Source organism: Pipra filicauda, unplaced genomic scaffold (assembly GCF_003945595.2).
Source record: "Pipra filicauda isolate LSUMZ 115617 unplaced genomic scaffold, ASM394559v2 scaffold28_size6257848_pilon, whole genome shotgun sequence".
Classification (NCBI taxonomy): domain Eukaryota; kingdom Metazoa; phylum Chordata; class Aves; order Passeriformes; family Pipridae; genus Pipra; species Pipra filicauda.
The window spans coordinates 2,353,389-2,464,830 of record NW_024104409.1 but is presented as its reverse complement, the minus strand read 5'-3'; the positions used below and the strand labels follow the sequence as shown (position 1 = coordinate 2,464,830).

At 41.8% G+C, this 111,442-nt stretch overlaps 3 protein-coding genes across 3 annotated transcripts; 2 read left to right on the top strand and 1 right to left on the bottom strand.

Annotated features, from left to right (window-relative positions):
- The first annotated feature begins 272 nt into the window (after positions 1 to 272).
- On the top strand, positions 273 to 30,096 carry COG3 (component of oligomeric golgi complex 3). The gene is made up of 23 exons (XM_027720364.2): positions 273 to 496; positions 2,622 to 2,768; positions 3,312 to 3,373; positions 5,084 to 5,249; positions 6,056 to 6,130; positions 6,252 to 6,344; positions 6,618 to 6,743; positions 8,985 to 9,065; positions 9,277 to 9,320; positions 9,559 to 9,685; positions 10,185 to 10,276; positions 12,777 to 12,916; positions 14,149 to 14,309; positions 16,582 to 16,687; positions 18,478 to 18,602; positions 20,223 to 20,312; positions 22,155 to 22,275; positions 24,573 to 24,661; positions 24,761 to 24,895; positions 26,088 to 26,163; positions 27,581 to 27,708; positions 28,300 to 28,398; positions 29,621 to 30,096. The coding sequence occupies exons 1-23, from the start codon at positions 329 to 331 to the stop codon at positions 29,648 to 29,650; spliced, it is 2,481 nt and encodes an 826-aa protein (XP_027576165.2). The 5' UTR covers positions 273 to 328; the 3' UTR covers positions 29,651 to 30,096.
- Positions 30,097 to 33,082: 2,986 nt separating this feature from the next.
- LOC113987497 lies at positions 33,083 to 61,887 on the bottom strand. Its single transcript, XM_039382902.1, is given in 11 exon segments — positions 33,083 to 33,229; positions 34,358 to 34,400; positions 36,581 to 36,658; positions 36,935 to 36,999; positions 37,001 to 37,062; positions 49,038 to 49,159; positions 49,502 to 49,559; positions 51,040 to 51,051; positions 53,218 to 53,571; positions 54,309 to 54,365; positions 61,808 to 61,887. Coding segments are annotated over 10 exon segments (978 nt in total). The 5' UTR covers positions 54,346 to 54,365; positions 61,808 to 61,887.
- Positions 61,888 to 78,066: 16,179 nt separating this feature from the next.
- On the top strand, positions 78,067 to 81,764 carry CBY2 (chibby family member 2). The gene is made up of 2 exons (XM_027720299.2): positions 78,067 to 78,155; positions 80,659 to 81,764. The coding sequence occupies exon 2, from the start codon at positions 80,782 to 80,784 to the stop codon at positions 81,754 to 81,756; it is 975 nt and encodes a 324-aa protein (XP_027576100.1). The 5' UTR covers positions 78,067 to 78,155; positions 80,659 to 80,781; the 3' UTR covers positions 81,757 to 81,764.
- The last annotated feature ends 29,678 nt before the right edge of the window (positions 81,765 to 111,442 follow it).

Sequence of the window (111,442 nt, the reverse complement as noted above, 5' to 3'; positions counted from 1 at the left end):
GGACTCGATGACCTCAGAGGGTTTTTCCAACATTTTTTGTGATCCTATGATCCTGCGGATCGACCCGGGCGCGTGTTGATGCCGCAGCCGCCCCCCGTCATCCCCGCCGCCAGGGGGCGCCATCCCGGCCGGCCGCCCCTCCCTGACGCACTTCTTCCTTCGTTAATGACGCCACTGCCGTGCGACGCCGCGCGTCGGCGCCGAGCCTCCCCCGGAAGCGCCGCCCCGCTCCCGGCGTTCCGCCCCGCTCCTGGCCCATCCCGGCCCCGCCGCCGGCAGCAGCGGCAGCGGTAGCGGCAGCAGCAGCAGCAGCAGCGTCATCATCATCATGTTGGAGCCGCCGCCCGCGGAGCCACCGCCCGCGGGCAGGGACGTGCGGGACCGCCTCAGCCTGTGGGACCGCCGCCCGCAGCCCACCGCGCCGCTCAGCGACCGCCAGACCGACTCGGTGCTGGAGCTGAAGGCGGCGGCCGAGAACCTGCCGGTGCCGCCCGAGGTGAGGCGGCGGCGCCGGCCGGCCCGGGGGGATGGCGGGAGGGCGGGAGCGGCCGCGGTGCCACGTCGCCAGGCGGGCGGCGGTGACGGCCCTGCCCGGCCCGACCGGCTGGGCCTGCAGGGCCGCCGCTCCCCGAGGTTCAGGGGCTCAGCAGCGCTTTGCGTTCTGGATTGTCCCGGCAATTGCAATGGCTTCCTCCCTGCCTCCCTCGGAGGGCTTGCTCTTTCTGCTGCCTTCCCGAGACGCCTCGTGCCTACTGCCCGCCCTGGCTTGCAGAGTTTGTAGGCAGCGGTGGCAGCTTTCCCCTGAGCATCCCTGAGCCTGCCCTCGCTGCTTCCCTCACTTCATCGAAGTTTGTCCTCTTGAAATTGAGAGCTTTAGTTGTGGAGCTACGTTCTTTTGGTCCTCTTAGTTTGATCCTCATGAATACATAGCTGCTGGAGCCAGTGTTATTTCCTGGTACGACTTGCAGATGATCCAACGAGGGTGTAAAGCCAGGAATAGTGGTAAAAAGCGTAATAATTTGTCGACACCATAGAGAACACGGTCTCCCGCTCAGTTATAGAATACTGAACTCTGACAAAGTGATTATTTGTGAATACTCCTTTGTCTCAAAGGGAAGTGGAACAGAATGTTTGCATTCCTTAGCTGCACTTTTCATGAGAGGCTTTGTATTTGATACATTTGATACATCATTACAATGTGAGCAGGATCGTAGCACAAGATGCGGTGCCATAAAATCAAGAAAGTTGGCTCTTGGCAAGTGTCAGAAAGCTCAAAATAGCAAGGAGGAGGGAGTGTAAAGCAATTCCATCCAGAAATGCAGCTGTTTGATTTCATTCTTCCTGGTTTCTTTTCTTGTGGAGATATATGCAAAAAGTAAATATTGGCAGGCATCCAAAATGATTGTAGCAGGATATGCTGCTCTCATAGGATGTTCTTAAGGATCTAAACCAGCTTTGCAACAGGGCAGGTACTGTATTTGCCAGTCAGGACAATGGTGATGCCAAGACATTGGACTGGGACAGTGGCATCTCAGATGTTCTGGAAAATCAGGGTCTGATGGACTTGTGTATTTCTCAGTAGTAGACATGAGAGAAACCCTGGCTCCACTGCTAGGGTCCTACCTGTTTTAGAAAGCAGGGAAGAAAGGAAGTTGAACAACATATAGCAATCTGTCATTTCTCAAATAGTTGAAATCCTGATTGTTCTTTCTTTGTTGGACAAATATTGCCAGGCAGTGAATATTTTGCTAAGCAAGTCGTTTTTTAGAGGGATACCAATTTGTATTTTAAGTAGTGTTTTCTGTTTTTACATTACTGATGTTCTCAGCAATTGAAAACATCCAGCTTATCATGTTATTTAAAGAGGCTATTACATTAAATAAGTGTATATAACAATATTTGTCTTCTTGAATTTCTTTCATATAAACTAATTAACAGTCTCTGGTCATAATTAAATACAATTTATCTCAAGTTACTTTTTTTCCCATATTTTTCTCATTTAAACAAAATAATTGTGGCTAAAAAATAATTCCCATTCAGCAGAGCTATTCCTTGTCTTCTGAATGAATTCTGGCAGTGTTAAGTCTTGAATTTTCCTTGAGCAAAAAACTCTGACAATTCCTGTGCTATGGTGTTGACAGGTACCATGGACAATAGGTTTGGTGGGTTTTTTTTGCTTCTGTGTCAGTTCTGAGTTCTTATGCTCTCAGATACTTTTCTAGTGCATCTCTTTGGGTTAGAATCATTTATACAGGAAAATAAAGTGTAGCTTATCAATGTCAGATACATGTACCTTCAGTTTCTGTTCTTACACAAACATGTACTTACATAAAATGCTGTACAGTGTTTTCTGACTTTAACTTAAAATCGTTAGGTGTTTCTGAATGAATAGGTGGTGTAGTTGTTGGTGTAATGATTGGACTTGATAATCTTAGAGATCTTTTCTAGCCTTACTGATTTTATGATAATCATATTGATAGATAAATGTCCATTGCATTTGTTTCTTCAAAAGTAAATGCCTGTAATTTTCTCATCTTGTTGCTTTGGATTGTGTTGTAGTTGAGCTGCATATACTGATTCTCTGTGAGTTCTAACTAAAGCTTTTGGGGTTTTGTGAGCAGCTTCCAATTGAGGATTTGTGCAGCCTGACTTCCCAGTCTCTACCTGTTATGCTGTCAGCTGCAGTACCAGAATCCACAGAGGATGTCCTTTTGAAAGGATTTGCAGCACTGGGGATGGAGGATGAAAGAATTGAAACAGCACAGCAGGTAAGTGATGCTGAATAACCTCCAAGATGCTATAATCTGCAGAGAATTATGTTAGTTTCTGTGTCTCTCACCTAGCTTTTGGTGGGTTTGCTAAATTTTAGGGCTGTTTTCAAGAACATAAGGGGGAACATGGGGGGGAAAAATTGCTAAAGTCTCAGCTTTTAAGTGACAGATACTTTTCCCATTTGGAGTGGAGTCCTATGTGAGAGTAAGGCACCCCTTCAGTAAGGTGGTGTTGCTCTTAATGTAGAAGAACGTCCTGCCCTCTCCCCACTTTCTAGTGTGACATCCTTGTTCTTGTGCAAATAAAACCAGATGAAACTCAGTCTTTCCCATTTTAATTTAGTGAAAGAATAGAATAGAATGTTTCGGTTAGAAGGGACCTACAGTGAGGAATTTGTTTCCTTTATTAATAGTTGAGTTCTGAAACAATTCTGTTTTTAACAAAAGGTCATCTTCATTTCATAGATCATAGATTGGATTTTTTTTTTAAATTGATTGCATGTGATATCTATATTGTTCACACCGTGAAATCTCTTCTAGTTCTTCTCCTGGTTTGCTCAGGTGCAAACTCAGATGGATCAAGATGATGGTGCCAAGTATAGGTACGTGTTTTCCTCAGTTCCTTTCGCTGTAAGCCGTTCAAACCTTGAAGGACTTCATCTTGTCCATTAATGTTAGCACGTGTTCAGATTCAGCTGGCGGGGAATGGGGGAACGTGTTGGAGCAGCTGAAGCTTTCCAAGGCAGTGTGCCTCACTCTCATCCTGAAGGCCATTGCCCTTGTGGCAGAGTAGTTAAAGGGGATGCAGATTTCCTTCTGAACTGCCCAGTATATTAAGACAGATGGAAATTAGTTTTGGCTTGTAGACAGAGCTGTAGACAAACACAGTCTAAGAGTTTTCCTGTGCTTTTTCAACTGCTGCTGCCATTGGAATGGCATCCTCTGAGGGTGAGACTGTGTAAGCAGATGTGGCTGGTAGTCATTTCTGTTCTCACCATTTGTCTCACCAGTGACTATGGCTGTGATCCTGTATCTGCATTCCCTGCATTCCTTGCCACTTCGCTCAACTCCAGTTTGGAGGCTTGTCATTCTCATCTGTTTTTGCCTAACTGACTTTCCCATCAGGCTCAGAAGAACCCCTTCCCACTGACTTTGACATTTACTCCTTGAGAGTCTGAAGTACAACTGAATGGCTTAGCTACATCTGCTGATGGCTTTTTTGGAAACTGGCTTGTGTTTTGAGACTTTACAAACTTGCCCTTGGCTGAAAAGAGGTGCTCCTTTATTTCCTCTCCTGATCTTCTCTGCTTTTCTTTGGACTGTTTCTTCTTCTTTTGCTCTGACATTTGAGGACACATGACTTTCCTTAAAAGCAGAGGGTTAGGCGTATACTAAGCCCATGATTAGATCATGAAGAACCTAAAAAGAGTAGCAGCCTTGCACTTTGCCAGTTGACACGTTCTTAGTAGGGCATGTGAGTGCGTAGGTTTGCCATGGATGCACAGTGGTTTGTAGGATGGTCAACATGTAACCGCAGGAGGCCAGGGGGGCAGGAGGAAAGCAAGTTCTTTGCCTGTTGTACACTAGAGGGATACATAATAAAAGGATACATGGATACAGAGAATTGTTTTACTTGCTGTTTTGTATGCGGTAATGTAGAGGTCAGAATTTTTAGCTGACATCCAGGAGTAACTCACTTTAAATGATGCTTTAGTTAAGCTGAATGCTTCACCTGATATTTAGTGATCATCTAGAATTGTTGTCTGCATTGAACCTTAGACAAATTTGGTGACATTAGACACCAGATCTGTTTCATCTAAGCATCTTTCAATCCTCACAGTAAGTTTTGAATCCTCTGGATAATTTCAGCTACTTTAAAAGAGAAAAAGTAATTTCTAAATGGAAACTGAAAATTGTGTAGAATAAGAGACCCAAATTAACACCCCTGTTGGAAGTAAGGCAGGTAGAATTTGGCTGCTAACAGTAGCTTGCACTACTGTGCAAACAACTGTGTTTGTGCTGTCCACTTAGACGGTATTCACATTGCTGTGGTGCAAGCTGCTGCTTTCTAGGTAGGCTTGCTGTAAGGAGTGCCGGGGAAATGAAGTTACTGCAGTGGCTATTCCAAACCCTTTAGCTCTGTTATTTCTGCGGTTCATGAAACATCTGCTTATTGTGCACTCTTGTTTGATGCAAGTGATCTTTTATTCCTAGAGAGGGAAAGGTGGTGGCAGTGTCCCTGCAGGCAGCTGGATTTGCAAATACAGAAAGGGAAATTTTACTTCTGTTATCTATTGATTCTCTTTTTCTAGACAGATGAGGGATTACTTGTCTGGCTTTCAGGAGCAGTGTGATGCTATCTTGGATGATGTGAACAGTGCCCTTCAGCACCTGGAGTCACTGCAAAAACAGTATCTTTTTGTGTCCACAAAGACAGGAACGCTGCATGAGGCCTGTGAACAGCTTTTGAAAGAGCAGGTAATCTTTGATGGGAGGATTACTGAGAACTTAAAAGACATCTTAAACAAAACTTTCTTTTTCTCAAGCTGAGAAAACTTGTGAGCTGTGGTTACAATCCTTCCATTTGCTTTGGACCTCATTTTTTGTGTGTGCTTCACCTGTAGCTAGGGTGTCAGGCTCTGCAGTAGAATGTTCAGTATGTGTCAGTATATACTTTAATCAAAAAAGATAGCTAGCTGAGGGCAGCTTTTTTAACTGATGCCTGACAAGTGCAAACTGTATTGATATTAACAATTCATATCACTTACAGAAGTATTTTGAGATGGTTATCACAAGGAGAAAGATCTTTTAAAGTTGCGAGCTTGTATCCCAAATACTTTCTTTCTCCTCGTGAACTGCTCCAACAGTGATATAATGAACTTGTGTTTTTAGTAAGACTGGATAAGTGAGAACTTTCTTTAAGACTCCAATCCTGAAATGCAGGATTTCTACTATTCTCTTTAATACTGATGGCAGCATTGCTCTTTATATGCAATAGTGCCTGTGGAATATTGACAAACCTGTAGAATATATTTTTTTAAATACACTACTGAGAGTAGTGTGTCCTTCTCTGGTAAGAGAGAGCAAGAGAGCACTGCTGTATTCTGCATCTTTTGTTGTACTTAATTAGCTGTAAGTTATCTTGGACTGTTTAACAGTGGTGTGTGCTGAGAGCTGAAAGGGAGGTTGATTAATTTTATATGTATATTTTGACATATATAAAAATATATATTTAAGCTACTTGCTAGGATGCTGATATTCTTTTATTTATTGTTTTTTAATAGTCAGAACTTGTTGACCTGGCTGAAAACATTCAGCAGAAACTTTCTTACTTTAATGAGCTGGAAAACATAAACACTGTAAGTAATATTTTACTGTTAATCATCTTAGAAAATGAAAGTGTACTGATCTTTTGAACTTTGTCTCTAACAATAAGGTACTTGAATTTATTACAGTGACACTTTGTCTTGTTTTCCACAGAAATTGAATTCCCCTACGCTGTCTGTGAACAGTGAAGGATTCATTCCCATGCTGGCTAAGCTTGATGATTGTATTGCATATATTTCATCACATGTAAGCAATTCTCTACTAGTTTCAGCTAAATCTTCAAAACTGTGTGTTCATACTATTTTTGTGGTTTTTTTCCTTTTCCTAAGAAGTCAAATATGATGATTTATAAACTTAGGAAATTTTTACTGAATATGCTTATTATCCCATTTAATTTTTATAAAATATTGCTTTTAGTTGGTACAATCTAGCATTTCTAGCTAGTTATAAGAGTATATGGAGTTTTGATAAATTTTTGACTCTTACTGTTTCTATTTAAAACTGTTTTATTTCTTTCAGCCAAATTTTAAAGACTATCCTGTATATTTGAACAAGTTTAAACAATGCCTTTCTAAAGCTATGCACCTTATCAAGACATACACTGTGAATACACTACAGAACCTCACAAGCCAGTTAATGAAAAGGGTAAGAATGAATCAGGAAGTGGTAACTTGAACTGTACTGAAATGTGTATTGTAACACTATACAGTTTTCTTCTCGTTTTAAAATTTTTTTGGGGGGTGGAAGGTGTCAACAGGTTTTTGTGAAAATAGACCAGTGCTACAGTGTTTGTGTAGGTTGTCCAATTTTCAGCCAAAAATAACCAAGACCTAGTGATCCAAAAGATTTCAAAATAGTAATAATTAAAAAGATCGGGGAATTTGAAGGTGAAGTAGCTGAATTGAGGTAGGTGAGCAGTAACCTTAGTGAAGGCCAGGGATGGATAATGGCTGTGTTAGAGCAGCAGCAGCCAGCTGGCCAGACAGTTTGCTTCCCTGGACCAGCTTGTTCACTGTAGCTCTGAATCAGCTGAAGTGCACGTTGCTGTCTGTGTTGCCAAATGGGGACGGCGCACAAGAGAAATAGGGAACTGTGGGGGGTGTGTTTTGGAGATGAATTGCTTTGGAGACAGAGAGAGGTTGCAGGGAATACTTGGAGAAAGTATACAGGAGCTGGGTGCTGTAGGATGAGAATTGTTAAAGCACAACTCTGAGTTTGTGCCATGACCGTTTCAGTATTATATTCCAGTAATTTTTTTGGGTGCTCTTGGTTATCTAAATATTTCTTTTTTTTTCTGCAGTGGTTTGCGTAGCTGCAGAGAACAACTGAGACAGGTTCCTACTAGTTTTGCCAGTGTCTTTTGTATTGCTTTAAAATGTTGACGGTGATACTAGAATGTTCTAGGGAAAAGTTAGGTATTTTCTCTCACTCACTCCAGTGAGATTTAGGCATAAAGGTGAGTTGGGAGGTTTTTTGGTCTCATTAAAGTGTTGGTAGTTGTGTACTACAATATTTTGGCAGAGGAGAAAGAAGAGAGGAGTGTCTCTTTCTACCCACTTCGATTCTTCAAATAATTGTTGCGTGCCTTGTGCTCAGTCCTATTACAGGCAAACTTGCTGTCCTGAGGGATAACCAGTGAAATTGAAAGATGCTAGAACTGAGAACTGACAGACCTAGAAGAAGGGGATTTTAAGACAGTGTTCTTGCAAACTTGCGAAAGAATACTCCTGGAGTGAAGATCTTTGTTAACTAGCATTGAATGTCTTTCATGTTTGGTACAAAACTAGGTTTTATTATGAAAAAAAGGTATCACATTGGTTTGATGCCAATGGATTGCTGTAACTGAACTGAATTTAAAGAGATTGAACATCTCTAATAAGAAGCATGTTTACAGAAAGAAGTGCGTAACTGGATTTCTGGATTTGAATTGCCGCTTAGGAGTTTTAAGTCAGGAAGGATATCTCTTTTAGGAGTCAGATCACCTCTTTCTTCCCACATAGATAGAGATTTTGTGGATGTTCTGCATATTTCTCTGAAACATCTAGTGTCTGCTTCTGCTAGAAGTGCAGTACTGAAACTGTTTTTTAGTTGAGATTTCGTATTGCAACAAAACAAGACGCCTTGTCAGGACTGGAAAGGGACTGATGAGATCTGGATGTTCTTTGTTGTTACTCACACGTGAGTGTTTGGGGATTTTGGTCTGTGTTTGTAAATGGGTGCTCAGGTTGCTCGCAGGGATGACAGTAGGAGGTGGGAAAGGTGGAAGCATTTTCCTGTCCCCACCATGTTTCAAAAGGCAGCCATTTGCTTTTCTCTATGTCATCAGTAGGGATTAGGGGAAGAACACTTCTTCTTTAGTGGCTAGATTGGGTCTCTGCTCTGTTTCATTAGTGCTAAAATTTGTCTAAGTTCAAGCTCTGCCCAGCTTAGCTGGGGATCTGCAGGGAGCTACCTTAACACTTGATATTCTGGCTGGAGCTTGAATGCAAGCTGAAATTTAGCTTCTCTGCCCTGGGACTGGCAGGTAAAAGGGAAATTCTGTTCCACTGTAGTACTACAGATTAAGGACCAGCAATTAGTGCTACTGTGGCAGGTCCAGAGACAATTGTTGTCTCTAATGGAGAATGTCGTAATTACTGAAAATGTTACTTTTGCTGTAACGGCTGTTGGTTGAAACTTTTGGTTTGGGTTTTGTTTTTCCATCTGACTTTGAGTTCTGAAGCCAGCATGCCATTCTTGGTGGGAGGTGGCAAAGAGCTGTTCCACTGGCAGTATAAGCATAAAGAACCAAGACCCTGTTTTAGAGCCTAATTATCTTGGCCATTATATACTAGAAGCCAAATATAGTAGTTTGCTGTCTAACCAATTACTCATTTCTTCTTTCAGGATCCTTCAGCTGTGCCAAATTCTGACAATGCCTTCACGCTATTTTATGTAAAATTCAGAGCAGCTGCTCCCAAAGTCAGAGTAAGTAGGCTGGTAACTAACTTTTGAAAAGGAACTTATGAAAATGGAGTTAGAATTTATTAGTGTGAATGCTAGGATTGCATATTGTGCGAGTGTGAATATCCAAAGATTGTATAATTTGTCCATGGAAAAATACTGCAAGCAGTTTTCCAATTATTACAGAAAAATAATGTACTAATAATACCTTTTCCCCTTTTTTTTTTTTGAGTAGACTCTAATTGAACAAGTAGAGCAAAGATCTGAAAAAATGCCAGAGTGAGTATGTCTACATAATTTGTCTTCAACAATTTTAGAGTATGTCTTCATAATTTGTCTTCAACAATTTTAAGTTTTGAAAATATTTACTTTTAAGTACTGTTTAACACAATATTCATTTAAAATAAAGTTTTAAAAATCAAAATTATGTAGACTTCAAAGAGGGTATTAGAATGCATTTTATGTGTACCAGAAAATGATCTTCGGGATGCAGCTACTGTTCTAATTTCTTGGACAGGTATCAACAAGTTCTCAATGAAATCCATCAGTGTTACCTTGACCAGAGGGAGCTCTTGCTTGGTCCCAGTATCGCTAACACTGTTACAGAACTAACCAGTCAGAACAACAGAGATCATTGTGCTCTGGTAGGTAAAGTAGTCTTGTGTTATGTGGTTTTTGTTATATTTTAATCGCCTCTACCCCAAGTAAAATGTACTTATTTAATTCAGTCATTTACATGCAAAATTGTTGCTGTTGTCTGTGGTTTTGAATCATTAAAATTTTACTAATATTTTCAAGCAATACATGTTTTGTTTCTGTACAAACTCCATCCTGTTACAAACCTCACAAAGGGGGGAGGATTAAAAAAAAAGGCATAAAATGTGGGTACTTACATTTCAGAAACAAAAAGGGACAGAAGTTGTACAATGAGCTTTTATTTGTCTAGTAACATCTTTTCAGTCCATAGTTTTAGAGTTCATCTCATTAATTTTGAATCTTACAAAGCTTCAATTTAATCATAGCTATAATAATAATAATAATAACAATATATGATATATAGTTACAATATGTGTAATATCTCTTGTAATACTGATGTAAGAAAAATAATTTAATAATTAACTATTGGTATTTCTGTGAATACAGGTGCGAAGTGGTTGTGCCTTTATGGTCCATGTATGCCAGGATGAACATCAGCTTTACAATGAGTTCTTCACAAAACCAACACCAAAACTGGAGTAGGTGGTACATGCTGGTTTTGTTTTACTACATGTTGTATTTATTTAGAATGCTGTGATTGATCCTTGTATGGGCCATTCACTTAAGAGTTGGACTTGATGATCCTTGTGGATCCCTTCCAACTCAGAGTATTCTGTGAAATCTGTGAATATAGCAGAGAATATTATATGGCAGATAGGGCTGTGTTGAAGTGGTTTGGTAAGAACCAGCAAGGAAAAAACCCAACTTAATTCACTTTATGCATCAGAAGTTTGTTTCCTTTTTCTTCAAGCAAAGCTAATAGTTTGCACTCTCCATAAATAATCTGTGCAAGTGCTCTGTAGATGGTCTGAAAGAGACAAAGACGCTCAGCTACTTTGAAAATAGCTATGGAAGTTAACAGTGCTACAGCTCTCAGCTTACATCCTCTGTGCCAAAGGTTTGCACAGCCAGTTGCAGAAGTGCTTTTTATTTGCTTGAATGTAAAATTTAAGCTGATGAACTCCAGCTATTTTTCATCAAGGATTTAGTTAGTGAGCTGCCCTTACTGTCAGAGTATTTGCATGTTGCCTGTGTATGGGCTGAATTGAAGGCCGGGTAGTGAATGCCTGACTAGAGCAGTATCTGTGTCTGCTCTGCCTAGATCTAGAAGAGGGATGGGTTGTTGCTACACATAGTAATTGCATTATAAAAGTATTGTAAGTTTTTTTTACAACACACCTGCAATATTAGAGCAATTGAATAGATTACACCCCTTCTGCAATTTGCTGGTATTTTTTAATAATGATACTTAATTTTGAAATCTGTGTTGGTCATGTTCCCTTACTGTGAATTTAATAAATAATGTATTTCTATTAATATAACTGAGACACTGGTTTTGAGTGTTAGAATGTCTTAAATTGAGCGCAGTTTGCGTTGAATAAGTGTGTAACTTGGAAAAAATATTTCCCATTACCCTACCCATCCTCTAAAGGTAAAGGAAAACCCATCCACATAAAGCCTCACTAGAGATAAGCCACAATGCTAGAGTAATACCAGTCTTTCCTGAGAAATTGGTCTCATGTGGGACATGATCAGAATTTGAGTTGACCCTAACTAAATTGGCTTAGGAGTTTAGCTCTCTCAGTCCAAATCCTGGAGTAAATATCCCTAATTGAAATTAGTGTAAAATGTTCAGACAGAAATTTCATCACTAGTGCTGTACGAGAACAGACTTCTGATTATTTTTGAATCTTGGTGGAAAGTAGTTACCTCATTTCCTAAGAACTTTTTTTCCCTTTTTTGCCTACATCTAAAGTACTTTAAGAAAAACATTTCAAATAGTAACTACTTAATTAGGTTTCTCTTAGCATAACAAATAGCCTCCTTGGTTTTTTCAAAAGTTTTGAAGTGCTCTGAAGACATAACAGCCAGGTGTCTATATACAGATAAGAGTTTACCAAAAATCTAGCCAAGTCTAGAGATCTGAGATTGAGTGTTGTATTTAATAATAAGGCTGGTGAAACTTTCTCCCATGGAGAGTTACTGTTTTACCAAGTTGCTTGTAATGCTATGAGATGCAAAGGAAGAGACATTCAAAATGTTTCTTCTGTGAGTATTCTTTTGTGAGCGTTTTTGTTCCCTCTCTGAGAGGACCAGAAGTGTCCTTGTCCTATTGACAGACATTCTTTGTGAATTAAAAAAAAAAAGTTCAATAAAGTCAACATCTTTATCACACATTTAAATGCTCTTGGTGTTTATATTTGCAAATCTAACTGGGGATTTACTTGAATTTTCAGCTACTGGCAATTGCATTATTGCTTAATCTGTGATTAGTGAAGGGAGCGTTGAGAATAGCAAAAATGTCTAGAGTGGGTGCTACTCGTTTTTTAACTAAGATATGCATCAATTTGGACATGAAAGAAAAAATAAATTAAAGTGGGATTTCTAATGTTTCATATTGCATTGATATCATAACTTCAGTTAGATTGAAAGTGTGTGTACTGCAGTGTTGGTAGTTGTTACATTACCAAGAAAACATTACCAAACTCTCCTCCTGCGTCCATTTTCATGTCCTCCTGGTTCTAATAAACTATTGAGTGCTTGGAATCTGATGAACCTTTTCTCAAGGGGAAATTGGGATTAGGATTCTGAGCTCAGCAGGAGCATTTCTTCACACAGATGCCAAGTAAACCAGTTTGCAGTATCTTCCCTTTGTGACAGGTTGAGTTGTTGATTGGTGTTTATGGGTTTTTGTTTGTCTGTTTGGTTTTTTTTAATTTTATTTTAAAATTAATTAAAATATGTACCACCATTTTTAAGCAGTTGTTATCCTACGTATTTTAAAAGACTTTGTAGAAAATAATGGGTTCATGTTTTAAACAGTCCATTTTAAAATCTTCTATGGCACTGTGTTGCTTTGTTTTCTCACCCTCCTTTCAAAAATTTTTACCACAAAATAGCCCGTGCTTGTGATAAAATTTTGTTTTGGTATTGTGAGATCCTGAAAGTATTTTGTATTGTTTTGTTTTTACTTCATAGTGAACTCTTGGAAAAGTTGTGTCTTTCATTGTATGATGTCCTGAGGCCAATGATCATCCATGTCATTCACTTAGAGACGCTTTCTGAACTCTGCGGGATTCTCAAAAATGAGATGCTTGAAGATCATGTACAGAACAATGGTAACTCACAGATGGAAGCTGATTGTTTTAAGTGTCTTCTTAACTGATAAAATTACTTAAGTGCATTGGCAAAAAAATACCTAGATGTTTTTTTTCTTTCTAGTGTATTTTAACATTACCTCATCTTTGACATGTTTATGTGAAAAGAATTATGTTTTTTCATTTATAATAAAGGTCTGTATTTAGGGAGTCTGTATAGCATAATTTAAATTATTATACTGATGTTAGTCCTGTTTGCTCTAGATTGTACAAATGCAAGGAAGCATCCACCCAGTGCATATGCAGAATTGATTTAAATTAACTTTTCAAATTAATGAATTGCTTCGCTTGGCCCTGCTAATGCATCATCCACGTAGAGCTTTCTGCATAATGATGATAAAACAAAGGAATGCAAACTGATTTGTTTTTAAATTTTCCTTGATGTCATGTTTCCCAGACTAGAAATTGTAACTTCAGAAGAGGAGTTAAGTAGCTGGTGTAGATTTTGGAGCTGTGTACATGTTCAGAGCTTAAAGTCTCATAGGAGTGACCTCTCCTGGTATTAATATGACCAGTGCATAATGGAATCCTTTCACAGTCTTAAATTTGCACCTGGCAATAAACAGAAATCATACTGATATATCACACAGTGTTACTGAAGCTGTGCCAATAATCATGAAGAACTGCTTACTTTCCTGAAAGTATAATTGTAACACTGTTGGGAACTTGCTGAGGAAAAACTTGCTGGCATAATCTTTTGGCTAATCTTAAGAACTGTCTTCATACTGCTTAAATTTGGGCTTCTACAGTAATTCTTAAGTTGTATATGAGCTGCTTTGAATTATCTGTTCTGATAGGTAGAAGAGTTATCAACTCCCAACAGTCACACCACAGGCATTGGCTGTGATAGAACCAAAGCCACCTTGCTTTGTTTTTCTCACTGAAATGCCAGTTAATATACCCACGTCTCAAATAATTAGAAAGATCAATTCTGACAAGGCCTCTGATGTAATCAGCTTGAGGTTGAATTTTCACAGTCTAATGAAAATTTGGGGAGCTAAAGGAACTGCATCATGGAGTTCAGTAGTTCCTTGTTTGTCACAAATTTGTCTGGAGGCTGCTGTTCCAAAAATAGTCTGACTTCATCTGCAGCAAGCAGGTTTTTGACAGTTCTATATGTGATACTTCAAAGTTTTGTTTCTATTAGCTGGTTTTGTAATTAATGAATTTGTGCCTTTCTTTACCTTTGTCAGCTGAACAACTGGGTGCATTTGCAGCTGGTGTCAAGCAGATGTTAGAAGATGTACAAGAACGTCTTGTCTATAGGACACATATTTACATTCAGACTGATATCATAGGCTACAAGCCTGCTCCGGGCGATCTCGCTTATCCTGACAAGTTGGAAATGATGGAGGTAAAGCATCAGCTTTTTTGTTGTCCTTGATTGGTTTTCTTTTTATGTGCAGTGTACACAGTTCTGCAGTACAGTGCTTTGCAGCCAGGGTTTTCCAGTTCCTAGGTGTATTTAGTATTACTGGCATTATCAAATTGGCACCTGCTGATTAAATTATGACCCTAAATTTTTTATTTACATTAATAACTAGTAGGTATTACCAATGTATTTTTTAGTTTAGCTGGAGTTGAAGAGTAGCTTTAGACAGTCACAGCTGAAAGTTTGTTTTCAGAAGTACTGGTCTGCTAGTGTTTGGTAGGCGTGTGTGCACGCTTGTTCAGGCAGTGTAAGGGGAGACTTGCTCGCAACTTCAGATAATTTAAGATGTCAGCAACAATTTCCAGTAGCCTTTTTCAGGTTCTTATCAGTATTAACCATTTTTGTAGTCATTCCAAGAGCTTTGAGTCAATGTTTCTGTTGAAATGGATCAAACTAATTATTCTTACTTAAAAAAGTTAATACTATATTGATGAAAGATTTCAAAATTAACTAACTCACAGAAATAAAAAAGTGGCCAGTGAGAAAGTTGAAATTGGTTTTTGACTAGAGCAAATGCATTTGATATGCAACTGAAGGACAGCATTGTATGGAAGCAGTAAAGCATAGTAAAGATTCCCCCCTCAGGTAACAGTTACCCTTCACTTTATAACGAGAGGCCCAAGCTGTCAAAGGATTGAGTTGACTGAGAACGGCAATTCCAACGTGGACTGGCAAGATCTAGATTTTATTGCTCTATTCTGTTTTCCATCTAGCTACCAGAATAGGTGGTGGTACTTACAAAATTGTAGGATTTATTTCTAGCTGACCAGTTGGTAGAGAAGCTATTGTTTGACTTCAGAATCAGAGCATTACTTATCTAAACACAGAAGCTTTACAGCTATATATATATATATATGTTTTGCTGTGTGCTGAAAGAAATGAATGTTGTACTTACTGTGCTCAGTTCTTGAGAGAACTTCTTGGCAGTGAACTTAACATTGATATGACATTGTCTTTATACCTGTCTAAAGCTGTTATTATGGTACAGTTTATGCTTTGGTGATTACAAGGGACATGCATGGCATTTTAGGAAAGCATTTACAAACCCTAAAGCTAGTGAGTTTGTTGAATACATGCTCTTTTGTACTGAAAGTTTAAGGACTAATAAGCATTTGAAGACAGAGCAAAAATAGTAACTAAGACATTTTGTCCACCACACAAAATGTCACTAAATGGGATCCCTCCATTCAGAACAACTAGTGATCAGAAGATTTACCAGTATAACTGTTAGGAGTACAGGTTTGTTTGGTTGGTTTGGGGTCTTTTATTATTTATTTATTGTGTTGCTAAAATTGTGTGTATAGAATTGGATTAAAAAATTATCGAGACCTTCTTCATGTTAACTATAATTTCTCTAGGCAAGTAATGCAGCTGCTTGGTCCATATGGGGGCCTTATTTTCTAGCACGAGTCCTATGGCCCTTCAGTTAGAAAGTTCATTCCAAACTGAGAAATTATGCTGCTCTTCATATGTCCTCATAAGACTCCAGTTTTTGCCTGGTTTGAGATTCATTTTGCTACTTGATTGCTTTTAAACCTCAAAACCTTGCTATTCGGAGAGACCTTCTGTCTTAGTAAATTAATTATTAAAATGTTAAAAGCACAAGGCAGAAATATTTCTTGTGCTGTTCTACTCAAATATTAATGCAGTTCTTTGCCCATTCTTGCTGCCTCTTGTTGCTTTGAAGCAGACCAAGTAGTGAAAAATATTGAAGTGTGGAAATGTTGAGTAATGTTAGAGGAGAACTTTTGGCTGAACTCCTGCAGGGAATAAGCTAGAGAGTACTTTCAGGCCATCTGCACATATTGTTTATGGGAATAAAGCCATCACAAAAATTATCCGTATAAAATCCAAGTGAGTGTTGAATTGAATTCCCCAATTTGAGCTTCTCTTTCTAGGTAGCTTCATAGGTTATTATTATTTAGAGATCAGTAAAAAAAAGGAAAAATGGAAGGAACAGTACTTTACACAGATCTGTGTAATATTTGTGAATCTTAATTGACATTTCAGTGTTTCTGCCACTGTTTTGGAAACATCTGTCTGTTTCTTCTAAATGTCTTTGAAACACTGGGAGCTGAGTGTAGCTGACTCCTTTTGCAATTTAGTATGCTTTTCTCTGTTGTAACCAAAGTAGTGTAAGGCTGCTTGAATAAAGGAGAAAAGATATAATGTTATTGTGTATCTTTCTTTGCAGCAAATTGCACAGAGTTTAAAAGAGGAACAGAAGAAGCTTCCATCTGAAGCTTCATTTTCAGATGTTCAGCTAGAAGATCCCAAGACGTGCAGTTTAGTTAAATCTGGTATGAAGTACATCTTATATTGTCAGATTAATGCATAAAGCTCGTGGGAGTGAGCATTAACCTGAACCATTTGTGAGAAACCTGCATGTATCTTAAAGGGTTATTTTCCTAGAGAAATTCGTAAGAGATTTTGAGAGGTAAACTTGTCTCAAAGTTGTTAGCTTTGTATTTTTTATGAGAAACAGCTTAATTTGTTCTCTTGGTGGCATTTCTTTGTGCTTTCAGTGCAGTCCATTATGTGAAGCAGCTACTTTTGCAGCCAACAGCATCTATTATACTTTGTAGGAAACTGAGCTTTTCTATTCTCCATTGCAAAGTAGCCCCGCCATCAAGATGTGTACTTCAGGATGCTTCTGACTTTTAGCTTTAGCTGTGCTCTGTGACCCATGTGTCTGTAAATTACAGTTCACTGGAATCAAATTCCATGAAGTATGGTGGTTTTGATGCCAGTCATTTGAGTGTTACAGATTTTTAAATTATTGTCTAAGATCCATTAAGAATTTCTCCTTTTTTTAAAACCATTGTTCAGAATGGTACATCATTTTTTCCAGCAGCATCTTTGTCATCTCTTTATCAGTTGTTTCTCAAATTGTTTTTGGTTCTGTGGTATTTTCTTGCTTTTGGCTTAGAAGGCCTGCAAAGGTCTTTCTGGCTGTTTCTGGCTGAACTCCACAAAACCTATTGAGAAAGGAGTTCATCTTATTTCAAGCCAGGTGTATGGAATTTGCAAGTCCTGTTAATCTCGTGCATTCAGGAAATGGAAGGAACCTATAAGGTGTAACTTGAAGATATGTGTCTAAGATAATTGGGATTATTTGCCCTTCAAAGGTGCCTCCTTCCCATTTCAGTGCCTGCAGGAGTAGTTGAAGTGACTAATAAATAGCCTAGGAAGCTCAAACTGGCAACTAAGATCTTACATGCTTTCCAATTAATGTGACAATAAATTTATAGTTGCAAAAGCTAGAAAGATATTGCTGAATTATTTCAGACAATTTTCACACTGATCACATAAACACTTCACAAGTGCTTTTTCCATCATCAGGTAAAACTTTAAACATTTTACTTTTTTCTAATGGTTGCTAATTGAAATCCGAGTTCTGATGCTATTGACTTAGCTGTTTCCCAGCTTGATTTATGGAGAAAATGAAAATAATACAGACTTCTGTCTGTCAGGTGTTGTGAAAATCCATTTTGAGCATACAGAATTATTACAAAAGTTATTCAGGAGGAACACTTTTTTATGTTTGCAACAACCTCATGATAAAATTGGGGTTTTGCCATTATTTTTGCAGTTATTAACATGATGTTTAGACCCTGTATTTTCTGCAACTGTTTAATCAATGTAGGATTATCCCCAGCAGAACAGAAAACAGGAAGTAAAATTAATGGAATTTTTTTTCCCCTGAACATTTCCTGTAATTCTCTGATCTCTACCCATTTTTTCAGTAATTGTTTGATCATTTCAGCTGTTCAGCTGAGTGGGAAGTGCCTGTCATTGGAGACATGGCCTGTAAAAGTAACTCTTTCAAAAGTGTTGAGCTGGTCCACCCCTGAAAACAAATTCATGTCTTTTACAGCCATGTGCTCTATTCACATCAGAAATCTAGTACTGACCTGCTCAGAAGGAAAAAAAATTACCTGGTTGGGTAAAATAAAATGTCTTATTACTGCTTATTATAGTCAGTATATTACTACTTATAGTCGGTATAAGTGCAGTGGATGTTACAGTCTGCTTTGTTTGAAAGGACAGATGAGCAAGTTTTTCATGTGTGTATTTTGCTTTTAAACAGGTTCAGCTGAATCCCTTAATCCCAGGCACCAGACCACGATTTCACCAGCAGATCTGCATGGAATGTGGTATCCTACTGTCAGAAGGACTCTAGTGTGTCTCTCCAAACTGTATAGATGTATAGACGTATGCAAAACTTTCTTTATCTATTTTTTTTAAGTGAAGTTATGATGTGTGTATAGCACCATGTCTAAATATTTTAATATAAATTAGGAATGGACAATTACAGGCCTCTTATCTCTTAGTCTTTTTACTGCTATCTTTATGTAAAACAGGAGAACTGAAAAATGTAGGTCATAATTTTCAACACAATTTTGTACTTGTAGAATTAGAAGAATGGCACTGATTTGTACATCTATTGCTTTTACTATTATAGAAATAATTCATTGTGTGATGTTCAAGATACTGGTCGCACCAAAGTTGAGGAGTGAGTAGGACAAGAAAGAAAGTTCTGGGTCAATTATAGAGAATGATTTTATTGCTGAAATTACTGGGTGAATGTATTTCTTTGTGCTTTGCAGGACATCAGACAAGGTGATGTTTCTGCTCTTAAAAATGGTGACTCTACTACTTCTATATTTTGGAAATGTTCTGAAATTTTTTTGTGGCACATCTTTCAAGTTCCAAAACGTAGGAGACATTTCCATAGTTTAAGACAGTAGAAATCTTCATCTCTAACAGAAACAAAAGCAGTGTTTACTTAACACATATTTTGAGACTTGCCCATCAGAATCTGTTTTATTGTCTCTCACCTAATAGCATAAAAGGCTGATAAGTCTCTGAGGATAATTTTCCGTATGTCTTGTATCTTTATTAGATACATACAGAGTGCATTTCAAAATACCTTTGATGGGTGTTATTTGAGACTGCTACCAAGATGCTATTGCTTAAAAAGAAGCTGGAAAAATCTGAGTGCTTTATTGCTTAAAATATCAATCTCATTAAAGATAGATGAGTATTTGCCTTTGTTGTCAGCTAGACCTTTGGAGATGAGGTCGGTTTTATGTTGTTTGCAAGGCTCATTTGTAGTGTGTCTGCACAGAGAATCATTTATTTTTCCCATGAGGTACTTTAGCAGAACTGGTACCCCTTGCCTGCACCATGTAGATAGGAGAAGTCATGAATGAGTGGCACTGGCAAGCCTGGGGGCAGTCAGGGCTGTCATGTACTGCACTGCAGTGCTAGTGGAGGTGAGCTGTGTTCCTACAGCTGGTTCAGCCATAGGATGTAGATGCTGCAGCTTAGTGAGTTACTCCGTGTCACCTGGGCCATCGCAGCTGTCATGTTTGTTTACTAACCTGTCGCAAATGTGAGGTAATTTGAGTTTGCTTGAGGTTAAACTCATGCGAATGATCTTGAGTCTATTGCAGGTACAACTTGCACGCACAACACAGGGAGTTACCCTGGCACACAAAGTGTCCGGTCAGGTTACCCAGCAATCATCATTCGTGCTGGTAGCTCTCAGTGCGTGAGGTGTCACTCACCATGTCACTCCCCGGGTGCCAATTCAGAGCTAGAGGGTAAGCAGGGCATGCTCGAGAGTGCACCTGTATCCAGCCCGAGTGCTTGTAGCAGCCTTTTGTGTCACGCCATCCTGTCTTACTGCACACAGACGACATGTTTGTAGCTTGTTGATCTGGAGGTTTATATGCTGGTAAGCACATCGTTCACAAACTACAACTCTTTAAATTCTGCCTAAGCTTTGCTAACACCTTTTTTCTTGGTTTGATTTCCTCTTCCCCGCAGAGGGCAGTGTTTCAGGGATTATCACAAGAGGCCTTATCTGCCTGCATCCAGTCGCTGCTGGGAGCTGCTGATTCCATCAGCAAAAACAAGGTCAGAATCTGTGGTATGTTTTCCAAACCCTTCCCCTCCACTCTGTGTATATCTAAAGTCATAAAGCAGTTTTTCAGAATTCTGTTGAAATCTTAGTCAAAACATGTTGCTCTGCCCCCAGAGACCTGAGGGATTTGCCAGTTCTTAGTTATGGTTAATGTATTGCCAAGCAAAGATAATGATTCACATGCAAGCCTATCTGAAAATGGGAAATACAGGTCATAGCAATCATGTTTACAGGCCGCTCTAACTCATGGGAATACAATGAAGTGATGTCTAAAGAAAAATTTCTGCTAGAGGACTCTGCTCCCTATATTTATTTTCACTGTCTGTTACTCTTGTTCTCTGCCTCCATTGTTTGTTTGGATTTTCAAAAATCTTTCTGTTATATTCACTGGGAAGATTTTCTAAGTATTCTTTGCTCAGAGCTGTATTATCACAAGGTCTGATCTGTTATGTTACTCAGAATTCAATGCAGATTCATCAAGTCATTTTAACTTAAAGTGTTGGTTTAAGTAGTTGGAGTAAACTTTAGTTTTTCCTGTCACAATTCCTTTAATACAAATACTGTAGTAATTTGATAATTCTTAACAGCCAGGAAGTGAATTTAAAAAAAAAAAAAGAAGTCTTAGTAGGCTAAAATTGTTGGATTTTTATAAGCAGTAAATACTTAGTAATGAAAAGTTTTAGTTGTGAAAAGCTGTTTTGAAGTATTTGAGTGTCCTTTGAAAAATACCTGTTAAACATAGTATCTTTAAAAAGAAATTCAAACTGCATTTCCTTTCATTTGAGCAGATAACTATTGCCTATGTAATTGATTCAGAATTCTGCAGTTAAATATCCATTCCAGCACTGTGTTCAGCATTAACTTAAAAGTATTATGGAGAATGAAACTTATCCTGCCGTGAACCTTAAATAGGTTGGCCCAGAACTAGGATCTGTACCACTTTGTTCTTGATGCGTGTTAATTTAACATTACCTGGTGAAATCGTGGATGTAAGAATTAAAAAAAACAAAAGACCAAAATCAAACAATTCAAGAAGCCCTTCCACCACTTACTTTTAGTGAAATTTTTATTTGTTAAAACTGCATATTTAAATCTGATTTCTTCTTTACTGTTTTATTTAACATTATATCAAGGAAATTTCTCTTCCAGCTTGCAAAAGCAAATTTGATTTCTTGAGTCCTCCTCCTTTTACCTCAATGAGCCATGGACTTCAAAGATTAAAACCAGCATGCATTATAAACCACTTAGCTAAAATAACAAGCAGTGCAAAACATCCTCTGGGTGGTGTGAACTTGGCCTTGTTTTATTCTTTCTATCTTTGCTGTACTGCTTAGAAATTAACTAAGTTTTGTGTTTAATGACATGAGAAAAATGCCTTGTAAGACCTTTGCAGAATAGCACAGTTAATCAGGGTTATTACAGGAACATTAACTGTTTGTCTTTTTTTAGTCATCATAATGATTGAAACAAATTTAGAACCTCATGTTTTTCAACTATAAATCACATGAATTACATTAAATAATTCCTGTCTCTTAAGAAGAATAGGTTTGTATCTTTCAAATAGTGGATACCTGTACTTAACGGGGACATTTAGTAATATGGCTATATAATCTAATTCTTCTAAGAGATGTGAATAAAGTCTGTTTCTGTAGTGCAGTGTATTAGGAATAGTACAGAAGTGGGATTTGTTGATCCCAGAGCGTAGTTAATGGCACTACAGACTAATGGAAAAAGCTTGTTAACTAATAAAAGCAGAAATGTTGAAACTTTGCTCTTCATCTAATTGTTTGGGGATTTTTTTACATGTAATGCATGTTCTTTCTCTTCTGCTGTAGACCCAGGTTGATGGACAACTTTTCTTAATAAAACACCTTTTGATTCTTCGTGAACAAATTGCTCCTTTCCACACTGATTTCACCATTAAGGAAATTTCCCTGGACCTTAAGAAAACTAGAGGTACTGAACAGTTGCTGGCTACAGAATGGAGTGGGATTGTCCTCCCTTAATGTGCCAGCAAAAGTTCTGGGTTTATTTTATGTTCACTTGCAATGACCTGTATGCTTTTTCTAATCTCTTGCTTTGTTCTTAGCTTCTCTGAAAAAACCCACAACCATTCTCTTACTCAGGGCAATTCAAGATGTATCTAACAAATTCTTTATTTTTGTATGAAATGTGTTTGTCTTCTTTTTGCTGCTGGCCTAACTTATTTATCCAGTCCTTTTTAAGAACAGCTAAGTAACCTGTGTTTCTATTGCACAGAGATGTCTTTTCCCTTTTCTGACCCTTTAAAGGAATACCTTTTGCTACTGCTGTTTAGCAGGTGAATTTAACAATACGTAGTCAACTTTCCTAGAACAAATCAAGATTTCCTAGACATTTCTGTGAGGTTTTTGTTTTGAAAAGGTTTTCTTCTTTTACAAGTTCAGTAAACAGTATTGTTGAATGGTATTATGTAGCAAGTGTGTTTGTTTTAGGAAGTGAAAATAGAAATAGTGGCCATGATCATGGTTTTGAAATTGTACTATGGTTCTTGTGTAAAATACAGGAAAAAAGCTCTCAATACAAAAGTGAACTGTTGTGCACTTTCCAATTTTATAAAGATAATGGGAAAAATTACTGGAAGCGTGTCAAATTTCTCTCCTTCCATTCCAGAAGAGAGAGCTGAAAAAATAACTTCTCTCTCCTGCTATCTAATAAGCTGCGCTCTTAACTCTGAAGCAAGCAATTCTTACACTAACTATTTCACTTGTTGCACTTGAACATCAATGAAACCTCCTACCTGTTGAGTAGTTTCTAGTTGACTAGAGGTTAAAGGGCAAATATATCCTTTTGGTGTTTTGTCCTGGCTGACACACAAGTTTGTTCTCCATTTTCATTTAATGGAATAAATTTTTGTACCAGCCAGTGCTTTGCAGATGGTAGTGGTAAGTAATGGAAAACACTTTCTTTATATTGGGTGATGGCAGTGGTGTTGAAAAGTTGTACATTGTGCTTAATTCTTAATGTGGTGTAGCATGGAACAATAGGGCTTTTATATTTGGGATGAGTTGTAGAAGAAAAATAACGAATTAGCTAATGGGCTAACAGGTTTACTGTGTTCTAGCCAAACTTTCTGCACATAGATTTAAGATTTAATTTGGGATTTATAGAAAAAAGAATACTGCTTAATGTAAAAGTCATGCTTTCACCCAATTTTTTTTGAAGTAGTATAAATGTAAGGTTCATGTAACTGAAATATGCAGTGGGAGAAGGGACTTTCTCACTGACTGGCTTATAGACTTCTAATCAAGAGCTTGGGCTGTCTTTGGAATTGGTGAAGTTTCTGGGGAATAATTCAGAGAACAAAAATAATTTTTCTCTGTGGTTTCCCTTAACTGCAAGGAGTGCAGATTCTTAGTTCGGTGCTAAACCTACATGCCTGTGTATTTGGTATTCCCTCTTGATATAATGCCCTGTACAGCACTTCTTTAGCTCTTATGTCTTGTTTCCCTCACATTGTTTTATACAGCAAGAAGGGCACAGAATTGCTTTTGAAAAAATAAAAAAGCAGACGGATGTGTAGGATGATAAATGAATGACAGTAGGGCAGTAAGCTATACTGAAACTACTGATAATTTTCTTTTTTCCCAATTTGACGAGATTTCAGGTTGACAACATCCTGTTAGCACTATAGGAGAAATTTCAGTATCTTGCATTAACAGACGTTGTTGCTTTTTCTTCTGGGGACTTCTGTAGAGAACATAAATATGAGAGTCTATCAACCTTGGTGTTTTGTTATTTAATTCTAACTAAAGCAATTAAGCACAGAGGAAGAAAGCACCAGTTCTAAGTTATTTCATGCAACCGTACTTGGTTTTCCCAGGCAACGTGCAAAATTCTGCATATTGTTTGTAAATGCTTAACTACATAACTTATGTAAAAGTCTTTCACTTGTAGATACAGTAACAAGGAGAGCTAGCATACTTTACATGCTCATAGCAGTGCAGTTAATATCAGTAACTTGTTAGTTTCTTGTAATGTATTTATCTGTTTAGACTGTGCAACTATTGGATTCGGGTTTACCATAGGTACAGTTAAAAAATAGAAGATTAAGCTTTGTGTGCTTCTGTGCATGTGCACTTGTGCATCCACTCCTAGCAATACTGGAATCATTAATGTCACCATTGTAATCATTCAGACTGGATGATTAGAGTTTGTAAGTCCTGGAGATGAATCGCATTGACTTATGGTATGAGTGACTTTCTGATTCACAGATGCAGCATTTAAAATCCTGAATCCCAAGGCAGTTTCAAGATTTTTTAGACTAAACAGCAACAACGCCTTGATACAGTTCTTACTGGAGGTAATACGGAGTCTTATTTCATTAGGAAAAATTGTGTCATTTAAGTGTTTGGTGATCTCTGGCAAATAAAAAGAAGAGAATTGTTGTCCTCTGTTCAAGGGTACTCCAGAAATCAGAGAACATTATATCGACTCTAAGAAAGATGTAGATCGTCATCTGAAATCAGCTTGTGAGCAGTTTATTCAGCAGCAAACCAAACAATTTATAGAACAGCTGGAGGAGTTCATGACAAAGGTACAAATGTGTTGTATGTTTGTTAACCTAACTGAAGTACTGGTAGCACAAGGGAATTAGTATTTAAATTGGGTATAGGAGAATTGCTAGTTCTGTCTGATTAGCTGAAGATGATGTGTTTTCCTTTAAATTCCAAAAACAATTTTCCAGGCATTTTTTGAGGTTAAGGCATTAAAGGTACATGTACATAGTTTGTTTTTAAAAGCAACCCTTGTGCTCTTAGATCAAGAAGCTTTAATGTTCCATTGAGTTGAAACAGGTTTGTGAAGGTTGACCGGAGCTTTTCTGTTTCTTGGAAAATTCCTACCTTGACTGCATTTGTAAGCCTTCAAAAACAATATTGGGTCATGTGTGTTCTTGAGGGAGGTCTTAGAGTATGGCTGTGAAGTGTGTTAAAATTTTCTGGTTTCAGTGTATTTTACACTAATGAGGTGTTTGATGAGCAGGACTTTCTTTACAAGTTCTTCTTGGGGCAGAAATTCCTGATAAAAGTTGGTCAGAAAGATGAAGCATCTTAGGGAATAGAAACAAAAAAAGATACCTTTTTACAATACATCTCTTTCTAGAACCTGCTCTAGAGCTCAGGATTTCTAGGTATCTTGAGAACAACCACGCAGGAGAATCTATTCTGAAAAATGAAGAGTGATGTGGATCCTGATGTGCTGAGAATAAGTGACATGACCTCTCAGAAACTGGGGCTACAGCATTGCATGGACAGCAGATATCTCAGCTGCTGATTTTTGAGAATTTAGAAGATTACAGTATTAAATTTACTGATGCCTGTCATGCTGGGGTAGGGGTCAGTGGCATGCCTAAAATATAGATGGGTAACTGGAGAGATTGATAGATTGTCTGAGTGATCCCAGTGATTCATTGAGAATCTGGGGAGTTTGACTAAGCTGCTTAAGTATAAATCTTTTTTGAGGTTTTGTATCCTTTGATGCCTAAGCATCTTTGTAAATTTAATCCCATTTTGAATTTTACTTTCAAGAATTCATCACAGTTGTAATTTTGAATTGCATTTCTGTCACACTGCTTCCCCTGTGTGTTGTTAAGCCAGGTCATAGAAGAGAAAGAGCAGGGGAGATTCCGTACACTACGGTATCTGAGAGACTTGTGCAATTTTCACTTGGTCACTTTGTTGTGAATTCAACTGAAAGAAACATAATTTTGTTGATTTTACTTTTTTTAGGTAGCTGCTTTAAAAACAATGGCCACTCAAGGAGGTCCCAATTACAGCCTATCACAGCAACCTTGGGCACAACCAGGTATTTGCTTTGGTTTATATTTGGGTTACTATTAGGAACCTGAAAAAGTGGCCAGAATAACTTGGACTGTGAGACTGTGATTGATTTTGAAAAATTGAACTGTCTACCTTCTTCTTGAAAATCCTGCCTTCCATTTTAACCCATGTGCTAGTTTAAATGTGTTAAACCACCTCTAAATCAAAACCTGACAAACTTTAGAATATGTATTTAATTGGTGCAGTAGATGAATGCCTTGAGTATTTCTCAAGCTGTGACTGTTCTTGCATGTAAACAGCATTTCTGCAACTGCATACAGAATCTGCTTAAGGAATTATTTGATTATATTATGATAAAGCTTTTGCTTTTGTACAAAAGAATGAATCCACCCTGTAGCTTTTATTGTCTGTACATTTGCTACCTACTTTCTTTACAGTTTCCCTGTCACTATGCAAAAATGGAATCTGGCTTTGTTTTCCTATTCTTAAGAATTGAAATGTGAATGCTTCATAGGAACATTTGGAACAGTTTTAAATGTTCCTGGGTTGTTTTGCTCTTCACATTACAAAGTTGTGCTTCTGGTTCAAAAATCTGATTATTCCAATTCATACATCGGAACCTTCTGTTGCATCGTGTTCTTAAGATGCAAAGCCAGCCATATTCATACGTAATTCAGTGCTGCTCCATGGGTCAGACACTCTCAAGGGCTAACTTGAGCTTCTACTTAACATCTCCTGCTTCTTCAGGAGTATTTTTTATGTTTGTTTGGAGATAATTATGTGTGTAGAAGCAGATCTAAGCAGAACTTCTGCTGTATCTTGGAGTAATTTGTCTGGGAAGCAGGATTAGGCAAAAAATTTAGATACGGCAGAAATTGAGTGTATTAACTTCAGTACTTTAAAACTGCAAAATATATTTTTCCCCTGGCCTTTAAGCAATGATCTTGTAAAATCATTAAAATTCCTAGCAATAAAGAAGGAAGGTCTTGTCTGAGAGGATTCCTGTCTGGTTGTTTCAAAATCCAGGTGTCTGTACAGACATTTCTTCTCGCAGATGTGGCCTGTGCTCAGTAAGGTGAATTTGTGATATTCTGTTCTCTTTACTACTATTGTTTATTTCCCAGCAGCTTCTTTTCCAGGTAGGTTTTCTAGGGTGGAAGCCTATGTAGAACTTTGTTGCTAGTGGAAGGCTGTGACTTCAGGAACCTCAGGAGGATGTTGTAGCTTGCAGAAATGGGTTGGATGCATTTTCTGCAGTGTCTGGCATGCTGTGGTCATGTGATGGGTTTGATACTGCACAGTCGGGCTGCCCCCTCTCTCTCTTTCACCCAAACCTGTGGTAATGATCAGCCCCAGTAAAATGGAGTTGATCTTCTGGAGTCTAGGTTTCAGCTAGCAGAACTCCATTTTAGCCTATTAAGCATATTTTCTTTTACTTCCAGCAAAGATCAACGATCTGGTCTCTTCCACTTATAAGACAATAAAAACAAAGCTGCCGTCAACATTACGAAGCATGTCCTTGTACTTGTCCAATAAAGATACAGAATTAATTTTGTTTAAGCCAGTCAGGGTGAGTATTGCTGGCATGTTTTTCTGTAGGTGTTTCATGATGATATCTTTAGCTTAAAAAAAACCCAAACCCAAACAGCTGTCCTGCTCTCTGTTGTACTCAGCCTATGTAGCACACACACACTACAGGGAAGTAACTGGTCCTGTTTATTCTGCACGTCTGCCACTTGGCACCCTATGAGCTGCTGTAAAGAAAATTACTTCTGTCCCAGCCCAAACCAGTTCAGTTTGGTCATTTATGCCTGGGCAGAAGCACCAGGGGCAGAAAAGATAATACAGATTTAATGAAAAACCTACCATAAACTACCAGAAGAACCAAGCTTGAGTTTTAGGCTTCCAGGTTAAGTCTTTAGGACTCAGTGTTTCAGTTTAGCACACCTTGGCTGAAGTTTTTTATCTCACAACCAACATGGATTCCTTGTAGCTGTTCCCAAAACAATTTGTTTTAGAGGAAAAGTTCTTAAAGCTTGACTGCTTCTCCTTGCCTGGTCATATAAGTAGCTATTCCATGTACATTGTGCTTATTGTGGTTCATGTTTGAGATGAGTGTTGTGTTTTTTAATAATGAGTTTTTTCTTCTTTCATTTAAAAGAATAACATTCAGCAAATGTTCCAGAAACTCCATGCTTTGTTAAAGGAAGAATTTAGTAATGAAGATCTGCAAATCATAGCTTGTCCTTCAATGGAACAGGTATATATTGAAGCTCTATCAGTTGCTCTTTCATGTGACTTGCTTTTCTAAACATTGATTTTTTTCATTTTTAGTATTTCCAGTGTTCAGAATCTTTATTTATTTATTATCCCCCTTAATCCTGGATGATTAAACTCAGGGCATTATCTGAACTTTAGGCTCTCAGCTGGAAAAGGGCTTTGTTTGGATTTTTCTTTAAAGACTATATAACTGATTTTCTTAAACCAAAGTGATGATTGATGTTGCTGGCACTGAGTTGTACAACATTGTAGAAGAGTTTTTCTGTTTCTAGGCATTGTCTTTTCAGAGAGATATCAAAGCCAATGAATGCGCCTTAAAAAAGCCTGTGCATTTGAAGGCAGTCTTGCTTTTGCCAAATATAAAAAGCAGCAACTTCTGCATTCAGGAAGCATGAGAAAGAATTACTAGGGTGCATTTCAAGTAAATTGCATTGGGTAAATGTGCAATTGTTATGGAAGTGTAACCCTACGTGGTAGGTAAAGTCTTTAGTTTCAGAGATGATTTGGTTTAAGAATTCTCTCTGTTAGGATTTTCTGACAGAAACCAAGTAGGTTTTGAAGATGTCACTTTGACCTTAGTGGTCTAGGGAAAGTGGGTAGAATCTTGATTATCACAGGATGTTAATATTTAAACAGGTAAACTAGTTTGTGGGTTAGAGGATGTTTCCTGCAGTGAATGTGGCCACAGGAATGTGTGATAACTGTCTTGGAGCACATAGTGGGACTGATGCACCATAAGGAGGTGGAGTTATCCTAGAGGAGGTGGCTTCCTCTAATCGTTTATCTGTTAAACCTTAGGATCACTTATCCTACAAACTGAATTGGATGGGAAACCATATTGTAATCTGTAGGAAACAAGTATTGCGTAGGATCCCAAATGTATTTCAGATATCTGAGATGAATGTTACCGTTTTTTGCCAGTGTGCCTGTTTTTTGGAGTTTGTTGACAATACATGAAGTCATCTTAGAAAATTTGACACAGTAGCTTGTGACTGGTGAAATAAGTAGTCAGTATGGTCAACAACTGCATTTTAAAAAGCCTACGAGTAGGCACTTGACTGGAAATTTTGGCCAGTTGTTTTGTAGCTGTCTTCTCCTGACTAATGTGCTTCCTAGGAATCCTGTTTAAAGGTTAAAATATAACACATCAGTTCTGAAACTTAGCTGTTCTGTCTAACATAGGCTTTCCCTTTGTCTTTCAGGTGAACTTATTATTATCGATGTCTAAGTAACCCAGCAACGAGACTGCTTGAAATAAGCTTCAGCTGAATGCCAGGCAGTGAAGGAAACACAAAGACATTTACTTGAAGTAGACGAAGGATCCCACTGTGCAGTCCAGTCTGCATCAAAACTTCTAGGGGAAAAAAAAGAAAAAAACCCCAAGGTTTTTCTGTTCATAGGCTTGAGAATTGGGCAGAAGAAAACAAAACAAAAAAGCCTTTGCTGATCACTCTTATGGAAGCTCAGTTACTGCCTTATCCAGATGTTTTCAAAGTTGAAGCCTCTTGTTTTTTGCTTTTTAATGAAAAAAACGTTTTTGCTTTCCCTTAGTAAGCTGATGTATGCAATGGAAAGTCGCACTTTCAAAGACACTCTGGAAGTAAAGTGCAGAGAATCAAATGAGAGCAGTAAGAGATATCTGCAAGACTTGGGAGATAAGCACATTGGTATGACAATTTGAGTTTTTCTTTAACTGCCATGAAAATCCTGGTAATCCACCGTGTGCTTGAACATAATTCAGAGGTTCTTAGTTGGGAAAACTTTATTTCCCACATGTGAAGTGTTTCTTGAAACACTGGATGTGCTGTTTTTCTTATACTGTTGTGACTGGGAGCTGTGAGGTCTGACCTGAAGTTTTACTAACCTTCCTCTGTAAAGGGTCTTACCTTCCTCTGTAAAGGGACTCAGATCCTTGGAATTTGCAATAGAAAGCTGTGCAATATAAGTTCCGTTGTTTCTAGGGAACTGCATGCTTTCAGATGCTTTACAGCAAAGCTTAGCATTGAGGTTTTCAGGTACTTAGTTTTAGGGTAGAGTTGGATTTTTGCTTTTCCCAAGATCAGATGGTGGTTTCATATTGTTTAAAGCAGGATCGAGACTGACCCTTGCACAGCCTTTGTGCCCTGGAGTAAGGGGGAGTGGGGATGCCTGAAATTGAATGTGCAAGGCTGTCAAATCAGCATTGTAAACAGAGGATAGGTGCTCGGTACCTGTTAAACAATGCACGCTGTTCAGTATGCATTCATTGGTCAATAGTGCAGAAAGCTGAATGCTAAACGCCTGGGCATTAATGGAATGAAACACTTCAAGCAGCTTCAGGGTGTGTCAGTGTGTAAATCCTTATTGGTCAGCACTGCAAAACAGAAATGTAGTGAGAAACACGGCAGATATTTTATTTATTTATAAAACCTATTCTGTACTTCTAAATATGAAGAAATTTCCAGGCACATTGGTGGTATTTTGATTTAATAATTTTCCTATTACAAGTTACATGAATGGAGAACAAGATGGTAGGATTTAAAGCTACCACAAGAAGTGTTGCAGCAGTCGTGCTGAGGTACATCAATGGTACTCCTAGGACCTTATATGACCCCTTAAAAATTAACTAACAAGGAAGAAAACTTGCCCTTTCTCTTTACTTATGTAGAAATACAGGCTGTAAAATAATGTCCAGCGCATTGTAATATATGTATATTTGTTTTTTATGAAGTTTTTCAGAAGGACTGCTTGGTCACTGTACAGAGTTATGACTGACTTAATACAGACATTGTACAAAAAAGACATGAAGGCTAAACCATGGCAGTAGTCACTTTTGTGGTTGGGATCTTTTTCTCTCTTAGAGTACCCAGACAGCTGGTGGAAAGATTAGAAGAGCAATCAGTTTATACAGCCTGTTTGCTAAGTGAACATTTGTTTAAACATGTACAGTTTCAGATATTTACGTTTACAAATAGTGTAAATACTTTCAAAAGATTAATTTAAAATGCTTTATATTATCTGACTAGAAACTTGCTGTTTTTAATTTTTTTAAATAAAAATGTTGCCTCCTATTTTGGTCCAAGAGTAAAACTTTATTCTGTATCCTGAGGCCTGTCTGTCAAGATAACTGTAATACAGAGACAATAAACATCCTGTAAGCACAGGCAAGTGCATTGCTGAGAAGCGTTCTTTTTTTAGCAGTAAGAGAACTGGGTTTATTTGGCACACATACATACCTGAGTGCTGAATGTACAGCTAATTGTTAAATTAATGCCTCTTTATGGTTATAATAAAAGTAAATTTATATTTTCTTTACTGACAAGCAGTCTTGTGTGACTGATTGGTCTCTTTCCTTACAATTTTGTTAGGGGGAAGAAACCACAACTGTAATACAAAAACATATTTTAGCTATTGGCTTTTACTAAGAGAAAACTTGGGAACTGGTGGCAGAAAACACAAGTATTACTGTATTTGATAACTGTTCTTACCTGGCTACTCACAGACTCATCTTCCCATAGTTCCTCATTACCACAGTGTTCTTCTGGCCCTTGGTATTGTATCATCCAGAGACTTGTGGTTTGTCTTCTGTAATGTCACCACGAAGCTTCCCTTCACCCTCTGTCTTCGACAAGGTCATTTGAATGAACTAACCTAAGTAGAAACCCTCCTGTGGAAATCAGCTTCTGTCTGACAGGTGTGGGGCAGTGATATGTGACTAGCTTCCTAGAGGCTTGGAGCCTCCTAAAGAGGTTTGGCCCTTTGGATTGCATCTCATAAATGAGGTGAATACCACAGCAGCTGGCCGGGCATCCACCCTTCTTTTTGTACAACAGTGATGCCTGAGGCATAACCTTACACTGTGGCATGTGTTTTTCAAGCAAAACTAATAGTCCTTTCCTCACACTGCGTGTTTGGTATTGACAAAGTGATGTGGGTACGAAAAGGGGAAATGGAAACGTCTGTGCTGCTGAAGCAACTGCATGTTGGTGACTGCAGGTAGATCCAGCTCTTTGTCCACAATTGCTGTTTTCTCCTGCTCTCATGCATTTTCATCCTCACTGGGTCCTAGACCCAAGCCAACACTGTGGAGCAAATCAGATCTTTGATGTAAAGAGCTCTAAATAGAACAAAAAGAAATCAGTTGATCCCTTTCTGAGGTGCCCAACCCTGCCACAAACCATAGGACGTGCCACCTACCATGAACTGGAGCCTGGAAACCCCAGGCCACCTCATCTTTCCTCTCTTGGGTTGCCCCTGGTCCCTGTACCTAAGCTGCTGGTTGCCATCCCCTCTCCACCAGCCCAGGTATCTCTGGCTGAGAGCCAAAGCAGGCTCATCAGTCACATTTGGTATAACCAGTTCCCAAAATTTCCAGTTTGTTGGCTGTAGGATGGAAGCCATCTGCTTCAGAGTACTGCGCATTCACCGTGTAACCCCACTGATCAGACTGTGATCCATCAAACGCTGTCAGCTGAAAGAAGCTTGGTGCTACAAGGACTTGATGTAGAGATAGGCATTGTGAGCTTGAAAAAAGGAACTTTATTTTCATCGCAAAGTGACTGTTACCACCTTGATGAAGGAAGAGTTGATCTGAAATGCTGATGTAACTGCTTGCTGTGAGCACAGATATCTTCATTTCAGTATTTCATGCAGATACAGAAGATGATGAAACACAAGGAGTGATATCAGTGAGAAAGGGATTGCCAAAAGTATTGCAACATTGTCTGATTTTTGGATGGCAGGCTCCTGAGCTGAATCTTTTTATACTGAAGGATGAGCTCGTCTTTGCTTTCTGGCCACTTCAGTAGGTGACTTTTTTCTGGGTCTTTCAGCTGCAAAGAGAAGTCCATGCGAAGTGAAAAGTGTTAATGCTAAACTCTTTGAGGGGAGGCCGAGTGGGAGAGTATCCTGCATCTCTTGTAACTCAGCCTTTCTCACTTATCCGTGTAATGTGTCATGGGTACCTTTTCATTTCATGGCCATGGAGCACACTAACCCTTACAGCTGCCCTTTGGAGCTGATCCTCTTCCAGTACATGTACAAAGGGACTGAGGAGCTAAACTCATGACTTGAGCCTGCTCTGGTGGGAGTGGGCTGCCCAGAAGTAGTGGGGCAAGGAAGATGACCTCCTTACCTAACATAGCAATTGGTCCTGAGAAGTCTGAGTTTTGGGGGCCAAAGAGCAGTAGCCAGTGCTTTATGGTTCTGTGTACTTGAGGCGGTGTGTAGTTGCCACCTTTCTGAACAGCTATGGCAGAGGCCTGTTTCCCTTGGTGATACATCTGTAGCCACATACAGACTACTGCTGTGAGGACAGTCATCATTTGGTTTGTGCCTGCACCAGGGAAGACAACTTAAGTCCTTTACCCTGAGGCCTCAGCCCCCAACCAAGCACTGTGTTTCAGTGGTGACCTGTTGTGTTTGCATCTAGTGAAGGACAGGGTTACACACCAGTAGGCTGGGACTGTCACAGTGGCACCGAGCACAGCTGAGCCCTGACCAGAACGGCATTTCCACCTCTGAGGAAGGGTCAGAGGTAGGAAACCTGAGTGACAACAAATACCAGAAGATTCTGGTGTTCCTCTCCCCAGATGCTTGTTTCACGTTAAGTGAAATGCTGTTTAGATAAAATCAGAGGCTTTGTGCTTGTATTGACATTTAATATTAAGGTTTTGAAAAGAAAAAGTGTTTCGAAATGAATTTGTGAGTCTTGTTGTTCTTACCCTTCAGCGACAGCATTTCAATCTCATCTAAATGCTTTCCTGAGACGGAATTTCATTAAGAGTCACACAGGCAGGAAATTTGGTTTTGAAAGAAATGGTGATTTTTCCGCATGAAAATTTGTGACCAGTCCCAGACAACAGTCCCAAGCTTATCTCCACTGGGGGGTTTCCCTGCTGCTCTCTGAGGAGCTGGCAAACAGGAGCTGGCCAGGCTGGGCTACCACAACAAGTGCTTGCCTTGAGCAGGGAGCCCACATTGAAGCAGACCCGATTGCTGTGGCTGGGGAACACTAAGTCAGTTTCACCTTAAGCCAGGGGTTTAATGGTGACTTGGCAGTTCAGTGTCATGGTGACGGACTGCAAAGGAGGACTGTGAGAGTGGTGTCTGAAGTCATGCCACTTCCAGAGCTTCTGTCTGGTCCTTGCCCAGTCCAAGTAGATCCCTGTGCATGGGTTCGGGGTGGCCTTGGGGAGAAACACACAAATGAATTTAGACTCAACAACTGCCCGGTCCCAAATGCTGTATTTTGTCTGCAATTGGACCAAACTTCCAGTTTTCCATTCAAGAATCACTTCTGGGACCAACCCCTTCTGGGGCTGGTTTTTGGTGAGTTTTTGCATGCTACAGAGATTGGATGGCCCCTGGGAGAGCAATGAGTCCCTGAAGGGCAGAAAATATCCTTGGGCAGACTGTGGGTTGTGTGTGTGTGTTCCCCTCCTTCTAGTGATATCTACATCTTCTGAAAGTCCTTGGACATGGGAATTCCTTTTGCCCTGGCAACCTTTATGCTAAAAATAGGTCTTCTGTGCACGTGTGTATGGTCGTGCATGTGGCTGGGTGAGGGAAATGGCCTTGCCAAACTACAAAGGAGAGAGAAAGACAGTGTGTGAGGGAAAACAGCCCATATTTATGCATACAAATACAAATCAATACTCCCTATCTCATGACAATCTGCGTAGATGATTCTGGGTGCTGGAGCATCCCCCTAGCAGTGGCACATGGGGAGCTTTTATCATTCACAGCATGTGTTACATTGAGTTTTTCTTGCCTAAGCATGAAGAAGTTGATTCTCACCAGGCTGCAAAAGTGGCTTGGCCTCCCCTAGCATTATCTTGTGCTGCAACTTTGAAAAAACAGCAGGAAAAAAAAAATAAATCTAACTTTGCTATGATGTGCTACAGTGTGCTTGCCATGGGCAAGCCTGAACCAGTCCATAAGTAGGACAGGCTGTTGGTTTTCTCTTTTCCTCTCATCAAAACTACAATATTCTCTTTACAAATATTGGAGTGGTCTCTTAGTATTGCCCTTTAGTGCTGGGGGAGGCTGGGTGGGTTGTAGCAGCCTGCCCCAGCTCAGTGGTGAGCCAGCAGCTGGTACATGGCTAACACCGATGGGAAACCTGTGATCCTGTGAGGTCAGGAGAGACCCAAAGCAGATCAGCAATGGCTTAGTGCTGCTGGGGATCGCCTTGGTGTCAGGCTGTAAAACCTGGCTGCCGTGTGATGGATGAAAGACCAACATGTCTGCAGGCAAATGGTAGGACTGCAGGAGTCTGATGGAAGCATTATTGCAAAAGCTATTTAAAATGATTTGCAATAGCCAGTTAGACATTTAGGATGTTCATTAATTAGCCTCAGCACAGGGCGGACTTGTAAAATTGAGATGGGATTTACTGATTCCCCCAGACACTAGCTTTCTGAAGCGAAACTTTGAAGACTGGGATGGGGTGTCAAAAATTAATATTTGATGGCTCAAATACTAGCCATTTTTACTAAAGCCATCAGTCACTTCATATTACAACTTAGACTGCAAGAAGGAGACTCCTCTAGATAAACCTGCCTTGGCAGGGGGGTTGGACTAAATGATCTCCAGGGGTCCCTTCCAACCTAACGATTCTGCGACTCTGTGAAATTGGTCACCTAAGTCATTCTTTAGTGAGAAGCACTCTCTGGAGATGTGAAACAAACCAGAAGCAATGCTAACCTCAAGCTAACTGACTGGCTATTTTGGATTCCCCTCATGCAGATAGCAGGCCCATGTTTTTCCAATATGGCCACTTGGGGCTCCATGGGAAGCCGGTAAAGTAGATGCCAGGATCAATCCTCATGCCAGGGGATATGAGGACATCTGTGGACAAATGTCACTGGCAATTGCGATGGAGCAATACCCAAGTGCCCTTGTGCTGTGCACCCTGCCTGCACCTGGGACCTTGGTGCACAAGAAACGACCGCTCTAGTAGGCTGTACTTTTCATGAGCTTTCACATAGGAAAAAATAAAACTAGAGTAAAAAATTGAAGGTGCTTTCAGCATGCATTAAAGCCCTGGGATGCCACTGGGACTGCTTGGGTGTGAGCTGGTACCTGGTGTCCCCCAGGCTTGCAGTCACCAGAGGTGGCCATCAGGGTGGGAGCAGACCCTGTGACCATGGCTCCCAGAGGCAGTCCTCAGCCCTGGTTACCTGCTGTTCTGCATGCAATAGGTGAACAGGACTTCCTTGGTGAATGTGATGAAAACAGCCATGTTGCCCAATGTGTAGCTGACAAACAGTCAAGGAAAGGTGAGCCCACAGAAAGCCCACATAAAGTAGGCTTTGGAAGAAAACCATCATGGGAGAGTGTCTAGGGGAAGTTACCCCAGCTTCCACCACCCTTAAGACAGCCACCCCCAAGACAGCCAGCTCTGTAGACCTCATTTCCTTACAAGAGCAGCAGGAGTTGTGTAGCCAGTCCAGGAGGCTGAGGGGAGTTATCTAAGGGAGGAGGGTCACAGTGACCCACCTGGAGGCAGGGTATTCCTGCAGGTGTTCCCCCACACAAGTGTTGTTGCTGCTGGATAATAAATCTGACCACTTCCATCCTGGAACAGGAGAAAAAAGCATCTGTCCATCAGGATAACATTGTTTTCTGGGCTCAGAAGAATGACAGTGCTGCAGGAGCAAAACTGAGGTGGTGAGAGGCAGGAAGAGATGTGGGGAAAGTGTGGTAGGGTTGTCTGCCTGAACATAGAGGATGTGGATGCTCTGCCCCAGGTTTTTTTTTCCCCGCACAGGTACCAACCCCGGAACACTGCCAGACCATCACACTCTGTGCTTTCCACGTAGCCTGGGTTTAGGACTTTTTATTTGTTTGCTTACTTTTTAATTAAACCCCTTCAAATAACTCCGAAAAATTCATCCTTCACTTCTGTGTTTTCACATTTCATATACAAAGCTCAGGTCTTCTTATGCTATGTTAGTAGCTGCTCTCTGAGGATATAATTTGCTAAGGGCCCTCTTTCCATCAGACACACAAGTAATTTATCCTGCAAGGTACCAACGAGCAACATAGAAACATTTCTTTGCTATGAGCTTAGCTCCCAGCGTTACAAGGGAGCTGTGTTTAACGCTGTCTAACAGAAATAAACAGTGTTACCACCTGCTTCTCTGGGAAGAATGAAGAGCAACTAGGAGAGGGGAAAGCAAAGAGATCATCATTAATGCATCAGCTAATTTTCATGTGCAGAAAGGGACTGTGCTCAGGCTGTGCCTGTCTCAGGGACCCGAGGGACTTGTCTGCAGCAGCTCCCAGGTAGCCGCATTTTGTACACATGAAGTGTCTGACTCCAGCTGTAACTGTGGCACTATATATAACCTGAAGATGCACATTTTGACTCTGCAGAATAGCTAGGAATCTCCTTCCTGGTTGTAAGGGATAGAGGGGAACAAAAAAGCAACAAACCGGAGATTTGTTCTTGCTTTTATTTTTCAGGCTTTTTATGAGCCTAAAAAGACAAATAGTCCCAGGCAGGAGGATTTGCTACCCCTACCCTATACTTCAGGATGGGAGAGCAGTATAACATGCTTCTATGTTGAAAATAAAAAAGCCAACAAAATCACTGATTGTGTGATAAATCACAGGTAATTTTCTTGCACACCGACAGAAACAGCAATGCTGTCTGGCTGGGGAGGGGAGAGGGGAGGCAGGGAGGGAAGAGAGTGCTGCAGGGGCCTGAGCTGTCAGGGGGATCCCATCCAGCCCCTGGCTGATGAGACAGAAATCTAGTCTTTGCTTACCCTCCCAGGGTCACCGGGGCTGGGACAACAAGCACTGGGGAGCTGCTTCTCTTGGCAGCTGGGTTGAGGGGACACTCCAGGACACACCATCCCTTGCTGGACACAGTGGTGATGTCCTTACTGATGAGTTCAAGGCTGCTTGTATCCTATAAAGCTTTTGCCTGTGCTGTTAAACTCTTGGACTGGGGCTTGGCCTGGGACCAGGAGTACATCCCCTCCTGATTTCTAGCTGAGCAGCCTGGATCTGACCCCGCTAGGCAGTTTGGATGGAGCAGCCTGGTTTGGAGGGTAAGAGAAGTGAATGGTATTGGAAGAGAGCCTTTTTTCCTGCCTTTAGGTCAAGTGGAGCTGCAGGTGATGGGGGAAGGCATGTGTATGCACTTCCATAGGTGAGGTGAGTCTCATCTTTTGGGACATCCTGCTTACACAGTTCATCACATGTGTGACTGGGAGCCCTGTCTTACTCCATCTGCATGTTGCGCCCCTGACTGCCACTCCAGTCTCTCAAGGCAAAACTCAGCTTGTGTGGCTGGTGGGACCAAGTGCTGCACACCACTTACATTGCTGATCCCTGCAGAGCCAGAAGACAGCCCCTGCCCAAAGGGCTTAAAACAGAACCAACCTGGAGACCTGAGTTGCACTTGGACTTTGTACTGCCTCTCAGAACTGGAGGCAAATTTCAGTGTGGACTGTTGCTTCCATGAAAATATGATGGCACTTGCAAGTCTAACCCCAAAGGATCAAAATGATGGGAGAAAAGAGGAAACAGCAACAAAGCATGGATAACTCAAGTGATGCAGAAAACCTTCTGCTATCTGGGAAAGCATCCCCATTTCTAGGAGGAGAGGGAAACGTTCTGTGTGACCCTGTGGTTCCAAGGTACACCACTGGACAGGGACGAGGAACCCTCCACCAGAGCAATTAACTTTCCCTCCTGTTTTTTCCCTAGGTGAATTAATTTCATGCTCGCCTCTGGTGCTGGAGTGATGCTCAGCTGGACTCCTCTTGGCTACAAATAGCAGCAGCAACTCTCCAGCCTCTTTCCCCAAACAAGGATGCCCCCAGCAGAAAGAAGTGCCCCTTGTTGTTGCTCCCCGACAATGATCCCTGCACTGCTACAAGGTGCTGCTTCCTGGGGAAAATACACCACTGAAAAAGTGCTCATCACTGGTGATCTCTGGGTATTCTCGCTAACTGACCAGCTGGGTCTCACCTTGCCTGTGCAGAGGGCAGTGACTCTCCATCATCTTCATGGTCTCCTCCCATGGATAGAGACCCCTCACCTGACTCTGGCATTGAACTCCCTTGGGCAAGCTCAACAGGCTCCCAGATCACTTTTTGCAAGGAAGAGTTGCCAGTTACCTCCTATTCATTCAACGCAACTTTGCGTGCAGGGGTTTTCTGAGAGAAAAGCTTTGTCATCCATTGCTTCCACTCTGCCTCTTTTTCTTCTGCACACCTCTTTGTGCTTGAGTCCATCTTCCACTAGTCTGGCGGGGGAAGACACACATCCCAGCAAAGTGGTGTCACCCCCCCAACCTATCTGTGCAAGGGGAAAAGTAGTCATGCTGGTTAGGCACAATGCCATTTATTCCCAGAAATGCCAGCTGTTCTCCAGTGACACCGCAAGAGCTTGGGAAACTGCATTTCTTCCTTCTCCTTGGGAGACATCACTTCAGATTTGAGAGACGAAGCTGCTAAATGAGCCTAAACATTGTTCTATGCTTTCAAAATATTCATAAATAATCTCAAAATAGCAGCAAGCAGAGAGAGGAGAAGTTTGCTGATGACATTAAGAGTGGTTGAGGCAAACGGTTGACTGTGAATAGCTGCAGAAAGACCCACATGGCACTGAATAAAAGGGTAATAAAATCACAGATGAAATCTGATGTAGATAAATGTAAAGTGATGCACATGGGAAAAGACAATCCTAACTTTACATACAAAATAATAGGCTCTGAGCTGGCTATTTCCACTCGGGAGCAAAATCTTCAGGTTATAATAGATAACTCTATGCAAATGTCAGCTCAAGACTCAGTAGCAATCAAAAAAGCAAACAGAAAACTAGGAATTATTAGGAAAGGAGGAGAGAGCAAAACAGGGGAAATCACTATGCTGCTGTATAAATCCGTGGACTTCCTTCTCTTGAATACCATTGTGCAGTCCTGATTCACTGATCTCAAATATGATACAGAAGAAATAGAAAAGTTATAGAGGAAGGTAATTGAAGATGATCAAAAGCACAAAAGGGCCTCCATTCAGGGAATGACTTAATAGATTAAGACTTTTTATCCTGGAAGAAAAAATGACTGAAGAAGAAATACGACTGAGTTTTCTGAAAGGAAGAGCGATGTGACTGGGGAACAGCTGTTCATATTATTCAGTGCTCTTCAAAGGAAGAGAGTGAACATTAAAGAAAATTGTCAAGTGACAAGTTCAAAATAAACAAAGGGGATTTTTAGCTGCGGCACTCCTTGCCATAGAGTACAGTGGATGTTTAAAATTTGTGTTGTTTCAATAGGGTGAAAGCTAATCAATGGAAGAGGAATCCATCAAGGGCTATTAAATGTAAAGCTGGCATCTACAGTTCAGGGTGTTCCTGAGTCACTAGGGAAATGGAGAGTATTCTGGGAAGTATAAACAAATGTTTGCTCTATTTTTGTATTACTTCCTGAGCATCTGCTGGGTCTCATCCAGGGTAGGATACTGGGCTAGGTGTATTTTGGGGGCTAACCCTATGCAGTCATCCCTATGTCCTGCATTTCACACCAGACCATGTCTCCCACTAAGGCAAAATGGCCTGAGGTGTCTGGTGCTATTGCCTGTCACTGTTTCTGATTCAGCCCCCTGCATCACAGAGGTAGAGCTGCTTGATGGCTCTTCAGCGACCAAGGCTCTACACCAGGACCAGTTTTCAGTGTTACAAGTCTTCCACCAAGACCCACAGGCAGATGCATCCCATTTTCCTTTATCTCCCAAAGCAAAAGCCTTCTCTTGCGTGGACAAGTCTTCTCTGCAGGTCCTCAGCTGGAGGCCAAGTTGTTCTGGAATGCAACCTTGTGCTCCATGCAGACCTCTCATATGCATCTCACTCTGAAGTGAAAATGTGACCTGTTAGTGGCTGTGTCTCAGAACAAGGATGTTCTATGGCGGTCAGCTTACATTCTTCCAGCCTGAGCTAGATCACCCTGGATTTATCGTTCCAAGGCATCATGGAAAGAGAATGCCTGGTTTTGAGCAACAGGAAATTGAGGGGAAAAGAAAATTCAGCAGTGGCTCTAATGACCAGTACAGACCTGAGTGATTCACTAAGATTTCCCCCAGTAAATTAAAAGCAAACACTTGAACGCTACACTGACACAGTACACAAGTGCCTCTTCTAGTTGAAACCTCACTACCTTAATGACAGACATTATTGTTCCTGTGCACTTTTCCAAGGTTGCCTTAAAAACCATGCCTTGACAGTTTACTGGCTAATGGACACAAACTAGGGTTAACCTCTCTCTGCACCTCTTCTACAGCTAGAAATGAGAATGAGGGATAGTGGCTATTGCAAGGTAATCACACCCAGGGGGAAATTCCTGAGCTCAAGTATCTCTGTTCCCCAGATCAGGGTAATCTCATTGCATTTGGCTAGCCGTTGGCAAAGCTTGTCAAGCCAGGCTGGCTTGTCACTCTCAGCATTTAGGAGCTTGTCCCATTTCTGGAGGCTGTCGCATTGCCCAGGCATCCTTGTGTTGACGTTGCACACTCAGTAATGTGGTGGTGAGGCTTATTTTCTGAAAACCTACCATTTTCACCTATAAAGCCTAATTTAAAGTAAATTTAAGTTCAAATTCTATTCTTATTGATGTTTGTGCTATTTTGCAGCAACTCTGAAGGAGTACTGATTAATACACATTGAAACGGGAGGACAGTCAGACATCTGTCCTGTCGATTGATCTGCAGGAGGGGGAGCACGAAAAGGCCCATTAAACACGTGGAAGTAAATACTCTGATAGTGACTGTTATGGGGAAAAAAACCCCGCCCACATTTCTTGCCCCTAGATTTCTATTAGGAAGGAGGAATCCCTTCTCGGTTTGTCTCTAGAAGGAAGATGAGAGTCTTGGTTTTAAGTGGGAACTGCCAGGGGGCAAGGGTAGGAAACCCCAGATCCTGACTGCAACCTGGGGAAACTGGGTGGTTTCCTCTTCCTCTTCCTCTTCCTCAGGGTGGCCCCAGCACCAGAGCCACAACGATGAACTAGGGCAAACCCCAGCCCAGTTCCCATCACGAGGGCTGGCACTGTCCAGCCCATACTGGAGGGAGTTTATAGCCACAGAAAGGCAGAGCCCTGGCACCCCGTGGCCATACGCTCTGTGCATGGGCTGTTGTTGCAGTATCACTGGCACAGGCTCCTCACTCCTGCAGTGGCCTTATTTTAATATATTTGTGCTGAATAATACATCTTTCCTGCAAAGAAAAGAGTGTATTTCTGTGCAGGGGGAACTTGGCAGCTCTGAATACTGAGCAGCCATTTCCTCAAAGTGGTAGGATTCAACCCTGTAATCAACCCTATTAGCATTAAAAGAACTGTCTAAATGTCAAGCCAAGTTCAATAAATAAGCACTAACACATTTAGAAATGGCTTAGAAAGGGGAATTAAAAGTTTTGTGCTAATTATGTTTCTTATTTTAGATTTTCTGTCAATTCTAGCTCTTCCATTCAAATGAGAAAAGCATTTGCTGCCAAGGTGGAGGAAATGGCTGAAAGTGGGCAAAGCTGTTCATCCATAATAGGGAGAGAACAGGGACCTCAGCTCCTCTTGCAAGCCTCTGGAAACACAATAAGGATGGGGTCAGCAGACCTTTCAGTAAAGGTGTCTCCCAGTCTCCCGTTACAGTGAGCCCCAGATCCTCTGATACCTCTTGATCCCACCAGAGTCAAGAAACGCCAGGGGACAAAGGAGAGGAGGGCAGACTCCTCTGACCAGCTGAAGGTACGCAGCCCAGGAGGTAGGCAAGCAGAAGCAGGGAGCACAGCTTGTTGGTGGCACATTTTGTGAGCAGCTTCAGAAATCTGAGTTAGTTTTAAAGACCAGCTCTGCTCCTCCAAACCCAGCCACCTCCAACCCTGTCTGGATGGAAGCAGCTCACCCATGTCTGGTGCTTTGATGTGGTAATAACGTATAACTGATACTGATGGCAAAGGCTAATCCACTCTGCCCTGTAATGTTCCCAGTAAATCAGGCAATATTCTGTTATTGAAAAAACTAATTTTTGTCCCTCTGATGGTAATCAATGTATGCCCTGAAGCACGAGGCTTGATAGCCTGTGTAATTTGCAACCTAGCTAAGTGTAACTGCAGATGTTAATCCTATTTATACAAATGCCTGGCAAGCAAAAGGAGGGTTGGAGGGACAAGCTGCAGGGCAGGGGAAGGCATAGAGCTGGATTTCCAGGAATTCTCCTGCAGATTTCAAGCTGCTGTGCCCCAGTGATGGGAGACCGAGAGGGCGAGGGGAGATAGCACAGGTAGCAACTCTGCAGCTGTGTCACTCCAGTTGCCTGGCATTTCCTCTGGAAAATGCTGGAGCAGATGTCACCATGGTGCACATCCCCTGCTTCAGGCAACCACTCTCTGCCTAACAAATGCAATCCAGAGGGACCTTGACAGGCTTGAGAGGTTGGCCCCAGCAAATCTCATGAAGTACAACAAGGCCAGTACAAGGTCCCACACATGGGTCAGGGCAACCCCAAGCACAAATACAGGCTGGACAGAGAATGGACTGACAGCACTACTGAGGACTTAGAGGTGTTGGTTGATGAGAAGCTCAACATGACACAGCAATGTGATCTCGCAGCCCAGAAAGCCAATTGCATCCTATGTGGCTGAGTCAAGGCCCAGGGTCATTCCTCAGCTGAATTAGGGGCCTAATATTGTCAGCAGCAAGGAACAGATATCTCCAGCAAGCAAGTTGGAGTAGAAGGCACGTAGCTTGGGGGGAAAGAGATGTGGACACAGCTCTCTAATTACACCCTCCCAGAACGGCAGGAAAAGACATTTCCTCACCTCACCAGAATGCAATGAGATCTGAATATGCTAAATGGCATATTCTGAGTAAACCAAGACCTGAAGTGATGCTTGGCTTCTCTACTCAGCTGCTCAGTACTGAAAACACCTTCCTAACTCCCTGGTGCAGGTGTAAACTGTGGGAGGAAAGGTTATGTATTCAGAGAGGCACTGAATCTGCTCCCATCACAGGTGAGTACTTAAAATAGACTTGCAGTAGTGATGCAATGACTCACTCCTGTGCCTGAGATAACTCACTCCACCTGTTTCACTAAAGAGAGGGAGGAAGGAGGTCGCTGCTTTGCAACCACATGAAAGCCCCAATTTCCAAGAATTTATGCCTTCAGGTGAAAACTCACCAAACAAGTCTCTCAGGCTTCAAAGAAGAGAAAGCTTCAATACCACCAAGCCTGCGCTTTGCAGGAGCTGTGACTTGCCCATGACAATGGTCCCATTGGTGTAGATGGGACCCAGTGTCACAGGGACCCAGCAATCCAGCAGCATTTCCAGCCATGGATTTCCCTGGACTTGCTCCACTCCCAACAGTCCTGCAACACCCAGCACCTACATTTTGATGTGTTACTGCTAGCACCTTGTCCTTCAGGATCAATGAAATAGCAGCATTTCCCATGTCTTATTCTAGGTTTAGCTAACATAAACTGAAACCCAAAAATTCCCCAAACCAAGGAAAATTCAGCTCCATGACTATTCCATTAAGAATGATACCTCTGGAAAACAATAGACTATATTGTGTTTACTGTGCTTTGTTTTCCTGGTGTTCATCTCTAGGAATGTTTCCCACTTGGGCAAGAAACACCAGACATGCTAAGAGCACACATTTGTGGGTGCATGCAGCCCTTTATCGCACCAACATATCCTGTCTGTCTGGTGACACTGATCTGGTTTGCTTTTTAGAGCAAGCCTGTGACAACTTGGCCCTGCCACACGTTCCTATAGCTGCAGGACCCCCAGTGGTGGCCAGAAGCCCCCACTTGCTGTGGTTTCAGCTGCAGGGTCTAAGGTGAGCAGCAAAGGCTGGCAGGGGATGGTAATATATTTAATATCTATTAATATAGATGGAAAAGAATAGATGAGCATTTGGGCACATTTGTTTTCTTCCATACCTGGGAAAGAGTTCGTACATCAAAGAACATGTTTTCCAACCCAACTGTATACTACAATTGGTCTAATAAAAATGTATTTCATTTGCCTACAGAAATCACTCTTCTGGGCACTTAACAGCCATAAAGGATGCTGTTTTCTATTCCTGGCTTCCTTTAAAGGCCAGGTCTTGCTGCTGTATTATTGAATTCACTAGACACATGGTACAGCCCAGTGAGCACTGCTGTAGGAGTATTCACGTTATAGTTCTCTAGGCTTGATCCTCCACGCATATAAATGGATTTTACACTCATGGTACTCCTGAGACACCAAGGCAGCTGCTTCAGGTTTTCACCAGTTTAAGTAAGATTAGTATTGGATCCAAGAACTTGTGTGCCTTGCAACAGCCCACGTGTTGCAGACACTTAACCTTGATGAGCTCATATCTGTGTTTCCAGAGGACAAAGAGTAGGACTGGGATACTCAACTGGGATGCGTGCAAACTGATGGTTAATGGTGGGAATGGACAAGAAAACCTAGATGAAAACAGGCAAAACTGGTCTAGGATCTGGTTGTGATGCATGTGCCAGCAAGCAGCTTCTGGTCCTTTTGGCATCCCTGAGGCAATGTGTAAGGGATGGTTCGGTCAAAAATGATGTATTAAAACCAGAACCTCATGTCAACGCCACTGATCATCTGTGGGCTTAAGGCTGCTCCTGCCACCCGCTGCTTCTGAGCTCTTATTCTCCTCTCCTGTTATTGAAACAGCCTAAACATCATGTTTTAGTTATAAAGTGAGTTTAGTGGATAGAAGGGTGGGAGGGAAGGGGGATTAAATTTACTGCTTCAGTGACTACAGATCTGAAATAAATCTCCGATTCAATGATAGATCAATAACATCAAGATTGGGTTTAAATTATTAATAAACTATGAGAAATGAGGATAATTATTCTATGAGTCACAGCTCTCTAATGCACTGCACATTTTTTCCCTGAGACATCTGCATTGAAGCACAACCTGACTATCTTTTGGCAGAAAGCTGTAGCCAAGCAGTTAATGTTTTTTGTTTTGCTAGCTAAGCATTTCATGAACCCTAGACAGCCCAGTGACAGTGTACTTCACTCATGGAGAAACCCTTAGGCCAGGATCCCCTAAAACACTGAGGTGTCTTATGAGTCCCTCGAAATCAATGTGATTGATTTGAATGACATTTGTGAATGGTTCAGAAGGCCCTCAAATGTCCTTTGAAACCTGGATGTCTGGAGATAGAGAAGTTGTGCTAGCCTAAAAGGAGATACTGGCCTTGAAAAATGGCCTTTGATGGTTGCAGAGGCCCATCTAACTGGTGGCAAGAAGGAGGGACAACCTGAGGACTGCTGGAGGCAGAGAGGGGAGGAACAGTTTTTGCACATTGCTGCTAGACTGCAATGACAGCACCATCAAACAGATGGTGGATTTCAAGTGAATCAGCTCCCCCTTTTCAGGCAAAAAGAGAGGGAACTATCTGCCTGAGGAGGCCTTTTAAAATCAAGAAGTTCAAAACTAAAATATTCCTCCATTCTTGGTCATGACCATCTCTGTTGACTGAGACAGCTCACACTGACACAGTTAGGCTGGAGATCCTGAGAACATCTAGGCATCCTCCCACCTCAAGCAGCTGTCATCCCTCAGCTGTAGCATTATGCCTTAGGGTAGTGATGGATAGCAGCTTTTAAGGGGCAGCTCACTGCAAAATCAGCTTATGCCTGCTCTTTGACAGAATGGGGTCAAATGGGTTCAGAACACTCTTGATGATGCTTGTCAGCTGCTGGGCTTTCAGGTGAGGTGCTCAGCACTGTCCTGGTTTACCAGGAGGGTACCTTACTTAAGAGGAGAGAAACAGAACAGAACTTAGGATATCAATAATGAAAGGTATTTATCCCTGTGAAAGTTAAGTCTGCAGCACACAGAGGAGAGAGAAGCACTCATGAAGGTAAGGACAGCAGAGCGGAGAGGGGTAACAGCCAGCCCACCAAAATGGACAAGGACTATTGGTAGCAGCTGTGCACAAAGTCTTCTATGGTCTTACTGCTTTCCTTGCCTCTAGCTCACTGGATGAAATAAGGTTATATCAGTCCTAAAATCGCTTTTCTGTTTATCTCAGTTTACGCAGTTCTGCAAATGGCATTAGGTGACCCCCACTCAGCTGATGGTATGGTATCGCTCCACACTCCCATGGACTGCAGCTCTTCTGGGACATCCCTCCTTTACCATAGCACATCCAGCAGCAACTGGGGCTTTCCATACACCCTCCCTCTGTCTCCTTTAACCTAAAGTTGTCAGTCAGGGTACAAAATCATTCTGAGCCTACAACACGGAACTATCAAGGTGTCCAGACACTTCTATCTGTGCAATGTAGGGATAATTTCTTATAGCCCCTGTGATATACTAATTTAAAGATGCCTGTGGCCTTGACAAATAAATAAAAAAAAAAAAAAAAAAAAAAAAAAAACCACAAAAAAAATTAGGACAATGAGATACCGAACAAACTGTGTTTGGTGCTTGACTGTATTCTGATTCAGGGTAAGGAGTGAAGGGCTTTTTTAATTTTTTTTTTTTAATTTATCTTCATTAGTAATTCAACAAGGCCTTTACACATCACTGATTTCTTATTAGTTACCTATAAATTATAAAGGATGCTGGGCACAGCACACACAAATTAATGCATCTGTGGATGAAAACTTTTGAGGAATAGGGGGAGTAGTGATGCTCTGGTGCCTCTGTTGTGTGTTTGGTCTCCTGGCTCTGCTGAGTTAGTAAAATGCCATCATCACTGCCTTACACATGAGAAGCAGAGCCCAGGAAAGGGCCATGTCCAGGTTAACAGGGACCGGTATCAAGCCCAAATCTCATGGAAGCCCCCGTTCCTAGGACCAGGGGGTAGGTGAGAGACTCAGGACACTTCCACAGTGTTTGCTTGAGGATGAGATGCAATCATACTGAGCAACCTGCCTGCCCATTAAAGGTCAGGGTACAACCTCAACAATGCATGGGCAGCTGGCTGCATGCACCCCAGATCACAGTCAGTCCCTTAAGGACAGGTCAGGTCAGGCCAGGACTGCTGGGTCCTTTCTCACAAACCTATCAGGTGGAGGGAAAATCTCTTTTTTCTTTCATTTGTGTAGTGACTTTCTGTTAGCCAGAAAACTCTGACTGATTTCCCTTGATGTCACATCAGATGTTTTACCTCAGTCCATAACATTTTCAAAGTCTGGGGAAGAAATAGAGTCTGCACTCTTTTAGGCTGCCAGTTATAGATTTATAACATTTATTTCTACAAATATTAAAAATTATATTTATATATATAAAAGTCATAACATATTTAAAATTTATATGAATAAAATTTATAAACTAAAATGAAAAAAACACCTTGATGCATGTTCATGTAGCAATGCAACAGCCTTCCCTTATACAGCTGCTTATATCTATTTCGTTTGGTGCCAAGGTAACATCTGGTAACATCTTTAAAGAAAAAACTATAAACTTCCTCGGATATTCCTATAAAGATTGTTTTCAGTGAACTGAGTGCCATTTAAAGTACATCAAAGAAGAATTTGGTCTTTGTCTCTTGAACAAGTGACTCTATTCAATTTCTTTTCTTTGCCTTCTCTCTGCAAGGAAGATTAGATATGTCTGTATGTTTATGTTGGACAGACTAAAGGAGTGAGCAACGTCTCCAGCTGGTGTAAATCTGTGTTGCTGCAGCAGTGTCAGTGGTGTGAAGGGTGGTATTATGCTGATTTATTGTGGCTGGAGAATCAGACCTCCTTTTCCTACCCAACCGGAAGAGCAGCCTGTAAAACAGAAGTCACACATCTCAGTTGATTTGAGAGATACTGCATGGGGTTTATTTGTCTAACAAAATAAAAAAAAAATTTAAAAAACTCTCTGCAGAGGCTGGCAGCATCCCTTTTAATACAGCAAATGTAGAGGGGCCCAAAGACAACCACTGAGACAGGCATAACTTCCAGTTTATTAATAGCAGGGGCACAGCAGTGGCTGCCAGGCTGTGAATGTCTCGGGCATACTGTAAACTTCCAGTTGTTAGGTTTTCCTGCTGCTCACCTGTGTATGGCATAAATACAGCCTAATGCGATTGAATTATATAGAAAAATGTTACCAATTTCTCTGCTTACTTGGATTCCTTCGGCACAGGTCCCGTGGGCTGAGCTGGTGGAGAATATGTTGCTGGTGCTGGAGGGGAGAGAGAGAGGGCTTTCTTTAAAAATAAAAAAAGATCCTCTTTTTGTGTAGAACAGCGAGGATTTTTTTCCTGCTTTGAGATTTCTTGCCATTTCATTATCTTGTATTTCAGACAAAACCTTCCCACCTTAACGAGGAACATTTTTCCCCATCAGTTTTAATGGTACGATAAATTGTGGGAGAGCAAAGAAAAAGCTCCTGAAAATGAACCTTAAAAAAAGTTTCTGGAGACTGAAGACAGGCTCTGCAGAGGAAGAGACAAGAGTTACAAGCTAATTTACTTTGCCTTTCTGTTCATGTTTCATTTGTAAACAGCTTGGGTTTCCTTATTTTATGGACTCTTTAGGAGGACATATTCCCATGGATGTTTCAGCTTCCCTTTGGCTGCACAGAGGCAATGGGGTGCAGGGGACTGCGGTTGCCCCTCTGTGGGAAGGTCATGATGCTACAAGAATGAGGAGGAAACCGCCAATTTTGGCCCAAACAGCTCATACAGTCAGATGTGGTGCCCTGAGGGGTTTGCTGTCAGAGCAGCACCTTTCTCCTCCAGGTTTACATTAATTCAGTGGCCACAGGCTGCCTGTTTCCCTCTGTGCTGAGCATGACAGACCTGGGGTCTGTTACAGCCCTCATCTACCAGGTTAGTTGTACATCTCAGCTTGTCTCAAATGCTTTATCAGGTAAAACAGCTCTTATGCAACCTACCTCAGTGTCTGCATACCATGTGGTGTTATTTCCAAAAAATCAGAAAGGGAAGATGGAAGAGATTTAGGGCAGGCATATGCAGAAGGTGATGGGAGAGAGGAGAGGTGCCTACGGACTGGGGAAAGAGGGTGAACAAGAAGGCACTTGGAGAGGGCAATAGGGTGGCAGGGGAGAAAAGAAAATGTAGGAGAGTAAAACACATAGAATAAAGGAGAGGTATGGCTATGACAGGGAGCTAGAAGAAACATCAAAAGCATTGAAGTGAAGGTTACTGCTCAGATTACATAAGCCATCCTTATGAAAGACAAAAAACAATGAAAAGAGACAAAAAGAAGCAAAAAAAGCCCCAGTGAATCGCTGTACTGTACAAATTCTTGAAGACATTAAATGTTGACACTGGGTCCCTAATGAGGCATTCCCATATTTGATATTCATTGGTAAATCTTCTTGTGTCTAAATACTAACTCTCTACTGAAACAGTCTGAAACAAACTTCATATATCATCTGAATTTTAATTGTGATGTAGAAATCCAAGAAATGACTGGTTGAAATAGCACTGAGAGATATTTTTGCATGCATTTGCTTCCTGTCTTTTGTGGCTGTTTCAGACCCTCAGCCTCTTCCCAGGACAGATTTGTCCCCAAGGATGCAGCTCACATGTATGCTTGATAAGAATACTTTATTTCCACATGGAAAGCTCTTAAAAAATAAACCTTACATGTGTGAACAGTTGATCTTTCTCCTTCTTAGGAGCTGGCAAATTTACCTTGAGAAAAATCTGAAAGTGAGCAGAAAACACTTCTGTTGGTAAACCCCCAAGAAGGACCAATTCATGAATTCCTTAGGAAATAGGTAACCTTTTACTTCAAGGAATAGCCTGTCTCTTTCCTGCTGGCTGTGCATTTCTGTCTGTGCCAAAGCAGGCTCTTCCATAGCAGGTGAAATACCTGCTTACAGCATGTTCAAAGAGGAATTATGGAAAAAGTTCAACCTTTCCTTCAAAAAAAATGATTTCTACTTGGGATAAGGCCAAATTGTCCCACTTGGATCCCTGTTTGTGATCGAGGCTCTCCTGCAGAAAGCCATACTTTCTCTGTGTAGGTAACCCAGTTGCAGTTCCCCATGGCTGCTGTGTGGTCCCCTTCCAGTGGCTTTTGATGGAGCCACTTGTCCCTTTATCACCCACTCGCAGGGGACAGCTGTGACCCTGTCCTGCATACAGCCACTAGCCACATCCTGACTTGCAAGCAGTGTCACCACAGGCAGCCAGAACTGAAATGGGACAAGTTCTTAAAATCCTTAAAAAAGGGGGGTTATCCCCTATAACTTAGAGGGGTTTCCTTTCCATGGATTAACTGTATTTTTGTCCCTGCTAACTGCCTCCAAACATTGGCTGGATTACTTTATGAGCTGTAAAATATTATTAAAAGCAGGGATATATATATATATATATACATATATATATATATATATGAAGTAAACATAGCTTGAGATATCTCTTAAGGCAGATAAATGTCTAATATTAATTAACTTGCATTTACATTTAACAGAGTAACTCTTATCCAGACAAAAGTAAAATGGATGCTACCTAAAGTGGATCAGAGGGTTTTGAGTTTAAACTAGGTGGACTATTTGGTAGATAAGGAACTGGCTGGATGGATGCAGCCAGAGTTGTGGTCCACGGCTCTATGTTCAGATGGAAGCTGCTGACCAATGGTGTCCCCTCGGGGCTCTGTTTTGGGACTGATACTCTTTAGTATCTTTATCAGTGACACAGACAGTGAGATCGAGTGCACCCTCAGCAAGTTTACAGATGAAAACAAAGCTGAGTGGTGCAGTTGATGCAATAGAAGGATGGGATGCCATACAGAAGAACCCAGACAAGCTTGAGAAGTGAGCCCACAAGAGCTTCATGATGTTCAAGTCCGAGTGCAAGGTGCTGCACCTGGGTTGGGGCAGTCCCAGACGTGAGTACAGACTGGGAGAAGAACTCATTCAGAGCAGCCCTGTGAAGAAGGGCTTGGGGGTTCTGGAGGATGCAAAGCCAGACATGATCTGGTGATGTACTCTTGCAGCCCAGAGAGCCAACCACATCCTGGGCTACATCAAAAGAGGTATGACCAGCAGGTTGAGGGAAGTGATTTTGGCTCTCTAATCTGTCCTTGTGAGACCCCACCAGGAGTATTGTGTTCAGCTCTGGGGACCTTAGCACAAGAAAGACATGGAGCTGTTGGAGTGGGTACAGAGGAGGGCCATAAAGATGATCAAAATGGTGGAGCACCTCTCCCATGAAGACAGGCTAAGTGAGTTGGGGTTGTTCAACCTGAAAAAGAGAAGGCACCAGGGAGATTTCAGTAGAGGCCTTTCAGCATTTAAAGGGGGTTTATAAAAAAGAGGGAGAGAGACTTTGTACGTGGACAGATAGTGACAGGAGAAGAGGTAATGGTTTTAAATTGAAAGAGGGGAGATTTATATTGACCCTGACTCACTTGGTCAGAGTATTGTGCTCTGACAACACCAAGGCTGGGGCTTTGATCCCCGTACAGGCCGTTCACTTAACAGCTGAACTCAATGATCCTTGTGAGTCCCTTTCAACTCAGAATATTCTGTGATTCTTCTGTGATTAGATGTTTGGAGGAAATTCTTTACTGTGAGGATGGTGAGACACTGGCACAGGTTGCTGAGAGAAACTGTGGATGCCCTATCCCTGGCAGTGCTCAAGGCCAGGCTGGATGGGACTTTGAACAACCTGGCCTAGTGAAAGGTGTCCCTCCCCATGGTAGGGAGGTTGGAACTAGATGATCCTCAAAGGTACCTTCCAACCCAAACCATTCTATGATGATTCATTCTATGATTCTATTATATGCAAACAGAAATGTAGAAAAGATCAAGGGCAACTGACTTATTCTCTCTCCTTTCCTCTAAAAGATTGCTAAAAAAATACCTGTTAATATATTTCCTTTCTTTGGGGATCTTTCAGGAACCTCAGTTGTAATTTTTTCTTGTTTTGCAGGAGGGGATGAGGAGACTCCTTCAGGCTCTGCATCGCAGACAAAATCTCTGTTGGTTCTCCTACTTGTCTCTTTGTCGAAGAGAGCAAGATCAGTCTGTTCAATATAATCTTGTATTCTCTGCATTTTGAAGGCTTCTTTAGAAGCTGCATATTCCTCTTCCAGCCTTTTCAAATTTTCCACTGTGAGAGCAGAACTGGAATCTGATGACCCAGTCCCAAGGGTAAATATTTTTGGTTGGGACTGGTTATTGCAAGACCCTGACAGCTTGCTTCCATTAAACATATCTGCAATGCATTAAGGAGATGAGAATCTTTAGCAACAGGCAAGGTCAATTCATCATTCTTGTAACAAAGAAAGAAAGAAAAGAGAAATCCCATTAGTCATTTACTCCTGACGGGCGTATTGATTGATGTAGTTAAAATGTTCACACTAAGATAACCTTATTAGATTGAAAATCACTTTCTTTTCAAGAGGATCTACTAGGCTCCAATTCAACAAAGCACTTAAACAAATACCTGATATTAAGGGCATGCCCAGGTCCTGTTGGTGGGATTTTCTTAAATAGTTCCCATCCAACACTTAAAGGCCAAAGCTTAAGATAGCTACAAAGGAAGGGCATAATGCCTTATCTGCATTTTAGATAGGACACACATCAGTGATTTCATTATTAACCTAGTTTGCTTTGGCTGTAAAATTCTGCACAGCTAAAACTTACTGTGTGCAGGCTGGAATAGAGTGCACTTTATATTCATTACTAGTACTCAGACAAATTATTTTGGACATCTTTTGCTATATGCTGATGGAGAAAAAAATAAAAATGTACAGTGGAATCTGTTGAATCTGTTTAATTGGACCTGCTGGTGGCCATCCGACCACGCCAATTAAACAAAGATAAACAAAAGCAGCTCTCAGAGGACCTGCGGCGAATAAACCCATGGTGAATACTGCATGATTTTTGTTATTGCATTATTCTATATAGTTCTGTGTCTGAAACGTAAACTAGCCATAAAAAGCGACTCACCCTCCTGTTTGCAATATCTGCTTAATTGTGTCTCCATCTTCTGTTCACCCACTCAGTCTGTTTAATGTCAAAAGATAAGGGGAGGAAAAACGATAGGGTTAGTTTGGCAGAACTAGTGCTTTGCAACCTCTTCTTTCCCTGTCTACCCCTCCCTATCAATTCCCATTGGGCATGATGCTCCCTGCTCTGTCTGACTGCAGACTGAGATGGCTGTTTTCACCTGTTTTATCAATGCAGAAAGCCCAAAACCCTGCAGTGCTCTGCATGTCAGCTTTGTGGCACCCATGAATCACCTCCAAACTTTGCAGACCCCTCTGTCCACGTGAGCGGAGTGGTCTCTACCAGCACTGTGGGAGCCCACAGACATACTCTCACTCAGGCAGTGCAGGTGTACTGGGAATCGCTCAGCAGGACATGCTCTTCGCCCCTTGGCTGAGTTTCCCCAGTGGAATAATTTCTGAGAAGAGAGTAGGCTAAGGCCAAGCAAGACCAGCACAGCACTGTTGAAGGTGAACACGCTGACTAGACAAGGTCCCAGCCAGCACTGTTTCTGAGGTGCTCTTGCAGTGGTCACCCCTTACCATTTGTGTGCTAAAGAAAAATGTGTGTGGTTAACACATTTTAATCCACAAGGCTGAACTAGTTTACTTGCTTAATACAAGTGTCTGATACAATGAACTCAAATGCTATGGAGAAGGACAGGTACAGGGTGTCGGTATTTTCCCCTTGTCAATCACAGAGTCACAGAATATTCTGAGTTGGAAGGGACCCACAAGGATCATTGATTCCAACTTTTAAGTGAATGGCCTATATGGGGATCAAATCTGTGACCTTAGTGTTATTAGCACCATGCTCTGACCAACTGAGCTAATCTCAGGTTCAAACTTATACATCTCATTAAAAGAAATCACTGAGTTGGTCTGGCAAAAGCCATATTCCCTAACTCTGAACTGATTCACATTAAGGATGGTCTTTAATTCTCCTCTTATTCTTCTCCTGTGATATTTTTTTTGGTTTTCTGGAACTTTCCTTCTGGTTGAGATACTTGTGAAAAGCAATACATATGACCCATGTGACTACTCTTAGGTTTAGGTTGTCTGTCAACATCTGATTGTAAAGCACCTAGCGTTACTAGTGCCACTTTAACACTGCATCCTTCATTGCTGGGACACAAAGTTTCCTAAAATATCCCAAATAGCATATTATCATGTAAACTAAGTACATCACTAATTTTAATCTCCTTAAAGAACTAGCTTGTGAAAAGTCTATCGCTTCTGCTTTCATAAACAATTCTGTCATTTCTCTTGTAACAAATCGTTAAGATTCCTTTGCTTCTTCATCATATTTAAAAACATCTCTATGTCATTAGCTCTGCTGATCACTGTCCTGCTGTCATTCTGCTTCATTTGTCAAGTTTTCATGGTCACAGACCTAGAGAACAAGCCAGGCTGGAAGGTGTCTCTGGAGATCACTGGGGTCCAGGACTTTCCTCAAAGCAAGTCAACTAGATCAGGGTCCTTGGGGTTTTGCCCAGTCAAATTTTAAATACTTCCAAAGGTCGAGATCCTATAGCCTTTCTGACTCTCATGTTTAACCACTCTCATGCTGAAAATATTTTTGCTAAGATTTAATTGGAATTTCCAATATTCCGGTGTGTGTCTGTTGCCCCTTATCTCACAGCGGTGCAGCTCTGAGACGTCTAGCTGTCTCCTCTTCACCCTCTCATTTGGCAGCTCCAGGCAGCAATGGGTTGTACTTGAGTGTTTTCTTCTCCAAGCTGAACAAATTTAATTCTCTTGAACTCCTCTTACACGTGTAGGCTCCAGCTTCTACATGTCTTGGTGACTTTTTCTCTAGTGCATCCATGTCTATCACACTAGGGAGCTCCAAACTGTACACACCATTTCAGATGTGCCTCATTAGTGCTGAGGAGAGGGTAACAATAATGTCTCTCCATCTTGTGTTTGGAAGCCAAGTCTAACCGGGCTGTTTTGGTTGCTGCTTCCTCCAGCTCAGGGCTGCCTGCATTTCCCTGCTGTAATGCCCTGTAGTTGCCGTTTGCCTTGGGTTGCAATGCATGCATCTGGGCAAGCTCAGAGAATGCTCTGAGGCAAATCAGTGCCATTTTCACAATGTCTGCATGGCAAGGGCTGTCCTGGCCTTTTGTCTATGCACAGTGTTTCACCTAGGTATGTCTGTGCACACCACCACTGCTTAACACTGACTGCTATCCTTGAACTCTTCCTCTTCCATGTATGTTTTAAAGGATGTTTTATAATGCATTATAAGTAAGGCTTTTCAAAAATTTCCTCTTTCAACCTTGAAAATAGGGAATTGGAATAAATAAAAGCACAGCTGAGCTGCGCATTTTTTAAACCCAGTGGAAGAGCACGAGCCATGAACCTGCAGGCTTAGCTCACTAACTGGCTCCATGCAGCAGCAGCAGCAGCGCCTAGGGGCAGGATCTCATTCTTCATATACAGTATGTCTATGTTGCCTTGCTTCACTTCCTATCCTGACTTCCTCCAAAACAAAAAAGAAAAATCACCTTATACAGCAGGTGTGGAGAACTACTCTTCCAGTGGTAGAAAAATGTTTTGAACGGATTTTCCCATTCTCCATATGCCACTCCACACAAAAACATATATGTGATGGTATGGAAATCACATATCAGGAGGGTAAAGCCTTTAGGACAGACAGTTTTTGGCTCTGTGCTTGTACTGTACCTGCCAGGCTGAGTTTCACGCTCATTGGGAAGGTCCTACAGAGTAATATGAATTACAGTAGCTTTTAGAGGACCCTTTCTTGGCACTTGGCACATCAAAGCTGCACAACTCACGGATCAGCAGTTTCTGCACAGTTTGAAGAAATGCAGTACTTGAATGTTCATGTTGAACTTTTCCAGGAAACTGAAGAGGATCAAATGAAGTGTTTTATTGAATTCTAAATACAGAGTATTTTTTTTTGCTTACATGCTTGTTTTCATCAGAAGAAATGTTAGAAAAAGAATCCCGTGGGAAATTAAAGGGATGGAATGTGCCAGAATTAAATATTCCTGCTTTGGAAGTTTGCCTCCCCCTCTCCATCATGAGCCATTGTGGGACTTTGATATCAAACCTATTTTTCACTTGACCGGATGTATTTTTGTTACAAAGCCCAGTCTTTTTTTGCAAAATGTAAATAAACGTTTTGCTAATCTGGCCAGATAGGATCACCACACAAAGAAGAGTGGTCTTGCTTTTGTAAGCTTATAGTTCATGGGGACTAGTATTAAATAGAAAAATCACTTACATCAAAATGTCAGGTTTAAAAATCTCATAGATAATGGTAAGCTGCCCATTATAATGTCACAGGAGCTTGTCCACTAAGTATTCACAAACACATCTGCAGCACCACAACTCATTTTGTCCGAAGCCATATCTGTTCCTGATATCAGAACTCTCCATAAATAGCAAGAGAATTCAAAGCAATATTTACAGGCTATTTCTTCTGTGAAGCTTCTTCTATAGCTGTTCTGTTCTCATAATGATATGCTGAAACCCAGTCAGAATATTTGAATCTTAGAGAAACAAAACACAGCTGAAGTAGCTGGAAGGCAAAGGGCTCAGGAGGCAATTTCCTCTGATTCATCAGGAGACAAAGGCAGAGCGATGACTGTATTTGTGTTAATAACAGTGGAATTGCCTCCCTGGCACTGTTACCCCCATATTTCTTTAGCTCTCGCTGTCGTGCTCCATCTTGTAGCCCCCCACTCCTCTGCTCTCAGTCACAGCCAGGCTCGATGAGTCCATGGACCTCCTGCCATCCCCATCCTGGGGCACTGCTCTGAGCAAAGTGGGCTGGTGAACCAAGCTGCCAAGCCCCATGCAGGTATTCCCATCACAAGTGCCAGCTTCACCATCAAAACCTAGTTTTCCTTACTCTGAGCTCTCTCATCATCCCCCATTAAAAATGAAGCTGACTTCACCCTTTCTTTGACAATGTCCGCTTGGTTGGGATCCCCTGTTGGGTGGAATGATGGTCAGGAGAACACTGTCAAGCTCTTTCACTGAGAGCAATTGGTGGGACCCAGTATCCCAGGCAGCTCCACTGGGTGCTGCAAAAGAGATGACGCCTTCCCTGGAGGATTGTCCCAGGGAAGATGGTGTTCTTTGCACATCTGTAAGTCCCCAGGTAGAGTCAGAAGACAGAGAGTACAATGCCATCAAATGAGGATTAAACTCTGTGCTGTATTGTAAAATGTCAACTAAATTAATTCCATCTATAAGCTCCCTGCACATACCCCAAAAGGTAGAAGCTAGAGAGACTTTCATACACAGACATTGGAGTGGAATTTCCACACCACAGTAGGTCTGGAGAGAATACTATGTAAATAAGAGTTTAGTCAGCCTCTGATTTCCTTTGCTATCTTCAAGATATTTGTGCTAATAGGGGAAATCTTTCCCTCTAACCAATGCTTGCTTGATCCTACGGGATTTATAATCTTGTAGTTTACAGTCCACTGCAATGAAAGGCATCTGATGGTGTCTCAGCTTTGTTTAGATGTGGCTTTTTGGTAGGACTTTGCAATGCAATAGCTGATCTCAGGAGCTGTCAGACCCACAGGCCAGGAGGGACTGTGGGCTCCAGTGAAGCATCCCTGCAGTCCCCACATTTTGCTGGAGCAGAGGGGCTTACTGGCACCATGGGCGCTGTGATACTCAGAGCTACAGTTTAACACCACCCACCAAGGGCAGATTGGGGTGCTGGACTCCACACTTCCTTAAATGCTAAAGAAGCAGCTGTGTTTGTGTATATATGCATATGCATATATGCATCTATTTACAGATCCAAGGAGACTAGCTGACTACCTTCCTAATAGTGTGCATCTTATACACTCAGTACTGTTATTATTATACACATTATATACCTTTATATATATATATATGTATATAAAACATAAAGCAATATTTTATATATATATACATACATACATATATACATATATATATATGGAAAAAACATTCATGGGCTTTAATTGCCGAACAAGCCTATTGAAACCAACCAGGCTGTTTCACCTATTTCTGCCATTGCAGCTGTGTCCAGACTAGGTCTCCAGAATCTGAGTTATAACCACTACTCTTGCAGAGAAAACAATCTCCTGAAATAACTCTGTTTCTGCACTTTCCACTTTCAAATATATTTGGAAAGTAATTGGTTTCTGTAAGTCACACAGAAGACTCTTGAGTGGTCTCCTGTTGTGCAGCACTTATGCCTGTTGCATCCCACCTGTCCTGTAAGCATCAACAGAAGCCAGTAATACTCATCTCAGCAGTGTCTTACCATTTGAAGGGCTGCGTCCAAAAACCTGGATCTCACCAGAAGTGACACTGGCTCCAGCTGAGGGGCTGCCTACATCTCTGTAACATGCAGTGACCACTAGTAGGCTTAATAGAAGTACAGAAGGATACGGCAAACATGTGATAATCCAGGACCTAGAGAATTCCCTCAGCCTCAAGGTTAAAAAGGTCATGCTAGTTTTGCAGGTGCAGGAATGAGAACCAACTGGCTCTGTTTGCAACCAGTAATGCCCCAAATTAAGAACTGAACCCACTTATTCTGGTAAATCAGAAAAATTGCATTTGTAATATGTAGGCATAAACAAGAGAGGTATGCAGGATCAGACTACCAACCTCTACTGCTGGGATTTAAAACCCAACTTTAGCAGGTGTCATTGTGGCCCAGAACACATGCTCTACACACAGTTGAGGAGATACAGTCTATGACTGCTCTTCAGGAAGCCTGGCACTTTAAGAGCATAGCAATTGCACAACACAGTAAAACAAAGCACCTCCAGCTATAAATCATGGTTGTTAAGTGAATGTTCTGGGATGCGCATCACGAGACACAAGAAGTGATCTGAAATTAGACTCAAAGCACACAAATCCCAGATTAACACTGCCAGTGGTTCTGTCTCTTTCCTGCTCTGGAAGGGTAAAGAACTCATCTGAAAGCAACGTCAGGGATTTATTGAGTATGGCTGTGGGTAACACAGAGCTGAAGTGTGGCTGTGGTTTTGATTTCTAACACTGCAGCAAACTGCAGGTAGAAACATTTTGTGCTCATTTTGGCACTCAGGACCTGATCCTCTCATCCACACAAAGGCCTTTTGGCAAGATAGTCTCTCCTGTTTCATGTCCTGCAGTGCAAGAAGGAAGCCCAGGCACTGCTGCCTTTTGTCCTGGCCTCTGCAGAAGCCCAATATTTTAGTAGAGATCAGAACAGCATTTCTTAGAGGTGGCAAATAATGCATAGCTAATCCATTAGCCTTAAACACGGAGCTAAAGGTCACAGTCTCAACACAGGCAGTGAAACACCAGAGGTGTAAATTTGCAGTGATACTAAGTAACTACAATTTCTGTAGGTTTAGAGGAGAATAAATCACAGTTATACTGAGCCAGCTGTACTGAGAGAGAGCTGAGAAGCTCTCTGGTGTCTCCTCCTTCCACTGGTAGAATAACTTATCCTTATGCTCTTCAACTGAGCCTCTTATGCTGCACTCTCTGAAGCATGCATCTAGAAATCTAAATGTTATGGTAAGTCTAAGGAAAAAATACATATAGTCGTAGAACTGTCTATTAAAACTAAAAGCTCTGAAGTAGAAATTTATGACAGTGTAATCTGAAAAGAATAAGGAGATAAAGGAATGTGAATGTTGTTTATGAAGAGAACACAGAGAATGAGAAAGAAGCCAAGAGACAATGCTGTCAGCACTGACCCTGCTAAGCACAGTCCTACCAAATGCTCTAAAACCCTCTTGCCTGCACCCTCTCTGTAGGCACCTTGTCAAGAGGCTTCATGCCAGGATGTGCTGTCCCCATGTGTAGGGTCTGCCAGTGTGAGGGTCTGCACCAAGATCTGAGGTGGAGGGGAGGGGGGCAGAAGGTGCACTCACTCCAGCTCTCACTAGAACTGGTTCAACAGAGGCTTGAGAAAGTTTTTCTTTAATTCCCCTTTTTACATTTTGTTAAGGTATGTTATCATATGGTCTAGTCAACTGTTGCTTCTACATCTCAGGAAAGTTTGATCTCAGGGATGGCTGGGGGGCCAAAGGGGGAAATTGGCTCTGTGTCTCTCCTCCTCTGATTACCCATCCTTGTGTCTCTACCCTGGCCTGCTGCAGGGAAGGCAATGGCGTTCAGAGCATTCTGCAGGTACCTTCTCTTCCTTCCTCCCTAACTCCCATGTATGATGGGTTTTTTTCTGTCAGGGGTTTGGTTTTTGACAAAAGGTATGAAAGGGAAAACAGGGAAGGAGAACAGCAAAAATCAGTTCAACAAGGAAACATAGGGGTAAAGGGTAAAGCAGCATCTGACAGCCACACCAGGGCCCCAGAAAAGCTTCCTCCCCATCAAACCCTGGACAGGTGTCCCAGAACATGCTGAAATATCTTTGGGCTGGAATATCCAGGGGACCCCCCGCCACAAGGAGCAGGCAGAGTTTTACTGGCAGGGAGATACCTGGGATGCCATCTTGGTCCTCCGTGTCCCTGGGTGTGGCTGGGACTATTCCCCTCACTGTTCTGCTAGGCTGTTGTCCCCTCACATTCCACTGGGGATCCGTTAAGTTCTGTTGGGGTTCTGCTGGGGTTCTATTGCCATAGTTCCTGTATTGCCACATCACATGTTGTCAGACAGGGAGGTGGGGGCTCCTGCCAGCTTGCAGCCCTTCCTGGACATTTTGGCGAGGCTATGGGAGCCTGGCCAGAGTGGGGGAATGGAGGGGATAGGGACTTGCTGTGGTGGAGGACGTGTGAGATCACATCCAGAGAGGTGGGGCCAGCCTGGTATGCTGGAAGTGGGAGGCCAGTCTGTGAGCTTGAGGAAGGATCAGTACTGCTTGCACCTGAGGTACTCTGCCCCTAGCAAGCCCTGAGGGAAGTTAGGTGAATTGCCCTCCTGTGCTCCTCTAAAGACAGAGCCTGGGCATCTCACCTTGCTTGATGAGGAGAGGTGGGCTCATCTGTGTAAGGCATGGTGGATGGGTTCCAGCCAAGGCTCCCTTGCTGTTCTTTTTGCCGTGTGCTGCCTCTTGAGCCTTCCCTGTCATGAGCTGCCCCCATGGTCCCCAGCACACCATCATCCTCACCCAATCCAGCTGCCAGTGCTGGGACATGGAGTGCATTTGTAACCCATGCTGTCCTCCAAAGGGCTCTCTAGCTTGTTGGGTTTGGGTGCTTTTTTTCCTCCCATCCAGAGGTCAAATAAGGTTGCTACTTATTCTGGCAGCTGAGCGTCTGAGCTGGAAGGGCTTGGTGAAGTTGCAAAGGCAAAAACTGCTTCTACTTTTCATTCAGAGATTTCTTGAAAGGAAAGCCAGGTTTAAAGGAACACGTGCTCGAGTCCAGTTGTGAGATGTACTGGTGTTGTTAGGAAGTTGTGGTTCCATCTCTTCAGCCTCCAGCTGTGCTTTACCCTCTGCAGCCAGTTCCTTTAAATCCCTCCATCAGACTCTGCGGGATATTTTCCACTCTGGTAACTGTGTTCATTGCAGACCCAGGGACTGGCCTTACAAGATGCACAGAGAGGAATTTGCCTTGTGCAGGGTAGTGTCTTGGTGGTTTTTTTAATGTTATAAGGGAACAAAGGACAATGGGTGAAACAAAAAAACACATGATCGGGTCAGCAGCCACCCAGCTAGGCTGCCTGCAGAGCCCTATGCTTTGTGTTCCCTTCAGCTCTATGCCACAGCCTGATTTTCCTTGTTGTGGGACAAGCCATAAAAATTGAACCAAAATGCCAGTGCATTTGTCATGTGGTCTTAGAAGTAACAATTGATTTGGTGGGACTGGAGGAGTTTTCCTCCTCCTGGCTTCTGCTGCAAAGGGTGGAGAGAAAGCACCAGATGATGGTCAATTTGATGATCAGATTTGTCCCTGATATTTCCCAAATGAAGTCCTAAGGGTGTAGAAGTTTCTCATGCAATGCTACTGTCATAGGTGGGCTGGGGCACAGCTTCCCATTGCAAAGCAATGAGTGGTTTTGTGGAGGTAGGGGACATTCCTTAATGTATAGTTATTTAAATCAAAATCATTTATTGTACAGTACATACCTCTAATATACTATAGATTTTATAATTGACTTGAATTTATCAGTAGGAAAAAGTCAATTCCTGCATGGCAGGGCAGCCAGAGGAAAGAATGCTTTAGTCTGCTCAGCAAATAGAAACCTATTTGTAATCCAAAGGCCCTCCATTAGCTCTTACCTATTTAATGTAAAAACAGGATTTACTACACATACAACTTAATCCCCTTTTTACATTTGCATAGAGATCCCGGAGCATGTGTATGAATGGTTTTTGAGATAAGAGAGAGAAGGCCTCGGGAGTCAAAGTCATTGTTTTTGCATGAAGTATTTAATTCTAAACATAAATATTGAGAAGACTAAATTCCTGTGCGCTTGCAGACTTCACTGTCATGCTCCTGAGGATTTTTGCTTTATTTCCAATTATTAAGAGCCTCATTGTAAGTGAATGAAAAAAAATGCAGGAAGCTTTTACAGACACTTATGGGGCTTCATTTTCAGGTTAAAAGGAGAGACAGGCTATAGACAAAACAGAAGCAAAGGTGGTGTACTTCTTATCTCCCTCCAAAGAGTGTGGCTAAGGAGTGGATGTGCCAGGCTGTAGAAGCCAAGCCCCAGAAAAGGACTGTCTCCAGTGATGACCTCGAAGGGGATTGAGGCTGGAGTTCCTGTGGTGCACATTCATCAGGCTTGCTTATTGTAATTCTCATGATTTATGTTCTCACAATCATGATTAGGTGGTGAAAAAAAAATGATCTACGTGCAGGTTGACTTCAGAAAGTGACATTCTTTGTTCATATCCAATCAAGCCCCACGGCAGGCAGCCCTTTTTATTTAGCATTAATTTTAATATGTGTGTCCCTGAAAATAACCCTCCTGGTTTTGGAAACCTCAGAGATGAAGGACTATTGGCTAAGTACTGGGCAGAAGATTGTGTCTGAGAGCTGTCATTGCTTCCTCCAGAGGCAGTTTTGCTACAGTGACGAATGGGAGGCACTGGCATGAAATTCATTTTTAAAATATAGTCAAAGACAACTTGGTGGGGAAATTTACTTCTCCAGACATAAAACAGGGACCAGAGGAACTCTACCAGAATGTCTTTCAGAGTTGCTGCGATCTCAGTGGTGCAATGCAGCGAGCAGCAGGCTTTTGCCTTACTGTAGGCAAGGTAATCAGAACAATTTTTGCTCTTTTGCTTCTAAAGTCCATGATAAGACTAGTAAACGCATCTTCCTTTGGATGTAAAATCCCTCACTCACTTGATGTTGTTGTGACTTCAATAGGCCAAGATTTTACACCAAAACCTCCTTGTTGCTACCTCTCAAAGCTTTCCAGGATAGTCCAGTAACAGTTTGATTCTTGCCTGCTGACAATATAGGCTCTTCATTTCAAGTCAAAGAACAGAAACTAGCAAACTGCATGGGTACTGCTCTCATTCTTACTCCTAAACCAGCCCTAGGCAGCATTTCTTCATCATCTTGCTTTATCAAACTTGAAAAGCAAATCTTGACTAATAAGCAGGAACAGTTTGTGGCCAGTCAAGCAGGAAAACAGCTCCACGGGTATGAGGAAGGAGGAAATCAGAAGAAATCTGTTACTTAACTACTGTAGGCTGAGAAAATGAGCTTGAACCCAAAACTTGTGTGGGTTCACTCAGACAGACAAATGAACAGGAACATTTTTATTAGCATGCTACATACCAAAATTAAGGAACTGTTCTCTTCTAATGTTTCTGAAACCATTAGCCAGACACACTACGCTGGTGACAGCTTTTGAGTGGTTCTCCCGCCCTACAATTTTTCTCCCATGAACAGAAATCTGTAGTGCTGATTGCAAAGGACAGATACCTAATTATAGGGCTTGTTATCACTAGAGTCTGGGAAATATAAAGTCTGCAATTCGTATGATGTAGAGAACGATGAAGCATCTTGAATCACTAATGTGACTCAAAGTAGGGTCTACTGGAATTTGCACGTTTATTTTCCCTGTTAAATCTGTGGGAAAGCCTGTTCGCAACAAGGTTTGGAATCCTTTGCAGTTCTTTTTCTTGACTTTTGTCAAAACTAAACTTTGAAGGTTTTCCTGACATCTTTATCCCATCAGTCTGTCAGTCAGTCTCACAATGCCCTTCATGCAAACCTATCAGGGCATTCTATAATCTAGCGTTTAATAGACGTCTTGAAGGCAAACAGCGTTTGACAACACCTCAAAGGATTGAGATCCTGCTGCATGCAGGCACAACCCAGCAAGCTTCTGGGACGTGTTGTCTCTTTGCTACCCTTGGTGCATGCCCTTGACTGACCACAACATAGCCAGCTTGTCCTCAGGTATGGCTAACAGGGAACGATTTCGGGAAAGGATGGGAGCTGGGCTGTTTCCAGGTAGCACACATCTCCGTCCCTGCTAGCAGTCTGCTTCATTCTTGCACTCAAAACAGATACATTGTTTAGACTAAAATGACATCAGGGAGGGAAAAGAAAGCATTCAATAGTGAGGATGTGAAATGAGGGAAAACAGGCACTTCTTACTGTGTTGCTGAAGGCTTTGTAAAGATAACAAGCCATTAAAATTTATGACTGAGTTCTCGGGGTAGTACTGGTTCGGTTGTTTTTATGCTGCAGTTGCCTGCACAAATTTTGGACTGCTTCTGACCCCTCTCCCCTGCTGCATTTTCCTCCCTTCCCCCTGCCCCTTTCTGTGAGATATTTGGTCCTTTGAATAAATTGCACCTCTTCATTTTTCACGAGCTCATTGTCAACTCTAGTGCCTGTCTCTAAAGGACAGTTCATCAGGTGGAGTTAACCTGTTCGGTGATAGTGTAAAGCACATCTGAGTTTGTCTCTTTCAGTGGACATTCCTAGAAATTTCCTGTGCTAGTACTCACTCAATGAGTGCTGTGTCTTCATGGCTTGAAAAACCCAACTCCAGAGTCCCTGTTATGTGATACATGGTATACATGGGGAGAAAACTTCATATTTCTTCACAATTTTAATCTGGGAAAAAAATATAGAAGAAAAGGTCATTTCTAATTCCAGGGTCTTCAATTTTCACAAGAAAAAAATATAGATTTTCCAACTCTTCTTCCTTCTCACACCCTCTTCTGTGACTAACATATCTTAGGCTAGTTCTAAATTTCAACCAAACCTCAGAAGAGACACAGCTCATAATCAACAAATTATGACCAGCCAGACACTGAGTCATCAAGTGCAAAAGGGAATAACAATGAAAAAACAAGGATAAGAAAGAAGAATGGTACATTCTTGAAATTGGATGAAAGACATTAGACAGTAATGTGCAAATGCATGAAGGAATGCCAGAGCAATTTAGGTTAGAAGGATGTGATAGTTAAACCCACCTGAATAGTGGAAATCTTAGTCCTTGTAAATTTTGGGGGAAACCCAGGGAAGGTTCTCAGAAGAATGGGATCTTTATGTTGCTAATGAGCTGGTGACTGTGGGATTCTGAAGCAGCTGCAAATGATATAAAGAATTTACTAGGGAAGTTGAATATGGGAAGCAAGCAGTAAATAGAGAGAGAGAGAGAGTGTGCGTATGATAAAATTATGTTTCAAGGATTCTGGTTCTCCTTGATATAACATGTCAAAGCTGGAAATATCCAGTCATGGACTGGAAACAGCTTTGACAATCTGATTGATGTGTGCATTAACTGAATTCACGACAGAAAATATATGATCCTGCAACTGCTTATTTTTCCCCATGAAAATGATTACCACAAGCACTTTGTGCAGTGACATGTATGTGAACTTGTACCTGTGGTTTCTCAGACACAATACAAAAAGATGTCAGTATAATGAAGAGCCACTATCTCTATAATTTATTTTATATGTATATGCAAATGACAAGGCATTTAAAACAACTATCTTTTTAATAAACTTCATGTTCTGACCAGATATTTGTTCAACTTTTGTTACCCACATCTGCTGTCCTTTACTTAGGAAGTTTTTCAGTGATTCTGTTGTTTGGGAGAAAAAAAAAAAAGGTTATGTGATGTTATTTCTCAGGTACTGATGTTTTACATGCATAATGCAGAAGGAATGCTGCTTCAGATTTCTGTGTCTGTGCTTCCAGTGCTGTTTTCCTCTCTAAGAACACAGGTATCCCAAGAAAGATAATAGTTTCACCTGGTATTAACATTCACTTACATCTCAGAAGTGGTTTCTTTAGCAGACCTCCCAGGAGATCTGCAGCTCAGCCCTAATCATCACCCAGGTATGTCTGTGCATTGGTGGCAGTTGTGCATCAAAGATGATGTGTTTCAACAACACGGTAAGCAATTTCTGATCTCATTTGCTCAAGCACATTTATTGCATCTGAATTTTTGCCTTTAAACAGTACTGCCTGGGGCTTTTGAGAAAGAGGAAATGAGGGTTACGTTTCGGTGTAAATGGAGGTGACTGGAGACAGTTTCTAAGGGCTCAGTATTTGGTGGCATGGAGCCAGTGTAAAGAGAAGGAAATTGAGATATTGGCAGGTGACAGAACAGAGAGGACTGCAAGGTCTGTTAACAATCACACTGGCCAGAGGAGCTGGAGGTAGCTACTGTCTAGTCTGTCTGCTTTTCTCTTCTGAGGTGAAGTTGCATGAAATAGATGCTCAAGGTGTAGTCTTTTACTTATATAACAAGTAAGCTCTTTCTGGGAAGAAAATTACAGAACAAAGGTAAATATGACAAAACAAAGATAAATAATTAGGCAGATGTCTCATTATTTGCAAGACAACATCCTTTGTCATTAGAAAGAAAGTACCTTCTCCCAGGGGTAAGAAGGAAATTTGACCTCTATAAAGATCCTGAATCCAGAAGTGAACAAGGGAGAATGCCCCTTTTTTTAATTTTAGTTTTAGCAAGCTTTATGATTTCTGAAGGCTTGGGGTTAGCAAGGCTGCACCTAGTCAATGAGACTGTGGAGTACAGCAGATAATGGTATCTTTGATCAATCAGGCAAAGCAGATAAAGATGCATTGCAAAAAATTGGTCTGCAAGCCACAGAAATACCTTTTTTCTGTCATTCATCAATTCTTGGGATGAGATTTGTAGAAACTAATCAACATTGAGGTGAAAGGTGAGGGAGATATGGGCTGATGACATGTCTGTAAGATGATGACAGGCTTTGGTTTAGTCATTTCATATGAGGCTTCCCAGGTCACTGGACTTCCCCTTTCTGTCTCCAAAAGGTGGTTTCGAGATGCAGTCTTCCTATTAGTGTCAGGTAGAAATCTTTGCTAGAAACAGGAGGGCAGTCTCCAGGTACCCTGTTAGATACAGAAGATTTGAAAATCACAGCAGCAAATAATACAAAGCATTTCATAGCTCTGGAAAAACTTGATTGTCTCACAAAAGAAGGGCTGACAGAGATTTGTCAGCCAGAACAACTATTCTTTTCCATGCAGTTCAAACTTGTGAATAAACATACAATCAGGCACTAATGACAACTTGGTTTTAAATAGGAACTATTTACACATTTCTGTCTTTCCATTGTAAGTACAGGAACCAGTGTCCTCGGTGTTTGTCCATTCAGCAAGGAGCACCATGGTACTTGGTCTGTGATCACCTGGAATGCTCTGACAAGCATGAACAGTAAATCAGATTCCTGATACTCTGTCTGTGCAGAAAGTGATTTTGGTAAGAGAAGAGGAAGAGTAACATCAACACAATGTGTAACCTCAGTGTTTGTGTTATGCAAAATGGTGTTCGTTAATGACTATCACAAATTGTATGTTTATTTTGTACAGAAAGTTCAGATGGATTATGGTCTCTACCACAATTTTCAGGTTAAATACCATTCAAAATATTTTAATAGGCATCACATTTTTCTACCAACTCATCTCTGTATACAGGTGGAAAGAAAAGAGCTATCTTTTTCCTAAGCAGAAGCAGCTTAACTTTGCTTCTTATACAGCCAACTCTGCTCAGACCAGGAGGGACACCTGACATGGCTAGCAGCTCAGTCATATAACATGACATGCTGTAAGAGACACCTTGCAGAAGAGACAGTGTCTCTTACACTGTAAATCAGAGATCCAAAGCTTATGTATATGTGACCTCGTTGGACACCATATCAGAAACCTTGCACAAGGGGCAGTTGCATCGACTGGAGAAGAGCTGATTTAAAAAGGCCACTGAAGGAGAACCAAGGACATGTGAAAGCTAGTAGCACACAGCTAATGTCCAGCTGCATGGTCACAGACCTGTTACACTTAACCACAGAAGAAGGGTCACTTTCACCTTCACTCTTCCCATCAGCAATCTGACTGTAGTTCACATTTAGCAATGCAGAACAAGGTTACAGATTTTCTTGAGGAGTCTCTCCCCATCTCATCACACAACTTGCCCCACATAAGCCTTTTTCTCAGACTTTGCTCACTCAATCATTGACATTACTGCAATGGGAATATCTTCATGGAGTTTGTCCCTTCACCTAGGTGAGATCTGTTCTTTGATAGAGATGTTGTTACACTTTTTAAGCCAGATTTTAAGCCATAAGCTGCCCAGAGCAGTTGCATTTTATTTAAGACTTTTTGAAAGCCTTTTGGTTCATTATAACCTCGAATTAGCATCCGGAGAAAGAGTCACACACTCTTCTCTAAGAGAAATTCTTTTAGTTTAGTGAGAAAAATAAGATATTTTGGCAAAAGATTTTACAGGAGTAAAATACAACCAAGAAAAAATGTTTCACTAAAACACAGCACAAAGACCCATTACACCCACTACAAACAATCAGTATACCAGCTTTAGTAAAACTCAACTCATTGGTTTTAAGTTACCCATAAGAGAAGGAAAAGAGTAAAAGAAGAAAACAGATTAAAAGGTTAAAGAGAGAAGAAAGAGAGAAGCAGAGAGAGGAAAGGAAAAATGGTTTATGACAAGATTCGATGATTCACATGGTGCGGGCAGCAAGAGAAAAGAGAGAGAGAGAGAAAAGAAAAAATGGTTATCGACAAGATCTGATGGTTCACATGGTTCATGCTGCAGGAGAGAAGAGAGAGAGTGAGCTCGTATGGAGTCTCATGTATTTATAGAGTTCAATTTTCCCTCCCAGGCAGGATATCCAGTCAGTGTCTTCCAGGCCAGAGTGAATTATGCTGTAGGCAGTCGCGGGCTGCAGGGGTGTGGTGTGGGTGGGCTACCAGGCAGGTCTGCCTTGACTGACAGCCCGGCTGCAGGGCCTTCAGTGATGCCATGTGCTCTGCATGGGCTCAGCCATGTCCACTGCAGGACCTTTCGACTCTGCCACATGCTCTCAGCAGGCCTTATGTGATAAGGCAGCCTTACCTCCAACCCATATCAATAATTTAGTGAGATTCGGATCCAGTATCTCACAGATGTGTGGGTTTTTCCTTGTGGGTGGTTAAGAGTGAAAGCTCTACACCAAGTAAGGAACAACAATAGTAATAAAAGGTAGTGTAATATTTTTTAAAGCTCAATAATTCTGCACTTGCTCCTGCTGAGGTACACCTTGCTATGAAGCTTATGCCACTCATGGGGCTGTTCATTTGAGCAAGGCAGAGCAGCAGGGACATTATAATTAACAATGCTTAGCAGGAAACAAGTTATTGTGCTTGGGGCAGAAGGGCAAAAACTGTTCTGTATTATTTTTTGAAGAGTTAATTGGTAGTAGGCAAAGATTTGCTGCATTGAGCCAGCAGGTGCTGCTTTATGACTACATTAATGTTAATGATATCCTCCAGACACATATGAAGACAGGTTAACCTGTTTCTTTCTCTTTGCATTTCTCTAAGTGGATGTGTGTTCTGGTTCCAGTTATTTTTCAAGTTCCACCACAGAGCATTTGGACAGACAGTGACCCCAAATTTGCACAGATGTCTGCAGGTAGTTTTGCAAAACTTTTGTAACCTCTATTCACCCCATGACAGACTGTAGATTAAAAGATGAGGGAAATGGGTAAGAGGGGCTGCTTCTGTGGCATAAAATCATTGCTAGGGGTTGCATAACATTTCTACAATTGCCTCTTTAACTGTTCCTATGTGTGCTTAACAATAATACCTGGGATCTAACTGTTTATTCTCTTTTTTCGTCACTGAAACCTCTATTCTTTAGGCATACCATTAAAAGAGTACTCTGGCAGCAATTTAAATCCTGAGATGAGCAGGTGTTAAAACTGTGTTCCTCTAAGTAAAGTGTGCCATGGCCCATCAAAGCATGATACGTGCTAGAAAAGGTAAACCAGTGGCTCCACAGAGCTTGAAATGGTCTTCTTTCAGTGCCACTCTACATCTGAAGTTTAGTTATGAGCCTATATTTTCTTTTTTTTTTTCTTCATGTGCTTTTTGAATATCTAGTTTGGCAAAAGTGCGCTGTCCAGCATTAAGCTTCAGAGATCCTTCAAGATATTTATATTTTTCCTAGGATGCTTGCTTTGCACAAGCCCATCAGCTTCAGTAAAAATCCGGGTGCCATGGCAGGCAAAAATGCTGTGGAAGGACAGTCCCTGAAGCTGGGTGCAGAGCTTTTTGCAAAACTCAGGTGACAGAGCTACCATTTGAGAAACCCACCAGACAAAGACTGAATCTGAATGCCAAATCTGATTTTTAATAAGATTACCGGGTGGGTTCTGTGCCTTGTTAGAAGTCTGCTTCTGCAGATCTAGTGATAACGTAATGGGAGAACAAATCTTGCATGCCCATAAAGACTGAGAGAGTTGTACTGAGCAGTGTTTGCCTGTCAGAACATGGGTACAAGACCAAGTAAGCTATTTCAAAATTTCTTGGAAAATGAAACATGAGTAATCAGAAAGGGGGAGAAGAGTCTATATAAAATCTTAGGAGTGACTGTTCATAATTTTTAGAAATGGTATCTCTGGGGTACAGTGCTCCTCTAAGATGCTCGGGCCTCCTGGTCAAAGGGAAGGGATTCGAAAGGGCCAGTTGATTTTGAAGAATCAACAAATGATTACAACACTGGTGCCACAGCCAGAGGTTCGGCTACTTAGGTCATGGGACTCACTTTGAGAAACCTGGTCTACTGGGAGCTGATGGGGTTCGTCTGTCAGAGAAGGGGAAGAACACCTTTGGTCATAGGCTTGACAAGCTAGTGAAGGGCGCTTTAAACTAATGTTACCAGGGGAGGGAAACCTCAATCTATCCACTCCTACCAGTTTGATGCCAGTGCCAGCCAGAGATGCTCAGAACCTGGAGAGGGATCCCAGGTCAGCAGGAGAGCACCTGAAGAGCAGCACAATGTGATTCTGGCCACTCCAGCCAGTAAGTCAGCTTAATGGGGGACCCAACTTAAATGACTCTATCAAAAGCATGGGAAATAAACAAAAGGAATTATAGAAGTATGCATGCCTGCAGAGTTGTGATCTTATTGGCTTCCTGGAGATGTGATGGGATGGCTTCTGTGACTGGAGTGTTGGAATGAAGGGATACAAGCTCTTCAGGGAGGACAGGAAGCGGAGATGAGAAGGGAGTGTGTCAGCCTCTATGTCAGTGACTAGCTGGAGTGTATGAAGCTCTGCCTAGGAATGGATGAGGAACCAACTGAGAGCTTATGGGCTAGGATTAAAGGGAGAGCAGGGATAAGTGACATTATAGTGGGGGTCTACTCCAGGCTGCCTGACCAGGAAGACTGAGTGGATGACTTGTTCTGTAGACAGGTAGGAGTGGCCTCATGTTCACAAGCCATGGTCCTTAGGAGGAACTTCATCCAACGTTATATCTGTTGGAGGAACAACACAGCAGGACATTAATGATCCAGGATGTTCCTGGAATGCACTGATAATAAATTCCTTCTCCAAATGACAGAGAAGCCAAAGAGGAAAGTTGGTTATTAATCAAGGATCACCTCCTCCAAGCTCAGGAGCAATACATCCCAACAAAGAGGAAGTCAGGCAAAAATGCCAGAAGGTCTGCGTGGATGAATAAGGAACTTAAACACAAGATCTGGGTTTTCAGGTTCCTTGATAAATCCTTGGATTAGTGTCTGAATGGAATTTTTATGTTGGTTTCATGATTCTTCATGTATCATTTTTTACAGTACAGTGTCTCTTAAGTCCTAATAGGATACTACTTTTTTAAGGTGTTTGTTTCCTCTTCTGTACTGCTTTTAAAATAAAATGAAATGGTTAGACTTCAGTTAAACAGATCCTTATTAAAGTAGGAGCTAGTCTGATAATGGCTTAATTGGTGCGACGTGGACATCACATGTTATTTGATATCCATTCCGTTATAATTAAGAAGTGGCTAATAGACAATTAATATACAGGATTACACACTTAGCTAATTAGATGATTTTAATTTTTTTTTTAGATTAAAATGTACAGGACCCCATAAATCACTATTAGAGATTATTTAATAAGCTTGAACTCTCAATTTTCTCCCTGTCAATCAGGAATGGAACCACTGACTTTTCCTCTCGCCCAGAGATACTTGTCATGTGGAAGAACTGCTGTGTTCAGCATGAGCTGAAATGCCCTCAACTCCCAAATCTTGCATGTTTGCAGGACATCACAGCTCAAGTCTGTGCTCTCGTGTTCTTTTCTACTCACCAAGACTCACAGCTCCTGCCTCTGCACATGAAATGGAATGTTCCCCCTGTTACCACAATTTTAGCAGCATCTTGCTTGGTGCCCATGAGAGACAGGAATTTTGCACATAGTTTTTTTAATCCTTGTCAAGAAGAGACAGTTTTCTGTTCTGCAAAGCTGATCCCATTTAGGTGTCCCAGGCCATGCAGCAGTTGTTGGCTCAGCAACACCTTCCCTTATACGGTGCATGTGTGAGCCAAGCTGAGCTGGAGCTCTCTGCTGGGGTGTGAGGCTCTGTTTTAACCACCTTAATTGAGGAGGCTAATAACTGCAGAATCCTCAGCACTCACTGCAGGGAGAGACATCTACGCCTTTAGGAAGTGGCACATCATATCCAACAACGCTGAGGGCCAGGAAGAATTCACCTCCAAACTGTAGACAGCTACTTTGAGATGTCTACATGTAATACCTACAGGATAGTAAAGTGTTTAAGCTCTACTGCAGTCAGCAGAGAAGTGCAGTAATGAGGGCCCAAGCATCACTTGGCTGACAAACCATGAAGGGCTCAAGTCTGTTGCCTGAACACCACTGCCTATTGCTGTTTGGGGTTTGCGAGTATCAGAGGTCAGGGACAGTGTGTTCAGCACATCCTGGTGGCAGGCCTGCCTCTCAGAGTGTCCTTTGCAGGCCATGTGGGATACCTCCTGGTCACGTGTGGCACATTGAGGTGACTGTACCAATCCAAATTGTCCCTGTGTACAGAAAGACCAAGGAACTCCTCTGGGTGCAATGTTAGCTCTGCCCCTCCATCCGCTGTGGTGAGCGTACCTCTGCCTGCAGAACTGAAAAAAGTGCACCAATGATAATTTTTTCTAGTATTTAATCAACAATAAACTACTAATGGGCTGTTCCAGCAGCACAGCGTGCTCTGTAAATTTTGATCTGATCAGGCAGAACTACGAGAGCGATACAGCAGTTCGGCTGTGTTTTGTTGGCAAGGCTCACAAGCAGTATATCACAGAGGCACAGCACAAAGGAATAGTGTTGACAGGTGATGGCTTAGAGTTGACCAAGAGACTGCACATGGTTTTGATGAAATTTTTGAAATATTCGTAGCTGAAGTAGAAAGAAAGCAAAGTGGGAATGAGATCTAAGGCGGAACAACACAAAGCCTGACATGTCTGTAAGATGTCACTTACTAGCAAAAGTTAAATGTTTTGCTTCACCTTGTAAAGAATGTGTGTATTACAATCATGGATATAAATAAAAGTAGCATGTAGGGCTTCTTTACTGTCATACTTTCATGTTCAAGGCACTTTAAAAGTAAAAATTAATTTCTCTTGACACTTGCATCAGAAAGTCAGTATCCCAAACTCTCTGAGAACCTGAGGAAATGGGGGTATGGGAACAGATGACTTGCCCAATATCTAAAATGAAATTAGAATCAGAGAGAAGGTATGAAAGTAGATATTTCTACCTTTTGTTTCAGCTCTCAGCTGACCCACTGTTGACAGGAATGTGCAGAGTTTGGTGTTTGCATGGCATTGGATGTATGAGGGTTATACCAAGGCAAACGCAGCTTTGTGATGGTGTCACTGGAAGGACAATTAGTCTAAATAGAGGTTGACATAGGTGTGTCCCTCGAGCCATTTATCTGTCTCAAAAAAAACTGATCTGGAGTTTTTCATTACTGATTTTTACACTGTTGACGAAGTGCACTCATCTCTCCCTGGGAAAAATACTATGCTAAGATATCACCACATCTCCCTCCAGACACTTCACTGCCTCAAAAACTGAGAAAACATCATTTTTACTCCCTATCTAGTTATTGAGGTCAGGAGATGATTCAAGAGCACTCAAGTATGCAAGAGGCCTTCTAGTGACTAGGTGGGATTTGCATCCAGGCTTAATGCACTGGAGAACAGTGAATGAGTGTGTGGTGAGACCAGCCTGCATTGACATGAACAGAAGCTGGCATTTCAGAAGAACAAATGTGTTTGGGATGGTAAAAAGTGGCAGCACATGCCTTTGGTTTCATCAAATAAGTATTTGGGAATATAGCACATTTATGAGAATAGAAAAAGAGAGAAGATGCTCAAAATTCAAAGAAACATTATACTTTTACTAAAAAAAGCAAAAGATTATTATTAGTGCAAGCACTTTGACAGGTCTTCTAACGCAAACGCAACGAAAGGAAAGGGATGAACTTTACTGCAGGTACATGCCACCATTTCCACTAGGAGGGAGGCTAGTATGGGGTCTACAGGGTCTTGCAAGATCTTCGTGGCAGCAGTTCAGACCTCACTCTTCCCCCTTGCTTTCAGCCCATCACTGGGTGATCTCTTGCACCCCAGCATGGAACATGGAGAATTATATAAGTGTGTCTGGGGTCATACACTCTCTCCCACTGAATCCTTTCTAAAACCAGATAACTGCCAAGAAGAAGGACAACAAAGTCAGATGAACAGCCTGATATAAGGTGTGTGGGTGGGATGGGGAATATGGCTTTGATTCCAATTAATATTTAATTCTTTGTATAGTGAAACATCTTTGGGAAATTGAGTAATTTGAAGCTCTGGACAAAGCACTCAGCTGGGAAGTCAGGTCAAACCCTTCTTACAGAGCAGAAGTTGCTTGTCTCTTGGTAGGGAGGGGAACACACTCAGCATTATTTCTGCCTTTATAATCTTGTGAATGACATCTCAGTCCTTTCGGGAGTTCAGTTCAAAAATCAGTGTAGCTGGTACAAAAAATTCTTCAGTGAGCTGTTGCAGCATTTCCAATTCTGATGTGCGCATAAACATATTTCATGATATTCACTAAATTTGATTTAAATGTACTGGCATTTGAATTCATAATTTTCAGCAAATAAATGACTTGCCAGAAGAACTTTACACAACTTTAAGGAAAATACTGCATAAGAAAAGGTAAAGATACACTACCAACTTAGTTCTCCATGGTTTTTGATTAAGCAGGCTTTCTCTGCTGATCAGTCTTATGCTGCACTTGTCTCTATTTAAAGTCAGTTTCTAGTCAGCTCTTAGACTTCTAACTGTTCATCTGAGGTCACTTTCAGTGCCCACAGACCCAGTTCTCCTGAAGTTCAGACTGGCCATTTCAGTCACCTCTCCTGAAAACTGGTTGCACAGGGTAGTGCCCTTAAATTCCCTCTGATGGCAGGCCAAGCACAAGCACCCCATGTTGAAATATTTTCCTTTCTCTTTTGAGGACGTTTTTCTGTTTTCCTGTACAAGATCCTGGAGCTCAAATAAAGAAGAATGCTCCCTGGGGAGTTGCCATAGTAATCTGTGATTTTTTTTGTTGTCTAAGATTAAATAAAAGCAAGGGAGAAATTACAGAGAAGAATTTTATACCTGAGTTTATAATTTTCATATAACACCAAAGCTGAACTGTACCTCCAAGTTCCTAAAGCAATAACAGTCACCTTGAGGCTGATGTCACCATGGTAATTTTCACTGGAAAAGAAATTAACTGCTGTATTTATTATTCAAGAACTCTGATTAGAAAAAAAAATTCCACATCTGAAAGATGTAGCAAATAAGAAAGACAATGAGATCATTAGAAATTTAAAGACATGGAAGTGGGAATAGCTGATACAAATAATATCTAAACTTGCAATGCATGAATGCCCTGCATATTCTACTTTCTTCTTAATAGGGTTTAGTGATAATCTGCTCTTAAACCTATAGTCAAAGAAGAACTTCAAACCCACATTGTCCTTGGAAAATAACTTCAACTCTCATAGCGCATACAAGGACGTGATTTTTGAACTTATCAATATCAGTCCAGCAACAAATATAATTTGAAGATTCAAAATACAAACAAAATTTGTTTTAAGCAGGTGTGATGGAGAAAGAATCCATCCAAATGCCTCTCAGTTATGAGCATCAAAGGCAGATCAGGAAGTCTGGGATCAGGAAAGGGCATGGGAGCCGAGCTAGCAGAAAGGTCGTTTCCATGAGAAATAACCCAAAAGAGCAATGCTGGGAAAAATCGAAGACAATCTTGAGATGACAGCAGGGAAGAAGTGCAGAAGTGGGTTGTGCAAGGAGGGTGTGCAGGAGCTCCCAGCCCCTGGGGGTGGGGCAGGTGGCTGCATCTGGAGCAAGGTCTCTGCCAGTGCTCACATCACTATCAGTCCCTACTGTCCCTTGCTGTGCACTCTCTCTGCCCTTGGACACTCTGCAGCAGCAGGAGCTCAGACCGGGATGCTTGGCTGTACCATGGGGAGAAGGGAAGAGCCCTGGCTTCAGTGAGAAGGTGAGCATGTGCTGGGTGTGCAGTTTAGTGCAATCAAATTGCCCAGCCTGTCTTGACTTTGTGTGGCTTCCCTGCAGCTGGCTACCTTGCCCATCCACCCCAGCTCCCAGCATTTCCCAGGGTTATTCAGATATGGGGGAAAAATTATACGGGAGGCGGGACAACTTGAAGTCTCTCTCTGAAACTTGGGTCGATGTGTCCCCTGGAGTGCAAAAGAGCTGACAGAGCCACTGTCAGGTTTAATTGTCCCCAAGATAATGTCCTTCAAGGCCGTATATATTATACATTTCTGTTTATCCTGAAAATATGCTGTCTAAACACTTTAACCGTAAGTGACTTTAACAACTCTAGCTGCTGGCCCATCATACGCAGTGGCAGGTGGGTCTGGGCTTATGATGCTGGATGTTTTCTGCATCTCCTCTGGATATTTAGGGGTCTTTTCCCCATGTTACTGATTTGCCCTCTGCCCCTGTCTTTGAGCTGTTGGGGGAAACAGAATCACAGAATATTCTGAGTTGGAAGGAACCCACAAGGATCATCGAGTTCAACTCTTAAGTGAATGGCTCAATGGGATGGGGACCCCAGTGGAATGGAATGGATCAGAAAGGCTGCAGGGGAAAGGGTGCAAGGGAGGGAGCAACATATGGCTCTGAACATATGTGGTGTAAGTGAAAACAAAGCTGCTAAAAAAGAGATTTTGGGGAAATCCCTTTTAGAAGAGAAATAATACTATGAAAACACAAGTCTTATATGTGATTAAGCAGCCAGTGATGTGGAAGACAACACTGAAAGTCAGATGGAAACCCTATTTCAATAAAATCAAGTGTTACTTCAACCATACCTATATTGCAATAGCCCTCTCCTATATTAAGGACTTTTGGATTTTAAATGAAGCAATAATTTTATGAGCATTTGGACAAGCTAGTAAGGGGGTGAAGGATGCATCTATCAATATTTGCTCTCAGAAGAAACCTGGAGGAGCCTGGAGATGCAGTGCTGTTTTGTGAAAATGACAGGGAAAGGGGGGGAAGCAACAGGTTTTGATTAGGAGAGGCAAAAATAGGACACAGCATGCACAATGGGATGGCAGAGCTGGAGGCTACGAGGATATTGTGTGTGGTGGTCACCCTGTGCTTAATGCCTGGAGTAGAGACATGAGGGCAAGATTCATGAAGGTAAAACTCTCCTCATGGACAAAAAGGCAGAAAAAGGCTTTCCAAGGGACAGAAGGGCAGCTGGGGAGAGGAGCAGACCTGAGTGAAATTTGACAACTAACTTCTTTCTTATTTTTTTAACTAGAAAAAGGCACATTTGCTCTGTTAGAAACATTGTGCAGAAACCCTAAGAATTCCAACAATTTAGTTATAAAAACAGTTCAACCTCAGTTCAAATAATTTCATCATGAAAATCACACTAATTTAATTTTGGTTAAAACTGCAGAAAATAAGCTTTTCTTTGGCACAAAACATTTTTGATTATTTGGTGGGTTGCTTTTTTTTTTCATGTAAAAGACTGAAGTCCTTCATTTGCCGTGGTTTACTCCTGACTAGAAGGTGATTCAGGCTGCAACATTTTGGGTAGAGGAAAGGGGGGGAATAGTGTTCAGCTGAGGTTTCTGTGACTGAAATGAGAAACATTAAAGGTGAGGCCCTGCAGTATGGATTTTAGAGATGAGTTTTCTGATGATGTGAAAAAGAGGCAGATGGACTGTAGGAAAAAGATAAGCAATCACTATTGTAGGGTTAGAAAGCAAGAAAAATAACAGAACTATCAAGGGATATAAAGAAAAGAGTGACAGGAGAAATGAGAAAGAAAGATGGAGAATTATCTATGGGTTGTGACAGTGTTTGGACCATGGTGATGGGAGCTTGTCAAAAAAACATGCAAAGAGCAACAGAGCTGTCTTGGTCTTGATGTCCCAGGGCTGTGGTTTGGAGTTTTAAATTATCTGTGCATAGTGTATCACTTCATGCTCTTCCTGTTCGCAGTTCTGTGGATTTTAAGACCAAAACTGCCACAGCATTTTTGTGGTGTCCAGTTAACACAGGCTACTCAACATCAACAAGAAAATCCTTCTCTCAAGGCCAGTTTGCTCTATGATCCTTTAAAAATGTTTTATTTTGTAAAGTTGTTTCAGTCTCATAACAATTTTTAATTTGTTCGTCTGTCAGTCATTTGGGAACAGGTTATTCTGAGGCAAAAGATATTCTTGCATTTTGCTCTCTTATAGGTCCATAAAAATGCGGTAGAGAGACAAAGGAAAAGTCCAAGGTTTTATCAACAGCTTGTAGTGCTGCCATAGGGGTGCTTTATCTACCAATGCCAATTTTCTCAGCTTCTATAAGTTAAGTATCTGGTGTATTCCTTACCTTTCAGCATCAAAGGGGTAACACGGTCAACTGTGAGAACTGATTTATTTGCTCGTTCCTATCATTAATGTAGTCTGATTCTGATTTGGAATTTTGGCAGTAAGTCTATGCATTTGTGTTCCCTGTTCTTTCAGTCCTAATCAAGTTTCTCCAGTCCCAGTGTGTCACCTACTCCTTGACAGTGGACAGTGGCCCCTTGCAGAAGTCCTGGAAAAAACCTTTTCACACAGCCCTCCTCAATTTACTAAAGAAAGGCGATGTCTGCATTTGATTTGAGGAACCAGAGCATGCAGTGTACAGAGCCTGAGACAGACTATATCACCCCTCGGATGAAACCAAGGGATCAGATGTTTGTCTTCACTGATGGTAAATGGGGGAATGAGATCTACTGCCAGCCACCCTTTCCTTCCCACCGGAAACTCTTTAGCAAGGAGACACAGAATGAGTGGAGCATCTGGGAGGAGAACAGAGCACTCTGGCAGGAAAACCAAGTCCTCTGCATCAAAACCAGGATGCTCTGGGAAGAAAACAAAGCTCTACAAGAGCTTTGTCAGTCACAGAAAAAAGCTGTCTGGTTTATTTACACTGATGCTATTCAGCAAAGCCTCCAGAACGAAAACAAGTCATTTCCATTCTTCCAAGACTTTCAGTTCAGCCCAGGCAAAAAAGCTCTCCAAGCAGTCCAGGAAAAGAATAAAGTCTTTGAGGATTTCCAGCGGGAGAATAAAGCAGTTTCTGTTACCTGGAAAGACCAAGAAGCCATCACAGTCCATAAAGAGAGCAAAGATGCCCCCTCAGATCTTCAGAAGAACACTGATACCATCAGAGCTGTGGAAAAAGGTAACATTGGTCCAGTCCCCCAGCAGAAAAATGAAGGTAAAAAGAAGAGCACTACTCCAACCCAGAATAAGACCAAGTCTGCCACAACTACACCAGGTAAGCATGAAATTCTCTGGGTTGTCCCAGACCTATGCGAGCTCCACCACAACTTCCTGAAAATGAACCATCTCCCTGGGGAGAAACAGGGCTGTCACAGTCTCTATGACATGGATGGATCCTTCCAAGAAGATTACAATAAATTGAAGCTGCAGCTGAATGCTGTGAAAAACACTGTGTCAGACATTATGGCTCAAATGGAAATGCTGGAAAAGGAGATCATTGCCATCACTTCCCCAATGTATGAAGAAGCAGGACAGAAGCTGTCAACTAAGCATCAGCTTGGGGACACATGAAGCTTTGTTCTAAGACCTGTTAGTTCAATTCCTGGAAAGCTTTTCTCCTTTTTTTTTTGTGAAACCTAATAAAATCCCAGTAGAGCTTGAAAACATCTGGGGAACATTGTGTTATTCTGAAACTTTCTTGTACTACTTAGATGTATTTCACCTTCTGATTATATGGTGTGAGTGACTGCCATGAATTTGCCTAGAGTCAAGAATCATGTTTTTCAGCTTTTTTTTTTTTTTCAAAGTTTCTGATAATAAGGCCAAGATCTTCAAAAGATAATTCATGCTTGAGGATACCAGCTGTGAGCTGAATTTGAGTCTCTGGTGGTCACTTACTTTCTTACAGATGGCCAAGTTCAATGGCTGAAGTATCTTCTGCTATGCACCAGCATTCTGTCTTTCATACAGGGTAAGCAGTGGATTATGGAAAATGTAGCCTTCCAGATGACATGGACCCATGAAAGAAAATGGGACACAGAAAAACACATTATATGTGCCACATTCTTTCTGGGTAAGCCCCAATATCTTCACCAGCCCTGATCTATCATCCAGTGGGCACTCGTTGATCAGACCACTGCAGGCAGGCAGAGAACATCTGACCTCTCTGCGCCTTGGTCCTGCTGCTACTTCTCTTAGGATTGTCATACCTTGTCCTTGTAGTGCCTTTTTGTTTGATTGTCTGATAATTTCCCTCCTTTGTTTTAAACTGTTGATAATTGACATCAATTCAGCAGTTCCCCCCCCCCCCCCCCGCCACGTGTTTTCCTCAGCTTTGCTTTCAAATCTTGTACAATTTAGCAGCCACCATCCCCTCTTGCATACAGACCAGCTGATGGGAAGCCTGCAGTTCACCATTAAGTTGCTTTGAGCAGATCTGACCCAGTGATTGGCAGCTCAAAATTCTGGGTCCTGCCCCAGGTATACAGCCCTAGAGAAAATGAAGGAAGGTCAGGGGTATATCCTCACCTGTGACAGCAGGGGAGAGAAAGAGCAGAGGTGTCACGCTCATGTGGATGCTGAGGCTGTGGGGGACGCTGCTGTTGGGAAGAACTGCCTGCTTTTGCACTGCTGCTGAACTGTTGCACGTAACTGTAGCCCAGAAGGGGTGGACAAGAAGATTACCGTGAGAAATGTGGGTACCAGCTCATAGTCCAAGGGCATACTCACAGGTCTCTGCTACAAAGTGATAATGAATAAAGGAGGATCCCTCCTCCCAGACATCATGGTGGGGCCACAAGAGAGAATGGAGCAGGCAATCTGTCATCTCCTAAACAGAGCAGTGAGGTCTCTCTTGATTTCTTGGATGGTCAGATAAGGCAAGTTTTTACCTGCTCCAGAGCAAGCAAATACGTTACCAAAAATGGCATATTGATGTCTATTCCATGACTCAGGCTGGTATTTGGAGGTGTATCTGCTCATGCTCTAAAGGACATGCAGTCTCAAGTAATCTCCTGACACAGGAGATGCAGAGCCTGTTGATATGCTCATGTTTAAAAATCTGGTCTAGTCTCAGTTGTGTGACCAGAGCAGCTGGAAACACATTTTCCTCTGTCTTGGACATCCTGGATGCAGTGCAATTTGTCACAATCTTTCAGGCAGAATATAGGAGCCTTTAGGTAATCTAAGAAGACAGGCATAAGGAGACTTCTGCAGAGCAATTGTAGGAGCTTTATTGTAAAGCAAAGGAAAGGTTATGGTGAGGTTTATCTCTTGCAACAGGACCCCAAAACCGTGTTGTCACTCTAGTTTATAGGTCTCTAAGTGATTTGGCACCAAATTACCTAAAGCATGAATTATCTTTCACCTTGTATTTCACTCAGACAACCCCATGCCAAGTCCCAGTGATGACTGTTTACTTCAGAGGCTTAAAGAAAGTGGCATTTTCTTCTGCTGTTAGGGCTTCAAGATGCTGAGGAAAATCTCTCATGGTTGAAGGTAAAGGGCTGGCTCTCAGTGGTGCAGGGAGGGCTGTATGTGTAAGGATCAGGTGAGAAGAGGAGCAATGTTCATTAATAGGAAGATGTGCCGACAGCAAGTTGCTACAGCTTAATGACTGGATCACAGCTATAAATAGCTAAATACCTCAGCCCCGTGCTGGGGAACATGTTCATGCTTCTGTGCCTTCAAACATGCTACTTTTCTCTTAGCCATCTCCTTCACCATGTTTGAATGTTTGTTAAGAGTGAGAAATAGAACTATGAAGACTCTAATGCAGAGCTCCAGAGGAGGGTAGCAGTAGTGACAAGTTTTGATTGTATATTCATGTTTAACAAAGTAATTTGTGTCCTGTTAGAAGAAATAAACCACTCCTTTGTCAGTGGTCAGGGCACTGAATCCTGTCATGTCCCTGTACATGGGCAGGAAGGACACATGGAATGTAACTTTCCACCAGGCGTTTGGGAGTAATCTCACCTAATGTCAAGTGTTCATCCAGGACAGGAAATCCACAAGTCAGCTGGTGACCCTGGGCTTCCTTTCCAGCCTGTTGGAAGAAATGAGCACCTTCAGGCTGTGATTTATCTGACCGCTTTTAGACAAAAATTTTAGGGTAGGCTGTGTCACCAGCTGGAGTCCCTTGTTTCTCTCTGTTGCCTCTATAATTACTTTGGGGACAATTATTTCCATCTTAGGCGTTCAGTTTGGAGCGTTCTGAGTGAAGATTTTGGCAGGCCTAGGCAGAGGAGGTGCTTCATCAAGTGGTAAGGTGGCACCAGCTTGGAAGCGTATTCCAGTCCCTGGCTTTGCTTTCTGTGAGATGCCTTCATTAAGCAGCTGACTCAGATGTCTCTTGTGTGGAGAAATTATTACTCTGTGAATAAAATGGAGTCAGTTTGGGCAGAGTTTAACTGTCACAAACTCATGTAGGATCCTGAGAGGAACACACTACTTCTGCTGAATGCTAACGATGTTCCTGGTGGGAATTAGGTTTTGTGAACCCTTTGCATTTTGGTCACTGCTTTGGATCCTTGATCTTCCTGGTTATAAAAAAAGTCTATACCTGATGTATGTTTTTTGGCATCTCTCACAGAGAAGTTGAATTGACTCATTCCTTAAAGGTTTCTCAAGTCTGTCATGTGCTGAGATGACAATGCCCATAATGACTGTCCATCACTTAGTCTTGCAGAGGACTGTGTGATAAGCAAACTCTCATAATCCCAGAAGGTACCAAACCTCCGGTCTGTGCTTATTTGGTTACAAACCAGACAGAATTAGTGACAACAGTGGAGGATAATTTCTGGGTGGTACTAGAAAGGCAGATGATCATGAGTATTGCTTGGTCCACCTGAGTATTGCTCGATCTGATAATGTCGAGGGCACAGATGGTGAGATTTGACTGAGTTGCCTGCAGAGTGCCACAGGACTGCATAGGGACAGTCCTAAGCACTGTCCATTCTCTGCCTTGTTCCATGTCCCCAGCCAGTGTCATTAATCACTTCAGTGGGGACCATCATAGTATCCTACAGGTCTCCATCCAGAGTGTGTGGTGGCGAGATGGGCTGGACTCACAGCTTTTGTACCCTATTTAAAGTACAAATGGAGGAAAAATGCAACAGCAGCTATTTATAGAAACAACTGGTAATTATACTAAAATTTAGGCAGGTTTGGGGAAAAATGGGGTAAGCTCAATAATTTTTCCTAGCCTGTTCACTGATTTACAAATTCCTGGAAACTCATAAGTATTTTGGCTTGAAATGGATGGATGTCATTTTTATAGTGTATAATTTACCTTTTGCAGAGAGACAAACTTTCTGTCTCTCTCCTTCTTATTGTTGCTGATTAGCCCCTTATTTTTGCACTACTCATTTCTCAGTACTATTTTTGGAAAGCTGGGTTTTTGGCAAGGTCACCAGCAGCCTCTTACTTCCCTGTAAATTGGATTATTGCCTGTAGCTGGGCTCTGTGTAAATGCTGACTTTCCCGTTCTCATTTCTTATTAGACAGCTTAATACAGCTGGGTTTGTGCTGTCTTCGTAAAACACCTGCCCCGGCCTTTTGTGCTTGTCTTAGCAGCCCAACCACATCCTCCCATCCCTAAATTGCAAGTTAGGGATTTTTTCAAAGTATTTTGAGCTTCCCTGAGCCCTGGCTTGTTCTTGTTAACTGCTGAAGACAGTTTTCCCAGAGTTTTGCTTGTGATTTCATGAAATTGAGGATATGCTACAAAAGCTGTGGTCCTGGCCAAACCCCATGCTTCCCATGGTGGTGCAGGCTGTTTGTTGGTGTTCTCAGAAGGTGCAGGTCTTTTCCTGCTGACTGCAGAGAGTGGTCAAGGTTAGGTAGGAAGAGCCAAGGCCTGAGAGATGGTCACATCCCTTAATGAAATGCTTCAGCTGAAACTAAGGAAAAAAAAGGAGACTTTATGACTTTTGGAAGAAGGGGCAGGCAACTCAGGAGGACTACAAGGACATTGTGAAGTTATGCAGGGAAAAAATTGAAAGGGCCAAAGCCCAAATAGAACTTACTGTCATAAAAAAATGTTTCTATAAATGCATCAGCAACAAAAGGAAGTCTAAGGACAATCTTAATCCTTTAGTGGCTGAGGAGGAAAACATAGTGACAAAGGATGAGGAGAAGATTTTAGGTACTTAATGCTTTCTTTGCCTCAGGCTAAAATAGTAAGACTAATTGTTCTCCAGGTACCCAGCCCCCTGAGCTTGAGGACAGGGAGAAAAATGAAGCCCCCATAATCCAAGAGAAAATGGTCAATGACCTGCCTTACCACTTAGACACACACAAACCTATGGGGCCAGATGAGATTCACATATGGACACCAAGGCAACTGGTGGAAGTGCTCACCAAGTCACTCTCCATGATTTACCAGCAGTTCTGGCTAAACAGAGAGTCAACTGTTTAACATCCAGTCAACTGATATGGTGACAAATGTGATGTTCATCTACAGAACAGCTGGAAGGAGGATCCGGGGAGCTACAGGCCTGTCAGCCTGACCTCGGTACCAGGGAAGATTATAGAACAGATCACCTGGAGTGCAATCACATGACATGCACAGAACAATGAGGGGATCAGGCCCAGCCAGCATAGGTTTGTGAAAGACAGGTCCTGCCTGACCAACCTGATCTCCTTCTGTGACAAGGTGACCTGCCTAATGGATGAGGAAAGGCTGTGGACATTGTCTACCTGGACTTTAGAAAAGCCTTTGACGCAGTTTTCTGCAGCATTCTCCTGGAGAAACTGGCTGCTTATGGCTTGGATGGGTGCTGAGTTAAAAAGTGCCAGCATGGCTAGACCCTGAGTGCTGGTTAATGGAGTTACATCCACCTGGCAGCTGGTCACTAGAGGTGTTCAGTGTTGGGGCCAATTCTGTTTAATATCTTTATCAACAATCTGGACTAGGGGACTGAGTGCACCTCAGCCAGTTTGCAGACCACAGGGCTCTACAGAGGAATCTGAGTTGGCTGGGGCCAGCTGTATGAGATTCAACAAGGCAAAGTGGTGGGTCCTGCACTTGGATTGGAACAATCCCATGCAGTTCTACAGCCATTCCTGCAGCGTCAGAGTCAGGGATTAGGCACTGAGCACATATTCAGCATTGCCTCTGAGGGCTCTGCCCTGTGCTTCTTGAAGCCTGCGGCAAAACTCCAGCCGAGCTGAGCATTAGCAGACGGAGGATGATAGTGCAAAAACAGCACAAACAAATCTCACCAAACTCATTGTTAACATATACATTTTGGTTTTTCAGCCTGGTTTCATCAACCTATGCCTCCGTTTTTTTTTTTTAATGTTTTTGGTGCAAAAGATAAAATTGCAGAATTTTCAAATTTTCAGAAAAATATAATTGGTAGAAATATTTTCTAAATGCAAATCAATCATCTTCCTTTTGATCATGGGCTATGCCAAAGCTCTAACAGACATCTTTGATCTTATGGCAGTGTCTGGAGAAATTATGAGATTCTAATATGGAATAATAGATTCACATCAAGACTTCTAGCTTTAGGAAATTGTTTAATCTCCATTCTCAGTGGCTGTTTCTTTGATGCAGCTGTGACTGAAAGGCCCCAAGTGCTGGAAAAACAGCTCACCAGCTCAGAACAAAGCTGATTATGTAAATTGTGCATTAAGATTCAGGTTCAATTTAATTTTATGCTGTAAATAAATATCCCATTAACATCCATCTGTTAAAAGCCAGGTAAAACATTTTCAAAACCTCCATTGCTACGGCAGATGTGACTGTACCATAAATAGTGATGGGGTGGTGGTATGAGGATGTCAAAGTATAAACTGTGAAGCACATTTTAAGAAGTAAGGAAGGTGATTACCTTTAATTATAACAAAAGGGACCTTGTCTGATTGTTTGAGACAGACAGCGCTTCCATTTGTGTTGTTCTCTTTGCATTATGCAAAACGCTTTTTCTGATCACCATCTCCAAGATAACTAATAATTATAGCTCATTAGTTCACTTAAAATACAAAACCATTTCAGCTGATGAAGATTGTTACTGAATTATGTCCAAGCCTTTTTTCTTAATACCTTTTTTGTTTCAACAGCTTACTAGAGAGTAGTCATCTTCCCTTGGTCTAGCTGGTACTTCACCACCCACAATGTTATAGATTATACTGATCAGGAACAGAATGATGAACCCTGTCAGGTTTTCTAAATTAGACTTCAAAGAGCACGAAAAAGTTCAAGTGCTCTTAACCCATAGCTATTTTTAACTATTTTAAATAATCAGAGATTTCGTATGCACTGCAAAAGAGCACTCGACTAGGAAGCAACCAGGGGATTGGAGCAGATTGTGCTTATACTGAAGTATAAAACTGTGCGTGTCTGTCAGCTGGAGATCAGAAACAGGTTCCTTATACATACTTTAACATCCTGAAGAGGAATTGTAACACTGATAATTGAATTCCACAAGGGAATGCAAAATTATTTTCTATGGGACACACTGTAGGGAATGGATAGAGGTAGTGCATTGCTGTATGCCTCTGAGATGGAACAATCAAGGAGAAATTACAATTCTTCAAGGTATTATCAGACTTGAACACAACCTTCCAGTGCTCTGCTATTCCACCTAAGCTCTTTGATTATAGAAATCCGCACCATCTGTGCAAACCCTTACTGCTTGGTGGAAGATAGCCTTAGGCATAAAATCACATGCCTGTAAACACCTAATTGTTGATACAACAAAATGCCATATGCCATGCTAAAGCTGACAGTCTAATTCCTGGTAAAAGCAGTGTGCATTAACACTGCATTGAAACTCATTTATCAGAGCAAATAAAAGCAGAGTCTGGCACTAAGTTTCAGGAATGGTTTGTTGCTCACTTTAAGTGTGTTTGTAAATCCAAGACACTTCAGTGGTCCTCCAGGTACCGGATATCACAAGCTACATCCTCATTCCTGTCTGTTTTTCCAAAGAAAGTGTGAGGTTATGAGGACTGTAGATACAACTGAAGAATATGGCTGATATTACAGGCTCTTCTCATGCACCAGTACACAGCAAGTCTGTTTTGATGGTACATTTTCTCAGCTATCTTAGGCTTTCAACTGGATTTTACAGTGGTGTGGATGTTGGGCAAAGAATAGAGGGCCATGCAGCTTTGATCACCTCCCATGTTCCCAGCTGTCACAGGTGCAGTCGGATTAGAAAATGGAGGTTATCCCACCCCACCAGGCCAGAACCGGAGCTCTGACTGGGCATAAGGACCTCTGAAGGGCCCTGAGCTTTGCTGTATTCAGTATTGCTACCCTGGAAATTGTTGGCTAAGGCTTTGGGCCATAGAATCATTTGAGTTGGAAAGGACCTATAGGATCATTGAGTCCAATCAAGTCCAGTATAGATCCTTCCTTGAATATCCACCCATCTCTTCCCTTCTCCATCACACCTATGGGAAGGTCTTGGACAGAAACAGAAACACCTTCTCCATCATATGTCCTCTAAGACTCATAGGCTGCAAAGATACTAACAGTCTAGGAAAACTGGATTGTGACAAGGGAAGATACACTGAACATTGTAGCTGCAAGAAAAACTTTGCTCAGGTGTAGTCTGAGAGACCCTGAGGTGTTTCTTGGCTCTAATACTACGTGTGAAATACAACACACAAACACAATCCTGCTCAAAAAGGTTGGACATAAAATTTATGACATTATTCAGGCTCATGTGCTCTGCTAAGACAGCAGTGGGGGAAGCAACAAATGACCCTGCTAGAGAACATCTCCAGAGCTGGAGCATTAGATTGACTAAGACTGCACAAGAAAGTACTATTTTCCTGGCACTGACACCAGCTATTTTGCAAGTTAAAAGCTCGGACTCTTCCTGGGAATAAACACACACAGAGCATGGATGCACATAGTCCATGGAGTTGTTCTTCCGCAGGCAAATATATAGCCACAGACAAAGCATTTGTTGTACAATCTGTACTCTTTTACAACATGCAATAAGATATTAATTTGGCCTGTTTTTCAAGATTCAGACACAAAACTTAACTTAAAAAAAGAAAAGTGTTTCTGTCCTCTTTCCCTTGACAGCCCATGTCACAACTTGGCTCTGCCCCTCTGCCCGTGATGTGACACAGTGGTTATCTATTTCCTAATCTCTCCTCAAATCCTTACTTGCTCTCGTCTCTTAAACCCCAAGAGCCTTACCTGGGGCAAGTTACTGTAAGTCATATAACACACATGTTGAAATTGACACTTTTCTGAGGGATGAGGTTCCTGGGGACTCTTGCATATGTCACTGCTATTGCTCGTATCTAAAACTGGGCTTGGATTTAATGTAATTTCAGGAAATTAGTTGAATGCAAAACTGATCGGGGCTATTTCTGTTTTACTTATTTACTTTTGGAAGGGAAGAAAAAGCCGAAGGGTTTTCCATCTTGACGTAGGCAGAGAGCAGTAAGACTTGTGGGGCTGGGTGGGCTTGCTGAATGCCTCCCTTCACCCCATGCTCCCAAAGGGACACTTCTAATTCATTACATGTTGCCTATCCTGAATGAAAATCTTTTTAAAAAGGGATTTTTAGAAGACACATGTTATTCTAATCAGATGCCTCTGTGATCTTTGCAGCAGAGAGGCCGGGGACTGTTGGCAAGCTTTATTGAGTATGACTTAAATGCATTAGATTAGAAAGCACTCAGTTTAACTGGTTGTTTTTCCTGATTTGCTTGGCTACTCAAACCATCTCCCCCTCCTGCTCCTTTATTGTGATGGAAATACCATGAGGCTGGCATGCAGAAAAGATTTCATGTCAGCATATTCAGGGTCCTAAAGGCAAGATGCATCTATGGTTGCATAGCACAACGATGAACAGAATTCCAGGGCTTCTTAATTAACCTATCTAATCTAACTTCCGTCTCTATGGTAAATCACAAGTTAAATAGAAGAGAGGGGTATTTCAAGGCCTCATTCTCAGAAGGTCAGACTTGCAATTTGCATGGACTCTTTCCACCTGGGGTTGAAAAGCAAGCTCAAATAAAACTGTTGCCACCTTCAGCTATTTGCTGGAATAAATGGGAAGAGATGCAAGTATGCATGGAAGTGTTTTGCAAGTGTAAACATAGAGATGCAAACTTTACAGGCAAAAAATGTCATCAGGTAAAAGGGAGGGCCAAGCTTGAAATGTTTCCTTTTAATAAATTAGCTTTGAGATTTCTACCATTGCAACTTGTGGAAAATCTGTAGGGTGAGTGCAGCCACAGGGCTGTCGCTAGTACTCAGTGGGACTTGACGCAGATGTAGTTCAGAAGTGCATAGCTGTAAGGGCTGTACTATGTTAGTAAGATCTGCTACCTTCTTTTAAACCTCCATAGTTCCCAGCAGGACATACTTGCTCAGACGTGAAGCTGTACTAATTTTTCTGAATAGATGTTTAAGAGAGCAAGGTATGATGGAAGTCCCTTGCATTTGTCTGACCCAGCGAAGTTCTCCATGAAAAGGGAGGTGTCATGTCAGAAAAAATGGTATCTTGTGATCTAGCATGGGTTGCAAGGGGTCTTTTCCCCTGAAGCCAAAAGACATGTTAGTTCTGGCCCTGCAAGTAGCAGTTTGCAGGATGTGTGAGGGAGGGGGAAGTTAGGTGAAGGAACTGACAACAATGCCCTTTTCCAGGACGTGCACCTTCTTGCATGTCAACCCTCAGACTTAAAACATTTACCTCATCCAATCCTGCCTTTTAGACCCTGAGCATCCAACTGTACAAGCACCCAGTAACAGCTCTTTGCTGCTCCACTACTTTGCTGAAGGGGAACATACAGGTTTTCAACAGAGAAAGAAGGCAAAGAAAGGGAGAGGGACAGTGAAGGAACTGTCAGCCACCCCCAGGACTTGCTTCCAGTTCGATGGCTATGACAGAGGGGCAGGCAGCCCCTCTTTTCTCTGGGAGAGATGGGGTAAAGGCAGAGAACAAAAGGCAGCTGTCTGGTTTTTCTTTTTTTTTTTTTTTTTTTTTTTTTAACAGTGGTTTAATAAAAGATATTCCCAGTAACAGTCTCCAGGAAAGGGATTCAAAAATATGCAAAACAGTCTGAGGAGCTATTCATTTTACCTTAGGGCTTGACATGCCCTGGAAGAGAGCCAAGCTTCTTGACAACTTCTTGGTCTGCAGAAAGGGCCTTAGCTGCCTGCTGCACCTAGCCTTGGGGAAATGAGTCTTGGGGCTTGGAGCCTCACCCAGAGCTTGACCATTGCTTGGAATGACCCTGTTTACTGGTGGATTGTTCATCTACAGCAATGGCTTTCCTTTCTGCCTGGCCTCAGAGACTCCTGCTATTAAGCTAACTAGTATGCGTGCCGGGTAAATACCCCAGGAAACACTATGGTTGGAGATTTCCCAGTCATTCAGGGAGACAGAAGCCCTCTTGCTTCCTCAGCACCATAACTTCACCATCCCAAATCTGTTTTAACAGGCTGAGTTGTCACTAATACAGGCAGCAACAGTGGAAAAAGGTACTCGTTCAAATACACATATCAGAGGTAAAATGAAGGTGAAGAGGCGCAGTTCATGTCTGGTTAAATCTTTCTGGATCATCTGTTTCCAATATAACTCCAAGTTATTACAAATAAATATATAAAAAATAGATAAGCCATAAATACATGTGTATGTGCGCACACATGCACATACACACACACACACACAAATATGTATATGAAATTAATTATAATTCATTTCTGGATCCTTTAAAGGTGCCCAGGAATACATAAATAAATAAATAATACCCCTACAAGCTGGGTTTTGTGGATGTTTACAAAGGATAGAAATATGCTCAAGTATGCAGCAATAAGACTGGTAATGAATAGTCTTGAAAACACAGTCCCAAAAATACTTACACGGCACTTTGAAGCCTAAGAGTGGGCTGAAAACACAAATAAATCCCGTGAGCTGAACAGCTTGGTAGCGCTACCTGCCTCTTTCAAATGGATTACGAAGCAAGAAATGCTGCCATTATCTGCAACTGGCTTCATTTTTTTCACCAAAGAAAAAAATCAATGACTTGAGCTCAAAACTGAAAATATGTGGTTTTCAAGTTTCAAGGAAAAAGTAGGCTTACCCTTGAGGAAGGCTGCAGGGATCCATCGTGGCTGCTGTGAAGGTCCCCAGCATGGGTGCAGGGGGTCTCCTGTCACCGCTACCTGCACAGGGGACCTGAGGCAGAACCCCACAAGTGCTTATTTCCTTAGATGTAAAGGAAGCAATTGCCTTAGATGTAAACATCTACATTTAAAACTATAAAGCTGAGTGAGAGATCTCTGATTCCTTGTGCTTGAAGATTTGCTGCTGTAAAGTCCAGCCTTCTGCATTAAAAAAAGTTAATGAAGAGGTTCCACACTACTGTTAGTTTCCCTTCACTATAGGAAGGGATAGCACAGATACAGTTTTCTAACCTGAAAGTGTTTACAAGCCATTCTACTAATAACCCATTGAATAGTAAATGCATGTTAATATACACTGCTGAAACAGGACCTGAAGCAAACAAGTTCAGTCCATAGAAGATTCAGCTGGTGAAACGAAAGTGAAAAAGAAAAACGACTAATCTATTTTTGTGTTGTCTGTGACAACGACTAAAATGAAACTCCATGGGATAGCATTTCACTAATATAAAACTTTCAGGAGACCTAGCAAGAAAACAGTCATGAGTCAGTGTCACACACTGCTTGATCCCTTTTGGCTCCATGTGCATTGACAGGCGAGAGCTCTGCAGAACCCCACAGTTTCCCTGTGCTTCTGGGACTGGTGCTACTGCTGATGCTGAAAAGTGTTTCTGCATGATCTGTGTTTGCAGTGTTATTTCCTAATATACAATTTGCTTTTAGGTAGAAACTGTTGGAGAAATTAAGTTGTGAGCAGCCAAGCTTGAAGCAATACTGCAAATGGCACTAAAGGTTTCTTGCAGTATTGTACACATTTCAGAGCAATATACTCTAGTTTAAAGGGCAAATGACAAAAAATATCTTTACTGAGTTTTTCCCTTATTTGTTAGCACTTTTAGATAAATTATAACATCTCTTGCACTCCCTTCTCCTCAGAGTAGAGCTTTAATTTTAAATTTCATGGTGTGCTGGAAAGAAAAAAAAAACCAGAAGCAACTGACAGAATAAATCTACTGGGGAAAATGAAATGATGGAGAGTCCCTCCAGTGACTTCTGAATGTTAGAGGTGTCCACTTGTTTTCATGGGTAATACAGTTTCGAAGTGGTTAGAGCTACCTTGCTGTATTACAGCCACTGCAGTTCAGGCATGAAGGTTTGGCTTCCAATTTTCACTTTAAGCTTTTTAAATCCAGAATAAAATAAAAAAGAAACTATTAAAAAAAAGAAGAAAAGCTCAGGTAATAACATATTTCCTGGACTTCAGCCTGCCAAAACACACAGCCCACATTGGAGGCTCACACACTGTTTGAGTGAGCAGTAACAGTGGGGACAGAGCACTGAGCATAAAATTAGCAAATAATTTCAGTCTGACAGAGCCGACGCTTACTTTTTAAGCAAAGCGTGACCAGTACTAAGAAAGAAGGTACTATAAGTGACAGTCTTTGTGGATACCTTCACTCTTTTTTTCTCACTGGTGACCTTGGAAAGTAATTAGATGTTTTCCTAAGGTGCATGCCACAGCTCAGCAAGAAGTTTTGAGGTCAGTCTCAGACTACTGAGTGAAATCAATGGCCATTAATTCTGTCAAGGAGCTTAGACTAGGAAATTAGTTCCCTCCTTGCCCAAAAATTTCTGAATTTTGGACTAGCAGTGGCTGGCACCAGGAGTTTTAATTTTTGTCACAGGGGATTTTTTCCCTGGCTAACTACCATGATCCAGCTCTATATGGGGGACCAGAGACAATTTGCCGTATAGAAATCTCTCCATAATAACAGCAGAAGTGGGAAAGGGTGAGAGGATATTCTAGATGTCAGACTCCAGGAACAGCAAAATGCCTCTTTGAGGCTATGTCCTTTAAGAAGCATACAGATTTAACCATACTACTCAGATAGAGTTTATAAAAAATGCACCAAAGACAAAGCTAGTCAGGCTAGTCAAATCAAGGGAATAATCATTACTTGCAAAATTACTGCAAGCTGATTTTCTCATTAAAATTTCATTAATGTCTTTTTTTTTTTCCCCTGACTGTGCTACATCCCACACTTTTAAAAGCACCTCATTCTATTATATTTCCATTAACACTAGCCACCATATTAATAGCCTGAAAATACAGGCTGGTACATTTGTGCTGCTAATGAGCGTTGCCCTCCCCTTCTCAAAACACAGTTATGTTGTGAAAAATAAATATTACAGCTAATACTTTGTATTCCTCCCATGGACATGTTTTAAAGACATCAGCAGGGTTTCCAGTTGATTGCAAAGGTCTCATCTGTGTTTGGTTTGGAAACCAAACCACATGGAGTTATTACTGTCTCCATTTGAGCACAGTCACAGCCTGCTAACAAAAAGAAAGTGTCACATTAATACAGGCTGCTACTTTGTCATCTTTTCCAGCCTTTGTGAAGGGTCATTTCGCAGGCAGAGACTCATCCTGGTGCCCCTCAGCAGGGCTTGCTGACCCCTCCAGTGGCATGGTTTTCTGCAGTGAGTCCCCTGCCCTGTGGTGACTGCACTTCTCCAGGAGGGTTAGTCTGCTCCACTTTGTACTTCAAAACTGGCCTTTTCCTGCTGAAAGCTAGCAGCCCCATGTGGAGGCAGTGGTGAGCACAGCGGCTTGAAAAATTAAGTGAAGGAAAGTCATCAAGGACATGCACTCTCTGAAAAGGAAGTGTTGATACCAGTGGGAGCTGGAAAAAGCCCCTCTGGTCCTTCCCTGTTGGTTGCCTTGTATGTCTGCCTCTTCTCTTGCTAGGGTGTCAGCCAGGAGAAAATGCACGAGGGTCTCGCTGGAACAAAGGATGATGGAGGATGCCAGAGAGGAGAGTGTTTCACCATGTACCATTGTTGAGCATCTTTCAAATGCTTAACCCCACTGGCTGCCGGCTGTATTGCATGGCTTCTCGTTCTCCATCCCCACAGGACATCAGCTACTTCAGGCTCTGGCTGTGGACTGTAAGCTCCTTATTACAAAACACATAATCATATCCCTCCAGTGTGTTGCTGAGAAAGCAACCTTCATGGTCTGTCCTGCTGACATTAAAGGCAGCTTTTAGGGGACGTGACGATTTGGTTGGATCAGGAGTCTCAGACACTATGCAGATCATGCAGAGTATAATCCCAATAAAAAAGTTGGTCCTAATGACCAGAGAACCAAGTGGGCAGAGGGGCTGAGATGCCCTGGCACGCTGGTGCTCTCCCTGACAGCACACCCACTTGCTGCTGAGTCACACCAGTGTACATGGGAGCAAAAGCTCATGGATTGATTCAGCAATGTGTCTTGCAAAACACCATATAGCCCGCAAGGACTGGAAAAGGCCCCCTCCAGTCAGCCTTCCCTGACGGTGTGTGTAGCCTTAGCGTGCTAATGAAGCAATCAGAGAGTGCAGAGGCAGCCTGCTCCGCTATGCCGGTCACTGTGCAAGCAACACCGTTTACTTTCTTATGGTTTTCTAATTAGGGGGAGAGAAAAAGCAATATCCATGCCCACTGTCTCCTGGGAAGAGATTGAATTTTAACACGTAACTTAAGGAAAAGATAGAGTTATCTTTTTCAGGACCCAGGCTAATCTCCCATTTCCACAGGGAGGATTAGGGTTAGGATGGTAGGATTTGCAGTTTTAATCAGGGGAGACTTGACAACTTTCATTGTCTGCTCCAGATTATTCTGGTATCTCCATATCCTCCCATCCCTCTGAATAATGAGGAGCCATGGACTCAATCTTATCTTACTGATACTGCTGGACTTCTGTGGCTTTATGAAAATTGGCAGTAACTTAGACTGTTGCCTTTCTTTTCAGAGAAAAATCAAAGTTTTGTTGGCATTAAGCTCTTGCCATGCTCCCTTCGGAGGGGAAGGGAGGGGAGGAGAGGGGCAGGGAGGGGAAGGGAGAGGAGGAGAGGGGAGGAGAAGTGAGGGGAAGGAAGAGGAGGGGAGGAGTCTCAGCAGTGAAGTTTGTCTCTGACCTCACTATGGGTTTAAGCCTATAACCTCAGGAAGCCCAAAAAACTTAATTCTTCAGGACTGGATGATTCAACAAAATTGTTTTGGTTTATGTACAATAGTAATGTTGTTAGTAAAGGGGGAGAAATACAAAAAGACCTGAAAGCCCTTAACTTTTCAAGGGACCTTTTCAATCTGCTTTGACATAATCCTCTGCTGTGAAAACCATCAGAAGCTATGGGATTTCTTCTATATGGCAAAATTAAAGCAGATTGCAGAACTTCAAAAGTTATCATGGCACCAAAGTGAATTTCCACCCTCCTGCTGCCCCTTGTGCCTTGCACAGCCAGGTGCTTCAACCTGGCCTTGAGTCTTAACTCACCTGCTGGCCACCACTTAGCACCCTCATGAGAACTTCAGCTTGTGTGTGACAGTTCTGTCCCAAAGATGCCAATAAGCATCCCCAGAAGAGGGTTGAAGAGGTAGGGGATGCCTCTGTGTGGAAAGTAGTGTGTGGGGCAAAGAGCTTTGCTTTAGGCTCTTGGAGGCAGGACATATGCAGATGTGCAGTAGGATCCAGCAGCTGAGGAAACTCATGGGTCCAGTTATCTAGATGTAGGCATGGTAAATAAATGACCCTTTCACTGTGAACTGTGTGTGAGGGCACCTGGTGTACCTACCACATGAAGACCTCCTGCTTCCTAGGTCTGAATAGCCCTGAATGATTTCTCAGGAGCAGCAGTGATCCAGAAAAGAAGAAAGCACATGCATAGAAGGTTTTCTTAGTAAAAAAAAAAAATAAAAAAAAATACTCCCTCAGGATTGGTGTATTTATATTGATTGCACACAGATGTGATTATGTTTGAAGTTGGAAACTCTCAGCCTAGGGATACGAAAATCTCCACCAACTGGTGCATGGAGCCTGCTCTGTGTTCCCTAGAGTGTCCTGATATGGCCGAAAAGGGCCCTAAGACCCTTGTATTATACTTCCTCTGAGAAAACACCAAAATTTGCACAAGAGACTCTTGTAATAGTTTTGGATTAATCTTAGTCATGTCAGTTATCCTGCCAGCATGATAACTGACCTCTTTCCAATTTCACCTGTTATTGCTTGATGTAGGACTGATCAGCTTTAAGTCAAAGCTGATGTTTTTATAAACAAATCTGGAAGCAAATTGAGTTCGCATTCAGTCTGTCTACAATGTAGTTTTCATTGATGCAATAAATTTGCAGCATTAATTTCTTCTGAGAGTCTTTATTATATTTGTTAACAAGAGCAAGGCTATTCCAGTGGAGCATTTCTACCATAGTATTTTAAATACAAAGATGTTTTAATCTCTCAGATGCTCTCATTAAACTCAGTGGCTTAAAATATGTGAGTCTGTGTGGACATGACAGGCATGAAGAATTTATCATTTGTTCAAAAACACTCATATCTTTCCTGAATCCACCCTTGGTTTGCCTGCAGCTCTGGGAAAACCAATTTTTTTTTTATAGATATCTGCAGCCTCCTGCATTACCCTGTCACTTCCAGAAAATAGGATTTCTCACCTACAGATGGTGAGAAGAGAGGAGGGTAGCCGTGAACATTAGGTTGAAATTACTTGTCAAGTTTGATCAATTCACAGAAAGACAAAAATCCCTTTTGAAAAGGCACAGTTGATTTTTGAAGATTAGTAGCAATGTCCTCGCAGCTCCTTTGTTTGGGTAAATTATACAAGAGTGCAGTTTATTACCTAAATGAAAGATACATTTGCATGTGGATGGTACATAAATTATTTAATTCTGTGCAGGATGGTGCAATAAACAACCCCTCTCCTACACACATGCGCACACAAATACACACATGCATTCACCTACTCAGGACTTATGATAGGGGGGTTGGTCCTTTACTTTGTGTTTTCTTTTTCCTTTTGCTAGCTTGTAAGTATTATTATTTGACAAAGCACTAGGGAAGGAGTACATGAATCTATTAAAGATAACAAAGCTCAATTGTGACCCCAAAGTCATGAAAGCAAGACAAATAAATCTTTCATAATGTGGAATAGCTGGTCTCTAGCTCTTCAAGGAAAGAAGGAGGAGTTGCTCTTGAAATGAACACTAATCTGAATCCTGCTGTTCTTGGGGTGACTTCTTGTTGCAGCAATTTCTTCTTACAATTTAGTCATGTCATGATGCATTAATTATCATCTGTGTTCTCTGTTTTATGGGAACATTAAGAGATAATACCTGTTTTGTTATCTTCAAGAGTAGTAATCATTCCTACAAATAAGGAAGATGAGTGAGTGTGTGAGATGAGTGTGCACGCCAGAAAAAAATTCCTGATCTGCTGCTTGCTTTATGGTGCACCAACATAAACTGCTAACAGGCAGGTAGTTGTCTTTCTCTGACAGGAAAAAAATATATGTTTCATAAAAACTTAGCTTCCTGCTCTGATTTCTAGCCTGGTTTCCTTTGGAGATGTAGTTTACACAGGCCTGCATCATTCAATGCCCCATCATGCCCAAACCATTGGGCAATTTCACCTGGGTCCACCAGAGCTGTGGATGGCTCGACCTCACCACCAGCAGTTTATATCTAAGCCTGGATTTGGTTTCTGCCCTGCCCATGCTCCTCGTAGATGTGAGCAAGCCCTCTCCTCTGCCCCATCCGTCTCCCAGCATGATGGGTTGTCTCATCCTCAGAGGAAGTTTAAGTGTGAGATATATGGGCAGCTAGGGAATCAGGTGTCCCACAAAAGCAAGTTTTCCAGGCTAACCTGGAGCTTCCAGATGGGTTTCAGGAGTATAGGTGACCAAGCTGAAGACAGGGAGCTCCCAGTGGTGCCTGCAACAGGGTACAGGCTGCATCATGTGTGCACTCCCGGGAGACAGTGTAGAGTCTGGGAAAGGGATGTGAGAATGCAGAAATATCCTAGGCTTGTGGAAAATCCAGCTGGAACTCACAGTTTACCCCTAGCATAAGCCACATGTCTAAGCTTTGGACTGGAATAAAAAAATGTGTGGGTGCTTCACCCCCTGCACTTACAAACTGGGGAAAAATCAAAGTTCTTCTGTGTAAGAAATGTCCTGATCCCCCATCTAGGGCTGTGTGGAAATCCACCTGAAATATTATCAAAGCCTGTTCTAACCCACTTTGTTTGCTGATCACGTATGAGCAGCCTCAGGAAAAATAAAGCAACTCTTGCTTCTAGTTATTTTTTCCTTTGTCCATTACCATTTCATTTTCCTAAGATTAAGGAGAAAAAATTGAAGACCCAAACAGCCTCATGTTTCTGAACACTTTGCAGCAGCAGAAAGAAACAAAATAAAACAACCCCTTAAATTATTACATTTTCAAAAAGAATCATCATCTCATTGTACAGATGGTGTGCGCCAGGGTCTCATTAGCATCCTGCTCTATTTTTAGTCCCTCTTCTTGCTGCACATGAAATCTGGCTGCATTAAAGGAGGTATCATGCTGCCTTCCCCAAATATAATTTTGGTCCACAAAAAGCTCTCCCCCTCTCTGCCTTACGTTTTAAGGCACAGCTGCCTTCTCTGCAAACTCAAGACTGCTCTGCGACCACCAGTGTATTTGTTCACGGGGAAGTGGAGGAAAGTCACCTGTCACATCTCCTTCCTTCCATCATCAGCAATTTTTTGTGTGTCTGCTGTGAAGAAAGTTGTTAATTCTGAAAGAGGTAGAGTTCTCCACTTCAGACCTTGTTGAAACAGAGGCTAAGATTGTGCTGGCAGGCCAGAGAAAACTAGGACAAGGAAAATTAAATTCTCTGTTTGCTGCTGAACTGGAGACCTATGCTAACCCTCAGCCTCGGATTCCCCTTTGGTAGCTTTTTGTTATTGCCAGCTGGTAAATCAATGCTCTTCCTGGGCAATTTTAACATGTTGGATGAGTGCAGGCACAAGGTAACCTTGGTCCTAGCCTGCAGTGTTTGGGATAGGTTTTTTCCTGGAGATTTGAGCTCCCAAAAGAGTGGAGGTTGATGCGAGCAGTGTAAGGACTTTATTCCTTGCCTCACAAAGTACATGTCTAAATATCTGAAATGGATCACATCCTCAAAGTGCCCTACCTTCACCCCCCCAACAAGGGAAACTATTGCTGACTTGTGCAGATGCAGGCATTTATCTTCCAGATATTTAAAATCAGAGGGGTAACATCCATTCTTCATGTCCAAGGGGAGAAGCTGGTTCTTGTAGGTTCTTGTTGTCCTTTCAAGTCCACTTCCGTTTGCAGATACATCAGGGAATTTCAGGTGCCTTCACTCTGGATCAGATACTGTTCTCTTTCACACTTTTGTTGAATTACTTAACATGAGCTTGATGTCCCTTGCAGCTAGGTTCCAGAGGAATGAATGGTAATGAGGCTGTAATTTGTATGAGAGACAACAGGTCAGCTGAAGATACCCTGCTCTGAGAAGAGGGTGGAGATTGCTTCAATAAACCATGAATATTCATCTTGCATGTCTGGTCAGTTTTGATCAATCAGCTCTTTTCAAGGCAATTTCTATCAAGCTCTATGAGTGCCTGAAACAGGTTTTGGCAATAAGAAAGTAAAGAAAAAGATTGACGTTAAAAGGAATTGACAGGCAATAGGGTTAGAGATCCTGCCCCAAATCTGATCTTGTGAATAACCAACCTGAAATTAAATAGTTAATCTGCGAAGGTCCTTGACAACTTACGTGGTAATGCTAAAAAATATTCTCTGTTAAATATCCAGAAGAAAAAAACCAAGCAGACAAAAATCAATGCCCAAAGCCTACAAGAAATGAGGAGCAGACTTGTGTTATTTCCATTTAGTGAAATGCCAGAAAGATTAGAATTCCCAAGAACACCTTTCTTTCTTTTCCCACATGACCAGTTTTAGCCTAGACACAGGACCAAAGCTCTGATTCCTATGTGCATTTTCAAGTTCCTGTCTCAAAATGCAGCAGTGCTGAATCCAGTTTATGAGGGCAAGTGGGGACAATCCAAGCTGGGACTACTCGGACCTGTGTTTTGCCTTTGGTGAGAGTGACACTTTTCAAACTGATTCTGACTGTAGAAGATTAAAGGTAAGCAATAACAAATTGTAAGGCAAGCTTTAGCAGGCAGTGCACTTTGGCAATAGCTTTTTTCTTCCTAATATTTCATTTCTATTCTCTCGTGATGCACTACCCTCTTCATTAAAGTAGCGCTCTAATGCAAGTAGGTGATACAAGCTGAGAATGCCAAGTACGATTTTCATGGCAGACATTGTGAAATGTTTTACAGGTACTAATAGAAAGGTTTATTGCTGCTCTTTCATGTAACACATCATCATAAAAATGTCTAGAAAATTATATACCTTGGTCCAGATTAAGAAATTCTCTCTGAGGTACCATTGCATGTTAAATTAAAGCACTTCATACAGTGTAACATGCTAAGTTGATGTAAAATATTTGGGGGGACAGTGGAATATGAACAATAGCAAATACAAATACGTGTCAAAATACGTGCGAAAAACCCCACTGTTTAGGTACTATGCCACTTTCTTTACTTAAATTCCGATCTGGCATACCTCACCTGAATTCAGATAGGTTATCTGTGCCTGTCTTCAAGTCTGTGCTAGGCCAACAGCATCCTGGCCTGTATCAGTAATAGAGTGGCAGCAGGACTAGGGAGGTCATTGTTCGCCTGTACTTGGCACTGGTGAGGTTGCACCTCTAATCCTGATTCTGGGCCTCTCACAAGAAGAAAGACATGGAGGTTCTTGAGCAAGTCCAGAGAAGGGTAAGGGAGCTGGTGAAGGGTCTGGAGCACAAGTCTTATGAGCAGCGGCTGAAGGAGCTGGGAGTGTTTAGGCTGATGAAAAGGAGGCTCGGGGGGAACCTTATCACTCTCTGCAACTACCTGAAAGGAGGGTGTATCAAGATGGGAGACAGCCTCTTCTCCCAGGCAAATAGTGACAGGACAAGAGGACAAAGCCTCGAGTTGCACCAGGGGAGGTTTAGTTTGGACATCAGAAAGAATTTCTTCATGGATTCTAGAAAGATCTCAAGTGTCACAGCCTTGCACTGCTCATCCAAAAAAAGAGAACAATTTGTGTTTCTAGAGGGATTAATTTTCTTGAGGTAGTAGCACAGTGATACTGCTTGAATTTTAAAAGACAAAATGGGCTTTTGACAATTCTGACATTGATGCTCACAGATGGACACACCGCAACACCTCAGAGGTTAATCTAAGCATTTGCATTAAGCGACCTGAACTGGAATTAATCATGGAATAGTCTTGTTCCAGAAACAACTCCATAGTCCTCTGCTGAGCTTCAGGGGTGCCCAGCTTGTCAGCCCAACTCCAAGCACTCATTGCACTCCTTGATACTTCTTTCTAACTAAGTGAAACTGGAAGGATGTCTAACAGTCTCTTGCTGGTTTTCTGCCTGCTGCATGCTTTGCAATGCCTTGCACTCGTTTGCCTTAAGGTTAAATGTGTCTGTCCTGGGAAATGACACTCTGTTATGATATGTGGCATCTAACACAAGGCTGAAATGAGAGCCAGGATCCTCTAACCCTTCGGGAATATGAATACTTGTGCAATTATGTTGACATAATACAGAAACAGTTTGGGTTCACTTTTTCAGCTGGAAAAATTTCATTTTAGAGAAATTAAAGTGAGGGCCTTTAAGCATTACAAGGCTATTCCTGTGGACTAGTAAGGATAGTTTTGTGGAGTGTTTGGGTTGGGAGCAAAGCTGCTTGCCTGTGAAGGAGACTGCTCTGGGGTGTAGTGATGAGGGGGCAGCCAGCTCTTCTACCTCGGGGGTGATGACCCCATACCCCATGACAGTGCCTGAGCTGGAGCTGCAGCCTGAAGGGTGTGGTCTGAGGGACTGAGGACCACGCTCAGAATCATGCATCACCATGACCACAATCAAAATCTCCCCCAGATGAAGTGATCTGAATGCAGTTATCACCACTGGATGAGAAGAGAGCAGAAAGCCATATGTATTTTAGTGATAATAAAAATGCTTCCCAGCATCACCACTGTTATTTCTGCCTTTCCCTAGAGGACCTCAAGCCAAAAATTTTTGAAGCTCTCCTCATCATAGCCTCACATGGGAGCTAGCCAAAATCAATCTCTAACTACACAGCCTTTTTCCAACATACTCCCACTTGAGAACAAATAAGCCCCCAGTCCAGTTTGGTTAGTACTTTTCTGGTGAGAGAAAACTGCCATCAAGTCTTTTAACATACAGTTATACTTTGAAAGGTCACTCTGTGAAAATGGTGCCAGGAGGCTCCACGTTTATTGACTCCCTTCCCTGGGCAATTTGCTCAGTTTACATGTAATGAATAAACTCTGTTCTTGGCTGCTGCCCAATCCAGCTGGTCTAAAAGCCAAGCTGTGTTAGCTTTCTGCCAGGGCATTATCACCAAAACTAAAGGTTGTTCCAGAAAAACCTTTTGACCTGTAGCCTAAGAATGTCTTCTTCCTGTCACATCTGCATTTGGGCACTTTATTATAATCCCCATTTACCATAGTCAATATCAGCATTCCCCATTTTTCTTGTTTTCAGCTGCTCATGAACTCCACTATTCCTGCACCTGAGTTAAATCGTGGTGCCATTTGTCCCACTGTCAATCTTCAACTGTGCAGTAGCTCCTAACTTAGCTTTGATGGTTCAGACTTCTCTCTAGAACTGGTTGTTGTATCTACTCAAGGCAAATAGGAGAGGAAAATGGAGTTTGCTGTGTACATCAGTATATCAGCCTTGTGGATGGATGCAATTTGTAGGGTTAATTTAGCTCCAGGATAGGCAGCTGACCCACCATGTCTGAGAAAGTGTCTTAACCTGGCAAAGTAGTGGGATTGTTATGGCAGGATGGCTTCTGATGCTTGTGCTGGCTCATCTGTAGTTAAATCACAAACCTCACAGCAATGCACTGCGAATGTAACTGCTTTACAGATCTAGGACTGGAAAGGATCATTCTGACCTCGTGGCCAAATGGTGCAGATGGGATTTCTGCATTAAGTCTGCACCTAGAGGAATATCTTCAAGTCTGGAGAAGAGCTACACTGTGCCTACACAGAAAAACACTCATGTGAGTCACTGAGGAACTGAGAGCCCAAAGTGTGGCCTATTTGACCTGATAACCTTTGAGGTTGAATAGAAAGTGCATCACTGTATATGGAAACTTTGTAAGTCATGGTAGGACTTTTACTTAGGTTACAACTTCAGTGAAGATGAGTGTGTTTTGCACTAATAAATCCTCTGTTTCACTCTGGACAGGAGGATATATGAAGTTAAGGCTCATATTCAAAGATTTCTCTGTATTTGAGTGCTCTTTTGTGTTTCTCTCTATGCCCAGCAACTGGATCTCCAGGATGAACACTCCTGTGGTGCTTCATTGCAGGCCTCGGTGGCCTGGACACCTCCATGGATGGTTCAGCTCTGGTTCATCCAGTTTTGCAGTGGAGAGAAGAGCAATCAGGAGGCATAGGTGAGGTGCGATCCAGCACAGACAGTACTCGTTCTCAGTACACTAAGGATATATCTCATGCAGAAATATTTTTTAAATATGACTGTTCTGTGTCACAGCCACCAGTCAACATATGTCAGTCCTGCATGACAGGTTATAAGGCTAGTGAGTTTGCCATAACCCACAGCCTAGCTGTCAGCATCAGCCAGTACAGACATACACTGCTGGAGGGCCCAGGTTTAATCTTCACTGGTTTTCATCATGGGAATTATCACATGTAAGAACTGTACAATAGCAACAACAATTTACAGGCTGCTAGGAATGCAGCCAGTCCTCCTCAGACCTGGGGCTGTCTCCATTTTCTGCCAATCCAACAGAGGAGCCGTGCGGAGACTTACTAGAGGAGACTGGATAAATCACCTTGGCAGCTCTCACACTGGTCAGGTCACACCATTCAGTGGATATTTATACTCTTTTTTTGCAGCTCTGATTAAGTATTTCTCTGTCAAAATTCTGGAAGTGACGGAGCAGTGGCTGTGACATGCCGAAGTTCAATCCTCTCTGCCTACTGGAATTCCTTTTCCAAGGACACATGCCACAAGAAACAGCTGCCCAGAGGCAACACCAATATGTTTCTGTTTCACTCAGGACTCTTGTAGCTGATTTTTTTTTTCAGTTCAGCATTTCTTTGAGTAATCAGGGTAACCCTGAGACTGTCACTCTTCTGGATATCTTCTTCCACATCTCAATAAGGCAAAAACACAGGCCTCCCCTGAAGCTCATTTTGAGTAATGATCTCTATCAGTATCATCTGCTACTTATAAAGATGTTATCAGCTCTCCCTGTGTTATTATTTTATGTTAGCATATTATACAATTATTCATTTGTATTACTGTAGTTCCCAGAGACTTCTCTCTGGATCAGGACCTTACTGTGGAAGTTGCAGCAGCACCTGGCCATGTTTTGTAGTCTATTGTCATTGTCAGAAGCCAGAGAGGAACCTGTATTTCAAAACAGGAACCATCTGATAGATATATGAATGGGTCTCATGTTTCTGTGCAAGATACTGTTTTAATTCTCAAAACTAAGGGAGGAACTCACATTGATTTTGGCCGGTGTTGGACTGAACACCTCTGGAAGTGGTAGCATCCAGTTCTGTGGTCCAGCCATTTGCATGGTTTGTTAGGAAAAACCCAAACTGATCTCTGTGGGTGTATCTAGTGGTCCTGCTGTGAAAGGCAGAGGCAAAAATGTAAGGCTTGCCTGAATCCCTTCCATGCACTCACATCAATGACTCTTGTGGAGCCACAGTGAAGCCTTGCTATCTCATGCCCTTAAACCTTCTCAGCCTAAAAGTGGATATTAGTAAATAGTCTCAAAGCCATCAAAGGCTTCAAGCTAGCTGCCTGACAGCTGTTATCTTCAATGGTTGAAGCAGGGATTGCAACATGAAGAAAATGTCTACATGGTCTGTCTTTGCAAATCTGGCTTCACCCTGAACAGGTAGGAGATGTAGCGCTCTCTGCACACCCTGCTGGTCAGGCAGTCTGGCCTGAAAAAAAAGGTCCTTTACAGACTTGTTTCATACATAACACTATTTGCTTTACTTTTTAAAGTGTCTCCCTTAGTAGAGAAATGAAGATTATCTGAGTGTTTTTAAATTCAAGCCAATAGGACCCGTCTGGCAGTGAAACATCTCTTGCTATGCAGACATCCAGTCTCAGCAACAAGAAAAGTACTTTAAATATCACCTGAAAACTTTATCCTAGATCGCACATTTGCATTTGAATAAGTTTGTTTCTTTGTCTAAAAGCTCTGATTTTTCAGTCTGCACTACAAGGATATTGAAGCAGTTCATCACTGTTGCTATAAAAGTTCAAAGCCATTCATCTTCAATGAGGTTACTTGATACAATTTCTAACAGCAAGAACCTCTCTGTCCTGGAGCTTTCCACAAGATTAAGTGATGTATTCAGATAAGGAATGTCTCAGGAGGATTTTCAGTACCTGGAAGACATAAAGCTCATTCTAGTTGAGGAATGGCAGGTTTTGCAATTGATGTTTCCCATTTTCCTACCAATAAGCTTTGTTAGTCTCTTTCTTGGAGCCTGGCATCCTTTTGTGAAAGTACTGCAAGAAGAGCCATCTTTGCAATGAAAGTTAGTTCTCATCCTTCTCTTGAAGATTATTACTGCTTGCTAATCTTTCACGTGTATGTTCTGGAGTGGCAGAGCCCAAAGGGAGATAAAAAAGCTCTTCATTAGTCTTTTGCCTTTGTGGATTGAGAAAGAATGAGTGCTTGTAGTCCTAACCAAGGGTATGACATATAGGTTTAATGTGATGTTCTGCCAAGGATTTTTTGCATTGTTTTCAACAAATGCTTTCCTGTCTTGGTGGGAGCTATGCACATGAAAGACAGCAAAACTGTCCTGTGTCAGGACCTAGAAGAATCACTAGCAGCTGCAGGTAGCTGGGTACCCACCAAAACCAAAGGAGCTCTTGGGCAGGATGGGACCAGGTGTTTGCACTCACTATGCAGCGCCATTGTGCAGGACCATTTACACGCAGACCCAGCTGAGCTGCTCATCTGCACTGCTCCAAAAGACAGGGCTCCCAGCAGATGAGAGGCCCTCCTCCTGCGTGGAAGGTGCTGGTGTGAAGAGGCACAGAGCTTAACGCAGGAGGTCTGATTATTTTCCTGGCAGCCCGTGCTGTGACCTCACTGCAAGTGTTTTCTGTTGGGCAACTTTTCTGTGCAGGGACTGATCTCTGCCCTCAGCTCTATGTGAACACCTCTGGAGCCTGCAGGTGCTGCCGTGTCCTACCCTGCTGTTAAACCCCCTTGTTTTCCGCAGGGCAATCTCTGTGAAAGATGAATCATCTTTCTGTGTGAACAGTTCTCGTGATGACACATGGCAACCTTTGTTTTCTGCCCTTCACTCTGATGGCATAAGCGTGCAGAGTTAATTGCATTAAAAAAAAAAAGAGATAAAAAACCTATACTTGTGTCTGAACAGTTCAGAATCTGGAGCTCTTCCATGTGAGAAGGTGTTTCTGATCCAATTGGAGAAGAAGTACATCTGAGTCTATTCTGACAGATTCTTCTCCGATGAGTGTTTTTCAGGTCTGTGTTGGGCTAGAAAAACAGATAAATCACCTATACTACAGTACTGTCAATTGCTGATGCACAAAAAAGAGTCATGCAGCAGTATCCAGCAAGTTATTGTAAATGACTCATTTTGTTATAGCCCTTTTATTGTCCAGGATTTACCATCTCTCCTTTCTTAAGTAGTTTACTGGCCTGTATTCATAAAGGATGGTATGAAGGAGAAGATGTGATATCAAGTCCAGTGAGGACTACTGCCCTACTTCTGAACAAGCCCTACAGCTGCCACTGGCACTGCAAGATCCTTTGTCATCTTCAAGATGATGAGACTGAGGATGCTTCAGCTGATTTATAAGGAGTCATGGATCTATGATGTGAGCTTAATTCATAATAGGATTGAGCTGAAAGCACTAATGGTGTTTTACTGCAGATCTGACATTAACATTCACACAGTGTCTGATGGATAGTGCAGAAGAACCAAAGTAGGTTTTGTAGTGGATCTGGTAGCAATCCATCCTGCTCAGCCTGATGAAATTATTGTTGCAATTTACTAAACCAAGCAAAAGAAAATCCACCCATGAACAGAGATGTGGAAAAAGCTTAAAAAACCCAATGAACTAAACCAAACCCCAAACCAATATCTTGTCTATGTAAAAAAAAAAAAAAAAAGGAACACCACTCTCAGAACAGGTAGGTAGGAAAATAGAATTTTGCAACAGCTGCATAGCGATTTTGCAACCTCATTTTCTCCTGCGCCAAATGAAGGGTACTTCCTTACTTCAAACACATGTAAGGTTGTGTTCTTCACAGGAAGGAAGGAATTAAGAGTGATTTGTTTTAATACATTATAAAGATGCAAAATACTAGAGTACAAAATGAATTCTACAAGCCCTGATTACAGCCAAATTTAGGAATCAAACTACTTTTCAACCATAAGCAGAGAGCTGTAAAAAGTGCTATATTATGGGCACTGAAAGAGTGTGTGCAAATTGAACTTCACTGTTGATCCTATTTCCAGCATTTTGGATTTATGTCCTACCATGCAGAATATTTGCTTCACCTTTGCTTTATAACAGTATAAGGTTACTCATAGGCTTTGAATTACGACAGAATTAGAATGCCTTCTGTGGTAGAAAGCCCTTAAAAATATATCCTTAAACATTTGTGCTTCATGTCGAGATGCTTACAAAGGCTGGTTTTAGCACCCATCTCTCATTTCTGCCTGAAATGTGTCCTCCTTTTGTTTCCTGGGAATCTCACTAGACAGATTTTCATCAGTACTCCAACGTAGTGTAGTACTCTAGTGTAGTACTCCAATCTAGATTTCTGAAATCCCTGTCAGAGCTGGGTCTTTGCAGATGTGGAGAAAGCCAAGACAAGCAAGGAGTTTACTTTGTTGGGTTCACAAAGTAGATATTTCAAATACAAAAGGTGCCAACTAACAAGAAGTAAATAGTCTGGAAAAAGTAAATAGCCAAGAAATATACCTCCCCCTAGAACTTCTTGTGATCAGGCAACAAAAGCATCATTACATTTGGTCTCTACCCCAGTGTACAAAGACCTCAGAAAGTTTAAGCTAGAGGAACTGTTTTTCTTGGGGTCTTATTGCTTTTGCTTTGTTTTATTTTTACTGGAGGAGCTGGAGAAGCCAGTTTCAGTCCACAAAAGCACCAATGATTTATTTATTGCTATCAGTTAAGGCAAGGGCAGCATTTGCTGGTTCTGAATATTTAACATCGCAGGGAAAAAGCAAGCTGCTCTGAAGCCTGTGTGTTCCAGTGAAGCACTGCAAATCAGTATGTCCCCCCCAGCCTTCTGAATTCAGAGGTGGGAGAAATGTGTAGCTGTGCTCCAGTGTATTCTTACAGGGACTGAGACTTCTTTGGACCTCAGCCGCCTGTTGAAGAGACCCTAGCTCCTCTCTGACCTGCTATGAAAGTCCAGGTAAGGAGGTGACGTACATCTATATCTCAGAAGACATTGCCTGCATGGTATTCATCTCAGGAAAACTTCAATTCATTTCACGTCATGCATAATTTATAATAATTCTCAGGAGAGCAACAGATGGGAGAGATCAGCATCAATAGTCTTGTCTACCTGAAGTTAACTACAGTGAGATGTGTTTTGAAGAACTGAAGGACTATTCTCAGCTTTCTTCCCCCCTTCCTTGGCTTTCCAAGGAACTCAAGCTATGAGCCTCAGTCTCTCTAGCTACTAACTGACCCAACCGACCAGATGTTTCTTGACAAAGCATTCAGGAGCAGCCAGACCACAGTCACACACAGGCAGAAGGGAAAACAGGAAAAGGCAGTTTCCCATGCTTCTCATGTGTCACAATCCCTGTGGAGGCCCCTCCTTCAACATGTCACCTACTGCAGTAGGATTTCTCTGTTGTTGTTAGCTATGGAGGAAACAGGGCTGACTGCAGATGGAACCGAGTTGCCAGATCCTGCCTCCAACTCTCCCCAAGGAGTCATCCAAGGAAGATGCTCTTAGAGAAGCCCGTATCTTTTTATGATCATTGCTGTTTGTAAAACACCCTCAACAGAAGAGGACCATCATTCTTTCCCTGCCCCCAAAATGTATGGAAGGAAGAAAAGAGGTTTTTTTTTTAAAGGAATGTATTTTAAATCTCACGTCTATATTGTTTTAAATCAATATTTAGCAGC

Coding starts and splice junctions, on each gene's coding strand:
- COG3 (XM_027720364.2), top strand. CDS start 329: ATGTTGGAGCCGCCGCCCGCGGAGCCACCGCCCGCGGGCAGGGACGTG. Junction 6,345..6,617: donor TTGCATATATTTCATCACAT/GTAAGCAATTCT, acceptor TATTTCTTTCAG/CCAAATTTTAAAGACTATCC. Junction 6,744..8,984: donor CAAGCCAGTTAATGAAAAGG/GTAAGAATGAAT, acceptor TTCTTCTTTCAG/GATCCTTCAGCTGTGCCAAA.
- CBY2 (XM_027720299.2), top strand. CDS start 80,782: ATGTCTGCATTTGATTTGAGGAACCAGAGCATGCAGTGTACAGAGCCT.